Source organism: Staurois parvus, unplaced genomic scaffold (genome assembly GCF_062004578.1).
Source record: "Staurois parvus isolate SC_StPar_1 unplaced genomic scaffold, SC_StPar_1.0 ptg000009l, whole genome shotgun sequence".
Classification (NCBI taxonomy): Eukaryota; Metazoa; Chordata; class Amphibia; order Anura; family Ranidae; genus Staurois; species Staurois parvus.
Window position 1 is genome coordinate 6,093,206 of NW_028317805.1, and position 144,179 is coordinate 6,237,384.

General features: G+C 42.7%; 1 protein-coding gene across 2 annotated transcripts; it reads left to right on the forward strand.

Moving 5' to 3' along the window:
- Positions 1-5,874: 5,874 nt before the first annotated feature.
- On the forward strand, positions 5,875-97,406 carry LOC149474236 (uncharacterized). 2 transcript variants are annotated; one of them, XR_016311588.1, is made up of 6 exons: positions 5,875-6,029; positions 13,200-13,307; positions 29,389-29,553; positions 29,636-29,701; positions 90,045-90,131; positions 97,021-97,406. XR_016311588.1 is itself a non-coding variant. In XM_089669336.1 (5 exons), the coding sequence occupies exons 1-5, from the start codon at positions 5,892-5,894 to the stop codon at positions 51,355-51,357; spliced, it is 507 nt and encodes a 168-aa protein (XP_089525462.1). In that variant the 5' UTR covers positions 5,875-5,891; the 3' UTR covers positions 51,358-60,810. The 2 variants fall into 2 exon arrangements, 1 of the variants encoding a protein (XP_089525462.1); XM_089669336.1 differs by lacking the exons at positions 90,045-90,131; positions 97,021-97,406 and adding an exon at positions 51,328-60,810.
- The last annotated feature ends 46,773 nt before the right edge of the window (positions 97,407-144,179 follow it).

A 144,179-nucleotide genomic window follows, 5' to 3' on the forward strand; every position in this document is an offset into this window, starting at 1 on the left:
GCTGTTAGAAACCACAGGGCCCCATACAGCCAACCTGACAGGGTTCACCTCCCCCCCCCCCAAAAAAAAACAGTTTACTATGCTTTAGTTATGAATGAACACAGTGAGTGATCAGTACTGATCACTCATTGTGTTCGTTCAGGAAAGGAAGGGGCTGTTAAATGTGACATATTTAGCAGACCACTCTCCAACTAGAAGGATCCTTTTGTGTGCTTACAGCTGCTGTTGAAAAGGAGAGGAGGGAAGCACTGTGGGGGTGGGGACACACAGGTGGGGAGGGGTGGGGGGCTGGGCAGCAGGGAGAAATGTATGGTGCATAGGGAAGGTGATGGGTGTGGTGGGGGGTATTACTGTAACCAATCCCCTGTTGCGGTTAGAAACCACGGGGCCCCATACAGCAAACCTGACAGGGCCCCCCTCCCAAAAAAACCCCCAGTTTACTATGCTTTAGTTATGAATGAACACAGTGAGTGATCAGTACTGAGGGTAATGGGTGTGGTAGGGGGTTTTACTCTAACCAATCCCCAGTATGACTCTCTCTACAGCAGCAGCTGAAATCCAGCTGGAGGGAGAGGAGAAGAAGCCAGATTTTAGCTGCTGCAGAGAGAGACATACAGGTGATCGGTTCCAGTAATTGCCCCCTGCCACACCGGTCACCCTCTCTGCCCACATCCAATTCACCCAGGAACCTGGGCCCCTCTGCTGGCCTGGGCGCCGAACAGAAGGACTGGTGGTACCCCCTTATCCACGGCCCTGGATGTTAGTGCATGCATGGAACAGCGTGATTACGTTTCTTGTGAACGAAGGTGTAAAACCCATGGATATCTACAGAAGACTTCAAGCACAATACGTCAATGAGACACTCAGCTGCAGTAAGACATTTGAATGGTGTTCAGTGGGAGGAATAGTGCCCTATTGTTGGTGTCAGTGGGGGGAATAGTGCCCTAATGTTGGTGTCAGTGGGAGGAATAGTGCCCCATTGTTGGTGTCAGTGTGAGGAATAGTGCCCCATTGTTGGTGTCAGTGGGAGGAATAGTGCCCCATTGTTGATGTCAGTGGGAGGAATCGTGCCCCATTGTTGATGTCAGTGGGGGGAATAGTGTCCTAATGTTGGTGTCAGTGGGAGGAATAGTGCCCCATTGTTGGTGTCAGTGTGAGGAATAGTGCCCCATTGTTGGTGTCAGTGGGAGGAATAGTGCCCCATTGTTGATGTCAGTGGGAGGAATCGTGCCCCATTGTTGATGTCAGTGGGAGGAATAGTACCCATTGTTGGTGTCAGTGGGAGGAATAGTGCCCTATTGTTGGTGTCAGTGGGAGGAGTAGTGCCCTATTGTTGGTGTCAGTGGGAGGAATAGTGCCCCATTGTTGGTGTCAGTGGGAGGAATAGTGCCCCATTGTTGATATCAGTGGGAGGAATAGTGCCCTATTGTTGGTGTCAGTGGGAGGAATAGTGCCCCATTGTTGGTGTCAGTGGGAGGAATAGTGCCCCATTGTTGGTGTCAGTGGGAGGAATAGTGCCCTATTGTTGGTGTCAGTGGGAGGAATAGTGCCCCATTGTTGATGTCAGTGGGAGGAATAGTGTCCCAACATTGGTGTCAGTGGGAGGAATAGAGCCCTATTGTTGGTGTCAGTGGGAGGAATAGTGCCTCATTGCTGGTGTCAGTTGGAGGAATGGTGCTGTACCTTTGGTGTTAGTGGAAGGGATAGTGCCCTATTGTTGGTGTCAGTGGGTGGAATAGTGCCCCATTGTTGGTGTCAGTGGGAGGAATAGTGCCCTATTGTTGGTGTCAATGGGTGGAATAGTGCCCCATTGTTGGTGTCAGTTGGAGGAATGGTGCTGTACCTTTGGTGTTAGTGGAAGGGATAGTGCCTCTTATCAGTGGAGTGCCCCAAGGGCCGGATTAAGACAAGCAAAGGGCCACATCCGGCCCACGGACCGTAGTTTGCAGACCCCTGCATTAGATCAACGCGGGAAATTGTATTCTGTCTTACAAGAATTTTCGTAAGTTTAATAACCTACTCGTTTTCGATATGAGATTCGCATGCGAAAAAAAAAAAAAACGGATGATCATTTGTCTGATCTTCTCATCATATATCTGTCTTAAGGGTAAGTTGGGTTGAATGGTACATTTTTGTACTGTTTTAATACAGATGTTTTATGTATGATAAAAAAAAATGTTCAGCTCTTGTATTTGCTGCCAAAATGTTGATACCCAAAAGTGCTGTGTCCAAGAAAAATATTAAACCACAGTCGCAGCATTGATGGCTACAGTTAGCGGTTTGGTGATTGATTTGACTTGCTGTCTGAATGTGTTGTTGCCGCGTCTCAGTGTTGTTTTCTCTTTTCGTTCCGATATGTGATCTAGGAATGGGATCTATACCAATGTACATTTATGGCACTGCTTAAAGAATATCAGTTGCAGGGGGCTATTTTGGTGGCTGTTACCATGTCATCATTAATGGTGACCCTTCGGATGTTCTTAACATAGATCGCTCCAGATGGAAGAAGAGTATTTCACAGAGCTTGGAGTTGTTTATTGCATTGCAGTACAAGCCAGACGTGCTTACGTGTCCCAGCCTCTCATTGGAAACCCACCATCAGCTTCAAGTTGGCCATACATGGGGCAATAGTCAAGTTGGCCATACATGGGGCAATAGTCAAGTTGGCCATACATGGGGCAATAGGCAAGTTGGCTATACATGGGGCAATAGTCAAGTTGGCCATACATGGGGCAATTTTCAAGTTGGCCGTACATGAGGCAATTTTCAAGTTGGCCGTACATGAGGCAATTTTCAAGCTGGCCATACATGGGGCAATTTTCAAGTTGGCCGTACATGGGGCAATATTCAAGTTGGCCATACATGGGGCAATTTTCAAGTTGGCCATACATGGGTCAATTTTCAAGTTGGCCATACATGGGGCAATTTTCAAGTTGGCCGTACATGGGGCAATATTCAAGTTGGCCATGCATGGGGCAATTTTCAAGTTGGCCATACATGGGGCAATATTCAAGTTGGCCATACAGGGAGCAATTTTCAAGTTGGCCATACATGGGGCAATTTTCAAGTTGGCCATACATGGGGTAATTTTCAAGTTTTCCATAGATGGGGCAATTTTCAAGTTGGCCATACATGGGGCAATTTTCAAGTTGTCCATACATGGGGCAATTTTCAAGTTGGCCATACATGGGGCAATTTTCAATCACTTTCAAGTCAACAGGATTCACAATTCCAATCACAAGTAATCACCAGAATCTAGGCAACCTATGAATCTGAGCAGCCTCCACAAAGGGTGATTGTGATACCAGAACCTGGCTATAAATCAACGGCTTCAATACAGTTTATTGGAAGATGGAATTGAAATGGCTTCAAAATAGACAAAACTAGGGCAGTTTTATTGGAGCCATTGGATTTCCCTGCCATGTTGAACCAGATAGATTCTAATCCCATTACCCATTTAAACAAACAATGAATTGAACATTTAGTTGCTGTATTGAATTGCTGTATGATCAGCTTAAAGCCAAACTTGAAGATGAGCAAATATATTTTTTTTAAATGGAAGCGGCATGTGTATTTTTATTTACTTGAATCTTTGTGTGCTTTGTGTATTTCTTACAGATCTGTGCAGTCATCCAGTGTGAAACTTTACCTCTGTGCAGGAGCTTCCTGTATTAAAGACCGGTCACTGCTGCTCTCTCTCCTTGTGCATGATGACTGGTCTTGTCTCCGCCCCTCCTGTAGATTTCTGCAGACAGCCTGTGAGTGGGTGGATCTGCTGGGTCACTCCAACAGCTCTAATCTCCACACAAGGAAATATCTGGGTTAAAAAACAAATATTGGGTGCAAAGTAGATTTACCATTGTGCTCAAAAGTTTGCATTCCCTGACAGAAATCATGACATTTTGGCATTGGTATTGAAAATATGACTGACTGTGCCCAAAAACTGTCTTTTCTTTGAGGTTACTAAACATGTGAAGCCATTTATTATCACATATTTGTTTGGCTTCTTTTAAAATCATAATGATAACAAAAATCACCCAAATGGCTCTGATCACAAGTTTCCATCCCCTGGAATGTTTGCCTTGGTACAGACACGCAAGGTGACACACATGGGTTACAATGGCAAATAAAGGTTTAATTCCCACATCTGTGGCTTTTTACATTGCAATTAGTGTCTGTGTATAACTAGCCAATGAGTTTGTTAGCTCTCAACTGGATGCACTGAGCCATGGGGAGCAGAAAATAACTGACAAAAGACCTGCATATCAAGGTAATGGAAATTTATAAAGATGGAAAAGGATATAAAAATAGATCCAAAGCCTTGAATATGCCAGTCAGTACTGTTCAATCACTCTTTAAGAAGTGGAGAATTGTTGGATCTCTTGATGCCAAGCCAAGGTTAGGAAGACCAAGAAAGATTGCAGCCAGAACTGCCAGAAGAATTGTTTGGGATACAAAGAAAAACCCACAGGCGACCTCAGGAGAAATACAGGCTGCTCTGGAAAAAGACTGTGTGGTTGTTCTGAAGGAGCACAATACAATGATACTTGAACAAAAATAAGCTGCATGGTCGAGTTGCCAGAAAGAGACCTTTACTGCGCCAATGCCAGAAAAAGCCTGTATACAATATACCCGGCAGCACCTTGACATGCCTCACTGGGCTTTTTTGCGGCATTGGTGCAGTAAAGGCTTCTTTCTGGCAACTCGACCATGCAGCTCATTTTTTTTCAAGTATCATTGTATTCTGCTCCTTCAAAACAACCATATTCAAGGCTTTGGATATCTTTTTATATCCTTTTCCATCTTACAAAAGTTATATTACCTTGTTCCGCAGTTCTTTTGACAGTTCTTTGTTGCACCCCATGGCTCAGTATCTAGCCTGCTCAGTGCATCCACTGAATGCTAACAAACTCATTGCCTATTTATGCACAGACACTAATTACAATGTAAAAGGCCACAGATGTGGAAATTAAACCTTTAATTGCCATTTTAACCTGTGTGTGTCACCTTGCGTGTCTGTACCACGGCCTGACATTCCAGAGGATGTGAACCTTTGATCAGGGTTATTTAGATGATTTTTGTTATCATCATGAATTAAAAAGGAGCCAAACAACTATGTGATAATAAATGGCTTCATACCATCAATGCCTTTAAATAAAAGAGCCTTTTTTTGGCATGATCAGTCATAGTTTATATCAATGCCAAAATGTTGCGATTTCAGCCAGGGTATGCAAACTTTTGAGCACACCTATATATCCTTTGTGATTATTGAGGAGTACATTTCAAATATATGTGAACCCTCATTTTGTACAAACAACCCATTCAGTTTAAAATAGAAATGAAAGGCAAAACATTTGTGTCCACATATAAAAAAAAATTATAAATACATTTCCCCCCTTTGTAATTCAGTGGTCACATTCCCTCTGTTCTCAGCTGCATCAGGAACTTAGAGGGGTGGGGGTGAAACAACAGTATACTGGTCTTCCCAGTAAAGGTAATCCACAGAAGCGGCTGGCATTGTAGGGGGGTTTTCTCGGTCTTTAGACTTAAGTCTTCCTTTTTCCTGTCATTCTCTTTTACCTCCTGTTCCAGGTCATATTTATCTGAGCTGACACCATAGAGGGGGATTTACTAAGTCTGCAGCAGCTGTGCATGGCAACCAATCAGCTTCGTGCTTTCATCTTCAAAGCTTAACTGAACAAGCTGAGGCTAGAATCTCATTGGTTCCTGTGCACAGCATCTCCACTTTCAGTAAATCCCCCCAGTTGGTTGTGAGCTGCGCTACAAGTCCGTATCCATCACAATCGGACATCACACGGCCGGCTACACCAGTTCCTACAGCTGTACACATGGGGTTAATGTTTGCTCTATTTCCGCCTCTGGCATGCTGAATGACGTCACGCGCTTTTAAACGCTGCACTCTGATTGGCTGGGCCGGGCAGTGGATACATTGTAACCCTGAGCACGTTCTGTACTGTATCGGACGGAGGGAGGAGATCGGTGTGCGGGCACCGGGGGGACATCACCGGGTAAGGAGCGGGGACACCATCGGCCAATTTTCTCTATGGATAGATAGGAGACGGGGAGCCAGGCTGTACCGAGGGAACTAGAAGGCTCAGCGTGCCTGCACCGCCATGTACATTGTCTGATCGCTCCTATACATTGTATTATAACCCCTATAGATGGTCTGATCACTCCTATAGATCGCATTGTAACTCCTATAGATTCCCTGATCACTCCTATAGATCGCATTGTAACTCCTGTAGATGGTCTGATCACTCCTGTAGATAGTCTGAACTCTGATCACTCCTATAGATGGTCTGATCACTCCTATAGATGGTCTGATCACTCCTATAGATGGTCTGATCACTCCTATAGATGGTCTGATCACTCCTATAGATTGCCTGATCACTCCTATAGATGGTCTGATCACTCCTATAGATGGTCTGATCACTCCTATAGATGGTCTGATCACTCCTATAGATTGTCTGATTGCTCCTATAGATGGTCTGATCACTCCTATAGATGGTCTGATCACTCCTATACAATGCCTGATCACTCCTATACAATGCCTGATCACTCCTATAGATTGTCTGATTGCTCCCATACATTGCATTACAACCCCTATAGATTGTCCAATCACTCCTATAGATTGCATTGTAACTCCTATAGAATGTCTGATCACTCCCATAGATCGCATTGTAACTCCTATAGAATGTCTGATCACTCCCATAGATCGCATTGTAACTCCTATAGAATGTCTGATCACTCCTATAGATCGCTTTGTAACTCCTATAGATTGTCTGATCACTCCTATAGATCGCTTTGTAACTCCTATAGATTGTCTGATCACTTCTATAGATCGCATTGTAACTCCTATAGATTGTCTGATCACTCCTATAGATTGTCTGATCACTTCTATAGATCGCATTGCAACCCTATAGAATGTCTGATCACTCCTATAGATTGTCTGATCACTCCTATAGATCACATTGCAACTCCTATAGATTGATCACTCCTATAGATCTCAGTATAACTCCTAAAGAATGTCTGATCACTCCTATAGATTGCAGTATAACCCCTATAGAATGTCTGATCACTCCTATAGATTGCAGTATAACCCCTATAGAATGTCTGATCACTCCTATAGATTGCAGTATAACCCATATAGAATGTCTGATCACTCCTATAGATTGCAGTATAACCACTATAGAATGTCTGATCACTCCTATAGATTGCAGTATAACCCCTATAAATTGATCACTCCTATAGATTGCAGTATAACCCCTATAGATTGATCGCTCCTATAGATTGCAGTATAACCCCTATAGAATGTCTGATCACTCCTATAGATTGCAGTATAACCCCTATAGATTGTCTGATCACTCCTCCTATAGATCACATTGTAACTCTTATAGATTGTCTAATCACTCCTATAGATTGCCTGATCATTGATATAGAATAGTACATAGGCACATCCTTTGCCAGATCTCCTCTAGTACTGGATACAATGCAGAGGTTCCACAGAGCTGATTCCTTCAGTTTCTTTAGTTCTCCATTGCCCCGTTTTGCTCCAGCCCATCAAGACCTAGATTTAGGTTGAGATGGGGGAATTTATGAAAGTTTGAAAAACTTTAATCCAGAAAAAAATTATTTATTCAGAATGACAAATGATCAGATCGAAAGGCTACCCCAGGCAAGAAAATTAAATACATTTAAAAAAAAAAAACTGTTAGGTGATTTGCAGATAGCCGGAGTTGTCTTGTTCAGGGGGGAGGGAATCCTGGGTGTTGTTCTGGTTTTAGTAGTTGCTTAGAGAAGACGCATGCTTAGAGTAGCAAAGCTAGTCCTCATCTTGGGGGCAGCCATAGTGATATGGTGCATTTTATATTTTCTTTTCTTCTACAGTTAAGCTGGCCATACATTATACAATTTTCTGTACAATTTCCTTTAGATTTACTATAAACTATGTAGTGCAAGGGCCTGCCTATATAGATGCAAATTAAAAGCGTTATTTAGGTTTGACCTCATATTATGTGGTTTTTGGTAAATCTAAAGGAAAAATGTAGAAGAAAATATGTATAATGCGTGGCCAGCCCTAATTAGTGAGTTGTATCTGTAGGCACCCATATACTTTTATAACACGGGTTTTTTTTTCTCAGATAATAGGCACAAGTACCTGCATCCCCAATAAACTAGGGCAAGAGCTCGGAAGTTTGTATCGCCCTGGTCGCGGGGCTCGGGAAGCGCGTACAGTCCTGGTCACGGGGCTCGGGAAGCGCGTACTGTCCTGGTCACGGGGCTCGGGAAGCGCGTACTGTCCTGTTCACGGGGCTCAGGAAGCGCACATCACCCTGTTCACGGGGCTCAGGAAGCGCGCATCGCCCTGGCCGCGGGGCTCGGGAAGCGCGCATTGCCCTGGCCGCGGGGCTCGGGAAGTGCGCATTGCCCTGGCCGAGGGGCTCGGGAAGCGTGCATCGCCCTGGCCGAGGGGCTCGGGAAGCGCGCATCGCCCTGGCCGAGGGGCTCGGGAAGCGCGCATCGCCCTGGCCGAGGGGCTCGGGAAGCGCGCATCGCCCTGGCCGAGGGGCTCGGGAAGCGCGCATCGCCCTGGCCGAGGGGCTCGGAAAGCGCGCATCGCCCTGGCCAAGGGGCTCGGAAAGCGCGCATCGCCCTGGCCGAGGGGCTCGGGAAGCGCGCATCGCCCTGGCCGAGGGGCTCGGGAAGCGCGCATCGCCCTGGCCGAGGGGCTATTGCCCTGGCCGCGGGGCTCTGAAGTTTGTATCGCCCTGGTCGCAGGGCTCAGGAAGCGCGTACTGTCCTGGTCACGGGGCTCAGGAAGCGCGCATCGCCCTGGCCGCGGGGCTCGGGAAGCGCGCATCGCCCTGGCCGCGGGGCTCGGGAAGCGCGCATCGCCCTGGCCGCGGGGCACGGGAAGCGCGCATCGCCCTGGCCAAGGGGCTCGGAAAGCACGCATCGCCCTGGCCAAGGGGCGAAAAAAGCGCTCGGAGCATAACAATCCTCACTCGGTTGAATAAGCAGCTTAATTTCTAAGATAAATGTCAGTAAATTGGAAATGGAGGTTAACAAACAAGAAGTACAAGATACATCGGAGAGGCTCGTATTTCTTCCTACTTGTGTTTATGTCCAGAGGGCTCAAAGCCTGTTCTAACACATCCTCCACTACAGAAGAGCCATAGATCCTTCTACCACACTTGTAACCACTAAAGCCGGGCTGGACAAATCCCGGGAGCTCCTTAAAAATGACAGTTGGTGTTTAATGTTGAAGTTTTCTCTAGTTGTCAATGAAGGAGGCTTATATTGGAGGTTATTTACTAAAGCTACATGCTGCAAAATCTGGTGCAGCTCTGCATAGAAACTAATCAGCTTCCAAGTTTTATTGTCAAAGCTTAATTGAACAAGCCTAAGTTAGAAGCTGATTGGCTACCATGCATAGCTGCACCAGATTCTTAGTCCTCCAATTTTAGTAAATCCCCCCCATTGGTTCCTGAATTCCATATTAACCTGACTACTGCGTTAAAGTAGATCTAAACCCTAACTAGGAAATAATTAGTTTGCTAAAGCACTGTGTATCAGAAGTTGCTGTGCTTTGTTTGTTTGTTTGTTTGTTTTTTCTTATATAAAATACTCTTTTTACCAATTCTCATCCCCTCTTGCATCCCAGTGCTGCTGATCTCTTCCAGCCTTTTTATTAGCCTCTTCCTGCCCACATGCACTTACTCCACGTTTTCTTGATAGTGACAACTGTGAACCAAATCGGGTCAGTGTGCTTCGTCATGGCATCTTGGGGTCACCACGAGTGCATGTGACAGGAAGACAACATGAGAGCACACGTTTTCACCCAATGCTAGGAAGTGCCTGAACAAGGCAGGATAACCAAGCATTTTTTTAATGTTAGCTGCACATTAAAAAAAAACAAACAGGAAAAAAAACAAAGAAGCGATTTTAGTAGTAGGGTTTAGATCAACTTTAAAGTGCTTCTAAAGCCTTACCAGAGAACAGAATTGGAAGAAACGGTAGGTTTACATTGGGGCTGATTAGCCTCATGTTTGGACAATGTGATAGTGATAGGGAGGTATTATAATGCAATACTGCCCCAAAACAAATGCTGTACTCTTATATATCCTGAACTTAAAGCGGAGTTTCACCCAAAAGGGGAAGTTCTGCTTTAAGGACTGCTCCCCATTAAAGATTGGCACCTTTGGGGGGGGGGGCGCGGGTTGGGTACCCGAATTTGACAAGTACCCGCTCCCACTTCTGGTCCGATTGCCTAGGTGATTCCTCCCTCCCTTTAGTCCTTTGGGACACGTGACAGGTCCCAGACTACAGGACCATTCATGAAGCACAGCGCTACTTGCGCATGTGCAATGGGTACCCAGCCAGGTGCCCACACTGAAGATGCCGGCCTCCTGGAATACCAGGATGGCCAGTGAAACGGGCTGTGGGGGACACACCGAGGAACAGGTGAGTGGCTGTTTTTTAAAAGTCAGCAGCTACAGTTTTTGTAGTTGCTGACTTTTATTTTTTGACAGCGTGAGTGGAACTCCGCTTTAAGTTTTTTTTTTCCCCTTAATGCATTCTCTACTATGTAAACCTAACGTATCATATTCCTGGTATGTGCATGCTGCACTTATGTGAAAATGTATCCTGTTCTCTTTATATTGCTTCCTTTGCGTGAAATCCATGTTGTTCCTGCCAGTCCCTCTGCATTCCTACTAAAAACTGACCACACTAGGCAGGAGGGCTCAATGTGGTCAGTTTTCTAGCTGTTCTGGGAACTCAGCCTGCTGTCCTCCAATGATCAGACTTTTGCTGACACCCCCCCTGCACAGCCATTCACTGGGAAAAGTACTGCTGTTTCTCCTCCTCAGCTATTATGCAGCTGCTCTCTGCAAAACTATTGCTTAGAGCAGGTAGGTATGACATGTTTATTATTGAAAAAGTAAAAAAAAATTAAAGGTTTAGAATCACTTTAAATCTCATCTCATGGAGAAGTGTCATGGCAGGTAGATCTCCCACCAAGAACTGTGATCAGATGGCTGACACTATTGTAGCACCCTTTTTTGCAGTTTGTGTGACCATAAGTGTAGCCAAATTAGTGCACTTTCAATACTCTGTGTTACTTGTGCATGTTTTTTTGGGGTTTTTTTGTTCTTTTCCCGGTTAAATTTTTAGCACAATCTTTTGGGAGTCCATACCCTTTTTCTAAAATCTGATGAGCTCTTTTGTATCCGTACTGGTTGGACCTTAGCTAGGCATAGATAATGCATTTTTCTTTCCTGCAACCCACAGGTTGCGGGAAAGAAAATTGCTTGATTTCCTGCCCAACAACACAGTAGATGTTGATGGGAGAATCCCTACTGTGAAGCTATTGCATTCTCCCAGCAGGGGTGCTGGGAGTTGTCCCTGTCAGGAGGACCCAGTTATTGCTGCTGGCAGCTATAGCTGCTGGAAGTAATCGCATGCTAAAAATACAACATGCTGGACATACCAAAGTCAACGGATGGTACAATCAGCCTGCCCATACAGGGATCGAATCTTGGCCGGTCCACGCAGAACTGACCAACATTTAATCCATCTAGGACCAGCCTTAGAAGTGGGTTTACCTCTGAATGCTTGTCGTGAAGATGTAACTGGTAAAAAAAAAAAAACAGTATTACAAAGTGTACTCAACTGTGATTGGACACTAAGGTTGCAGAGCTTTTCATCATGAACTTGTCTGATTGCACCATTTGTAGAAGCAGAACACGCATAGGCCATAGAATGGTATCACAAATACCCTCTGACATGATTCTTACTTTTATGTGAATGGGATAAGACTTCTGCTTTACAGTACATAGGACATGTGTCAGGAAAAAGTGAGATAACAAAGCATGCAAACTGATAAAATAACACAAAGTGCACCATAATGAGTTGTCATATCTAGTGAATGTAGGTCAACAAACCCTTGACATTAGGACTTTGATGACAACATTCTTATCATTCAATGCTACAGAAACAGCTATGTGACCACATAAACACTTCAGTATATGCACTATGGAATCCAACAGGCTCATTGTCACAGCTGTTCCTACAGACTGACACGGGACAGATGGTAGCTGGTCAGACTGAACCCTGATCCTTGTCTGATCACTTTAAATACTTGCTCCCATTGTTTCTGTCTGGGCAGCTGTTGCCTGTCAGGCAAGGCTTGTATTTGGTGCACTTCTGGGGCATTGAAGTTTGTTCTCTGCCCTGGAACTAGTATGGATTAAGGGAATAATAAAAAAAATTGGCAGATGGGAACCAAGTATGTCATACTAATAGTAGCAGTTTTAAAGTATTACTAAAGCCAAATGTTTTCATTTTGGTTGGAATTGGGAATGGTGAAAAACCTTGCCAGGTTCCCCCCCCCCCACCTATTCCTCATTGGGGAAATTTTCCTTCATTTCCTGTTGTGTAGAAACAGCAGGAAGTAAAAGAGAATCTCTTCAAAGGGAGTGAAATGCTCTTTTAGTTGTTACTGGTCCAAGTGTCTCCACTGGAAGATTTCCCGTTCTGGTGGCAACTCAAAATTTTGGTTTATTCCTCACTTTTAATCCCAGTGAAAATGGTCACCAGGACAAGTTAAGATCACGCAAAGCCACCCACCACTCCATCCACATTTTAATAAAAAAAATTTGGATTTAGATACATTCTAAATTTGAATACTATTTCCTGTAGGGTTCTTCTACTAATGGATCATGGTTGGAATTTCTGAGCTGGCACTCTAGGCAGCAGTCAAACTTGACCTATTTGTAGCTTGAAGCTCAAAGCTCCAAAAATGCTTAAACTTAAAAAATGAATTGTTCTCTATGGTGCCTGTTCCTGCAATCAGGTGTGAACAGGCACCATAGAGAACAGTTGATTTTTGAAGTTTGAGTGTTTTTGTAGATTCAGGCTACAAATATCTCAAGTGTGAATGCAGCCTTAAGGGCAACATGTGATTATCACTTTACCCTGTGACTTCCATTCTACCTCCAGCTAGTATAGACACTGTGCAGACAGCACGGGCAGAAAACTATCTGAAATGTTTGGGGTACAGAGAGTGTGTTGGCAATATCACTGTTTTTTTAGGCAGTAATGAGTCTAAAGCGCTTTTGTTTCATGTGCTCCTGTGGAATAAAACTATTTATTGTTATATGTTTCTTCATCTACAGCCAACAGAGGAGGAGATGGAGGTGTGTGAAGATATGGCGGTTGACCTAGAAGTGGTCAATATGCGCAAACGTCAATGTATGGATGGAATACTGGACCACTCACTCAATGTACGCTATTTTTCTATAGATTTCTGTGTGCTGAAAGCTAGATTGCCATTGACTAATATTTAAAGCAGAATTCAGAATTGTTTTCTAATAAAGTTAGAAATGGCTGGAATGAAGAAAAAAAAAAACTTTTTGGGGGTTATTTACTAAAACTTCATGGTGTAAAATCTGGTGCAGCTGCATTGAAACCAGTCAGCTTGCAGGTATTGTCAAGGCTTAATATTGAGTAAACAATATTATAGTGCAAATAGCATAGGCACAAGGTAAATCGGTTGAATCTTTCTCTTGTAGATTCTGTTCATAGTGTCTAGGATCAGTGCCTATTTTTACTCTCTGCATTGTGGCCAAAGCAATCAGTGAGTTACTAATATTAGCCAGGAAACTATACAACTGTGCCAAAGTCACTTCACTCTACCTACTCTACTGTACACTAAGTTCTCTGTGATATGTTGTAAAATCTAAGGAGCACCTCCATGGGGTCACTAGGACTATACTCACTGAAGCCTTTCTTGGATAACTGCTGATTTCTATTGCATCACCATTCACCTTCAAACTTCCAAGCTAGGTATCAATCTGGCTGGTGGCTTTAACAAGCTTTATAGTCCTGATTAGTGATAGTTCTGGCTGGATCCACAAACTGACCCTGAAATCCGCAAATGCTGCACAATGCACTGAACCCCACTGAAGTCCATGGAAACAAAATCTTGTTGCTTTTATCTGATTTGTAAAATGTTGTTTAAAAAAGCATAGGTAGCTCAACACTGCCATTGGGAACATGTACCAATGGGAAAAAAAATATGCAGCTTAAATGGCAACAATATACAGTTGTGTTCAAAATAATAGCAGGCAGACATCACTAACCTGATCAATCACTGTTTTTGGTAGAAATGATATTTCTACATGGCAAATAATTTACTAGCAGGTGTAGTAGAGTAATAGAAATCCAACAGACCCAACAGTCATGACATGCATGCAGCTGATTCTGTGTAATTGAATCACTAATTGAAAGGGGCATGTTCAAAATAATAGCAGTGTGGAGTTCTATTAGTGAGGTCATTCATTCTTTGAAAAACAGGTGGCAATTATTGCCCTTATTTAAGGAAGGAAGGCAGCAAATGGTGTACATGCTGGTTACAGTGCATTTCTCTCTGAAATTCTGAGGAAAATGGGTTGTTCCAGACATTGTTCAGAAGAACAGCGTACCTTGATTAAAAAGTTGATTGGAGAGGTGAAAGCATATAAAGAAGTGCAGAAAATGATAGGCTGCTCAGCTAAAATGATCACAAATGCTTTAAAATGGCAACCAAAACCTGAAAGACGTGGAAGAAAGTGAAAAACTACCATTCGAATGGATAGAAGAATAGCCAAAATGGCAAGGACTCAGCCAATCGGCTCCAGAAAGATCAAAGAAGGTGTAAAGTTACCTGTGAGGACTGTTACAATTAGAAGACGCCTATGTGAAGCCAAGCTATCTGCAAGAAGCCCCCGCAAAGTCCCACTGCTGAAAAAAAGATGTGCTGAAGAGGTTACAGTTTGCTAAATTGCACATTGACTGGCCTAAAGAGAAATGGCGCAACATTTTGTGGACTGATGAAAGTAAGATTGTTCTTTTTGGGTCTAGTGGCCGGAGACAGTTTGTCAGACGACCCCCAAACACTGAATTCAAGCCACAGTACACTGTGAAGACAGTGAAGCATGGTGGTGCAAGCATCATGATATGGGGATGTTTCTCATACTACGGTGTTGGGCCTATTTATCGCATACCAGGGATCATGGATCAGTTTGAATACATCAGAATACTTGAAGAGGTCATGCTGCCTTATGCTGAAGAGGAAATGCCCTTGAAATGGGTGTTCCAACAAGACAACGACCCCAAACACACCAGTAAACGTGCAACATCTTGGTTCCAGACCAACAAGATTGACATTATGGAGTGACCAGCCCAATCCTCGGATCTTAATGCAATAGAAAACTTGTGGGGTGACATCAAAAATGCAGTTTCTGAGGCAAAACCAAGAAATGGAGAAGAACTGTGGAATGTAGTCCAATCATCCTGGGCTGGAATACCTGATCACAGGTGCCAGAAGTTGGTTGACTCCATGCAACACAGATGTACAGCAGTTCTCAGAAACAGTGCTTATACAACGAAATATTAATTAAGTGATTCAGAGGAAAGCAAAATCTTCAAACATTTTTCAGATTATATAGTGAATGTTTGAGTTTGTAATGAATACGAACACTGCTATTTTTTTGAACAGTCTAATATTCACTTTTCTTCAATTTTTTTTAGAGGAACAACATAAATTTGAAGAATAAAAAATTTGAAGAATTAAAAATATACTTCATGTTTTGATTTGGAATAGAATGTGTAGTGTTCCCAATGCATTTGTGTGTATGGAAATAAAAGCTATTGGAAGGATTTTGAGCTTTATTCACTTTTTTCAACACACTGCTATTATTTTGAACAAAACTGTACATACACCGATCCTTTAATTATATATAGCTGGGTTCTCAGAATTTCTTGGGTAGGTGATGATTCTACCCTGTAAGGCAGTGGTGGTCAAGTTTTGTGATATGGGGGCCTCAAGTACCGCCCCCATCATCGCCAAAGGGCCACACATAAAATTCAGTGAATATTCATGGTCAGAGACAGCAGACACACAACAGTATATAGTCAAAGACTATGGGCATGATACAAGTGATTGACTGTGGATATAATACAGGAGATGGTAAAAGACTGCAGCTGTGATAATAAGATATGGTCAAAGACTGTAGACATAGTATAAGAGATTGTTAGAGGCTGCAGACCCGATACGGGAGATGGTCAGAGGCTGCAGACCCGATACGGGAGATGGTCAGAGGCTGCAGACCCGATACGGGAGATGGTCAGAGGCTGCAGACCCGATAAGGGAGATGGTCAGAGGCTGCAGACCAGATAAGGGAGATGGTCAGAGGCTGCAGACCCGATACGGGAGATGGTCAGAGGCTGCAGACCCGATAAAAGAGATGGTCAGAGGCTGCAGTCCTGATACAAGAGATGGTCAGAGGCTGTGAACCCTCTATATAATTTGTTGGAGACTGAGGGACATGCTTCAGGAGACAGTCAGAGATATATTACAAGACTACTAGAAATAATTGCTTTAACAGGGCAATAGGGAAACACATATTAGTGTCTGCAGTGGCCCCGAGGGCTGCACAAAAAATGCCATAGGGCTGCAGGTTGGGCACCAGGACTGTAAGGACATCACAATAAATATTGGTAGTTTGAGTTATATGCACCTCTTTGGACTAGGTGCATATTGTTTTGTATTCTTCATAGACACCCAACTCCAAACTTTTTTGTTGTTGTTGTTAACATTTGTGCTGCTTCCTTTTTTTTTTTTTTTCTTTTTTTTTCAAAAGGCCCATGAGATATCAGTTTGCACTTTACAGTTTGTGCGTTCAGAGATTCCTATGACTTGTCTGTCAGGCTCAAAGTTCATATCATTAGTTGCCTTAACACATTTACACACCCTTGAATTCTGCTTTCCTTAGTGTGAAAATTTCAACCAAAGCCACACACTTAAGGCGAGAACTTGTAAACGGTATACCATCTGTCCAATATAATTTTTTTTTCATCCAAGGGTAAAACAAGCTAATGCGGGGTTTAACTTTCTGTTTTTGCTTCAATGGAAAAGCCATGATCGTGCATCTTATGTATTTCACTCTGTCTTACATTGTCTGCACAGAAAATGTACAGCAGGTGCACGAGATATATAGTGGGGGAGACTTACTAAAGCTGGAGCACTTAGAAACTGGTGCAGTTCTGCATGGTAGCTAATCGGCTCCAAACTTGAGCTTGTTCAATTATGCTTTTACAATAAAACCTGGAATCTGATTGGTTACTATGTAGAGCTACACCAGATTTTGCACTCTCCAGGTTTAGTAAATCTCCCCCAGTGTGTCAATTATTGTGTAGCCTTAATGCATCTCCTAATACAGCTCTATTGGATATATGTCCAATTAGCTTTAAGTGGAAATGTCAGTTGAGTTAACGTTCTAGCATCTATCAAACTGACCCATCAGTTTTAGGTGGTGTCACGTACCTGGATAGTGAGCCTGAAATGAAGAGTCAGGCTTCCCGTACAACTCCGGCTCAAGGACTGCTGATGGTGAGACAGCAGTCGCAGGGGCACGGTGGAGTATGAGTGCCTGAGATCAGTCTGGTAATAGCAGGTGAGCTGATGAGTTGCAGGCAGGGAGCAGGATTCTGATGTAGCCATGCGGGATGGATGGATACTCGAGCACAGCATGCTGAGGATGCAGGGTCAGACGAGCCGAGTTCGGTATCGGTCAGGCAGATCAGGCTTACAGCAGCAAGAGGAAGAGTAGTCAGGTTACAGGCCAGGTCAGCAACGGAAGATCAATCAGACAGGAGCAGAGACAGAAGAATAATCCAAGACAAGCCAGAGGTCAGGGCAGGAAGCAATCAAGCAGAGATCAGGAACAGGCTGGTTTGGTATCAGGAGTCAATCACAGGAATCAGGGAACACGAGCAGGGAAAAGATCATACGGCAATGGGACAACTACTGCAGCCAGTTTAAATAGCCCTTTTGGCGCCAGCATTAGTGACAGGCGCACGCCCGCATGTGCAAGTGCGCATGCGCACGTGAGCACGCCGATGTCCAAGTACCTGCACATCTGTTTGACTGGTAAGGACTCTGTGCATGCGCCTATTTGTGCGCCGCGGAACTTCACCTGCACTATGGGCAGGCCTTCCCTGATAGGTGGTCTGACCCATGAAACACTTCCCTACTTCCTCATGTTTATAAATGGCACTGCAGAAATCACCTTCATACAGCAAGTGCTCCCATTAATGGCTGTGTTGTGAGCCTTTCTTGGGTGGCTTGCATCAGAAACAGTGTACAGAGCTGATCTGAGAGGCTCTGTACCTAGTGATCACTGTGATAAACAATCACAGTGATCACAACTGTATGGGTTTACTTCCTACATTGGAGAGCCTGCTCCATTGTCCTACAACAGCGGGGGGGTCACCTAATTGATGGATGATTTATTCGTTCGTTCCAAATCTGCAGCAGCAGGTATTCCAGGTTAAGGAATCTATTTATTTATTTTTATATTCTAGATTGTGGTTTAAGAACAGCAGTATATATTCCACTCACGTGAGAAGTCATTATAAGGTTGAAAATGACAGGAGCAAGAGAACCTGGACACAGGATACTGTAGAAGACCACTTACCAAGTTGAGTGTAGGTCCCAAGATTCTCCAACCAAAAGGTTCTGTATGGCTTACTACCCTTACTGTCAGGTGTTCTGAGGTGTGGGTGTTTCTAAGTCTGGGGCCTGATGAAAATTTGGGGAGAATTGGGTTGTACAAGGACAAGGAATGAGGTGGGGCTAAGGACTTTTGGGTGTGTGCATTTCAATGTGCTGCTTAGGCTTTCCTCCAGTCTGTAATCCTCCAGCTGCCTGTTCTTTGCTGAACAGTCGGAGTCGGGGGTGATTTCCCCAATACTGGAATGCATAAATGGGCCATGTTCAGTAAGTGTCTGAGCATAAATTTTTGTTTTTTTTTTAATTTTCTTTTGAAAATTGTCATGGATATCAGTTATGGTGCAAGAGACTGCATTCCGGTCTAGACATTTTTGTACTATGTCACTTGTGATCAGAATTTTTGTAAGACTGTACAGGACCAAAAAAAGTGTAACATGTCACCCGGCTCTTGTCCGCATCAACCATGCATTGCTGGTAGAGCAGGATAGATTGCGTTGAGAGCTGCCAGGGTGCAGTAACAGCGGGTAACCTTTTAGCTAGATTATGGATATTTGTTGCTTTTGGGAAATTTATAGAACAAAGATTGTATTTTTACTTGGGCCACAGGTAAAAGTGGGATCATTTTTAAGCCTTTCACCCCAAGCCCCCTGTACATTCCATCCTGTTTTAGCAGTAACCTATATATCAACCTTTACCTCTCTGATCCTGCACAAAAACCCCTTAATCTCCATCATACCACTGAATTTTACTTGTACATTAACCCCTTCACCTTTTGTATGACATAAATTTAATGTACACTATATTGCCAAAAGTACTGGGACACCAGCCTTTACACGCACATGAACTTTAATGGCATCCCTGTCTTTGCCCGTAGGGTTCAACATTGAGTTGACCCACCCTTCGCAGCTATAACAGCTTCAACTCTTCTGGGAAGGCTGTCCGCAAGGTTTAGGAGGGTGTCTATGGGAATGTTAGAGCATTCTTCCAGAAGGGCATTTGTGAGGTCAGGCACTGATGTTGGACGAGAATCCCTGGCTCGCAGTCTCCACTCTAATTCATCCCAAAGATGTTCTGTCGGTTTGAGTTCAGGACTCTGTGCAGTCCATTCAACTTCCTCCACCCCAAACTCACTCATTCATGTCTTTATGGACCTAGCTTTCTGCACTGGTGTGCAGTCATGTTGGAACAGGAAGGGGCCATCCCCAAACTGTTTCCACAAAGTTGGCAGCATGAATCGTCCTGGTATGAAATGTCTTGGTATGCTGATGCCTTAAGAGTTCCCTTCACTGGAACTAAGGGGCCAAGCCCAACCCCTGATAAACAACCCCACACCATAATCCTCCTCCATCAAACTTTACACTTTGCACAATGCAGTCAGGCAAGTACCGTTGTCGTGGCAACCGCCAAACCCAGACACATCCATCAGATTGACAGACAGAGAAGTGTGATTCATCACGTCAGAGAACACATCTCCACTGCTCTAGAGTCCAGTGGCGGCATACTTTATACCACTGCATCCAACGGTTTGCATTGTACTTGGTGATGTAAGGCTTGGATGCAGCTGCTCAGCCATGGAAACCCATTTGACAAAGCTCTCTACACACTGTTGTGCTAATCAAAAGGCCACACAAAGTTTGTAGGCCTTTAACGCTTGATGCTTCAGCATGCACTGACCCCGCTCTGTCATTTTACGTGGCCTACAATTTCATGGCTGAGTTGCTGTTGTTCCCAGTTGCTTTCAATTTATTACAATACCACTAAGTTGACCGTGAAATATTTAGTAGCAAGGAAATGTTACAGATGGACTTATTGCACAGGTGGCAACCTATCATGGTACCACGCCTGAATTCACTGAGCTCCTGAGAGCGACCCATTCTTTCACAGATGTTTGTAGAAGCAGTCTACATGCCTAGGTGCTCGATTTTATACAGCTGTGGCCATGGAGGTGATTGGAACACCGGAATCCAGTGATTTGGAGGGGTGTCCCAATACTTTTGACAATATAGTATATCTAGTGCACCATTTCCAAGCTCCATAATTTAGCCCCCTCAATACCAGCATGTTTTTTAATTTCCATAAAAAAGTGGCAAAAAATGAGATCACCTTGGAGTGTTCGAACTGCTTTTGGTCTTTTTACAATAGATGGAACTGCAAACTGAAAATGGCCTGGTAATGCAGGGTTCATACAGGCTAGTATGAAGGTGGTTAGGACAACTTAAATTGTAAAGATACTTGAATCTTGGTGTATTTTGTGTATTTCTTCCAGATCTGTGCTGTAATCCAGTCTGAAACTTTACCTCTGTGCAGGAACTTCCTGCAATAAAGATGGAAGGACAGCTGTACACATGGTCCGAATGTTGGCCAGTTCCTGCTGAACCAGTTGATATTTGGACCGTGTGTACCCAGCTTAAAGCTGGCCGTACATGTGTACATTTTCGGATGAGAATAAAGAAAAGCTGTATGAAAATTCTTAACAAATTTGATGAATTGGTGAATGTCTTTAGAAAATTGTCTTTTGCTTTTAACAGTCGATTTTAAAATGAATGTAATTTCTGAACGATAACCATGTACACTGGCCGAAAATTCATTTGATTGAGAAAAGTTTTCCTTCCTACCCCTTCGAATTTTCCCGTCACTGCTGTCGAAAGTGTACATCAATTTGACCCCACTAACGACTAGAAAATCAAACTAATATTCTTGAATGAAAATTCTCGAATGAAAATCTATACACGTTTGACCAGCTTAAGCCTTTACTCACAGCACCTTGCTGTACCGGCCCACTCCTGGCCTCAGAATAGGGTCTCCCAACATCCCTGGCTCTCTCAGTCGAGACTTACAGATCCCACTCCTGGATTCTGTAGTTGCCCCAGCTCTCTTGGTCCTCTGCCAACCTGCTTAGCTGTCCCAACTCTCCTAGTCCTGTAGGTAATAACATGGTCATAAACTTTAACCACTTGCCTACTGAGCACTTTTACCCCCTTTGTGCCCAGGCCATTTTTCAGCTTTCAGCACTGTCTGTCAGGGATCCCAGCCGCTCGGAGGTGCGCGCATGTGCAGATCGCCGACACGCACTAGCCGGCGAGCACTGAGACTTAGGCGATCGCAGCGGTGGACGCGCACTCGCGATCGCGGACACTGTCACCAATGAGAGCACAGGGCGCCCTATTTAAACCAGCCCTGTGCATCTCCAAATCACCTTATGGTCTTTTTCCTGTGTTCCTGATTGCCCTGTACTTCTGATTGCCTTGTTGCTGACCCAGCCTGATCCTGATACTGTTGTCCTCTCCTGCTCTGACCCCTGGCTCGTCCTGATTATTCTCTGCCTGATCCCATCGCCTGACCTCCTGTTGCTGAACCCGGCTTGTGACCTGTTATTCTTTGCCTGCCGTTCTGTACTATCTGCTCTACTGTTACTAACCCGGCCGTCTGACCACGTTATACCTCTTCACATCTGGCTCTTACCTGCAATATGCCATTGGCGGCTGCCTTTACCACAGCTGGTGTTTCTCGGGGGTCACGACCTGGTCTCAGGCTGCTTCAAGTCCATCCCCACCATCAGGGGCTCTGTTGAACCAGCAGAATGAGGCTTAGACTCCGCACCCTGAGGGACTCCGGCCTGTGGGTCACTAGAGGCTACCGTCAGTCGGCTCCTGACACTGTCACATTTTGAATGACAATTGCGCAGTCATGCCACACTGTATCCATATGAAATGATGTTATTTGTTTTCACACAAATAGAGCTTTCTTTTAGTGGTATTTAATCGTCACTGGGTGTTTTATTTTTTTGCACTATAAACAAAAAAACCCTGTTTTTCTTTGTTTCTATTATAAAATTTTGCAAACAGGTAATTTTTCTCCTTCACTGATGTGTGTTGATGAGGCGGCACTGATGGGCACTAATGAGGTGGCACTGGTGGGCATTTATGAGAAGGCACTGATGATGCAATGATGGGCACTGTTGGGCGGCACTGCTGGGTACTGATCATCAGGACACTGATCAACAGTACCCTGATGATCAGTACCGATCTGTTCTGTAAAATTTACCGGTTATCTGCAGTACTTTCCTCACACTGTGACAGCGTTAGGAAAAGGCTGCCAATAACTGGCAACTGTATTTACTCAGTAATCTGTAAATGACGCCCTCCCAGAACTGGACAACCGCGCTGTAGCCATCATTCGGCTATAGCACGGTTAGCAAGTGGTTAAATACAGAATTGTGAATAGGCTCCTATACTAATCCAGTTTGTGCTCTTTGTTTGACCTTGTGTTTTCCACTACAGTGTGAATACTGAATCCACTTCTTGAAGTGGAACTCCTCTCTCTCAATCAACATTAGCGATTTTTATCCTGCTAGCGTTAGTAAATAGGAAACTATATTATATTTACTTGTTTTAAATGATTTTTTTATGTTTCTTCAGTTGCTTGCCTAGGCAAATTATGTCATACATCCCAGGAGTCTTCTGGATGGGAGGATGTTTTTTTTTTTTTTTCAGCTAAGCACGCCCTCCTGCTTGTATGCCTGAATTAAGGGCAGATGGATTACAGGAAGCAAATGCTACATGAGTCATCTGCTGTTATTCAAGAGGACCATGGCCAGAAATGCTAGGGGGTGTTTTTCAAAGTGATTTCTCAGCAAAATAAATCATGGAGACATGGAGGGGTTGGGGAGTTTGCGTTGAATAATAAAAATGATTAATTTGTATTTTTGCTTTGTGGTCCTTAGATGCAGTGTAGTTATCTCTAAAAACCACAAGATGCTGACATAGGTCATTACATAGGTGATTACATAGGTCAGTGATCTTGTGATAAGCCATGCCAGTGATGAAGGATGATGTCAAATAGTTTTTCTTTGTTTTGGCCATTTTGCAGAACTCCTAGGAAAGTGGAGAGCAGGCAACTTTGGAGAAAAACATTGCCTACTAGTGTGATTGAAGCCTAACTCCAAATGCCAAGTAGAAGGTCAGGCCAGGCAGACAGCAGGTATAGAACAGTAACCAGGATCTAAACCATTCAGAAGGAGACATCAGAGGGCAGGCTGCCTAGTGACCATCAGCAGATAACCAGAAATGACACCAGAAGTCAAGTCATAGCTAGAATAGCAAGAAAAGACAGCTTCACAAAGTGGCGATACAGACGTTTATATCCAGGAATTATGTCATTCACTAGTCATGTTTATGTTCAGTCTAAGTTTATTGCAAACTTTAAGCATACAAAAACAGAAAGCATGCCCTCATAGATTAGGATATACAAAAAAGGGGAGGAAGTGCATACACAAAACACAGTGAAAACAGAAATGAAACAAGATATTAACTCAAAAGAAAAACAAAGCAGGGACAAAACAAAGTTAAAATAAAGGTATACAGCATGGGGGCCAGTTGGAGTGGCACAGAAGTCCAAAGAGCCCACGAACATGGACAAGAGCAGAAAATACATTGGCAGTAACATGAGTACAACTCAAAGGATGATAACCAGGTGCACTCGGCCATATTTAAAGGATAACTCCATGTTAAGTAAAATTTTAATGCAGAATGGGGTAGGAGAAGAGCACAGAAAAAAATTGTGCCAGCAGTGGGCAGGGCTTGGATCTCCTGTGCTATGAAATCTACATCTTAGTCCTGTATAATATAAGTCTTCCATAATTGGGAGAGTGGGCTGGAGGGGGTAGGGGGAAGAGCACATGTAATATGCTTTATAGTCATGCAATTATTCTTTAAATCTAGCAAGATGACCTCATAGGGGGGCTACAGCATGCCTAAGTTGTCATTCTGCAGTCTGGCCAGCAAGTGGCATGCACCGGGGAGTTGCAGTTCTACCTGGCCCAGATACGGGGAGATGTGAAGGTACGTTGCCAACACATGGTGTTATGGTCGGTACAGGCAGTTCTTGTTTTGGAATCTGACTTATAATTTGATGTATGCTGGAGTGTTAAACCCCATTATCTTTTCTGATATCTGTGGAGGGGCTTTGAGCTTGTGCATCTGTTGCTATGCAGTTCTCTTTGTACCCCTCACATTTTAAGATTTAATTTATTCTATGTAGAATACTACAGAAGGGGTTGGAACACTTGCAGTAAGTACTGGAGTGGCCAAGAAATACAAAGCCAAATGGCTTGGTGTACTTGTGAAACTCAAATGTCACTTATGGGTAAAATTTGGTCCCATATGACTGTCTAGTTATGCTTAAATGAAAACCTTTTCCAGTTTTTGTGCTTGCCTTGCTCCTTTTGTACCATCCTGGGGCCTACAGTGCTCTTCTTGCAATCTAAAGCTGGCCTTTCCTTGATTAAAATTCATCTGGTTCAGAAGGGACCAGCTTGATTTCGATCTTTGCATAGTTGTCTCTGGTCAACAGACATCCAAACGTTTGATCAACTTTGGTCGAAATTGACAAGCAAGAAAGCTTTTAATCGATCAGCAGCTGTAGTGTATTTTGACAGTGGCTTGTCTTGGCGGAGAGGGTGGGTTGATTCCGCCATCCACCTTGTGTGTGTAGATGCAGGAATTTGTTGGAATCGGCAGGCTGAGCAGAAAAAAGTTCTATGGCCAGTTTAAGTTGTAAGAAGTATGGAGGACATTCTGCTAGCCTTCTCCCCAGGCAGTGTGAAAATGGCTATACAATACTTCTTTTCAGGGGAATCTGTGTTGTCACCTTGCAGTAGGAAAGGCCTGGCAGCATCTCCAGGTATTTTTAATGACAATAAAAAAGTGAAGTGTCTTTAAAATTATGCAGATGGCAATGGCATGGTTCAACTGTTCCAACTGTTTTGCCTATAGATCTACTATATAGTGAAGAGTGAGAGATAAATGAAGTATCAGTAAGCCTTCTACAAACAAGGTACTTGCCCGTATTTCAGTGTTACCCTGCTTTTTATCCATCCTTGTGTAAAGTCATATTTGATCCTGTAATCCCGTCTTTAAACCTCCTCAACAGAATGCAGTGTACCTCTTCGTTTTAATAAGATGTTTCTGTGTGCTCAGGGCCAGGATACATTTCTTTTCTGGTCACAGCAGTTAGTAGACCAGAATTAATGTCGATGGTATCTCAAAGCATTTTCCAATGCTAAGTGCAAATGTAACTTCCATTAGTGCTTGCTGTGGGAGCTGGTGGCCACCAGTGGATTAAATGATTCACAACTAATCCAAAGCAGAAGGGTCACCTGTCCAAAAAGAGAAGAGCTTCGCCGTATAATCCCTGCAATGCTCGCCCTATTATTTATATAGCTGACGTTAGTTCTGCTCCATCGGCCACATGTGATAAATTTGCGAAGGAGCAGTGTTCTCGTTCACCTTGACTGATGCATGACGACTTGTACATCATCATTAAAAGGACAAGGGGGCAGGAAAAGTAGAGTGTCTTTTCTGACACTGCCGTCATCGTCTGGTCTTCTGTCTTCAGTGTCTTTCTTTTTTTTTTTTTTTTTCTTTTGTTTATCTTTTTTTTTGGAACACAGGTGGAGGGGTTATCTCTAGATGAAAAAAAAATTGGAGCAAAGAAATCTAAAGTCCTATTATACAGAATATATAGGATAACTTTGTAGGAGGATGTGTTAGGTCTTTGGAGACGCTTGACCAATTACAAAGGGCACTAGAGTACGCTGTGAAATCCTATACAGGTGCTGGCCTGAAGCATGTTATTAGTTAAAGATGAGTTCTGGACGCAATCAAGTGAATGAATCCATGCCCTCTCATGGTGCCTAGCATTAACAAATCAAATTCTTCCCTATGAGAAGGTATTTTATGGTATCCAAAACTGCCCTCTTAAAACACAAGTCCAGCTTTCTAATGGAGTTTGATGTTATACCCATATTTAAGCACTTTAATACCGGGCACTTTCACCACCTTCCTGCCCAGGCCAATTTTCAGCGATGTTGCACTTTGAATAACAATTGCATGGTCATGCAACATTGTACCCATATATAAAATCCCTTTTATCCGAACGTGTTTTTCGATGCTTCTGTTATAAAAATTTTACAAATATGTTCTTTCTAAATTTAGGCCAAAATTCTCTGCTACATTTTTTTGGTGAAAATAGCCCAAATGAGTGTTCCTGCCTCCACACTGCTAAAAACACCTACTACACCATTTTCATCAAAACCCTCTCATTCAAACCTGGTCAACTCCTTTTTTTTTTTTTTTTTTTTTTACCCTTAATTCCTTACTTCACCCCCATCTGCCTCCAGCCACCAACTTACTTACTGCCCAGGAGATTGACAATTATTTCAAAAAGAAAATCGACAAATACACTACGTCCCACACCACACTCAACACTTTCCTCCTTCAACCCTGTTGCCACTGAGAAAGTTGCCAAACTCCTTTCCGCTGCCCACCTCACCACCTGTTCCCTGAACCCTATCCCCTCATAATTACTGTGACTATGTTATTGCCCCATCCTAAACTCTCAAACCCACATCTTTTAACTTCTCCCTCTCCTCCGGCACCTTCCCCGATCAAACATGCACTGGTCACCCCCATACTTAAAACACCCTCACTGGACCCCACCTGTCTGAATAACTTAAGACCCATCTCCCTGCTCCCATTTACCTCCAAGCTTCTTGAACGCCTTGTCCACAACCGTATGAGTTGCTACCTCATTGACAACAACCTTCTCAATCCCCTACAGTTTGGCTTTCGCCTGAAACATTCCACTAAAACTGCTCTATTAAAACTCAGCAATGACCTACTAACTGCTAAAACCAACTGCCAGTACGCCACACTCCTCCTCAATGAACTTTACTTGTTGCCATGTTTTGTTTTATGATTGTGCCATTCTATTATGACCTAGAGTTGAATATGAATCCCTTAAGAAATAAAAGAAATGTGAATAAAATAAAACACTCTCTCATGTTTTCTTTAAAAATGGTACATACTGTATATTAACAATTCTCCAAGGGTATACAAACCTTTGAGCATAACTGTAATAGGGTATGGCTAACTATCACTTGGGTCCTTTGCTTTATGTGATCCCTTTTTTATATTCTGAGCAACTTTGATTGTGTATAGGTGAAAATTGTCATGGTCACTGTTGTGGTTTTGTACAACCATATTTGGAAGTGGAAGTTGTCCTCCAACCACCACCACCTCCCTCCCTCCCCATTTTCTGGGACACGGGACTGGTCCCAGACTACTACGGGACCATTCACAAAGCTCATCACTACTTGCGCATGCACAGTGGGCACCCAGCTGTGAAGCCGCAATCTGTCTGTCACAGCTGGGTGCCCACACAGAAGATGCCGGCGCCGAGGAGACAGGACTTTCGGTCAACCCAGCCGGTGTGAGGACACCGCGGGATCGAGGGACAGATGACTGTCCGTTTTTTTTAAAAGTCAGCAGCTGCAGTTTTTGTAGCTGCTGACTTTTTTTTTGTTTTTTTTAAATCCCACTTGGTAGTGTTTCTTGGATACTTTTATCTGCAGTTGGATTTGAAACTGAAACAAATTTTTCAGTTATAGCAACACCCAGCATCAACAGGAGGGCATAAATTGCCCTACTTATAGAATAAAGCAGCTGTTGTATTTCTTTTACCTGGTTAACTATAATTTTTTCTAAATCACAAAAATAAATGTTTTGAAATATTAATTGTTTAAATTAAGCTGCAAGTTGCACTCTTGAATTTTTTTTTTTTTTTGTTAAATTGGGTGTCTGTGTCAGAAGTTTATTGTTCATGTAAAAGCTGAAAAGGTGAACACGTGATTTTCATTCAGGATCCCAAAAGGCAAACAGTAACTACTGCAGCTGATAAAGATGAAATTCCTTGAAACGCATGCTACACATACTCCTGCTAGTGATGTTATTCAGTGGGCCGGACCTTGTGATGAGAACAGCTTTAGGTTTTTTGCTCCAGTGCTGAGCCAGGTTGCAGGAATTAGTCTCTGGGATAGCGCTTTCACTGTTCCCTGTCCTGATCAATGACTCTGGCCAGGATGTGTGGATCACACTGCAGACTTACTGTTCGTACTTCGGCCATTTCTGAGCACATGATGTCACATACCTTGCAGTTCACTGTTTTGTGAACAAAAGTTCTACACCCGGTAGCTGTCACTCTGTTCAGCAGAGTGGGCAGCGGGAGCATGTGACATGTTTCCAAAGGTGAACTTACCCTTTAAATTTACTGATCCAGCAGTTGGCATCCCTACACAGATTCACACAGGAAAGCTCTATTTTGAATCAATTCATGGTTCTTATTTTAACTGAAGCCCTGATGAAGGGGGATTTTTTTCTGACCCCTGAAACACATTGGTTGTGGGTTTTTTTGTTTGGATTTTTTTATCCTTTGGTCTGGCATTCCTTCCATTACTGCATTTTTTCTGGTAACCCACCCAATCAAGGCATTTGCAGAACTCCTCCCAAGAGCCATCCCACTGAGTCAAGGTTCTGTAATGTTTTGGGGAAGAGAAATTTGAGGGTTGCCATTACTGATTTTAGCTTCTTTTTTTTCTTAAAGTTGGTTAACCACTGGTTTCAAGTTGCTGACCTAGACTAAGTACGCGGACAAGTCTGAGAAAAGACCAGCGTCCTTATCTGCATACTTTTTCTAGGTCAGTGACTCAGTGTTGGAGCAAAGGGTAATACTATACACTTGAATGACAGCTCTGAGTTGCAGTGGCTGCTAATATCACATCCAAGATGGCAAAGCCAAGCAGCAGTCTCAGGGCTTTTAGATGTCTACATCAAGGAGGTTTTTACAGGTCAATACCGTGCCTTAAATCTGTTAAATGTACATGTAATCTTATGGGAAGCTTGTTTGTAAAATGAATGGTCTCGTGAATAGGCTAAACAAAGTTGTATAATTTCACATATTTTCATCTCTTACAGAAGCGCACATGCCATGGATTACAGAGTATGACCAATGGAAATGATGTCTTGTTGAGCCCAATGGCTGACTGTGACATGACATACTGGCAAATGGAGGTCTCTAATGGTAGAAGAGAGCCAGTAAATGGCTTTATTCTCAAGGAGGTGACTCAGCCGACGATTATGGTACAAGAAGCCCCCTACCCTTGCTATTTACCCGTATGCTGTAGTGTCTTATTTCTAATGTTTTTTTATATTATTGTTTCAGCCTCAACAGAATCATCAAAGTGTTATACCTCCTCAGATTTGTCAGCGATGTATGGCTGGAGAGTCCGTAAGTAGACCACAAATGTTCCTTGTGATGATTAGTACAGTTTTATTTTGTCCCTCCGTACAGATCTTACACACATCTGGAGCTGTGACAATTTTTTTTGTTCCATAATTGATGATTTGTATATATAAGCTATTGGGCCACACCCATAATGTCACTCTACCAATGTAAAAATCAAGGAAATGTGCAGAATAGTGGAACAATCGATTCAACCTATCATTGAGCTCCCTACTTTACATACTTTAGCAAATTAAATATAAAACCTTATTGGTGGCTGCTGCCAGATATTCAAGCTCCAGGGGGAGGTAAATTATTGCCTACGTATAGAGTTGTGCTCCAAGACTGTATCCATAGTTTGGTTTAGATATAAGATCTTTGCATGGTCAAGTTTACCACTTTCAAAACCCCGGCCAGTAGATCTTCAGGGTGTTATTTACTGCATGATTACATCTGGCCAGATTCAACTTTTCTCCCAGAAAAGTGCTAAAGCTGTCTGGACATAGTCTAATCATACTTGTGCACTGAGTGTGCATGTTTATTGACCTATAGTCATTCATTAAGGAACATTTCAGCTTAAGGGAGTGACCTTCCCATGCACTTAAAAGGCATACAGTCATGGCCAAAAATATTGGCACCCCTGCATTACTGTCAGATAATGCACCACTTCGCACCAATGTTTAGGCATGTTTATTTCTTTTGTTTGTATTGGTATGACACAAAAGAGGGCAAATTGTTGCATTATCGGACAGAAATGCATGGGTGTCAATATCTTTGGCCATGACTGTATGGGGTTTATTTACTAAAGCTGGTTCACTCAGAATCTGATGCACTTCTGCACAGAAACCAATCAGCTTACAGGTTTTACTGCTAAAGCCTAATTGAACATGCTGAGGTTAGAAGCTGATTGGCTACCATGTACAGGTCCACCCGATTCTGAATAAACCAGCTTTAGTAAATAAACCCCTATGTATCTGTCAGCTACCTTTGATGCCATGTTGAAGTAGTCTCTCAACAGGCACTCTTTGCCTGTCCATGTAACAAGCCTCTGCAATGTTGAATTTTTATTTGGATGACGTATAAAGCAAACCAGAAGATGTCTTTAAAATAATAATTGGGGGCCGGGGCTGTTTTTACAGGAAAACTCTGCTAATCTCTGTTTCCATCTAAAGTCGTACAACCCAATGTATTTTTATTGTGTGTGTATCTCAAACAATCATAGAATTGCAATTTAAAAAAGGACCTCCTGGTTGCCACTTCCCTAGCTGAGCACACATGAACGGAGGAGAAGGAAAACAAGCTTCTCTAGACGTTTCACCTTTTCTTCTCTTTGTGTGGACAATCAGCATGATGTAGTAAAGACAGTAAGCACGAACACAATATTTTTTACACATACTTTAAAAGATGTAGATGGTTTTGTTGGTGGAATTTGAATTTAGGATCCAAAGCCGCTGCAAAGCCATGTAATGATGACTGTTGGAGCTGGTTGTCTTCAACTGGGTTAAGTGATGACCTCCAATTGTAGGTGCCTCCAGACAATACTGGCTAACAGTTCTTGGGTAAAAGATGAATGGTCAGGTTAGGAGGCCTTGTCCAATCACACTTGCTTCTTCCAACACAAGCCAACACTACAGGTTTTTTAAATGCACCTCCCTCAGCTTTCTATATAGACATAAATATATTGCTTGGACAAACCAAGCATTCCCATTTACAGTATGCGGAAGCCAGCCATACCATCATCCACAGGCAACTGTATTGTTCATCATGTCAATCTGCCCTCCCCCCAATGACCAGGTATATACTGAAGATGAATTTTATATTTCACAGATGACTGTACTTTTCTTTTATGTCCAACTGTCTTCTCATAATCAAGTTTAGACTAGAGGGATTTTTTCACCATCAATAGGCGATTGTATTGTACCATTTGTCTGACTGTCCTATGGTGATTAGATTTCAGTTGGAGATGTTCTTGACTATCAACTGATGGTTGTAACATTCCTTTTAATGTTCAACTGTCCCCTGATTACCAGATTTAGACTGGAGTTGTTCGATATCAGCCTTTCCCAACCTTTTTACCACAAAGGAACCTCTAAAACAAATTTTCAGGTCTTGGGAACCCTTTTTAAAACCAGTTTATCTGGGGTCAGTGGCAAAATGCCTCTTACATTGGTGTTCAGTAAGAGCTAATAAGATCTTTTATGTCATGCTTCTGACTTTGCCAAGTGATGTTGGCTCTAGAACTATGCAGGTACAATCTAATGTTAGGTTAATCAGCTACAGCTGAAGGAACCCCTAGCAACCTCTGGAACCTGGTACCATCCACAGAAGACTGTATCATGCCCTTTTTTATATTACAAAGTTTTTTATTGGGTACAAAGAACAAATGAGGCAAAAAATAACTACATTTCCATTAGGTATATGGTGGTGTTTCTTGGAGGTCGCAAATCAAGCCAAAGGTATTGATAAATACACTATTTTAGGTCTCACTGTGACTTTGAAAAGCAGTCCAGTTGCAATAAAGACTGCCAGCCATAGCATTTGCCTCAGCCAGGATAAAGGGAAAAAAAGAATGAAAGGATTGCCTCGGGGTGGGGGGTGGGTAGGTCATGGAAGATTCCCGTATGGTCCAGCCCATTACACGTCACAGGTGTGGGCCATACCTGTAATCTTATAGAAAGCAAGGAGCAGTCAAGATTCAGATGGTCGTTGTAGGTTATCCATAGTTTCCAAATCCTCTAGAATTTTGCAGCAGTGTCTGTGAGTATAGAGGTGAATTTCTCATGTTCTCATGGAGCATTTTCCCCATAAGCTGCTGCTTAACTTCACTAAAGTTTAAGGAACACTGGCACCAAGCCTTGGCCAATGTCTGCCAGAAATAAAAAAAAAAAAAACGCCAACTTCCTTTGGGCTTTAGTTAATGACTGGTTCAGTTCACCCCCCTCTGCCAATCCCTCCACTGGCTACCCCCCTCTGCCAATACCTCCACTGGCTTCCGATTGCGCAACGGATCAAATTCAAAATCCTTACACTGACGTACAAAGCTGTCCACCATACATTCCCCCGAACTACATCACTGACCTAATATCCAAGTACCGCCCAACACGCACTCTCCGCTCCTCACAAGACCTCCTTCTCTCTAGTTCCCTGGTCTCCTCCTCCCATGCCCGCCTCCAGGACTTCTCCAGGGTGTCACCCATCCTCTGGAACTCCCTGCCCCAACCCATCAGATTATCACCTACTGTCCTCTCCTTTAGGCGCACACTGAAAACCCATCTCTTCAGGGAAGCCTACCCCACCCCCTGATAACTTGCCGACCTCCTCCACTCTTCCTACCACTCCATCCCCCACAGCTATCTCCTCCTGTGCCACTATCCCCTCCCTCCTAGATTGTAAGCTCCAAAGAGCAGGGCCCTCAATCCCCTCATATTTTGCATTGTATTGGTATTGTTCTGTCACATGTTCTGTCCCCCTTTGTAATGTACAGCGCTGAGCGAACTATTGGCGCTTTATAAATCCTGTATAATAATAATAATAATGTAACAAGGCTTCCCACAGGTTAGGTGCAAGCTGGACATTCAAAACTGATCTGATCAGTGAATAGACCGGGTCCAAAAACTTGAGGCCACCAATAGGTTGCCTAGCTCCCTGCATCCCTGAAAGCACAAAGTAGATACAGAGGGAACAAATTTTGGCTACCCACTGTATTGTGCCTTTTTATATCCAACAGTTCAGCCCTGTAGTGACCAGTTTTAGACTGGAGTTGTTCTTTAACATACCATCTGTGGAAGAGATATTTATACATCCATCATTTTACTATTTACACCAGACAAGCATGATGGTGCAGTAAAAAAATACTACGACTACTTTATATTCCCTTTAAAGAAATATAATTTTTTGCCAGCTCCAGTATTGGATCTATAAAATGTAGTTAATAAAAAAGACAATTACGTCCTTGAGAAATAAGGTCTGTAAATAATAAAGGAAGATTGATAGACTTTCCTTAGGGCACACGGCGGGCTTTACATATAATTACAAATGAAGCAGCTTTCAATGCATTTTAAGGAGCCAGGCTACACTGAAATAACAAAATGGCATTTTATGTTGATTTGACTAAATAAATATTGAACACACAAATAATGAGCATGGAGCAGAGAAGACAGGCCAAGTGGATTTTTATCTTTGTACGAGTATTGATTGCATATCTTATAACTAAGATTGGAAAATGCATTATTTAGCTAACAATAATGCTACTCCATCCATTACTTTCATTGCCCAGAGTCTCTCTGAGATGATGAGCGTTTAGCAGAATGGTCACCATCCCTGATAACTGATCATGTCTGACAAAGCGGCGCTCTTCATCATAGTCGGGAGGATGCCTTGTTTGATATTAATTTGGCCTAGTAGGATGTGAGTCCATACAATATGGAGTCACTGACGTGAAACTATCTCTTGCTGTACGTTCAGATTTCCACAGTGCGGAGTAATTGTACGTTCTGTGCCACATTATCACCAGTCAGGGGTCTTGCATAAATAAATATGTACAGTGCATCAAAACCTGTCCTCCAAAATGATGCGCAAAGGAAAAAAACGACTCCTACTGATCACTTTGAGGATTACGACGGATGGAATTTAAATAAACATCAGCTTCGTGTTAATCTCTGTCCTTTTCTGGTGCCGAATTGGATACGTTTAGCTGTGTAGAGACTTTTCACAGCGCTTATTGAATCTTTTATCAGCCAGGGATCTGTAATGTCAAGTAGAATTATTTTGGGTATTTTTTTTCTTTTGGTGACTGACAATGAGAGCTAATATTCTTCTTTTTTTATTATCACAAAAGTCTTTAATTATTTTGGGTCTTTTTCTTTTCTGACTGGCAATGAGCGCTATTAATCTTTTTTTATTAGCACAAAAGTCTTAGAGCTCTGGGTGATTTTAAAAATGAACTCCTCTGTAGTGGGGGATGTGTGTCATTGCTTCAGAATGAGGACCCTTTGCAATCCCCGAGCCATTTATTTGTTGTGCATTTCAGAACCTGACACTTTGAAGGCCCCTTAACCACTTGTCCTCCAGAGGATTTACCCCGTTCCTGACCAGGCCATTTTTTGCAATCCGGTGCTGCGTTACTTTAACTGACAATTGCGCGGTCATGCAACTCTGCACCTGAATGAAATTTATGTCCTTTTTCCCACAAAGTTTTCTTTCAGTAGTATTTGATCGCCTCTGCGTTTTTTTTTTATTGTGCAATAACCAAAATAGATCGACAATTTTGGAGAAAAAAAACAATATTTTTTACATTTTGCTATAAAACCTACCCAGTAAAAAAAATTCAAAAATCTAAATTTGTCATAAATTTAGGCCAAAATGTATTCAACTACGCCTTTGCTAAAAAAAAAAATCTCAATACATGTAAATTAATTGGTTTACATGAACGTTATAGCGTCTACAAATGGTGGTATATACTGGATTTTATTTATATATATATATATATATATATATATATACACTAATAATGACGGGGATCAGCGACTTATGGCGAGACTGCGGCTGGTATTCTGACAATTGGGGGGAACTGACTAACTGTCACTGACATCTCCAGTGAGACTAATACAGTGATCAGTGCTAATAAAAAGCACTGACACTGTACTAATGACAGTGGGCAGGAAAGGTTTAACATCTGGTGCAATCAAAGGGTTAACTGTGTGCTGTTTTACTGTGTGTGCTGTGTGTGTTTTACTTGGAAAAACAAAACTACATTTCGGTGCTGACAGGAGAGAGATCTGTGTTGTTTACACACAAACCTCTCCTCGTTCACTGTTCCTTGACGATTGCCAGGTGTCGGCAAGGAACCTCTGGCCAACACCCGGTGATCGACATCTGTAGCCGAGAAATGGCGGCACGGGTAGGGCGGTGCGTGCCCCCTACCTGGGATGCATAATCACGTGCGTGTGTGTGTGTGTATATATATATATATATATATATATATATATATATATATATATATATATACGTGATTTTGCACAGCCCTGCTGCCCTGTAGCAGTAGTTCTGCTATAGGGTGGCAGGGAACTGGTTAAAGTGTTATTAAACCCAAAAACAAATAAATATTGTATTGTAGCTTAAGGAATCTTGTGGTGGCTGCAGAAGGGTTTTTTTTTTTCTTTCTTTTCTTTTTGCTTGTTTTTCCTTTACTTTCACCTGGCGATCTGGCCAATAAGTTTTAACTTTAACAGACAAGACATTTATCACTGGCAGGGGTGCTTACAATGGTCAAATTTTGATTTATGCAAAACCTTTATCCCAAAAGGAAAGAAAAGTGTTGTAACTTCTTGTGTTAACTGGAGACTTTAGTTTGCTAGTCAAGTCCATATAAATCTGCTAGTGAACCCCTGCTAGTGAACACTACCCTCTCCCTAGACTGACAGTGCTTCTGTACAAAGGTACCTTCATTAGTCCTCCATCCAGAGTGGAGACACCGTAAGACAGAAAGTGTTGGCTGGATCATCAGGTGAAAATAAAGGGACAAAAACCTAAAAAGGGAAACTAATGCAGCCACCACATTTTTTTGGTAAGCTGCGTTATATTGAATTGTTATATCCTAATTATATATTACAGGACAGAGAGTGAATATTGACTCTGGGTTATAGGCTTGAGTAATTGGGCACAATGGGCAAGCTTTTGAGGATACACTTCTTGAATGTCCTCTTTATAACCCTACCCCACTTCGAGTCCTCGGTTTTTCACTAGTGTCCTAAGCTGATGAACCTTTTCTCCCGTAAAGAGAAATCACTCTTAATTTAAAGTGTTACTAAACCCAGGACCCTGCGTTCACTATATCCAGTTGTCCACAGTACACAGAACATGAAAATGCAATCTCTGACTGTCCTATGAGACTGCATGACCTCTGACCCTCAGTCTGGTCAGTGTTAATTGGCCCTGCGCTGATCACATGCACCCTCCCCTCTCTAGCAATACACACCAAACTGAGCATGTGCAGAGTGCCTCCTAGGGCTCTGTACTATCAGCATTGGGGACTGTGGAAGAAGGGGAGGATCAGAGAAGTCAGGATCAAACAGCCTTTTTACACAATGCGGAGGATCAACCCCTTAGGTCCTACAGTGAGTAAAACCAGCATGCTTTACTACATATACAATCTGGTTTTACTGTTGTGAGTTTAGTAACACTTTAACTCTTGGATTAACTACTATACTATATTGTTTTCTCTTTGTAATCTTCAATCAACTCTTCACTGTCTTCTAATACCTCCAGTAGAAGCAGCGCATTTGGTTCAATGCAACCTCAATAAAATCTTGGGAGCTCTACCCATCCCACGCACTGCGGGGGCAGCCTGTAATGTTGCTTTGGGCACTGGACCCTGTATGGGCATTCACCTCAGCACTTTGTGTATTTTGTATAGTTATCTACTGGGTAATATACAGGTCCAGGGCTGAGGTCCTTTCCTATGGAACCAAGACCCCTCTAGTAGTATGTCCACCATGATGGGTGAAGCCTAGACCCTATATAGGGGCCAGCAATGTGGACAGGTAAGACGGGTATATCCTGTATCTCTGACCATTCCTGTAAAAATCAGGACTTTTTTTGGAAATCACTTTTACGGTATAAAGGTTTTAAACTTGGATGTTTAAAACTGGTTAGGACTGCTGCAGTCTGGTGTGGTATTTTCTGCAAGCAAACTGATGCCTCTTAGGCCCCATTCAAAAATTGTGTATCATGCTTGCGGTGCCTTTAATTCTTTAAGTGGTTCTAATGCATTCTATGCATGAAGGTAAAAAACATTCTGTGTGCAGCGGCCCCTACAATCCTTACCTGAGCCCTCTCCAATTTAGCAATGTTCTCGACAACCTCTGCTGTCTGGGGACTCTTCCTCCTCATTGGCTGAGACAGCAGTGGGAGCCCATTGGCTCCTACTGTTGTCAATCACAGCCAATTAGGAGAAACCAGGGGGTGGGACCGAGCTGCGGCTTTGTGTCTTATGGATGCATAGAACAGTGCCTCTGGGACAAGCACGCAGCAGTGCCCCCAGGGCCAGCAGTTTTCCCTAGGGGGTACTGTTTGAGGGGAGGAGCCAGGACTGCCGGCAGGGACCCGAGAAGGAGAGGATCAGGGTTGCTCTGTGCAAAACCATTACACAGAGCAGCTAAGTATAAATATCTTTATTTATTCTTTTGTTTGTTTTTTAAATACCAAAGCTTTAGTGTCACTTTAATGACACCCCAAATGCGGCTAGAAGATGCCCTTAAGTGCACTGTCTGAAGGAGTGCAGGAGCTGCTTTGGCATGCATAACGCAGCCCATTCAAGTAAGTGCCCTGCCCTGTGCTCACCACGTAAAAAACACGCAAAAAAAAATTGTGGGACCTTACAGACCAGTTTAGGGAAGTTCTTATTACCATAATCAACAAAATGTTTTTTGTGGGTTTTTTTTTTTTTTTTTTTCTGGGTTAGACCTGTTTAGCTACAAAATTGAATAAAGTAATGGTTTTTGAGTGCATTCACGTGTTACTTACTGTAGGGTATATGAGATGCCCATAATCCAATATTCAGTAAAGGTTTACTGAGCATTAAAGAGGTGTTATGAGGCTGCTTACACCTTGCTATTGCCTGTATATAGTCACAATGTGAAATGTTGTCACTTGACCCTTAGTGCCACAGCTAATGACGGCTTAAAGGTTCAGTTCACCTTTTAACAAACAAACAAAAATGAAACAGTGAGCACACCCAAGCCCCCCCAACCAACCCCACCCCCTCCCCGGATGCTGCTGCCATAGAGGTGAGTATGTATGTTTTTTTTTTGTAATTTATTCTCACACTTCTCCTTTAAATCTCCTTTAGAACACTAGATGTTGAACTACGCAAACACCCTTGGCAATAGTTTATACTAATTCCTTCCACTGTCATGTGTGCTGGATGGCTTGGCCTCTTACGTAAATGTGGAAAAAGTGTAAACAGAGGCATGTAATATGAAAAAGAGATTTGAATACTAACTATGACTATTAATTGTATTAACCATACAAAGCCATCTCCATAGGGATCCTTTAAAGCTGTCAGCTTCCAAAGAAGGTCTCCTAACAGGAGGTGCGGAATCATTACTGCATACTGCCTCTTGCACCCAATGGTCATACAACTTTGGTTTACAAGATATGAAGAAATCCAGATGTGTTTTTATTTATTTTGGCACAGTAGGTTGTTACCTACGTGAAATGATATTGGGGGTATATTATATTGCTGGCCAAAATGTAAATGGTGCCTAGCAAAAACTGTTCCTTATTTCTAGGAAGAGCCCTGAGAATTGGACATCAAGCTCCTATCTGGGGATCCCACAAGGCCGTGCTTTGTGAATGGTAAAGCAGAGCCAGAGAGAGAGGACACAACACCAGTAGAGTTTAATTCCTTTATACCATCCTCACTGATGCATGCCTGAAATTACTGTGAGAACTGTGCTATCTGGGAGGAGTATAAGAGCCGGCTTTACTTGTTTGAAGCAGAAAGACTTCACAATTTGTAAAGGGCTAATAATTGAGTGAAAATCTATTTAAAAGGATGGTACCCCGAGTTGGGCAATAACTATTTTAGTTGCAATGAATAACAAAATCTCTAGAATATATATCTAAACTATCTATTGATCTTATTTATCAGTCTACCTGGACCCTCTATCTATATCTAACCAGTCCCCTTCAATGCCTGAAGAAGACAGAATTGTTTGAGTGCTCCATTTCTGCCTTGTTGCATGTGGAGCCATGTATGTTCCTTCTTCTCAGGAGAGAAGGGAAATTCTACAACTGGGGGACGGGGAGCAGCAAAAATTAAAAGTAGTTTCTTACAGCCACAGGTTGCATCTGTTTCCCCAAATAATGACTGTCCCCACCAAGAAAAAAAAAATAGGACACAAGAGCCTAAAATGAGAAATAGAAGTGCTTCCACTTGGAAGTAGTAGATGCTGAGCATTGCTAATGTGACTTCTCAGTCTCCTCCTTCTCCTATGTAATTATGGCACAAGGAGAGGCTCTGCAGAGCTGGTTGGGATTTTCACCCCACCAGTGGCACATCTAGGATGCTTGCACTATTTTGGCCTCTTTTGAAGAGGCGACTAAAATGGTGAACTGTGATGAGGCAGGGAATTGGCTTCCTACTATTACTACACAATCTATTGTCTTAGGTCTAAGAAAACATGCAGGGGCAGCAATTTTACATATATAAAAATATACAAATGGGTCTTGGTGACCCTAAATAAGGCATTTTGTGTCTGATGTACTACAAAATCACAGTGCTCTCTTCTGTGTCAAGACCGTGACAGCTTCTAAGTAGAGAAAGCTCAGCTCTGGGGTAAAGGGGTTAATATTCCCTGATTTGCACTACTTACGTTAATGGTGGACCTTCAGATGTCCTGAAGGCTGACTTATGACATTAGATTTTGGAAGGAATAGAGTTTCCCAGACAAAAAGCAAATTTCATTATTAGAAACTGGTCTGCTCAAGAAAAAATTTTCATCCTACTTAAAATGTTGTCAATATTGTGGTCAAAAACTGAATTGACCCCACTAATGATTAGAAAATTGAACAAGTGTTCTTAGAATAAAAAAAAAAAAAAATCTACTAGTGTAGACCAGCTTTCAGGCTGTTCTCCTCACATGGGAGCAGAAAAGAGAAAGGCAGGAGCTGGAGTAAGGAGGCATTATAAAAATGAATGGAAGAGGGGAGCAGACTGCGGGTGCAAATGCAGCAGAACAGTCACACTCTGACACAGCGGCAAACACTGGTGACTAGCAGTACCTCCAACTCAGCAGCCCTTCAACCATTTACTCTCATCTCTCCCTCTCTTTCACCCCTCTCTCTCCCCCCCTCTCTCTCTCCCCTCTCTCCCCCCTCTCTCTCCCATTTCTCCCCCCCCCCTTCCCCCCTTCTCTTTCTCTCCCTCCCTCTCTTTCTCTCTCTCTCCCCTTTCTCTCTCCTCCTCTTTCCCCCCCCCTCTCTCCCCCCTCTATTTCTCTCCTCCCTCTCTCTCCCCTCCCTCTTTCTCTCCTCCCTCTCTCTCCCCTCTATCCCTCCCCCCTTTCTCTCTCCACTCTCCCCCCCCCTCCTCTCTCTCCCCCCTCTCCTCTCGCTCTTGCTCCCTTTCTCCCCCCCTCTCTCTCTCCCTCTCCCCCCCTCTGCCCCCCTCTCTCTTCCCCCCTCTCTCTTCCCCCCTCTCTCCCTATCCTCCTCCCCCCTCTCCCCTCTCTCTTCTCTCTCTCTCTCCCTCTCTCTCGCTCCCCCTCTCTTTCTTCCCCTCTCTCCCCTCACATCTCCCCCTTTCTCTCTCCCCCTCTCCCCTCTCTCTCCTCCCCCCTCTCTCTTCCTCTCTCTCTCTCCCCCCTCTCCCCCTCCCCCCCCCCCCTCACTCTCTCCCTTCTCTACCCCCCTCTCTCCCCCCTCTCGCTCTCCCCCCCCCTCTCTCTCTCTCCCTCCTCTTACTTCTCCCCCCCTCTCTCTCCTTTCTCCTTCCCTCTCCCCCTCTCCCTCTCTCTCTATCTCCCCCCCCTCCCAAACTTTCTGAAAGTATCCATATCTTACTGGATTGGGAGGAAGGTACCCCCACCTCCACACAGCCTACAGGAACAGAGCTGAGGCTGTTAATCTGCTGGAGCTCCCACCCCACCCCACCCCCACACACACACTCACCCTTTTTCTCTTGTCAGGAAAACCTGTCGGAAGTGACATATGCCGATAGCAGAGGGAGGAGGCAGCAGACAGAAATGCCACTTAGTGCTCTTAGTTGAAACAAGTACACACTATAGAGCAGTGGTTCTCAACCTTTCTAATGCCGCGACCCCTTAATACAGTTCCTCATGTTGTGGTGACCCCCAACCATAAAATTATTTTCGTTGCTACTTCATAACTGTAATTTTGCAGTGGGAGGACTAGCGCCCCATCGCTGGCGTCAGTGGGGGGAGGAACAGTGCCCCATCGCTGGCGTCAGTGGGGGGAGGAACAGTGCCCCATCGCTGGCGTCAGTGGGGGGAGGAACAGTGCCCCATCGCTGGCGTCAGTGGGGGGAGGAACAGTGCCCCATCGCTGGCGTCAGTGGGGGGAGGAACAGTGCCCCATTGCTGGCGTCAGTGGGGGGAGGAACAGTGCCCCATCGCTGGCGTCAGTGGGGGGAGGAACAGTGCCCCATCGCTGGCGTCAGTGGGGGGAGGAACAGTGCCCCATCGCTGGCGTCAGTGGGGGGAGGAACAGTGCCCCATCGCTGGCGTCAGTGGGGGGAGGAACAGTGCCCCATCGCTGGCGTCAGTGGGGGGAGGAACAGTGCCCCATCGCTGGCGTCAGTGGGGGGAGGAACAGTGCCCCATCGCTGGCGTCAGTGGGGGGAGGAACAGTGCCCCATCGTTGGCGTCAGTGGGGGGAGGAACAGTGCCCCATCGTTGGCGTCAGTGGGGGGAGGAACAGTGCCCCATCGTTGGCGTCAGTGGGGGGAGGAACAGTGCCCCATCGTTGGCGTCAGTGGGGGGAGGAACAGTGCCCCATCGTTGGCGTCAGTGGGGGGAGGAACAGTGCCCCATCGTTGGCGTCAGTGGGGGGAGGAACAGTGCCCCATCGTTGGCGTCAGTGGGGGGAGGAACAGTGCCTCATCGTTGGCGTCAGTGAGGGGAGGAATAGTGTCTCATCGTTGGTGTCAGTGGGGGGAGGAATAGTGCACCATCGTTGGTATTAGTGACACAAATGATGGGGCACTATTCCTCCCACTGACACCAATGATACTTACCTTGCTGACTCCTGCTCCAGCCTGGGCTCGCTCTCTCCCTCTCCCATCTACAGCCTGCATACCTGGCTGCAACAGCAAAATTTGCACTTACCTGTCAGCTGTCTTCCTTCTCTGGCCTCTCTCTTCACTCGCTCCTGCAGCTCCCTCGATCTTCTTTGATCTATGCACGCTGCCGCTCGGCTCCTCCTCTCCAAGCTCCACCTCCTCGCCGGTGATTGGCCGCCTGTGTGCCTCTCCTGAGCTACAGTTCCGGTGGCCAATCAGCGGCGAGGAGGCGGTGACAGGGGCAGCATATCATCCCGCCCACACATCGCCGGAGACGGGAGCGGTGTCTCGGTTCCTAAAACCATCGGAAATATGTGTTTTCCGATGGTCTTAGGCGACCCCTGGGAAATGGTCGTTCGACCCCCAGGTTGAGAACCGCTGCTATAGAGGGATATGTTTTGTTTCTATTTCATGTCTGAGGTTTGTAACTGCTTTAAGGTAATCACAAGTTAAAGGAAGACATTTTTTAACCTTCTGCATGTTCTTACGTTTGTAAAACTTAGGGCAGGTTTACTCTTAACGAAATCTGTCGTTTTTCAGAACTTGAATACATAACCGGTTATAGTGAGTGAAATACATATAGATTTGTGACTGCTCATTGAATGACAGAAAGCATACACAAGATATGGCCAGGGCTTCTTTCAATAAAGTGACCTCCAGCTTTGTATTACAGAAAATCCTCTCATCAGACATTTTAAGAAATAGTTTATGTTGGATTATTATGACAGGTCTGCTGCCATGCCCTACCGCCTATAATGAAAATGGCTATCATAACAAAATATACATTTTAATAAAACTGATAGTGTTTGGTCCTAGCATTTGGTAACCACTGTCAGATTTGATGTACATGTTGGCAGGATGAGGGAAGTACATATTGCTTAGCCATCCAAATCTAATAAAATACAATGACAGCCTTCAAGCTTCTATTTCTGATCAAACATAATGCAGTGCTGTGTGTTTAATGCACACCTGTCACCTACTTTGTACATTCTATGGTGCCTTGAACTGTTGTCCAACCCTGGCCCTTCCCTCATTACCCCGTTGTGAAACCAGTTACACCATAGATAGATGTTCAGGTCATGTAGGAGCTAAGACGCAAGACATCTCTAATACAACAAAGGTCTGTCACATTAGACACATAGGCTGTCATGACCAGCTAAATACCTTAAAGTGTGTTTCTACTTTTTTTTCTAGTTTTTTTCTTTTCAGCAGAATTATAGACAGGACTGCAAGCTATTTTGAACAATTTTCAGAGAGACAAAGTGGGTATGGAGTCCATTTCCCCTTTAGTAACATACAATGCAGAGGCTCTGATAAAGAGGGGATTGCTCCTCGAAATGCGTCAGCCATTCTTAAGCATCCTTTTTGCTTGTGGGAAAAATGTACACTGGCATATCATGACTGACAGTGGTGCATGGTCTGAAATGGTGCACATGTGGGACTCATGCACTACTCCAGACCATGGACCACTGTCGGTCATGATATGTACATTTGTAGTGTGTGAGTATAGATCTGCTATTTTGTACAATTTTAAAGTTTGTTTTTTATTGAGGTAATGCGCAAGGCTTGTGTGCACCTTTTCCTTTATTATTTTCTAATGCAGAATACAAGCCTGGAGATCTTTAATCCTTTGTTGGAACAGACCATGTTGAAATCTATTTTTACAACTGATAATGAGATCTGCCAGTGCATTACAGACAGGAGCAAATATGGTGAACTTTAAAGTCGCCTCCTTAAAATTGCACAGGAGAAGCTTGGTAGCCAGTTTAAGTAAAAAAACACTGAAAAAAAATCAAATTATTCTAGGTGAAGGGCAGGGTGGATTTGATTTAAATCAAACTGATTTAAATCACGATTTAAATCACTAGTCAGTAAGGCTTGATTTAAATCCTAGTTTTCTACATAGACTAATTCTTGCTGCTATAACTTTAATATGCAAGTAGATGAAGATTTTTAGAATAACAACTTTTCATATTAGTTTTTTTATCCCCAGTTTAATAGGTTAATCATTCATATTTGGACAGCTTTTCTGTTGTACTTAGGAAGGAGAAAAATAATCATTACCCTAATAATAACAATTTAAATAGATTTATTCATCTGAAACAATAACATTCCAGCATATGTTATTTGCCTAAACAAACATCCATGTTTGTCAACTAATTTGGCTAAACAAAATATATATATTTTAAGAAACTTAGACTGTCAGCCCCTTCCTCCTCACACTTAGTTTCACTTTCTTCTTGTGCAGATCTATTCCACTCCAAACAATAAGAAAAATATTGTTTCTATTCTATTCACTGAACTTCTTGACACATAGCACTGAAGGGGTTGATTCTGTATTCATAGGTTTGTAGAAGTTAGGATTAAGGTCTTTTTCTTAACTCTGTTCATGTTATAACATTTTTGCTGTGAAGAAGAGGCATGTGATCTCCGCTCAGTCAAATTCAGTTTTGAGAACTGCAAAAGTAAATCAATCATCTGTGATAATATCTTGTAGGCAGAGAAACTGCCCAATAATCTTACAAAAACCTCTGGAAGAGCATGACATTGTGAATGGATTCATGGAATTTATTTACCAAAAAAATTAAACATATACAGCCTTATTCTACATAATTAAAAAACTAATCTTTATTTCATGATGGAATCACCTTTGGATGGTAATATATTTTCCTCAAAAAGCATTTTATTCAAAAAAATCCGATTTAAATCAAAAAAATCCGATTTAAATCAAAAAAATCCCTTTTTTTTTTTTTTTTTTTTTTTTTAAATCATTGATTTTTCTCCACCCTGGGGAAGGGTGTACTTAATATTTGGTAGGTGTTGTCTTACTTCGACTGCAAAAGTGGAAACAGACCTTAAGCTAGAAAAGGGAACAATGCTTTTTCTATGCTTATGGCAAAATAAAAACTGTGGCTTTTATATGTTCACATGTATTTCATTGCAGTCATCTTTCCTGATCTATAGCTGCTGATGCAAGATATTGGCCACATACATTGTATTGTTTTTGATCTGTCAGACACGACCTGTACATGTGCACTGAAAGTGTGAAGCAGTAGAGCACAATGAGTACTTTGTTCTTTTAGCCTTCCATTTTACAGTATGAAATTACACATATATGTAGTAGCAGCTGTATTTGCTACTACAAACAAAAATCAACACACTTTGATTATATTATTTGAATAAGGTGTATGTTAGGAAACAATAAATATAAATATTCAGTACACCTTTCTATTACATGAACATCATTTTCACATGTTATATCTATTTAAAGATGTTGGGGAAAAAAAACTTGATCTGCCATAAATCCACTTCCTTTTGGGAGTGACAACTCTGCTTTTGCTACACTGAAACCCCAAGAAGCTTTGCCTGCTGGACTATTAAAACGCTGATGTTCCTGGCCTCTCTCTCTGCCACTCCCTGTGCATTGCACTGATTTATTTTCCCCTCAGTGCATGCAATGGCAGACTGCACTGTACTGGGGCTTTGAACAAATCTGAGGCTGAAATGCCGCTGGACAGACCACATTGCTAACTTGTCTAAAGAAATCCTTTTTTTTTCTTTCAGTTTTGGAAAACATGCCAAATCGCCCCATTAAAGTCTAAGTGTAGCTATAATACAAAAACAGAATAATCAGCACAAGGGACAGTCAATAGGATGTGTCCCTTGTGCTGAAGCCTCTTCTGTTCGTAGAAATTCTTCTCCATCCATGCCACCCTTGCTTCTTACATAGTCTGGCTGAAAAAATACAAAAGTCAATCCAGTTCAACCATAAATAAACCCCCAAAAAACAAGTTCTAATCCTTTACCCACAGTTGAACCAGAGGAAGATCCCACTGACTGTAAGTTATGTGCTGACTTTTCTGATTATTTTAGCTACACATAAACTTTAATTTGTCTTGGTGACTGTAAGCAGCAAGAAAAAGAAGTAGGAAATCCAAAATTTACAGTTGCAACCGAAACAGGAATTAAGGGGACATTTTCCAATGGGAACACCTGTTTAGAAAACAACTATGTAAGAGGAGTTTCCTTATAGCTTGTTCTGTCTCTAGGACATGAAGAAAAGGGAATTTTTCTCAATAGGACACAAGCAGTAAAGGAAAACTCGACAGTTTTAAAACTACCCAATAACAGAGGTCCATTAAACTAAGGTCCACAGTCAGATTATGGCCCACTGCTTGCCCAAAAACTGGCCCCTACAGTGAGAAGGCACTGACTCAAGAATGGCAGATGGTGCTTGACAGAACATTCCAGCACCTAGCAATGTATCTAAGGCACGATGAGATAGAGTGATCTCCTGCCCAACGGTGCCTGGCATAGTTCCAGCCATGATGTCATCCAGTCATTAGAAGGTCAGGGTGGGAGATGAAGCACATGCAAGCGTAAGTTACTTTTGGGGCACAGTTCCTCCTGATAATGGAACACCATTTCTTCTGCTGCCACAAAGGATGGGACACCTTCCCTTCTGGAAATGTCAACAATGAGATACCATTTCTCCTGCTGACACGAATGATGGGACACTGTTCCTTCCGCAAACACCAACAATGGGATACCATTTCTCCTGCTGACACCAACAATAGGATACCATTTCTCCTGCTGACACCAACAATGGGATACCATTTCTCCTGCTGACACCAACAATAGGATACCATTTCTCCTGCTGACACCAACAATGGGATACAATTTCTCCTGCTGACACCAACAATGGGATACTATTCCTTCCACATATACCAACAGTGGGATACCATTTTTCCCATTGACACCAATGATGGGACACTATCTCTTCCACAGACATCAACAATAGGATACCATTTCTCCTGCAGACACCAAGAAATGGGGCAGTATTCCTTCCACTGACTCCAAAATGGGCCACCATAGATCTTGTTGATGTCAATATTGGTGTACCATTCCTCCCACTGACAAAAGTGATTCGCCAAAACTCCTCCCACTGGTATGTGATGGGGTTACTACAAAGCTTGTGGACCCCTATGTTACACTGTCTAAACCTAACAAAAAAGTTTGCTTTTAGATGCATTTTAAAAACTTCATTCTATAGACACTGAGGACAATTGCTTGGGTTTCCATGGAAGAGCACTTCGTGCGAAGTCTGATATAACTGCACTTATATTTTAATGCTTAAACCACTGTGTTTTGAAAAATGTTAGATCCCTTTTTTTTCCATTCTGAAAAATAGAACAAATTTATAGTGTAACATTTAAATAGCGAATTGTGTGTGAACCTGGCAGCGTCCCACGTTTCTCTTCCTCCTGTGGGAAGGCACACTTGTGTCTCGCTCATGTTGTATGTGCGGGTCTGAGAGGAAGGAGATGGAGCAGCAGCGGGGAAGCGTGGGATAAAAGGCTTCATTTCAAGTGAGACATCTGGCTAGTAAACACTGTGAATTCATAAAAGAGGACGGTGGCTCAGCGTTTCTTTTCAAACCGCTCCGTTCATCTGGACCTCCTGCTGACTTCATGACAATAACGTTACATGGTGGATTGACTGTTTGACTTCAGGAAGGGATGAGGCAGTCTTTTGTGTTTCCACTGAGCTTGTAATGAGATGTTGCTATACTACAGCAATAAATTACAAGGAAACCAGATCTAGCCATATGTAACGTACAGAGACAATGAACGTTCACAGCTTCCTCCATAAAGTGAGCCTGTCAGCATGGTTGGCCATCCAGCATAGCCCCAAAGTGCAATTCTGATTCCAGGGCAGTGCCAAAACTCTGTAGTATCATGTGTAGTGTCCTGTTAGTTCAAAAACTAGTCCTGTATACATAGGCTGAGCAAGAAAGGATGTGGGTAAGAGGTGCCAGATCCTAAGCCTCATTGGGTGATATGTGATTTGGCACTTTTGGAAGAGTAGTTTCTCAATTTAGGCAGCTCCTGTCTATCCAGAAGGGTCTCTAAAGGGGGCACTGTGGCGAGATCTGTCACCGGCCGTGTACTTTGGACACCGCTGATGACAGATCGGTGTACCGGCCCCGTTGCCAGTACCATGTGCAGGTCACATGACAGTTGTATGCAATGGATGGCTTCCTTTCATGCCATCCATTGTATACAAGTATGTCTAGCTGTGAATGGTCACAGCGATCACATGCACAGGCTGGGCCAACCACAGCCCATCTGTGTCATGTGATTAGCCGTGGCCAATCACAGCTAACCACAATAAAAAAAACTTGAATTAATCGATTTCATTCAGTTGAATGCTTGCTTATAGCAAAGAAATTCTTTGCTATAATCAATCAAATTGTGTAAAAAAAACAAAAAAAAATACTGATCACTTCCACAAAGTACTACAATATTACTATGGTAACATTATACTACTTTGGTCATAGTGTAATATGAAAAAAAAATCTTAAAATGAAGATAAAAAATTGAACAAAATTATCTTTTTTTTTTCGTACTTTCACCAGTCAGTGTCCCTGATCACGGCCACACCAGTTATATCATGATGCTGTACTGCACTGGTGACAGTATGTAAAAACAATTGTTTTTTTTTTGTTTTTTTTTAATTCATTTTCCGAAAAATGATGAAAAAAAATTACAATGTCAAAAAACTCACCATGCCTCTTATGAAATACGTCGGACTGTCTACTTTGCAAAAAAAGGGTCATTTGGGAGATATCTGTACTGTTCTGACATTTGTGGGCCTCAAGAAATTAGATTGACCCTCAGTACTTCAGGACTGATCAATTTTCAGATATATCCCAAAGTTTGTGAACTTTATAACTTTCCTACAGAAAATAATAAAATAATAATAAATACTGATTTGGGTTATTTTCACCAAAGAAATGTAGCAGAATACATCTTGGCCTACATTTTTGAAGAATAATTATTTATTTGCAAACACTTATAACAGAAACAAGGAAACTTGGTTTTTGTTTTTCAAACTTTTCAGTATTTTTTTGTTAATTTAGCAAAAGATAAATACCCTAGTGGTGATTAAATACCACCAAAAGCTTTAGTTATGTGAACAAAATGATAAACTTTTAGTGTGGGTACAGTGTTGCATGACCGCGCAATTGTCTTTCAAAGTGGGTAGGAAGGGGGTAAAAGTGTACGGTATTGAAGTGGTTAATAGTGGTCCCAGGCTTCCCTGTGCGATCCACAGGGATCCCACAGGTATGGCACAAACATACTTGGTGCAAGCTGGTCCAATGTAACGATGTAAAAATTGCCATACCTGAACTTCAGCTTTAGGCCCACCCACCATGTAGCAGCATATATATGTTAGGTTTTCGTAAGGGTCAGTTAAAGAGCACATAGAGCAAAAATTAAATTGGTATCTAGCACCTTTGGAACTCCTATTTAGAGCTGAAGGCCATTTCAATTCTCAGAAGCTGTACTGGTGCTAGGGCAGGCTTGTCACTGGGCATTGTGCTGTATAGGTGTGCCCTAGATCAAGCATTACCAGAGCCAAGTAATAGCAGCCACAAGTCCCAGAATGAGAGCTTCAATTGTGACAGATAACAACCATCCTGGTTAGATACACTTTTAAAGTGCATGTAAAGCCAAGAAATTTTTCTCTTGTACTGCTATCTGAAACAATGTTAGGGATGTAGCCTCTCTGGCGGTATTCCCGAGTGTAGCTCGGGGTAAAGTTTCAATACCACAAGCGATAACCCCGAGCTACACTCGGGCCTAACCATGCGGCTCTGCTCCGGGATCTCTTCTTCACTTACCTTGTCCTGGGCTCCCGCGATGTCCCTCCTGCAGTGTCCCCGGCAATGTCCTCCGGCGGATGCCGGCATCTGTCATCTGGGTTCCGTCCCCTGCGACGTCGGGACGTACGGGGATGGAACGGCGGGAAATTTGAAAATGACAAAAAGTGACGTTCACTAAAATCACTAAATCACATAGTAAAACATTACTGTATCAAACCATTTCACATACATTTTGTCCCGAGTGCTTTGTCCTGCGCCCTGCCTGCATTTTTACTATTCTTTCTGCCTGGAAACTGAGAAACGTCCATGGCATCCAAAAAGCGTCCCTTTAGGTCAAAAGCGGTTTTAGACCAGCTAGAGAACAGGGATAGTAAATCAGAACCACTTGCAGAATTGAGTGATAATGATTCGTGGGGAAATTTGTCATCAGACACTGAAAACGATTTTGCGATTTTGCTCAGCGATGTGCGAACTTGGCGCTATATTTCAAAATTCAGTGTTTTTGGTTTGATTATATTACTGAATTAAATTTATTATATATTTTTTATGATTATTTATTCAATTATAATTTATGATTTCGTGTTTCAAATTTTATCATACCCGGGATGTTTACTAGACTCTTGTTCGGACAGATTTTAGTGAGTTATTCCTAAAAATCACAGGCCTACAATAAAAAAAATACATATTTCCATGCAAAAAAATGTACCGCTTTGAGCACAGAAATATGGACATAATCAGACCGATAGGGAGGTTAAGTTCTCTTCCAGTCCTACTGATGACTCTTAACCCAGAAAGGAAATAAGTAAAAATCTGCAACATGACATAGACATCCATACAAATTTTTATCAAAAGATGTGCATATCTTATATATGGGACCTATCAGTATATAATAATTTCAGCAAAATATAGTGGAGACTAATGTCTTAGTAAATACTATTTATAGGGAATAATTAAAAAAGCTTTTATAATCATCCTCCTAAAGTTATTCAAACATTATACAGCTGTATTAATTATGCCTATAAAATCGGTATGATCACAGAGAAGCAAAAAGCATGTTTACTTCTGTATGTTTTGCTTTTGAAGAATTTTACAAGGTTTGATACAAAGAATGGATTTGCTAATATATATTATGTAATGTGTGTCTTTTTGTTTTTTTTTCAGGGGCATATCAACCACATTCTTGGACTGTAGACCTGAACATGAAGTTTGGATTTTGTATGATTTTTGTCGGACGTCGTTGAGCTAGGACACTCCACTGAAACACTGTTGCCTGCACTGATCTACGTTTTATACTTTTTATATGGACATTACTATAGTGCCTCAGTTATCCAACCAGTGTGGTCACGAATAGTGATCATGCCTTCATAGGAAACTTCTGTTTTTAAAGGTGGATTCTAAAAAATTTTTTTCATCATATGTTCCATTGTGAATGAGGCCTGAGTGGCACCTCCTGGGATGCTTCCCTTTAGCCTTCATGCACACCGGATGTTTTTTTCCTCCCCTGAATCCCTTTTGCTCCTGGCGGGAAAAAAAACAGCTTAAAAAAATGTGCCTAAAGCCGTGTTTTGCACATGCATTTAGGCACATCAAGCGTTTGGGTGTTTCATTGATTTCATTGACCAGAATACTAATTTATTCCAGCCATTGAAATGAATGAATGCTCAAGCACTAAATATGTTTTAGGTGTATTAGGTATTTTTTATGCCCAATCTTCTCCTGAACTTGCAAGTGATGATTTTTTTTTTCAGCCTCCAAATGCTGTTCTTCTAATATGCCTGTAAACACCCATGAATGGCTGACTACACAAGCTGCTATAGAAGTGCGTTTGCAGGCTGAAAAAAAAAATGTCAAATGCCTGTAAAAGTAGCATTTTTTAAGGCCATTGTGCATGAGACACTGTTAAGGTGATACCTTTTTAGTAGTGGTGCATCAAAATGAAAATTCTGGACCGAAACTAAAAATTCAGGATGCACTTGGCCAGAAACCAAAACTTTTACTGAAAGTATGTATGGGTGTTTGTGAATATATATATATATATATATATATATATATATATATATATATATGTGTGTGTGTGTGTATATATACACTCCCCAGCCACTATATTAGGTACACCTGTTCAATTGTTTGGTAACACAAATTGCTAATCAGCCAATCAATGCATTTAGGCATCTAGGCGTGGTGAAGACGACTTGCTGAAGTTCAAACTGAGCATCATAATGTGGAAGAAAAGGGATTGAAGTGACTTTGAACATGGCATGGTTGTTGGTGCCAGACAGGCTGGTCTGATCATTTAAAAAACTGCTGATCTACTGGGATTTTCACGCACAAACATCTCTAGGGTTTACAGAGAATGGTCCGAAAAAGAGAAAATATCCAGTGAGCGGCAGTTGTGTGGACGAAAATGCCTTGTTGATGTCAAAGGAGAATGGGCAGACTGGTTCGAGATGATAGGCAACAGTAACTCAGATAACCACTCGTTGCAACCAAGGTATGCATAATACCATTTCTGAACGCACAACATGTCGAACCTTGAAGCAGATGGGCTACAGCAACAGAAGACCACACTGGGTGCCACTCTTGTGAGCTAAGAAAGGAAAAAGAGGCTACAGTTTGCAAAGGCTCACCAAAATTGAGCAATAGAAGATTGGAAAAACATTGCTGATCTGTTGAGTCTCAATTTCAGCTGCAACATTCAGATGGCAGAGGCAGAATTTGGCATAAACAACATGAAAGCTTGGATCCATCCTGCCTTGTATCAACGGTTCATGAATGTACAGCTGACAAATTTGCAGCAACTGTGTGATGATATCATGTCAATATGGACCAAAGTCTCTGAGGAATGTTTCCAACACCTTGTTGAATCTAATCCACGAAGAATTAAGGCAGTTCTGAAGGCAAAAGGGGGTCCCGGTACTAGGAAGGTGTACCTAATAAAGTGGCCGGTGTATGTATGTATGTGTGTGTATGTATGTATGTATATATATATATATATACTGTACAATAATTTAAAGTTCACCTTTTGACAAAAAATATTAAATGCATTTTTTTTGCAGGTAAATAAAATGTGCATTTATTATTTTTTGTTGCAGGAGCCTGGAAAGCATTGCTCCAGTGATCAGCAGTAGATATGTGCAGAATGAAAAAATTTGTTTTATTTTGGATAAATTTGTTATGTTAATAATTTTGTTTTCTGGATTTGTTTCAGAATTTGTTTAGTTTTGTTTATTCATTTTCTAACAAATTCCAAACTTTCAGAACGATTCAAATTCAGATCGGACGAAAATGTATCAACCGATCCGAATTCTTGGTTGTTAAGAAGAGGGTCGGGAAGCCGGCCCCCACCTCCTTAACAACCGATGACTCATCAGCTGTCAGTGGTTTCCCCACTGACAGCTGAATGTAAAAACAATTGCTGGCAATGAAAAATTCAGAAAAGAAACTGCGTGGGGTCCCCCCCATCCATACCAGACGAGCTTTCAACCCAGCAGGTCAAGAAACGGGGGGGGGGGGGGTGAGCCCCATCTGAACCATACCAAGCCATGTGCCCTCAACATGGGGGGGGGGTGCTTTGTTGATGGGAACAGGGCCCCCTTCCCCACAACCCTGGGTGGTGGTTGTGGGGGACTGTGGGCAGGGGACTTATCAAAATCTGAAAGCCCCCTTTAACATTCACCAAAAAAGTGAGAAAAGGCACAACACCACTTTTTGTAACAAAGTGTAAATAAGTCCTTTATTAAAAAAAACAATTATTTGGGGTTTTTGTTAATGAAGGACTTGTCAAAAGCTGGTGTTGTGTTTTTTTTCTCACTTTTTACACTTTTTTGATGGATGAGTAGAGGTAAAGGGGGCTTCCAAATTCCGCTAAGCACCCGCCTGCAGATCCCCACAACTACCTCCCAGGATTGTGGGGAAGAGACCCTTGTCCCCATCATCACGTGGACAACGTGCTTTGGAGGGGGAAGACCCCCCTAACCCAAAGAACCGGGGCAGTGCTTACTCGTTACCCCCCCCCCTTTCCTGACCTGCCAGGCTGCATGCATGGATAATTTTCATGGATAATGATTTGGGGGGGCATGCCTTTTTAGTTTTTGTGTGGGGTTCACCTTAAAATCCATACCAGACCTGAAGGGCCTGGTATGGATGGGGGGGGGGTCCCTTACTGTTTTTTTAATTTTTCAAATTGTAATCGTTTTGAAAATTTGGAATTCATTAGAAAACAAATAAACGAAAAAAAAAACTAGTTTTAATGAAATTCGTTACTATTGTTGTTTGGAAATTCGGATACATCTGAATCTCTGAATAACCACAAATTCATCTGAATTTAGATTCAGACCGAAATGAAATGCACAGTTCTAATCAGCAGATCATTGGTGCCATGCAGGACTCCTGCAGACCTGTCAGTATATCTGCATGCCCATACATCCCGTATGAGCAAGCCAATAGACTCTGACAGGAAGAATCAGTGAACTACCACAAAGCTCCCAGCGCCATGGTAGTTCATTGAGGACTACAAGCTGATAGCTGCTAAGTCTGTCGGTGCTTGTAGTTTTCTCAATCACAGAATAGTGTGCATGTGTGATGCGGCTGGGCAGGTGAAGCCCCGCAAGGCTGCATTTTTTTGAAAATTTTGACAACTTGCAGGAGGAGAAGATCCTCTGCTAGCTGTCAGAGCAGGGAGGAACAGGGGTCGGTCCTTTCATGTTACATGTTACACCATGAATATGAGTGACACATGTTATGAAAGGTGAACTTATCCTTTAGGGAAAAAAAATAGGCATTATCGGCACTTGGAAAACTGTTCCTGATGCCAACCAGTCAGATTCTTTGTTTCTCCCTGCACTGCACTAAAATTATGAAATATTGAATCTGGTTGCTAACAGTAACAAGAACAGTTCTTTCTTTAGACCATAACAACCAATCAGATTTAGTTTTAAAAATGTCCATTGCATTAGAACTATCCAAACAATGCCAGCTGGTTTCTTATTGGCTGCTCTATCCAAGTAATGTTTAACCAGGGTTCTGTGGAGCCCCAGGGTTGCTCCAGCATTTGCTAAAGGTTGCTTGAGCTGCAGCTAATTGACTCTTGATGGTGCCTTCTTAGCTTGGAGGCCAGTGCCACTTGGCAAAGATAGCTGCATTATACCAGTGATGTCAGGTTCTGAGACCAATAGCTATAGCAGTAGAGAGTCTCCCACTGACCAGCTGGATAAGTACACAAGCAAAACACAACCCTGGTGAATGACATGGCTCACCCGAGTTGCAGGGTCTATGCACTAACCATGTATTCACCATAGCTCCTGATGGTGGAGATGGGTTTTGCTGCATGAATGTACCAGGTCCTAGTCTTCAGGATCACCCCACCGGGAGGTGAGCAAGCCAGGGTCTGGGAGCAGGTAGGGATCAAGCAGAAGTATAGTTAGTAAAAAAAAAAAGCCATAGGCTGGTAACAAGTGGTTTCATGCTGGAATCAAATGGAAGCATAGTTGAGGAATAAGCCAAATAATAAGTGGTAGTGGAGATCAGGAGAGCTGCAGGTACACAACGGGGCAGAATATCGTCTGGAAAGAACATAATAATTTGTCTAGCAGAAGTGCAGAAACCTGGCTTAAATAGGAGGTTAATGGGAGGAGCAAGGAGTTCAAGATTCACCAGAAACAGTAGACAAGGCAAGAATATCCAACGTATCAGACAGGATGCTGTCCAACATCTCAGGTAGCTCAGCAGCAAGAGCTACTGCCGCCATGGTTGGGGCTGGTTCTGATATGCTGCAGCCCTTGCCACCCTCTTAAAAGCAATCCACCATGCAATTTCAGTTCACAGAAAGTTGGGAGGTGATATGTTGCCTCATCTCCACCTGTATTGGCCCTAAAAATTCTGACCAACCACTCATTGCGCATGGTTGTGGAGCAGCCCTATTCACCAGAATGAGTAGAGTTTGGTGCAGCAATACTGCACCATAAACACGACAGGCAGGTTTAATCTTTTCCATGAAGCAAAGCATTGCCACTGCAACATGTATACAGCCTTGAGCGGCTGCTTTTAACGACCCTTGGCTGCACATTGGAATAAGCCCTAAGGAGTAAATCCTCCAGCTGACCACCAATGTAAGGGGCATTTTTTTCTAGTGACACTAAATAATTGGTATTAACCAGGGTTCCCAGAGATCTGAAAAATGTTTCAAGGGTTCCTGTGGGGTAAAGAAGGTGAGAAAGACTTCTCTATCCAGTAACTTTCGACTTTCTTCAAGTCTGCTCTGCCATCTGTGATTTTGGGAAACTGGCCAGTGTCAAAGCACTTTGCAGTAAGTTTTCTGATAACTATAGATGGTCAGGGTCTTGCATGAGGGACCCAGATGTTAGTTCTGGTAATAGAATCAATAGAACTTCTGAAAACCCATTGATAACCATGATAGCGTGTGGATCTACAACTCATGGCACATCCTGCCCAGTGGCTGGTTCGTGCTCTAATGTATAGTTGTACAATGGAAAGCCAAATTGACAACCTATGTTAAGTGGTTTCTTCTAGCTGTAAATACTTATTTTCAACTGTTTCTTCTTGAAGCAGGTGGATGTTTCCTCTTACAACCCATCATCATGCAGTTGTTAGAACCCTACCTTTCCTTGCCAGTTTTTATTGGCTGTCTCAGGGATTGTAGAAAAGGCAAGGATGATGCAACAAGTGCATGATGAACACTGTAGTCGAGAAAGCCCTTCCTTCTCTTTATAGGTGAGGTTTAGCTCTAAGTATGAAGAAGGGAAAATACACCTTCATAATACATGATGTGATCATTCTTTCCAGTTAAGTTGAGACTTTTTTTCAGTTTTTAAGATATGTATTATGTAGACCTGCTGTTCCATTGCTGTGCTGCATAAGTTGCTATTTTTTTACTTTTATTAGTCCCACCAATAGACATTTTCATTATATTTGACTGTACTATTGATCCAAAGAAAGGTGAAATCTGACTGGTTGTTATGGAACTGGGTTCTGTGCACATTAGTTACAAGTAAATAATACCATAATGTGTATGAACTGATGTCCTCCCAAATGCACATGCACCAAACGAAGAATAGATGCGTCTGTACTACTGTTGGTAGTACTCATCATGTGGTCACTGCATGGCCAGCATGCAGAAGGACAAGCACTGAAAGACTGCCATGGATGAAAGGGAATAGTTTACAGTTAACTTTTTTTTACAGGTTATAAAGCTGGTGTTTTATCATGTATTTGTATAAAACCTTTATTTTACAAATAAACATTTAATACAAGAGGCATCTATAACATTAAAGTCCAACTGAACTTCAAGTTTTAATCCATAAACTATATTCTAGGGAAGACTGTGGCTGCTTCTTTAGAAGAAAAGCCTGCCCCTTGCCAGCATGCTGCAGAGGAACCCTTACTCTCTGTGCGAAAGCAGTGGTCTCTCTGCAGCAGTCAGCTAGAGCTCTATGATCAGCAGGTAGATTGAGATTTGCTGTTCGAAGAGATATAGGTCTACATTTCTAAAGAAAATGAACTGTAAGATTCTATTCATATGTTGCTTTGATGAATCTGAAATTTATTTAGCTGATTTAAACTGAAAGTTCAGTTGGGATTTAAGTTGGTAATGCATACTGGACTTTCTTGAAAGTAGCATTTACTGTGTGTATGCCTGTTGGAAATTTGTATCTAACCAAGTTAGACAGTCCTATCTGTTATAGGTGAAGGTTCCTCCTCAGGTGCCTATTAGTCAGTTTTTATATTTATCTTGTTGTAAAGGAATATAAACTTTTTATATACAAAAAAACAATCTAGTCACTGTAAGGTGCCTATGACCATGAATGGAAGTGAGACAAGGGAAGGTGATCCAGCCACCAAAACCTGAGTTGTTTTTGTTTTGTTTTTTGGGGGGGGGGGGTTGTCTTTTTAACTCATCATTGAGTGACATATTTGCTCAGTTTTAGATAGTTTGCCGACATTGCTGAGGCAGCCTTATCTCAGGGTAGCCAGTAGCAATCAATCACACAATTGCTATGCAGCCAATTGATCCTTCCCATATTAAGGTTGAGCCCAGGGTGTTTGCTGGAATTAACATTCTCCACTCAGCCTGTCCAGAACTGACCACATCCACAAACATCTGTACACATAAACATCTAGTTTTGCACTTTAGCTACCTATAGACCTTAGATAGCTGTTCACCTTTTCAGCTTATTTGCACATGCAAACATTCGATCTTCATTCAAACAGTGCCTACAGATAAGGGTGATTGACTTAAGTAAAGATACGGGAAAAATGTGCCTTTTCAATCATTTATTCAACTAAAATATCAATACATGCAACGGTGTACAGTGGAAAAAGTTGGTATTGCTCCCTGTACCAGAAACGGCTTCTTATAGGCATTTTATATAACTGCCTACCAGTATATGAGATCATGAAACTTTTGACCACAACACAAAATAATACAGGAATAGGGAATACAGAATTCCCTCAGTTCCAATATGTTTGTGGGTTTCCCTGCCCGAACTGCCAGTTTTCAAAATTCCCCCCACAACATTTCAATGGGCATCAAATCAGAGCTTTGACTAAGGCAATTCATAACCCGGTTTCTTCTCTCGAGCCATTCCTTGGGGGAATTGTTAGTGTGCTTTGGATTATTGCCATGTTGCAAGACTCATTTTTGCTTTGCGTTTGAACAGATTCTTATCAACTACACTTTAATGTGAAGCCGAATGTATAGATCACTCGATGGCTTCAATTTTCCCAGGCACTGAAGCAACAGTGTAACCCCAAACCATAATGTTTCTACCACCATGCTTTACAGTTATGAGGTTTTTCTACTGAAATATTGTCCTTGGTTTGCAGCAAACATGTCTACTGTTACTCTGACCAACCACCTCTTCCTGTGATTGATCAGTCTTCAGCATATTGTTGCAGAAGGCCTGAGTGTCTGCCTATATGTTCAATAGCAAACTTGTAGAATTTGTAGGGCCAGCCAGTCCTAGAATAATTAGCAGTTGTTTAAAATCAATGCCACTTGTAGATTATTTTCCTTACAGTGGAATGATCTGATTTCAAATCCTCTTTTTAAATCCCTTGCCAGACTTGAAGGCATCTACAACTTTCTCTTTGAGGGACTTTGAGAGCTCTATTGATCTTGGCATGATGACATTACACATGACAATTGCAAAGATAACACCAGGGGCGGACTGACAACTCATGGGACCCCCGGGCAATAGGGGATCATGGGGCCCCTGTGTCCTTGCCCAAACTCAAAAAAGCCTATGAAAAAGGTACCAGGGGCATCTCATGGGGCCCCCTACTGACCTCGGGCAGTGCCCGAGTTTCCAAATGGTCAGTCTGCCCCTACACCAGACCCTAGAGATTTGAGGTTGAAATAAAACAGTTTCCACCTGTATACTCCCTAAAGATGTTCTGGCATCTAATATGGAACTCCAGATTCCAATTCCATGGACTTAAAGTGGTGGTAAATGTAGGGGTGTTCTTCCGTTTTCTGTGTGACAATCTTTTGATTGGATCAGTGGTCTTCAAACTGCAGCCCTTTGCTTGCATTTATCTGGCCTTTGAGGCACTATTCCTCCCATTGATACAAGACACTTTTCCTCTCACTGCTACTAATGATGAGATAATATTCTATCCACTGACACCAATGATGGGTCATTATTCCTCCTTACTGACCACCGGAACTACATAATATTTTTTTTTTTTTACTCCCACTGACCGCCAAGTCTTACACATTGTTTATGACTCCCACTGACACTGGGACATTTTCTACTCTCACTGGTTAAAGTCTGCCCCCCATAAAGTCTGCGAAATAATAACCTTGCTTAGAAAGTCTGGAGACCCAAGGTTGAGATCATGAAAATGAAACACAATATACATTTTTTTGATGTTTTTATGACATATTTGTTCAATTATACCACCTTTTATCTGTAGGCACTATTTGAACCAAGGTCTAAAGTTGGCCTGTTTTAATATATTGAAAAAGTCAACAAATTCCGTGTGATGTCTTTACTTTTTGCACAACTGTACTTGTGCATGTTATGTTCCTGGAAACATCACTTCGGTATTATCTTGCACCATCATATGTGTATATTTTGTGAACCACTGATCTTTTTAATAAGATTGTTGCAGTTTTTAGTTGAAAAAGATAACTGTTTCAAACCGATCTTTCCCAAGTCTGGTAAAGGTTGTCTTGTCTATTAATATCTAATTCTAAGATAGACTATGCAACTACAAGAACCACTAAGTAGCCATTTTATAATGTAGATTTGTGTGTTCTCCTGTATATATCGGATATTGTGATATTTCAGAGTTCTTTATTTTCTTCTTTCCTGACGAGATGGAATGTACAGTCCTGAGGTTTCTTTTCTATTTTCACACCTCTGGATTTTCTATTTACTTTAAACAAAATAACAGACTCGCGGTCTCTCGCCTGCGAAAGGCGACGCTGGACCCTGTATTGTATTGTATTGTATAAACAGGATCTGGCATGTTGTCATCTTCATCAGATTTGTTTTGTAAGAAAATTTTAATTGGTACATTTGTCATGAATGTAAAATTAGCAGTAACACATTCTCTAATGAAGGTGGATGTCTGCCAAATAGTTTTTTTTTTAAAATAAAGAATATTTGTGTTTTTAAAGAAGCAACTGTCGTTTGGGGTCTGTCTGTGATGAATGGTTTGTGTCTTCTATTTACTGGCTGTTTGGTATTTATATCTTAACCCTTCATGATGGAAGAGAAAACAAATCTGAACTAAGTTTTGTAACTTTGGCATGTGTTAGTAAAACTGTACATATCATCACAACTATTTAGTGTATCCAGGTGAATTATACCCCATTTTTAGGATAAACTGGGCTTTAATTTGGTGGTAAATGGTAATGGATATATCTTGTATAATTTTTTTTTAGTCAAAGGAAAGCTAAAATAAAAATAATTTTTTAAAAATGTGGCTGTATAGTTCTTGCCTGTTCCATAACCTACCACCAACGAGCAACCCAAAATACATTTCTCTGATCTGTACGATTGCAGAGATACCACATGTAAGGCTCCATGCACACTAGTGTTTTTGTAAGCTCTTAGAAGCTGTTAGTAGCATATTTTTCTGTTCCTAGAAGCTATGGGGTTTATTTACTAAAGCTGGAGAGTCCAAAATCAGACTCCCTTCTGCATAGAAACCAATCAGCTTCTAACCTCAGCTTGTTCAATGAAGCTTTGGCAATGAAACCTGGAAGCTGATTAGTTTCTATGCAGAAGGGAGTCTGATTTTGCACTCTCCAGCTTTAGTAAATAAACCCCATTGTGTCCATACACACTACTTTAGGCTATTAGCATTTTTTGAGCTTCAGTAGAAAAAAAATAGTTTTTAGAGAGTTTTGCCTTTTAGTTATACATTAAGTAAGGGTTTCCCAAGATCTATTAATAATTTTAACCACTTGAGCTCTGGAAGGCTTTACCCTCTTCACTTTGCTACTTTAACTGGTAATTGCGCTGCCATGCAACACTGTATCCAAAATGAACTTTATATTTTTTTCACACAAATAGAGCTTTCTTTTGGTGGTATTTGATCACCTATGGGTTTTTAACTTTTATTTATATAAGCAAAAAAAGACCAAAACTTTTGAAAAAAAAAACAATATGTTTTACTTTTTGCTATCAAACATATCCATTAAAAAAAAATAAAATAAAATTTCTTGATAAATTTAAGCCAAAATGTATTTTTCTACATGTCATTAGTAAAGAAAAAAATCCCAATCAGTGTATATTAATTGGTTAGGGTAACAGTCATAGCGTCTACAAATAATGTGTGTATATATACTGTAATTTTTATTTATTTTTTTATACTAGTAATGGCAGTGATCAGCAACTTATAGTGGAACTGTAATAGTACGGTGGGCAATTGGACACTAACTGACACTGGGTGGGAACTGACTAACTGTCACTAACATCACCAGTGACACTAATACAGTAATCAGTGATACTATACTCTGTCACTGTACTAATGACATTGTCTAGGAAGGGGTTAACATCTCGGGGTAATCAAGGAGTTAAGTGTGTGCCTAACAAGTGTAATGTGTGCTGCTTTTTACTAAAAATCTCTTTGTTCCTTCTCCATGCTGTGCAGGGAGAAGAAGCAAAGATTATTCCTTCTTTACAGAGCCCTGTATTGTTTGTCAACACAGGGCTCTGGGCTGTGATAGAACATAGCAGATCAGCAGGTCCCAGTCATGTCGGGACCTGCTAACAAAGTTCCGCTGTGTAGAAATACATTGGGAGTTGGTGAAGAGAGGAGGGGAGAGAGACGCGCGCTGAACCTGGAAGCAGGCAGTGACATACATCACTGTGCCTGTAGGAGCCGCCCGTCTTCAGTACAATGCGGGCGAGCGGTCCTAAAGCAGTTAAGGGTACTTTCACACTGCTGTGTTGTGGTTTGCCCCCACAGATCGGGTACAGCGCAGTATATACATGGTTTCTGCATTCAGGTTACCTTCACTTTCCCATAGATTTCTATTAGATTGGGCATTTTTGGTGCAATTTCTGAAAGCACACCAAAGATGCATCATTTCTGCCAAACCACAGCACAGCAGTGTGATATCGCCCTAAACCTAGGTTCACATCTAAGCTTTTGCTGCCGCGTTTTACAGAACCACAGTACAGTCCATTTAACATGATTTCCCATGGGACCGATTCACATCACCTGATGCGTCTTTTGGGTCAGGGACTTTTTTTAAAGCAAAACGTTGCGTTTTTGGTTCTATAAACTTCAATGGGATTACTGCAGAAAAGCATGTTTTGCGTTTTTTTTCTTATGTGTTTGCATTTAAATTCTGCCTAGCAACAAGAAAAATTAAAAAAAAAATGAAAAAAAAGCATCAAAAATGCGGCAAATACACAAGTGCAAAAAATGCAATGCAGAAATGCCTCAAAGGCAACCTGCATAGGCGTGAACCTAGACTAATCATTCATGGGTACAAAGGTTGAAAAAGACTGCTCTGACCCATCCCCATTTTGTCCGCACCAAATAAAATGTTTTGTCTGCAACTGATCTTTAACCAGTTCAGTTCTCACATCTGTACATTCCCAATGGACAGGAGCATTTTTTTTTTTTTTTTTAACCTCCCAAGCGGTCTGATTATGTCCATATTTCTGTGCTCAAAGCGGTACATTTTTTTGCATGGAAATATGTATTTTTTGTATTGTAGACCTGTAATTTTTAGGAATAACTCACTGAAATCTGTCCGAACAAGAGTCTAGTAAACATCCCGGGTAGGATAAAACTTGAAACAATTCTTAAAAACTTAAAAACTTAATTCAATAATATAATCAAACCAAAAACACTGAAATTTGAAATAGAGCGCCATGTTCGCACATCACTGAGCAAAGTTGCAAAATCGTTTTCAGTGTCTGATGACGAATTTCCCCCACAAATCATTATCACTCAATTCTGCAAGCGGTTCTAATTTACTATCCCTGTTCTCTAGCTGGTCTAAAACCGCTTTTGACCTAAAGGGACGCTTTTTGGACGCCATGGACATTTCTCAGTTTCCAGGCAGAAACAACAGTAACAATGCAGGCAGGGCGCAGGACAAAGCCCTCGGGACAAAATGTATGTGAAATGGTTTGATACAGTAATGTTTTACTATGTGATTTTAGTGAATGTCACTTTTTGTCATTTTCAAATTTCCCGCTGTTCTGTCCCCCGTACGTCCCGACGCTCGCAGGGGACGGAACCCAGATGACAGATGCCGGCATCCGCTGGATTACATTGCCGGGGACACTGCAGGAGGGACATCGCGGGAGCGCAGGAGAAGGTAAGTGATCGAGGGATCCCGGAGTAGCGCTGCATGGTAAGCCTGAGTGTAGCTTGGGGTTACCGCTTTTGGTACTGAAACTTTACCCGGAGCTACACTCGGGAATACCGCCAGGGAGGCTACAGCACATTTTAGACAGAGAGGGAAAAGCAGAAAAAGATGCTGCAGTGCTCATATGCTAACAAAGTGCACACCAATGAGAGATGAGCTGTGCTGCTTCACGTTTCACTGTCCAATCATAAGCTGGAGGAAGGACAAGATCTGTAACTGTTACTAAATTACAGGACAGAAAAACTGGGTTCTCTGCCCCACTAGGCAGGGCTTTGCTGTATGGCAGAGCTGTGTAAATGTTAGAACTGGATGGACAGTAATACAAATCCTTCAGCAGGCAAAATGCCTTCCTTGTACTGTATATGTACTTCACGTGTACTGTATTTAGCTATTTGCCCGGAGTTCTGCTTTAAGAGTCCTTTTGCTGCTAACATGTCCAGACAACTTGAATTGGAAAAACACATTTTTCCTCCAAACTGCATCCTAAAAACAAAAAGGCAACTCCAGGTAAATGGGCATTCAGACAATACTTTATTGCTGAACTGCTGACTTTGTCTGGATTTCTTTAAAAGATGAGGAGGAAATGAAATGACTCCTGGAAAAGATGTGTTGTCAGTATTTGACAACTGATCATTATGTTATTAGGGGAATACGATGTGTAGCACAGCATGATCCGTGTTTCCAATGCAGGGTGTCATTCCTGAGTTATGCATAAATGGCAGCAACGTGTATTTAAAAGAAATATACCCTGCTTTAAATCAGAACGGATGTCTCCCCGGAGGATGCCGCTTCCGTTTGATCTATTTTTGATTAAAATGTAAAAATTAAAAATTAAATCAAATGGTAGTAAAACTCCTTGGGGAAAGCATACTTCAGTTATGAAGTATTCCCCATTGAAAGCCTGAAAATCGTATTGCTGTATTGTCTCGACTGTAGGTGGTCTTTTTATGTCAAACATAATTAAAATGAATTGCCGTTAGAAAGCCCATACCACTACATGGAGATTTATGAACGGTCTGGCACCTGCATGCACAGGCGGCTTGAAGCGGGGAGGTAACGCATAGAAGATTGGCGAGCGTTTTCTGGTAAATAACAAATCTTGTATCCCCTTACTTTATTCAGAATGACTGTAGACGACCCCCCTCCTTCCATTATGTCCAAAAGCAATGACCGCATGGCCTGAGCTCCAATCTCGTGCTCATTTAGTATGTGTATGTTGTCTTGCAATATGCGCTCTAAAGCTGGACTCTAGGCAAGCAGCAAAAGCATATAAGGGAACTGTTTTATCTGCCGTAGGATTTGTAATTCTGTTCAGCAAGCCCTGAGGTTTACACAGCAGAGCCAGACTGGTGACCTGACTTTTCTCTGCCCAAGTTGAGCAATAATGCATGGTCACCTTCCCAGCCTCAACCCTGTGATTGGATAGTGAAGGAGCAGTAGGACATTATTATTATTATACAGGATTTATATAGCGCCAACAGTTTGTGCAGCACTTTACAATATAAGGGAGACAATACAATTCCAATACATTTCAGTACAGAAGGAATAGGAGAGCCCTGCTTGTGGAGCTTACAATCTAAAGGAAGGGGGAGGTGATACAAAAGGTGATGAAGTCATTCCCTTAACCACTTCAGAGGATTTACCCCCCCCCCCCCCCCTCCTGACCAGGCCATTTTTGAGATGCGGCACTGCGTTACTTTGACAATTGCGTGGTCATGCAACGCAGCACCCAAAAATGGAGCTTTCTTTTGGTGGTATTTGATTGCCTCTGCAGGTTTTTTTTTTTTGCGCTATAAACAATAAAAGACCGGCAATTTTGAGAAAAAAACTATATTTTTGACTTTTTGCTATTAAACATGTCCAGTAAAAAAATTTAAAAAATCTAATTTCGTCATAAATTTAGTCCAAAATGTATTCTGTGACATGTCTTTGCAAAAAAAAAAAATTAATTGGTTTACATGAAAGTTTTAGCATTTACAAATGGCGGTATATATACTGGAATTGTTTTTTTTTTACATACAGTGAAGGAAATAATATGATCCCCTGCTGATTTTGAACGTTTGCCCACTCACAAAGAAATGATCGGTCTAAAAATCGAATGGTAGGTGTGTTGTAACACTGAGAGACAGAATAGGAACAAAAAATTCAAAAGAAATGCATGTCTAACAAATTATGCACTGATTTGCATGTTTATGAGGGAAATAAGTATTTGATCCCCTATCATTCAGCAGGATTTCTGGCTATCAGGTGACTTTCATACAGGTACAAGCTGAGATTAGAAGCAGTCTCTTAAAGGGAGTGCTGCTAATCTCATTTTGTTACCTGTATAAAAGACACCTGTCCACAGGAGTAATCAAACAATCAGATTCCAAACTCTCCACCATGGCAAAGACCAAAGAGCTGTCCAAGGATGTCAAGGACAAGATTGTAGACCTACACAAGGCTGGACTGGGCTACTAAACTATCACTAAGCAGCTTTGTGAGAAGGTGACAACAGTTGGTGCAATCATTCGCAAATGGAAGAAACACAAAACAAGTGTCAGTCTCCCTAGGTCAGCTGCACCATGCAAGATCTCACCTCGTGGAGTGTCCATGACCATGAGAACAGTGAGAAATCATCCCAGAACTACACATGAGGCTCTTGTCAATGATCTCCAGGAAGCTGGGACCACAGTCACCAAGAAAACAATTGGTAACACACTAGGCCGACATGGATTGTAATCCTGCAGTGCCCGCAAGGTCCCTCTGCTCAAGAAAGCCCATGTCCAGGTCCGTCTGAAGTTTGCCACTGAACATTTGAATGATACAGAGGAGGATTGGGAGAAAATGTTGTGGTCAGATGAGACCAAAATCGAGCTCTTTGGCATCAACTCAACTCGCCGTGTTTGGAGGAGGAGGAATGCTGCCTATGACCCCAAGAACACCATCATAACTGTCAAACATGGTGGTGGAAACATTCTGCTTTGGGGGTGTTTTTCTGCTAAGGGGACAGGACAACTGCACTGCATCAAAGGGACGATGGACTGGGCAATGTACCATCAAATCTTGGGTGAAAACCTTCTTCCCTCAGCCAGGGCATTGAAAAGGGGTCATGGATGGGTGTTCCAGCAAGGAGTGGCTCAAGAAGAAGCACATTAAGGTCCTGGAGTGGCTTAGCCAGTCTCCAGACCTTAATCTGATTGAAAATCTGTGGGGGGAGCTGAAAGTTCCAGTTGCCAAACACCAGCCACCAAACCTTAATGACTTGGAGAGGATCTGCGAAGAGGAGTGGGCCAAAATCCCTCCTGAGATGTGTGCAAACCTGGTGGCCAGCTACAGGAAACGTCTGATCTCTGTGATTGCCAACAAGGGATTTGCCACCAAGTACTAAGTCATGTTTTGTGAAGGGGATCAAATACTTATTTCCCTCATGAACATGCAAATCAGTGCATAATTTATTAGACATGCACTTCTTTTGAATTTTTTGTTGCTATTCTGTCTCTCAGTGTTACAACACACCTACCATTCAGTTTGTAGACTGATCATTTCTTTGTGAGTGGGCAAACATTCAAAATCAGCAGGGGCAATCAGCAGAGCAATAAAAGCAGCATGGTGGAGCTGACAGGGGAGAGATCTGTATTGTTTACATACAGACCTCTCCCCCATCAGTCATATTCAGCGATCAATGGGTACCAGCGGAGAATCACTGGCCAGGACCTGGTGATCAACAACTGAAGCCGCCAATACCCGAAAATGCAAAGTCACGTGTATATATATGTGATTTTGCGCAGCCCTGCCGCCCTGTAGCAGTATTTCTGCTATATGGTGGTAGGCAAGTGGTTAATCGCCTGTTGTCAGCATCTTCCTTGTCATCACATGTACATTGCAGCTCACCTAAATGACCCCTGAATACTGATCCCCCCACTTCCAGTCTAGAGTTCCACTCTACAAAGGATTACAAGAGTCTTATCAAGTTAAACTGGAGCTCCAGGGAAACATACAAAAAAAAAATAGTCAGCAGCTACAAAAACTATAGCTGTTGACTTTTAAACAAACAGCCACTCACCTGCCCCATGATCCAGCGCTGTCCTCCCCGCTGCCCCTTTCACCGGCCGTCCTCGCTCTCTGCCTGTGACAGCTTGGGGCTTCACAGCTGGATGCCACTGCACATGCTCGAGTAGAGCTGTGCCTTGTGATTGGTCCTGTAGTTATCTGGGACCTGTCATGTGTCACGTGTCCCAGAAGACTAAGGGGAGGGAGGAGGGAGGACAACTTCCACTTCTGATTGCCTAGGCAGGAGCGGGTACCTGTCAAAATCAGGTCCCTGCTCCCCAAAGGTGCCAATCCTTAACAGTGATCGAGGGACGAGGCCTTAAAGGATAAGTTCACCTTTTTGAGAAAAAAATAATAAATGCACATTTTATTGCAGGTAAAAAAATGTGCATTTATTATTTTTTGTTTGTGGAGCCTCTAAAGCATTGCACCAGCGATCAGCAGATCGCTGGTGCCATGTAGATCTCCCTCTGACCCAGGGGCGGACTGACCATTCGAGCACTCGGACACTGCCCAAGAGCCCAGGGTCAGTAGGGGGCCCCATGAGATGCCCCTGGTACCTTTCATTGGTTTTTTCATTGGCTTTTTTGGGTGTGGCGGAGGACACAGGGGCCCCATGATCCCCTATTGCCCGGGGGCCCCATGAGTTGTCAGTTCGCCCCTGCTCTGTCCGTATATCTGCTTGCTCCTACATCCCGTACCAGAAAGCATATACTACTGACAGGAAGGCTCAATAAACTACCATGGTGCTGGGGAGCCCCTTTATCCATGGCCCTGATGTATCCCTTGTGCTGATGGCTCCTGCTTTAGCTGCTTTAGCTGACATCTTCCTTGTCTGATCCTACCCCTCCTCAGTAAGTAATATCCCTTGTGCTAATGTTTTTTTTACTAAACTTAGGCTTTAAAATCTGGTAGATAAATCAACTTATTAGAGAAACAGACAGTATATACAGCTGAAATCTAACACAGAGCGCAATACCCAATGCTATATGCTATGTATTTGAAAAATATAAAAACCTCTTTTATTCAATGCAAATTAAAATGCACACAATAAAAGTGCCATCCATTTAACAATGCTATATAAAATGTGAATAAAAAAAACATGCTAGGACTCCGTTGGATGTCAAAAAAACATAGCAGCTAGCACGATACCATAATACATAGTATAATAAACATCACAAAACAATAGTGCAGCACTAAAATAAATTAAAATGTATGTGCAATACCTTAGCGCAATGCAAATATATCAAACTCTTGTGTGTCACCACAAATTGAAAAAAAAATCCAAATGTGAAGCCAAAAACTGTGAATTAGTTCTTCGATTATGAAGGAAATGACAGATGTGGATGTCAGACACCACCAAAACTTCCTAATGATGAAGCACCCAGCATCTCGGTGTACAGCAAAGGGAGGCTTACTAGAGTCATATGACCCCCAATAAAGAGTGGTCAACCAGCACTTGTGTACAATCCAAGATATCCAGCTTTCCTCAAAACCACATGTCAAATGATGGTACTGCTCCTTTATATCAGATCGCTGTGCATATATACTCAGGTGGACATAGTATCATGAAAAACCAAAAGACAGGCTCTCCATAGTGTAATCCTGACTAAAACACCAATTTATTGTGGTACATGAAAAGATGACAATTAGACACTTCATATCATGTAAACTAATATTCCAAAATCCAAGATGGCTGCAGCGGGATCACGTATGCGTAGTGGCGTGTATTCCATCTCTGCTCACTGAATTCACAATTTTTAGCTTCACATTTGGATTCCTTTATTTTTTCAGTTTATTTTATTTATTTCAGGTACTTCTATAGCGCCGTCAATTTACGTAGCACTTTAGATATATATTGTACATTCACATCAGTCCCTAACCCTCAAGGGGCGTACAATCTAATGTCCCTAACTCACATTCATACATATACATACTAGGGACAATTTTACCCTAGGTTCACACCTAAGCGTTTTCTGCAGCGTTTTGCGTTTTACAGAAACACAGTACAGTCCATTTAACATGATTTCCTATGGGACACATTCACATCTTTGCGTTTTCACCCGATGCGTTTTTTGGAAAGGGTCAGGGACTTTTTTGAATGCAAGACGTTGCGTTTTTGGTTCTATAAACTTCAATGGGAATGCTGCAGAAAAGCATGTATTGCGTTTTTGCTGCATTTGTGATGCATTGCTGATGCGCATTGCTTTTAAAATCTGCCTAGCAACAAGAAAAAATTAAAAAATGAAAAAAAAAACAGCATCAAAAACACGGTAAAAACGCAATGCAGAAACGCGTCAAACGCAACCTGCATAGGTGTGAACCCAGACTAAGATAGGATCCAATTAACCTCCCAGTTTGTGGTGACACATAAGAGTTTGATATATTCATATTGCACTTTTCATTTATTTTAGAGCTGCACTATTGTTAAAATGTACTTATGTGAAGAACAGGGCCCTGATTTGCTATAAAGATTGATAAACCATATGTGTCAGTTTAATATTATACATTTTTGAACCCCCCCATGCTGTCAGAGGGGGGTCCGTTTTAGGGGTGGGGGTGGTCTGCTTGGCACCATGCTAGATGTCACACCCTAAATATGGGTATAACATGTAACATGATCTTAAAGGTGGAGTTAGCCTTTAAAATTGTAATATGTCCATGGCCACCCCCTTTTTTTCCAGGTGTCTTCAGTCCAGTCATGTGATTTCATTGTTCCTTTTCCTAAACTGCAAAGAGTGGCACTGCGCACTCAAAATTTTCCTCTGATGGAGCGCCCCCAGAAGGTGGGTCCTTGTCAACCTGGGCTCACAGGAACTGGGTCAAATCATGCTGACCATCAGTCAACCTAACCACAGAATCTTTTTGGTGGAAAGAAATTATTTTCCAGATTGAAGTGAATATTGCAGCAAATGCTGCCTTTTTTTTTATTTTTACATGTTCTGGACTACTCTTTGTATACATTTTGTTTTATTTTTACATGTTCTGGACTACTCTTTGTTTTTATTTTTTATTTAAATGTTCTGGACTACTCTTTGTATGTTATTTTTTTATTTTTACATGTTCTGGACTACTCTTTGTATATTTGTTTTTATTTTTACATGTTCTGGACTACTCTTTGTATGTTATTTTTTATTTTTACATGTTCTGGACTACTCTTTGTATATTTTTTTTAACATGTTCTGGACTACTCTTTGTATTTTTTTTTTTATATTTAAATGTTCTGGACTACTCTTTGTATATGATTTTTTTTATTTTTACATGTTCTGGACTACTTTTTGTATACTTTTTTTTATTTTTACATGTTCTGGACTACTCTTTGTATATTTTTTTTTATTTTTACATGTTCTGGACTACTCTTTGTATATTTTTTTTTATTTTTACATGTTCTGGACTACTCTTTGTATATATTTTTTTATTTTTACATGTTCTGGACTACTCTTTGTATATTATTTTTTTTATTTTTACATGTTCTGGACCACTCTTTGTATATTTAATAAAAAACTAGAATTCAGCTTAAAACTTAAAAAAAATGACTACCTCTCCCCAGTCTATCCAAATCTAAAAAAGAAAAAAAAGTTGGGCTTTAAGTAAAAGAAACAGTTGAAATTCTAAACTCCTTCTGGATGTACAAATAGATATTAAGTCCCGCAGTGTCAATATTCTTCAGCGTCTTTCAATATTAAAAAAGGAGGATTTTGTGGATGACTTTCCACTGGTAAAACTAAGTAAATTTGTAGAAGGGGTTGGCTCCCTTTACGGCACACCGGTGGTGACAGCAGGTACCAAAGCCTGGATTCGACCATTTTGTAAGCCCGCGGATGATCATTACTTTAAACGGCTCCCTCTCTGACTGCGAGCAAAACGCTGCACAGAGGCAAGGAAGCGATCTTTTCCATTAATAATTAGAGACGTGCCTGCAGATTATTTTGGCAATTACCTTCCATAAAAAGACTATTGAGAATGATCACAAATGTGACTTTGTCTTTTATGGTTTGGCTTTCATGGTTAATAACAGATGTTTGAGATTCTTTACTCCAACAATTTATAGCGTATTCGCTGCAGCTTCAAACACCTTAAAATAACGACTCCAGGGTAATAAGCCCTAATACTCTGCAAATTGCCAGGGAACGTGTTCAAAGTTTAGGCAGCGAGTAGCAGTGTGCCATTCTGCTAAATTATGAATAAATCCTCTGGAGGCTAAAAGATAGACCTCACATATTAATTACATTAATGTCAAATAGATCCATCGCAGCGCCAAGGTAAATGTGCGTGTTGCAGGGACAGTATTGACACTCCCGTGGCCGGAGGATTCAACCTGCTCACAGTTACATTCACATTTGTAGACTTACAGATCTTAATTTACTAAAGGAGTAGTTCATTTAGTGTCCCTTTAAACATACGTGTTGTGGACCGCACAGTAAAACGTATCTGTGTAATATGGTTGTTTTTCTACAGCCAGTAAACCCCCCAGCATGTTATCCTATGTGTTCATAAACACATAGACAGTAATCAACGTGCTTTTGGCAGGGGCGTTTTTGGCTGGAAAAAAATCCCAAGATTAGTGGGTTTCTAGAGGATTTTTTTAGCTGCAAAAACACTCTAACGCTGAAAAACGCAGTAAAATGCCACAGACCAGCGTTTTTGGACATTTTTTTGACATCCCTCCAATTTAAAAAAAAAATGCTAAAAAATGCAAATGCGGAAAAACACAACTAAACACGTCAAAACGACGGTAAACTCCAATGCAAAAACGCTAAAAAAAAGCTGTAAAACATTTTTAACGTGACTTTACACAGCTAACATTACCAGCGTTATCAGAATGTTCCGTGTGCGTGAGGGCATGGGCTCATGTACATGAGGTGTTTGGAAAACTCTTCTGAACAGTGGAAACTGACTGCTGGAAAAGGTAGGTTAAAAAACGTCAGTTTAGCCACGTTTGCATACCGCGTTTATGCGTGTTTGCGTTTAGAAGCGTTTTTAAAAAATAACATCAGGAGACCTTCCCAAATTCCCAGAATGCACTGCAAAATAGTGGATAATTAACTATTTCAGACATTTTGAGAGAAATAGAGAGAGTAGAAGCAGAGAGAGCAGTATGTGTTGAGATGACCTGTCTTTTCTGGTTGTATTCACTATGGATCCCATCATGAGCATAATGCGGCATGTTCTACCATTGTTTCCTTCACGCAAAACCTGGAACTGACTGTGCTGGTGTACCGGGTCCATTTGAATATATGGAAAACGCTTTGCTTGCATCTCTGATGATGAAAAAAGGCTCTGGAACGCATCTGGATATGGAACAGTTAAAAAACGCTTCTAAACGCAAACACTTATAAACGCAGTTAACAGCGTTTAGACGCATTTGGCGTTTGAAACGCTGGTAAAATCTACACCTGAATGCAAGTTTGGTGCGTTCAAAAAAACGACTGTAAACTCAACTGCCTGTAAATGACTGTAAATGACGATGTGTACATGGACACATAGGAAAACATTAGGGAGAGTTCAGGGGCTGCTGAAAAAAAACGCAGAACAGCTCCTGAACGTCAGTTTATCAGTTGCAGTGTACATGAGCTCTTATGGATGCTGCTATTGCTCAGCGTTTCTTTTGAAATTGCAAGTTGCCTGATGGTCATGCCGATGCGTTGGGTTCAATGCTCCTGAATCTCTGACCTGCAATAAGTACGGAGGTGAGGAACTCTTCTGACACTTTTCTGACATTCATTTACAACACAACAAACACTTTCTCCTGCGCTAGGAAAGGACTCAGTAGACCCAATAGGAATGTTCTGGAATTTTCTGGAATATGCACTGCTTGCTGCCCTCAACAGCAACAGCTTGGCTCTGAAGAAGAGGTTGTGTCCTCGAAACGCGTTAGCCAGTTGGTCATCCAGGGTTCCATCGTATGGACTCAGATGTTGTTTGGATCATACATCTTGTTCAGTTTGACATGCCTGTGTTTTTATGTCTATTGTAAATATGATACTTACTTTGTTTCTTCAATAAATATTTGAAACGATAATGCACTAGGTCGGTGCGCCCTTTTTCTGTTTCTCCATTTGCATTCATTTACAATATGCTTGTTACGAGTCCGTGACTCAAAGTATTGAGACCAACAGCATCGTGTTGGAGATAGAGACTATTAGCGTTTTTTGAGATTCAGCGTCTAGTAGCAGGAAAAAAATTGGTTTTGTAGAGTTTTGGAGCGTTTTTCCAGCAAAAAAAGTGCTAAGCGCTCCTAAATGCTACTAAATGCTACTAACACGCTCCTAGCAGTTTTTTTCTACATGTACTCAGAGTCGGTTCTGGCCAGCTCAGTGGATTGCTTAAAAAAATCCTGTATTCTTTCTTGGATACACAGAATATAGCTGGATACTAACATTTAGGCTGTGTTCACATATATGCGGTGCAATAAATCACATGCGATTTGTGTGCGGTGCGATTGGAGCTATGCATTTTGTATGGCTCTAATCGCACCCGCACCTTTTTTTGGTCCGCACTAGAATCGGATCACATGGGTATTCACACCTATGCAATCCGATTCTACACATCGCACTGCGTTTTACAGACCGCTTTCGGGGTGTTGTTAACTTAACATACACACCCGCAGCGGTTCGCATGAACGGGGTGCGATTCTGATGCGGTGCGGAATTCGCACTGAAAACACTGAAAATTCCGCACCGCATCAGTGTGAGCCCGGGCTTATAGATAAAGGATATAGAATATCCGATTGCCTCTCGGCGGATCAGGAAGGAATTATTTTCCCTGCAGGAGCAAATTGGATCATGCTTTGCTGGGTTTTTTGCCTTCCTCTGGATCAACTGTTGGTATAGGATTATAACTTTTTTTTTGGTTGAACTGGATGGACTTTTGTCTTTTTTCAGCCAGATTAACTATGTAACTATGTGCCTTTAAAAATGCTAATATGCTAATAAAATGTTAATACTCCTTAACGCTACTGAAACGCTACTAAAAAACACTATTACCAGCGTTTTTCATACAGCGTTTTTTCTAGTGTGCATGGAGCCTGACACTGGTTTATGTTCCCTTAATGATAATCTGGTCTGAGAGAAACACTGAAAAGTTTCTTATGTGCCCCTCTTTGATTTAGCTTCACTCTGTTAGGCTGCATTCACACTTGAGCGTATTGTAGCTTGAAGCTCAACGCTCCAAACTCCAAAAAAAATCTCGAGCTCAAAAAATCAATTGTTCTCCTTGGTGCCTGTTTGCATGATCAGGTGTGAACAGGCATCATAGAGAACAATTGAATTTTGAAGTTAGATTGTAAGCTCCAAGGAGCAGGGCCCTCAAATCCCTCTTGTATTGAACGGTATTGTTTCTGTATTGTCTCCCTTTATATTGTAAAGCAAACTGTTGGCGCTAAATAAATCCTGTATAATAATAATAATAACTTTTGGAGCTTTGAGCTACAAAACACTCAAGTGTGAATGCATCTTGACTTTTCCTGACTTCATGGCTAGGCTCCACCCTTTTATTCAAATCAGATAACTATTGCTGTTCATAGAAACTCCACAGTTGGGATTTGAAGTGAGCCTGCACTGTGTACATGCAGAACAAACCAACACGCTTTCATGACCAGGGCACTAAAGATGCCGGCCCTCCGCTCATGTCTTCTCCTTTCCTCTTACTCCGGACCTCCCTTTAGTGGCTTCACATCAGCAGCACATATTCTACATACTCTGCTTCCCTTTACTTGCCCACTGCTCCAATCAGCTGTTGGAAGAGAAGAAAAATACATTGTTCTTTCAAATATAGGTGCTTAGCTGGCCAGAGGGAGCAGCTATAAAGATGCTGCAGCTGCTTTGTGTGCCTCTGCAGGACTCTCATGCCAGCTTTCAATGCTGTTCAGCATTAGACATGTGCAGAATGAAAACATTTGTTTAGTTTCGGATCGATTTGTTAAATTACTAATTTCGTTTTGTTGCATTTGTAATGAAATTCCTTTTGTTTATTTTAACTTTGTTTTGTTTATTTGTTTTCGACCGGATTTAAATTTTTACAATGGATTCTAAGTACTCAAAACAAATTCAAATCAAAAATATTGAATCGATCTAAGTTCATTGTGAAGAATAGCTGGTTCTCTTCCATTCAAAATTCAATTTCGGAAGATGGCTATATTCTTTCAATTTAATTTTATTATATTATATTCTAATCTAATCTATTGTATTATTTCTGTCCCATTCCTTTATTTTCTGTTCTTTTATTTTATATGCTATTATGTTCTATTTTATTCTATTATTTTCTATTCTTTTCTATTCTCTCTTTTCTTTTCTATTCTAATATTTTCTTTCTGTTTACTCTGTCTATTCTATTCTTTTTTTGGGAAAATGAAACAAATGTAAAAACTTTTTTTTTTCACATTTTTTTTTACATACTCACTGTCACCACAGCAGTACAGCATCATCATATGACTAGTTTGACAATGATCAGGGATACTGACTGGTGACAGAATGTAAAATCATAGATCCAATGGTAGGTCTGATTGAGGATCGGAATGTCCCCGACAAGGGCGGACTGACAACTCATGGGGCCCCCGGGCAATAGGGGATCATGGGGCCCCTGTGTCCTTGCCCAAGCCTATGAAAAAGGTACCAGGGACATCTCATGGGGCCCCCTACTGACCCCGTGCCCTCGGGCAGTGCCCGAGTTTCCAAATGGTCAGGCCGCCCCTGCTCATTCTAATGTTTAGGATGAAAGGTCAGTTCACAACAGGATTTACAAAGAAATGGACTCACGATCCAGTGTGATTCTTGTGCAGTTTGAGTGCAGTGCAGTTTCAGCTCACTCATTTGAATGGGCTAAATTCACACTGCACCACACCAAAAGTAGTGCATGAACTCCTAAAAAATGCAGTGCAACCAGATCGTATAGTACTTCCAAACATGGAAGAAAAATTTTTTTTTAAAAATATTCTTCCCAAATATATTGCCATATATTTGAAATACTACAATTTTGGCCATATTTATTATATTAATTATTATATTAATATATTACAACATATATTAAAAATATTTTTAAAAATACATTTCAAATATACTGTATGTCTTTAAAAATACAAATATACATTTTTGAAATGCATTTACAATATGTTAAAATATATTTTCACAGAATCCGCACTGTGTACTTGTGCTTATGGGACTATTTTCAACAAATTACCTTGTGATGTGGAAATTTCATTATTCCTTTTTAACTGTGGCTCACTAATGTATAAGGATGCCTCCAAAACTGGTTAAGGTGGCATATAAGGACATATAAGAATGAATTCTAAGCCTGGTTACCTTATTTGACTTCATACCAAAGGAATGTTATCATTAACTGACCAAGTCCTTAAAAGGTAATGTTGCTTACAATGGGGGTTGGTCACTTCTTTACCAAAACTTGTAAGAGCAGAGTCTCGCATCAGGGTAAGCATGCGCCTGGGTCTGATCATTTGTGCCACGCCGTATAAGACGGTGGACTCCACAGAATAGACATTTATAGCTAAGTATTCTTGTTATATTTTCTAATATTATTACATTTGTTATCTGTTTCTGTTATTACTTAACCACTTGACCTCCAGAGGATTTACCCCCCTTCCTGACCAGGCCATTTTTTGCGATACGGCGCTGCGTTACTTTAACTGACAAATGCACGGTCATGCAACGCTGCACCCAAATGTAATTTATGTCCTTTTTTCCCACAAATAGAGCTTTCTTTTGGTGGTATTTGATTGCCTGTGCGTTGTTGTTTTTGTGCACTATAAACAAAAAAAAAAAGACTGACAATTTTGAAAAAAACCCAATATTTTTGACTTTTTGTTATCAAACATGTCCAGTAAGAAAATGTTGAAAATCAAATTTCGTCATAAATTTAGGCCAAAATGTATTCTGCGACATGTCTTTGCTAAAAAAAATCCCAATGTAAATTAATTGGTTTACGTGAAAGTACAGCATTTACAAATGATGGTATATATACTGTTTTTTTTTTCTTTTTTAATACTAGTAATGGCGGTGATCACTGACTTATAGCGGGACTGTGGCGGGCATTCTGACACTGGGGGGGGGAACTGACTAACTGCCACTGACATCCCCAGTGACACTAATACAGTGACTAGTGCAAATTAAAAGCACTGACATTGTACTAATGACACTGGGCAGGAAAGGGTTAAAGCGGAGTTCCACTCACACTGTAAAAAAATAAAAGTCAGCAGCTACAAAAACTGTAGCTGTTGACTTTTAAAAAACAGCCACTCACCTGTCCCATGATCCCGTGGTGTCCTCCCTGCAGCCCGTTTCACCAGCTGTCTGGTGTTCCAGGTGCCGGGATCTTTAGCATGGGCACCTGGCTGTGACCGCTTGCGGCTTCACAGCCGGGTGCCCACTGCGCATGCGTGAGAAGTGCTGTGCTTCCTGAATGGCCCCGTAGTCTTCTGGGACCTGTCACGTGTCCCACAAGGGGAGGGTAGGACAATTCCCATTTCCTAGGTGATCGCAGTGAAAGTGGGAGTGGGTGCCTGTTAATTTCGGGTACCCACTCCCGAAAGGTGCCAATCCTTAATGGGGAGCGGGGGACCAGTCTTTAAAGCGGAACTTCCCCGTTTGGGTGGAGCTCTGCTTTAACATCTGGGGCATTCAAAGGGTTAACTGTGTGCTGTGTTTTACTGTGTCAACCCCACTGCTTTGTATGGCTCTGCTATGCAGAGCCATACAAAGCAGTGTGCTAGAGCTGACAGGGGAGAGATCTGTTTACATACAGACCTCTCCCCCATCAATGTTCCTTGTCGATCGCTGAGTGCCGGTGACCTGGTGATCGACAACTGTAGCCACCAATTGCGGCGCAGGTAGAGCAGCACACACCCCCTACCCGGAATTGTAAAATCATGTATATATATGTGTGATTTTGCACAGCCCTGTCGCCCTGTAGCAGTAGTTCTGCTATACGGTGGTGGGGAAGCGGTTAATTAAATGTTATGCCTACAAGTATTTGTGTGATCTTTCTTTACATATCACAAATAAAACCCCAAAAACGTAAACTATCACATAACCATGAAAAACACCTTGACAGCCAGGGAATTAGCATTTCCAAAGGCAGAGACCAGCACTGGCAGGTTACATATTTCCTTAGGCTGGGTTCACACTGATGCGGTGCGGAATTCTCAGAATTTTCTGTTGTGAATTCTGCACCACATCACGATTGCACCCCGTTTATGCGAACCGCTGTGGGTGTGTATGTTAAGTTAACAACACTCCGAAATCGGTCCGCAAAACGCAGTGCGAAGTGCAGAATTGGATCACATAGGTGTGACTACCCATGTGATCCGATTCTAGTGCGGACCCAAAAAAATGTCCTGCACCTTTTTGGTGTGGGTACGGTGCAATTTGAGCTATACAAAATGTATGGCTCCAATCAAGCCGCACACAAATCGCATGTGGTTTGCACAGTAATGCGGTGCGGTTCCTTTGCGAATCACATGCGATGTACCGCACCACATTAGTGTGAACCCGGCCTCAATACAGGTTTCCTTGAACGGAATAAAGTTTTATTACTTTGTTACTTCTTAACTTCTATTGCCGTAGGAGCGTCTCAAGGTACGTAAAGCTAGAAACGTCTCGGTATATTTTCCGTTTCTTATGGGGAACCGTTGAAGTGCCGGACACCCACTGTAGCCCGACATAAACTGGTATTGTCTCACACCGTCCTCCCTGACTTGTAAACTTATTGAATTATCATAATAGACTTATCCGAGCGCGATTCTTGGGTCCGCCGCGCTTCCCATCCCTGACTTATGATGATGACTCCGACTGTCATTGAGGAATTAAATACAAACTCCAGGAAGCAATTGAGAACTGTCAAAGTTTCTAGTCAGGCAAATAAATTGGATTTAAGTATATTACAGTCATAATCTTTTTTTTTCCACCTCTCTCCAGACAGACTTTGTGCGCTGAGAAATAAGAATGTATTCTTAGACAAATCTTGACCTGAGGGAAAAGGCAGAGGGAATCTGGGTTTTCAATAACATAAGACAATAAAGCTTAGACTTCTAACCCGCTGCAATATGGCAAAAGTATAAAGAGCTTAGCAACTAATAAAAGAAACAGGTTTCCCAACTCTGTAGGTGAAAATTGCTGCTGTACAAGGACACTTCATAAAAATGATAATGAGACGCGGTTACAGTACGGCTCCTCATCTGTCCTCCTGGAAGGCATTATCCTCATCTTCTCAAGTATATTAGCATTACACTCCAGTCTTTTCATGTAAGCTCACTAGTGGACACAGCCTACCTGCTCAATAGCTCACCTTTAATCCGAAAAGTCATTTACGGGCCTCATAAGTCAATTTGCTTCCTAACAGAGCTGGAAATATCCAAGTGTCAATACGAAGCAATCGGAACTCTGGCCTCTGGCCAAAACTTTTTTTTAGCTAACCTACATCTGCATGGTAAAATCAGTCCCCCCAGGAGCTTACACTCATTTTCTGACGTGCCAGAATACTCCCATTCTAGTGACCAGCTCCCGTAGAAAAACTGTGGCCCACTGTCTTCCACATTTTGCTACTAGGGATGGGCCACACTGCCCTGGATTTAGTTTGAGTGCCGTTCAGCTAACTTCAAAAAAGTTACAAAACCAGAATTGCATTGGAATCAATGGGAGATGAATCTGTCAAATCAAAAATGCCCATTTTCTTGGCATATAGGCAAGAGGGTGTAAAAAATAACGGGGGGGGGGGGGGATGGGCACTATCCTTTTGAACATGTACCAATGCAAAAACATTTTTTATAAATTCCATTTGGCCAGGAGCAGGAACTTTTAAAAAGGTCCATTTACTTTCAGTGATGTGCCTGGTGGGTGTCCTAATCCTGTCTGTGAAGGGGTACATCCCTGTAATGTACAGAAAGTGCAGCAGCAGCACTGACATCTGCAAAAGGAAAAAAGGATTTAAAATTGCCAGCAAATGGAAGGTTATTGCTGGCTTACTTAAAAAAAAAATGAAAAAGTACACAGACCCCCCCCCCAAGGGTTTGCTGTGTGTTTTGGGAGACCTTTGGAGAGGTCTATGTGCTGTTTTTTTGTTCTTTTATAAATGTCACTTTTGGTGAAAATAAAAAAAATTGCATAGAGCCCCCCCAAAATATTTTAAGGGGGTACCTCATGCAAAAAAAATTAAAAACTTGTGAGATCCCTCTTAAAATCTATACCAAGCACTTCGGGCCTAGTATGGATTTTAAGGGGGATCTCCACACCCAGAAAAATGTGTGAAGTCCCCCTAAAAAATCAATATCAGACCCTTAATCAGAGCATGCAATGTGGCTGGCTAGGAAAGAAGGGGATGAGTGTGCGCCCCTCGTGACCCATAGCAGGCCAAATGCCTTCAACATGGAAGGGGACCTATGTACTGGAAAGTTGCTCCAGGTGATGTGTCTCTGAATCATCCCCATCAGGGGCAGACTGACCATTTGGAAACTCGGGCACTGCCTGAGGGCCCGGGGTCAGTAGGGGGCCCCATGAGATGCCCCTGGTACCTTTTTCATAGGTTTCTTTGAGTTTGGGCAAGGACACAGGGGCCCCCGTGATCCCCTATTGCCCGGGGGCCCCATGAGTTGTCAGTCCGCCCCTGATCCCACACTCACATTGATTGGGTGCCAGCCCAGATCTCATGCTGTGCATTGTGAAACAGGAAACTCCAGATGGCTGCACTTCCTAAATCCACTTTATTGAAGACAAAAAGACCAAATGACAAGTAGCTGACAGATGGAGCAGGGAGCAAACAGGTAAACGCGTTCCACGCTTCTAACAGCACTTAGTCATTACCCATTAGATCTATTCAGCAAATACATTTTTATTCTGCTCATCAAAGACTATCATTAGTTCTCAGGTGAACAAACCAATTAAAAAAGCATTCAGTCCGCATTAGTAAAAGTCCAGCTATAGTGCATGGTATGTGCAACACTCAAAGCTTGTTTAAGGAGTTCAATCCAAATCCACCACGGATTTTTATGAAAAAAAAAAAAAAAAAACATCAGCGAAACAGGACCAAACCCCCCCTATCTATGAAACCTTTAAACAACTCCACTGGTATATTCAAAAGGAAAACATGATGTGTACAAGGACCAAATTCATTCAAACCAAAAACTGTAGAATATAATGAGAAGCAATATTCTTACATAATTGACATATGATTTTAATAATTAGTGTTGGGTATGATGTTTGAGTCAAACATAAGTTCGACTCGAACATTGGCCATTCCTGTGTTCATCCACTGTTTGTCTGCCACACCCCACAATGCACTGTGCCCTGACAGTACATTGTGATTAGCCAAATAAATACACCTGACCAAAGGTTAGGTGCAATGCTTTGGCCAATCACAGCGCATGATGATGTCACAAGGGAGCAAGGATTTCACAAGGGGGCGCGCGTTGTGACATCATCACAGTATTTAAGAACTGTCATCCAGGCACAGCTGTCAGACAGCGGAAGCCAGCATCGAGAGTAGAGCTGTTTTGTTTTTTTTTTGGGTGGCGGTGACTGATGTTGGTAATACTTTGGGTGACATTTTTTTTTGTTTGTTTTTAATAAAGGACTTGTCAAAGACTGTCTACTGTCATTTTTTTACACTACACTTTTTTTTTGTGAATGAATAGCCATGTACTCCATACTCATTCACATGGGGGGGACCCAGGGTCTGGGGGTCCCCTTGTTAAAGGGGGCTTCCAGATTCTGATAAGCCCCCTGCCCGCAGACACCCACAACCACCGGCCACAATTGTGGGGAAGAGTCCCTTATCCCCATCAACATTAGTGATCCCCCCCTGCTCCAAAGCACCCACCCATGTTGAGGGTATGTGGCCTGGTATGGTTCAGGTTCAAGGGGGAAGGCGCTCGCTCATCCCCCCCCTTTTCCTGACCTGCCGGGCTGCATTTTTAAAAAGATTTTGGTGTGGGGGGTCCCCTCAAAATCCATACCAGACCTGAAGGGCTTGGTTTTTTTTTAATTTCTTTGCCGGGCAATGCCAGCAATTCTTTTTACGTTCAGCTGGCAGCAGAGAACCTCGCTGACAGCTGAAACATGAAAGAATGTTTTCACTATAAAAATGCTGCATGTTTAGGGGTTTAGAGTTTTAAAATGGCTTCAGTAGTTGTCTTTTCATTACCCCAGTTCTTCATTTCCAAAAATTGTGGCAAAGAGATGTCTACTTTCCCATAAACGAGCAGTTCGTGGAGTTTGTACTGTTCCGGGATTTTTTTTAACATATATTTTATAACAGGAAAAAAAGGTTTTTGTTCTTTTGGGTCTTTTTTCTTTATATAGAAAAGAATAAAAAAAAACTGTGTTTTTTAAATACCACTAAAAGAAAGCTCTATTTGTTTCACAAAATAATATAACATTTATTTGGGTCCAGTGCTGCACGAGTAATTGTCAGTCAAACTATCCCAGAGCTGAAATCTGAAAAATGACCTGGTAATGATGGTATATTACATACTAGTACACAAGTAGTTAAATTTTCTTGCATTTCAAGGAATCACACACATTATCTCCCACAGTCTCTGTGTATGTGGTTTTACTGGACAGCTCTGCATTGAAATGCTTTGCAGCCAGAGTCCAATAATGTACAGATGTATAGTGAGACCAGCGGTGAGTAACAGCTTAATGCCGTCTTGCCATGTGGTAATTTTCCAGATAAATGGACACTTGCTCCAATAGATACATTGCTGAAAGTCAATGATCTGTGTAATGCAGACTATTACAGGAATGTTTCCCAGTCTGGCTGGGCTGGAAGGCAGGTTACAGGCTGTGCAACAATTGCCTTCTAGTAAATCCAAACATACTCCTATATCTAAAGATGGGTCAGGCTCCTGCCATCCGCTCCGCACCTTTACTTAGCAAATCTATCCACAAATCTTTTCTTTTGCTTCTTTCTAGAGAAAAAGAAAATGATAGAAAACATTTTACTCTGTAAAATACACTGTTACCAAACTGAGCTTGCCATTAAAATCTGCCCCTGAAAAGAAGACATAAATACCCCTCATAATGCTGAAGGCCATTAAAGGGACTTTCTTAAAAAAACAACTATTTCTACAGCACACAGTAGTGACATGAGAATCGGCAGCAAGAACCAGGGGATCGACACCCCCGAAAACGTTGAATGATGAAAAAAACCTTTCCAGCAATTTCTCTTCAATGAAGCTTCATTTGGAGACTCTGAGGCAAGTGTTTACTTTCTTCTTTACAGAGACAACTTTTATTGTCCCATTCAATTTAGCCTCCAGTTAAGAAAAAAGCATCCAAGAGGAGCTGGGACTTTGCTGGGAGTTCATACAAAATAGTGAGAGGACAAAACATTTGGAGAAATCGCTGGCTCAGGTTAGGCTGCCCACAACAGACAAGGATACCCTCCTGTGGGTACCCGGCAGGTTACCAGAAAAAACATTCATCAATGGAAGGAGCTCCAGACCAAATGACAAAAGACTGCAATTTAGTTTATTGGTTGACATTAAAAAAAATGTGCTTCAGAGGGGGCAGAAAACAATCCCCCTTCATCAGGGCTTCAGTTAAACTAAGAACCTTAAATGGACTCGAAATAGAGATTCTGGGTGTGAATCTATGTAGGGAAGTTTATTGCTGGCTAACTAGTTATTAGCCAGCAGTATCTGCAAGAGAACTTTGAATTGGCTTCCCTGCACAGATTCACACAGGAAAGCCTATTTTGAGTCCATTCAAGGTTCCTATTTTAACTGAAGCCTTAATGAAGGGTATTTTTTCTCTGCCCCCCCCCCCCCCCCCACCCCCTGAAACGGAGTCAAAGAGAATTGCATCTCAACTCTGTGTTGAGCCGAGGAGGAGATCTTGCTGCCTGTTCTCAGACTGTGCATGTACAAGGGAGCTATGCTGAGTGCTCTGCCAGCAGTCACTCCTGTGTTCTCTCCTTCCAGTGGTGACCCCTGTGCTCTCTTCTTCTAGCGGTGACCCCTGTGCTCTCTCCTTCCAGTAGTGACCCCTGTCCTCTCTCTTTTCCAGCGGTGACCCCTGCCTTGCCAGTTGTAACCCCTGTCCTTTCTCCTGCCAGCAGTACTCAATACTTCCAGCGGTGACCCCTGTGCTCTATCCTTCCAGTGGTGACTCCTGTGCTCTATCCTTCCAGTGGTGACCCCTGTGCTCTATCCTTCTAGCAGTGACCTCTGTGCCCTATCCTTCCAACGATGACTCCAGTCCTCTTTACTTCCAATGATGATCCCTGTCCTCTCTCCTTCCAACTGGACCTTATCTTCTCTTCTTCCATCGGTGACCCCGTCCTCTCTCCTGCAAGTGGTGACCCCTATCCTCTATTCTTCCAGTGGGGAAACCTGTCCTCTAGCCTTCTAGCAGTGACCTCTGTGCCCTATCCTTCCAACGGTGACTCCTGTCCTCTTTCCTTCCAGAAGTGACCCCTGTCCTCTCTTTTCCAGCTGTTACCCCATCCTCTTTCCTTTCAATGGTGACCCCTGTCCTCTATCCTTCCAGCAGTGACCCCTGTCCTCTCTCCTTCCAGTGGTGAACGCTGTCCTTTAGCCTTCCAGTGATGGCCCCTGTCCTCTATCCTTCCAGCAGTGACCCCTGTCCTCTGTCCTTCCAGCAGTGACCCCTGTCCTCTATCCTTCCAGTAATGACACCTGTCTTCCTCCTTCCATCGGTGATCCCTGTTTTCTATCCTGCCAACAGTACCCTCTGTCCTCTGCCCTTCTAGAGGTGACCCCATCCTCTTTTTCCTTCCCTCTCTCCTGCCAGCTGTGTCCCCTATCCTCTATCATTTCAGCGGTGACTCCTGTCCTCTAGCCTTCCAGCAGTGACCCCTGCTCTCTCTCCTGCCAGTAGAAACCCCTACCATCTCTCCTGTCAGAGGTGACCCCTGTTCAATTCATTGCCAGGGGTGACCCTTGTCCTCTGCCCTGCCAGCATTGCCCCCTGTTCTCTGCCCTGCCACAGTAAAACCTGTCCTCTGCCCTACAGATTGCCATTACACTGCCTTACCAGTTCCTGTGGACTCCCTGTGTGACCCACTGTACACTGCCCAGCTGATCCCTGTACACGTTTCTAAAAACTAAAAGCCCTGGTACACTGTTGATCCTCTGCCCTGCTGACACCCTGTACATTGCCCTGCTGTCCTCCCATCCTTTGCCCCCTGACATTTTTTACTGCACCCCCCACATCAGACAGGCTAGATCCAGCCCTGCTAGGGGGGAAGGCTGAGGTGGGAGAGCTCTCGCTGACATGCTGCTGTATTGTTGTTCCCAACACATCTCAAGAAGACAAAGAGGAACCATGTGCATTATTCTACCACCGAGGGTGACGGGATGCCGCCAGGCATGCAGTATGCCACCATCTATGGATGATTAAGTGTCACCTATAATGTCTGCTTAGGGTATCTATTAGTTAGGGTTATTGAAGGAACCATTGCGCTCTTTATGTTTTGCACTACAGATGAACAGTAAAAACTGTTAACGTTCCCTCGAGCCTGGTCTGAAGTTATTCAAAGTGGTGCATAATGGGGCTAGACATACTAGGCATCCGCCTAGGGTGCACTGCCACCCAGGGGGCACCTGGGCGCAGCACAGGCCGGCACTCTCTCTGTGTGGGATGCTGCCACATCATGATTGATACTTCAGCTGAGGGGAGGGGCAGCAGAGGGGAGAAAGAAAAGACAGAGGAAGATGCCAGTTGTCTGAGGCCAGTGTAGCAGCTGAGCTGCCACTCCTTCCAGTGTTCCTCTCAGACTCGGTCTCTTACTGCAAGCTGGCTGGTGTTTGCTGATCACTGTGATGTTCCAGCCCTTCTCTTCCCAGTCATCAGCGGAGGCAGAGCTGTGCCTGCGGAGGAAGGTAATGTCTGACTCTGATGTCTCATGCCTGTGTTGGTGTGACCTGGCTGGCCGGACATACATCACATGTGCAATGTCACATGTGTCAGTGAGTGATAACATCATCACGATCCCACAGCCTGCTCTTCTAGTGCCTACTGATCTGTGTCAGTGTTGGTGGTGGTGTGTTGTGTCGGATCTGTCACTGTGTGGGATCGCTCAGTTCAGCTACTTGCTGTTACAGCATTTTATCTCCCCCCATTGCCTGGGGAATTCCAGCCTGGGATCTGTCAGAGTGTGGATCCATCATCCTCCACTCACTGCAACTGTCACCCTGCCACAGCCAGCCACAGATGCAGTCCATCCGTGACACTGATTTTGTCTTTAATATTGGTGCAGGTGGCATCTTATGGCACTTATTTTTGAAAATTAAAAGAAATTGAGCATGTTTTGTTGAATTCATATTTTCTACTGTTTTTAAAAATTTTAAGAGGTAACTGTTTTCCTCAGAGGGCTTAGGATCCCTTGGCTCTGAAATGCCAGATCAGCCAGAGTTGACCCGTAGATGGCACTTCATTGATGTCAGGGTCTGTGGCTTGTTGTGGATTCATGCATCTTGTGACTGTCTATATGCGATCTGTCATCACTTGTTTGTGAGTATATTTTATCCATGTTTTAATAAAGTTATCTGGGATAATGCGCTAGGCCAGTGCGCTCTTGTTTTATTCCTTCTACCATTGAACAATGTCATGCAACTTTATGTGTCCATCGTCACATGACAAGTCGCACAAGTGTGAACGGAGCCTAATCCAGGCCATACATGGTTTGAACTTCAAACGATTTTTCGTACGAAAATCAAAAACATCTTTTGCTCGGTAATCCAATGGTGCCATCAATGATTTCAAAAATCGGCCGACCAAGTCATAAAGTTCACCCCATATAACAGGCGAAACTTCTGTTCTTTCCAGGTCACGGCTCATGCGCATATTCTTTTCCGAAAAACGATCGTACGATTTAACCATCATTGAGTTGAAATTCGGTCGTTTTTCACAAATTTTCCAACATGCCCGATCACCAAAAAAGGGAGGAAGCACTAAAAATTGGCCGGTGCCATTAACCTAATAACAGAGTGAAAATTGGCTGATTATTCTTAGGTCCGATTTTCGGTCGTAAAATCGGCCGAATTTTGACCCATGTATGGCTGGCCTTATAGGAGGAGATTTATTAAAACTGATGCACACAGAATCTGGTGCAGCTGTGCATAGTAAATGACATAAGAGTACGGCTCTCAAGATATCTATAACATATGAAAATAAAAGTCCAATTAGTATATAATAGGAATGTAATAAGCCTCTCTTCATAGGGACATCTGTAACGTCATATATGCTTCAATCTGGTCAAGGATAAATAGGGGATCCATCGTCACCAACCCCAAAAAACTCTGCCTCTTACCAGAAGAAGTTGACCCCCAATTACGAACGGGTCAAAATGTGCAATGCGAATTCCCAAGGAAATGGCGTAAACCAGGATATATGTTAACTTGAAAGAAGTAAGGTAGGATCTCTTGTTTGTTGTATTGTTGGGTCAGTAGCCAGACCTGAACCTTGTAGCTCTCCCCATTGTGTCTTTTCCCCTATGCTAGCATTGTGTCCACAGTAGCACTTGCGTAGGCAGAGCAGAGTAGGATTGGCCATAGAGGGATTACTTTGACGCAGTTGGCCAGCTTAAGCATGTATTGCAATATGTGTGAACCAAATATCCCTATTTATTGCATAGTCTGCTTGAAAGGGTATATACCAGTGTGCAGAGGGTCCTTCAGAATTTCTAGTGTTAACCATCATTGAGTCGAAATTCGGTTGTTTTTCACAAATTTTACAACATGCCCGATCACCAAAAAAGGGAGGAAGCACTAAAAATTGGCCGGTGCCATTAACCCAATAACAGAGTGAAAATTGGCTGATTATGCTTAGGTCCGATTTTCGGTCGAAAAATCGGCCGAATTTCGACCCATGTATGGCCGGCCTTATAGGAGGAGATTTATTAAAACTGATGCACACAGAATCTGGTGCAGCTGTGCATAGTAAATGACATAAGAGTACGGCTCTCAAGATATCTATAACATATGAAAATAAAAGTCCAATTAGTATATAATAGGAATGTAATAAGCCCCTCTTCATAGGGACATCTGTAACGTCATATATGCTTCAATCTGGTCAAGGTAATATAGGGGATCCATCGTCACCAACACCAAAAAACTCTGCCTCTTACCAGAAGAAGTTGACCCCCAATTACGAACGGGTCAAAATGTGCAATGCGAATTCCCAAGGACATGGCGTAAACCAGGATATATGTTAACTTGAAAGAAGCAAGCATGGACCCCCGTTGTGCAAGACTAAGCACCCGTAGACCCAATTCCAACAACAAACTGTGTTCAGAATATTGATAGCAGCCCAAAACTTGAACTTCAAAAGTAGATGAAAGAATTAAACCTGTAAAACATGAATTCCCCTCACAGAGGACAATTCAATTCCAAAGGCAGAAAAAACTTCATAGTGTAGTATTTCCAAAAAGATTTATTGCCTTAAAGCGTAGTATAAAACGTACATCAAAAAGTTAAAAAACAGCATGCCCCCATAACAACGGATGGTATGTTTCAAACCACAGTAACCAATCAGCTTCCAGCTTTTATCATGAAAGCTTAACTTAACAAGCTGAAGTTAGAAGCTGATTGGTTACTATGCACAGCGGCACCAGATTCTGTGTGCACCAGTTTTAGTAAATCTCCCCCATAAAGTCCTCCATCCCAGCAAACAGGACAGGAAAATAAACAGTTGAATCAACTTTCAGCTAGAGTTATCTTTTAAAATTATGGACGGTAACATCTTTCACGGAAATCCGCATTAATGATTATTTGAAGCTTTTCAGCAGAAGTCCATAATTATATTCTTAAACATGTATATTAGAGGCCTCATAATCACAAGCAGCAGAGATGGGAGGCTTTCAAAGCATAAGCCTGATTAATGTTTCCCTTTGCGATAAAGAAAGGCATTTTTTTCTCTTTTATAATGATGCCATTTAACAGATGTTAATTTCCTCTAAGTATTATTAAAATAAGTTTAATATACCAGGTCCCTGGGCTGTGTGTTTTTGATTTTAGCATGCTGTTCCATGGTACAAATTGACTAGAAGCTGAATCCACTACTGGGTACGGCGGCCATCAACATTTACTGATATTCATTAAAAGGTGAGTCTGATAAAGACATTGATATGGGAATGTCATCGCATAAGTAGTCTGTACAATGTTACCTTCACACGCTTTATCCTCTGGATGGGAATAACTTAAAGCAGACCTTGCACTAAAATTGCATGGTCTGCTTATTAAAGAACTTGAAAAAAACTTTTTTTTTTCAATTTTAGATTTCTTATTAATTTTTTTCCCATCGGAGCGATTTTCCTTCACTTCCTGTCCCATAGCCAAACATATAGTGAAGGTAACCCTGATAGTCACCAATGTCATCAGAACAAGTGTCCTCATTGGAAGATTTACCCTCTATTCGGTTGTGGTGAAAACCCAAAATTTGGGATTTTCTGTCACTCTCACCTTTTTGGTGATAACAGTCACCAGGATACATAGAAAGGATGAATCTCCCCAACAGGGACACAGACAGCAATTAAAACCTTAATAAACTTTTTCTTTACAGCTGGACAGCAAATGTCCAAATACAAGGGTCATGTACAGTGGGGCAAAAAAGTATTTAGTCAGCCACCAATTGTGCAAGTTCTCCCACTTAAAAAGATGAGAGAGGCCTGTAATTGGCATCATAGGTAGACCTCAACTATGAGAGAAAAAATGAGAAAAAAGATCCAGACAATCACATTGGCTGATTTGGAAAGAATTTATTTGCAAATTATGGTGGAAAATAAGTATTTGGTCACCTACAAACTTTAAGAGGCTCCTCTGTCCTGCACTCATTACCTGTATCAATGGCACCTATTTGAACTTGTTATCAGTATAAAAGACACCTGTCCACAACCTCAAACAGTCACACTCCAAACTTCACTATGGTGAAGACCAAAGAGCTGTCGAAGGACACCAGAAACAAAATTGTAGACCTGCACCAGGCTGGGAAGACTGAATCTGCAATAGGCAAGCAGCTTGGTGTGAACAAATCAACTGTGGGAGCAATAATTAGAAAATGGAAGACATACAAGACCACTGATAATCTCCCTTGATCTGGGGCTCTACGCAAGATCTCACTCCGTGGGGTCAAAATAATCACAAGAACGGTGAGCAAAAATCCCAGGACCACATGGGGGGGACGTAGTGAATGACCTGCAGAGAGCTGGGACCAACGTAACAAAGGCTACCGTCAGTAACACACTACGCCGCCAGGGACTCAGATCCTGCAGTGCCAGACGTGTCCCCCTGCTTAAGCCAGTACATGTCCGGGCCCGTCTGAAGTTTGCTAGAGAGCATTTGGATGATCCAGAAGAGGATTGGGAGAATGTCATATGGTCAGATGAAATCAAAATAGAACTGTTTGGTAGAAACACAACTCGTTGTGTTTGGAGGAGAGAGAATGCTGAGTTGCATCCAAAGAACACCATACCTACTGTGAAGCATGGGGGTGGCAACATCATGCTTTGGGGCTGTTTCTCAGCAAAGGGACCAGGACGACTGATCCATGTACAGGACAGAATGAATGGGGCCATGTATCATGAGATTTTGAGTGTAAACCTCCTTCCATCAGCAAGGGCATTGAAGATGAAACGTGGCTGGGTCTTCCAACATGACAATGATCCCAAACATACCGCCCGGGCAACGAAGGAGTGGCTTCGTAAGAAGCATTTCAAGGTCCTGGAGTGGCCTAGCCAGTCTCCAGATCTCAACCCCATAGAAAACCTTTGGAGGTAGTTGAAAGTCTGTGTTGCCCAGCGACAGCCCCAAAACATCACTGCTCTAGAGGAGATCTGCATGGAGGAATGGGCCAACATACCAGCAACAGTGTGTGCCAACCTTGTGAAGACTTACAGGAAACGTTTGACCTCTGTCATTGCCAACAAAGGATATATAACAAAGTATTGAGATGAACTTTTGATATTGACCAAATACTTATTTTCCACCATAATTTGCAAATAAATTATTTCCAAATCAGCCAATGTGATTGTCTGGATTTTTTTTCTCATTTTGTCTCTCATAGTTGAGGTCTACCTATGATGCCAATTACAGACCTCTCTCATCTTTTTAAGTGGGAGAACTTGCACAATTGGTGGCTGACTAAATACTTTTTTGCCCCACTGTATATTCTTGGTGTGTTTTGTGCATTTCTTCCAGATCTCTGTATCTAATCCAATGTGAAACCTTTCCTCTCTGCAGGGGCTTCCTGTAATAAAGACCAGTCACTGCTGCTCTCTCTCCTTGCATATGGTGACTGGTCTTGTCTCCAGGGCTGCTGTTAGAAACCACGGGACCCCATACAGCCAACCTGACAGGGCCCCCATCACAAAAAAAAAAAACAGTTTACTTGCTTTAGTTATGAATGAACACAGCGAGTGATCAGTACTGATCACTCATTGTGTTCATTCAGGAAAGGAAGGGGCTGGTAAATGTGACATATTTACCAGACCACTCTCCAACCAGAAGGATCCATTTGTGTGCTTACAGCTGCTGTTGGAAAGTAGAGGAGGGAAGCACTGTGGGGGCACACAGGGGGCGCCTGGGCAGCAGGGGGAAATGTATGGTGCACAGGGAGGGTGATGGGGGGGGTATTACTGGAACCAATCCCCTGTATGACTCTCTTTACAGCAGCTGAAATCCAGCTGGAGGGAGAGGAGAAGAAGCCAGATTTTAGCTGCTGTAAAGAGAGTCATACAGGGGATTGGTTCCAGTAATTGCCCCCTGCCACACCAGTCACCCTCTCTGCCCACATCCAATTCACCCAGGAACCTGGGCCCCTCTGCTGGCCTGGGCCCCGTACAGAAGGACTGGTGGTACCCCCTTATCCACGGCCCTGCTTGTCTCCGCCCCCTTCCTGTAGTTTTCTGCAGGCAGCCTGGAGTGGGTGGAGCCTGCTGGATCCCTCCCACAGCTCTGCTCTCTGCACAGGCTATGTACAGCACAGAGATTATGTCATTGCTACTTTTAGAAGGTAATATCTGAATTTTAAAGGCATTTATTGGAAACAAAGTGGATTTATAACCAGGCTCAAACGCCTGAAGAATAAGCTTTTTTGAGCTGCAGTGTGCATAAGGCCTTAAGCAGTTCTTGGGTTTGAAAACTTTTCTTCAGGGATACTGGTATGGATCAGATCATGCTGACCAATCAGAACCACTCTGATCCGTCCTGGTGCCTCCTAAAAGTAGAGCGTGATATTCACACTTCAGGACTGCTGCACTGGGATGCTTGGATGATAACACTGAATCACCCACAGAGCTGAGTGGAGCCGGTCTTCTGCAAATTTACAGTTTAAGTATATCTAAATTCTAACTTAACTAAATCTTGTTAGCTAAAGCAGTGCCGTTTCTTCATAAAATACGGTTTAGACCTTTTTTCATTCTTTTTAAGGCTTGGTTCACATATATGCGGGTGGTACCGCTGCGGGACCCACACAAATACCTGCAGCCGCACCACCCGCAGGAATCGGGACCCGTGGGCAGGTGCCATTGTTTCTAATGGCACACCACCCGCACTGGAAAACACAACCGTACTGGGAACCTCGGTTCTCGTGCGGGCTGTGTTTCCCGAAGAAGTGCAGGGACTTCTTCCCTGCATGTCCCGGGGCACGGGAGTCCATTCAAATGAATGGGATCTCATGCCCACGCAAAACGCGGCCCACACGGCCGCATATATGTGAACCTATCCTAACATCTCAGTGCTGCTGATGTCCTCTAGCCTTCTTCAGCCACAACATTTGTACATATACTCATTAAAGCATCTGCCGCACATCATTGTTCAGGACTACCTTCCTGACTGAAAGAATGGACCCTGCCTGGGCAATGTGTGCTGGCACAGCAACTACCAGGGGGGCATGTGACAGGAAAGACACAAGAAAAGAGAGGACTTACTTGTTTCACATCCACTTCAGGACTGAAGATATAAACGCACAGCGCCTTGCTGCCCTCTCGGGACTGGAGATGTCCCAAAGACAATTGGAGAAACACAAGAAAAGAGAAGGCGCACCAGCCTAGCGCATTATCTCTAAAACCATTTGTTACAAAAATGTAATTGTATCTATTCACAAACGATATAACTGACAAGGCACATCAAAGTAATACAATCGATCTGTCCCCTCCACGTGCAACTGGACTTGGGAGGACATCACTTAGGATCCAAATGGCCTATGTCAGGGGTGTCAAACTGGTGGCCCTCCAACTGTTGCGAAACTACAAGTCCCATCATGCCTCTGCCTTGGGAGTCATGCTTGTAACTGTCAATTTGCAATGCCTCATGGGACTTGTAGTTTGGCAACAGCTGGAGGGCCGCCAGTTTTACACCTGTGGCCTACGTGTTTAGAGGGCAATACCCTCTTCCTTAGAGCCAAATGAAGAGGGTACTGCCCTCGAAACGAGTAAGCCATTTGGAATGGACAGATCGATTGTATTACTTTGCCTTGTCAGTCATATCGTTTTTGTGAGTGGATACATTTACACTTTTATTAGTAAATGGGGTTAGAGATAATGCGCTAGGCTGGTACGCCTTCTCTTTTCTTGTGTCTTTCAAGTTGTCTTTGGGATATCCCCAGTCTGGAGAGAACAACAAGGCGCTGTGTGTTTATATCTTCAGTTGTGAAGCGGATGTGCGATAAGCAGGGGCGGACTGACAACTCATGGGGCCCCTGGGCAAGAGGGGATCATGGGGCCCCTGTTTTCTTGCCCAAATCAAAAAAGCCTATGAAAAAGGTACCAGGGGCATCTCATGGGGCCCCCTACTGACCCCGGGCCCTCGGGCAGTGCCCAAGTTTCCAAATGGCCAGTCCGCCTCTGGCGATAAGTACTGGCACTGGCATACACAGGAGGTGTTGTGTTTCATGTGTATGTGACAGGGTGACAACACAGCAGCAAAAGTGGGACACAGTTGTCATCCGATAACAAAAAGTTCCTGACCAAGGACTTTCATGGCATGAGCACCAAGTTTTCAGTTAATTAAAGCTGCAGATATAAAAGGATTGAAAACAACTTTTGATGTGACGTTAACGCATAGCTTAAATGAGAGTTTGTTGATTCGTTGTTTAACTTGAGGCTGGGTTCACACTCATGCAATGCGGTACATTGCATGTGATTCACACAGTAACTGCACCGCATTCCTGATGAAATCACATGCGAATTGTGTGCAAACAAACCCAATATTATTACCCCATTTTTTTTGTAAAACATAAGAGATGGGGTTACATCGAGTAGATAGATAGCAAACATGTCAAGTCTTAAAATGTGCACACCCATGAAATCACAGTTAACGATGGAAGCCAAAACTCTGCTTAGGTAATGCTTTAATACCCTTTACAGGTTATCAGTTTAGATTTAGCCATTAGATTTGGCTCTAGAATTGCTGCTCGCACTTCAAAGTCTGCGTCGATACCTCACGTGTGTTGCACAATGTATGCTTGCCCTATGCTGCGCATTTGAATTGTGGAGTGTAACGGGGTGACAGGAGTGATTTAACTCCTGCCGCCCACCATATAAGGAAATGACGGTTCTCTAATTCTGGGAGGACGTCATATGACGTCTTCCCACTCTAACTGCGCATGCACGACCCCAGGGGTGCGCAGCATGGTGATTGGATGTGCTCTGTGTCCCTGGGACACAACAGATCACCGATCACAGTAAAGAGCCAATGACACAGGCTCTGTCATGTGCTATCTGTGTCCAATCACAGCTGATCACATGTAACCAAGAAATGCTGGTTATCGGCAGTCCTCTCCTCACGCCGACAGCACGTGAGGAGAGGCGGTAAGCGGTATTCCTCAGAGGGGACATCTACACTGATCATCAGGGCACTGATGGTCAGTGGAGCCCCATTAGTGCCACCTGTCAGTGCCCATCAATGCCGCATATCAGTGCCCATTAGGTCTGCCTTATAGTTGCAAACTATCAGTGCCAGTCAGTGCCACCTATCAGTGCCAGTCAGTGCAAAATATAAGTGCCGCCAATCAGTGCCAGTCAATGCCACCTATCAGTGCCAGTCAGTGCCACCTATCAGTGGCGATCAGTGCCGCCTAACAGTTCCAATCAATGCCACCTATCAGTGCTGCCTAACAGTTCCAATCAGTGCCACCTATCAGTGCCAGTCAGTGCCACCTATCAGTGCCGATCAGTGACGCCTACAGTTCCAATCAGGGCCGCCTATCAGTGCCACCTATCAGTGCTCATCAGTGCCAAATATGAGTGCTGCCTTTCAGTGCTCATCCTTGATACCTGTCAATGCCCATCAGTGCCACCTATCAGGGCCTCCTCATCAGTGCCGCCTATCAGTGCCCTTGTTAGTGCACATCAGTGAAGGAGAAAAATTACTTATTTACAAAATGTTATAAATAATAATAGAAAAAACTTGTTTTTCAACATTTTTAGTCTTTTTCTAGTTTGTTTATCGAAAACTAAAAACCCAAGCGTGATTAAATACCACCAAAAGAAAGCTCTATCTGTCTAAAAAAAAAGACAAAAATGTCATATGGGTACAGTGTTGCATGACCGCGCAGTTGTCATTCAAAGTGCAACAGCGCTGAAAGCTGAAAATTGGCCTGGGCAGGGAGGGGTAAAAGTGCCCGGTAGGCAAGTGGTTAAATTTTTTTAATTTTTATTTCTTTTATATTTTTTTAACACTTTTTCTATTTATTTATTTATTGCCATCATAAGGGGGCTAACAAGAACACAGCATCATCAGGACACAGCTAGGACTAGAGATGTGCACAACGGAAAGATTTTTTTAGTTTCAGATTCATTCTTTAGGTAAATCATTTCCTTTTTTCACATTCATTATGTTAGAATAATTCATTTCTGGAATTCGTTTCATAAATTCAGGTTGTTTCGTATTATCAGATTGGTTTTGTATATTTGTTATTCCAAATCGATTTGTATTTTCGGAAGTTAGTTTGGAAGACTGGCTACATTTGTTTTAACATGTTAATTCGTTATTTCAGGAGATTACTTATGCACTCTGAGTCATCCTGCTTGTCCAACCCACAAAGAGAAATGGAATGATCTGATTGGATGATATGGACTGGAGTAGCATGTATCCAAAAGAACAAATGGAACAAAATTAATTTTGGATTTATTCGTTATGTTATGATTTGGAGATTCTTATGGATCTACCTCCATCCAACCCAAGCAATCACAATAAGTAGGAATCATCATCTTATTTCATTGTTATACCTTACTGTATTTATTGCAAAATGTGTCAACTTCATATGCAATGCATTTTTTTTAATAATGAAAAAATCAATTGGGATCATTCATTATGTCAGTACATTATTTTGGATGTTTCAAACGTAAACAAAAGGCCCAAACTATTGCATCATATCACCTGAACTACATAAATATGAATATGAATGAATTTGTTGTTTTGTTGTCATTTAGTTCAGATTTGTTTAGTCCTGATTTGGAGATTTGGATACATCTGAATCTCAGAATAGTGAAAATTTTGTCCAAATTTCGATTTTTAACTAAACTAAAGATGCCTATTTAGGACGCAGTATCTTCAGGACTTGGCATTATCAGGATGCAGCATCATCAGGACATAGCATCATTGCGACACCATCATCAGGACACAGTTTTATTGCAACAGAGCATCATCGGGACACATCATCATCGGGACACAGCATCATTGGGACATAGCGTAATCAGGACACAGCATCATCAAGACACAGCATCATCTGGACACCATCATCAGGACACAGTTTCATTAGGACACAGTATCTTCAGGACACAGCATCATCAGGACACAGCATCATCGGGACACCATCATCAGGACACAGCGTCATTGGGACACCATCATCAGGACATAGCATCATCAGGACATGCATCATCAGAACATTATTAGGACAGAGTTTCATCTGGAAACAACATCAGCAGGACACAGCATCATCAGGACACAGCATCATCAGGACACAGTATCATCGGGACACAGTATCATCGGGACAGAGCATAATCAGGACACAGCGTCATCAGAACATCATCAGGACAGTTTCATCTGGAAACAACATCAACAGGACACAGCATCATCGGGACACAGTATCATCGGGACACAGCATAATTGGGACAGAGCGTCATCAGAACATCATCAGGACAGAGTTTCATCTGGACACAACATTATCAGGACACAGCATCATCAGGACACAGTGTCATTGGGACACAGCATCATCAGGACACAGCATCATAGGGACACAGCGTAATAGGGACACGATCATCAGGACACAATCATCAAGACACAGCTTCATCGGGACACAGCATCATCAGGGCTCAGCATCAATGGGGCAGAGCTTCATGAGGACACAGCGTCATCGGGACACAGCATCATTAGGGCTCAGCATCAATGGAACACCATCATCGGGACACCATCATAAGGACACCATCATCGGGACACAGCGTCATCAGGACACAATCATCAGGACACAGCATAATCAGGAAACCATCATCAGGACACCGCGTCATTGCAGCACAACATCATCAGGGCTCAGCATCAAAGGGACACCGTCATCAAGACACATTGTAACTGGGACACAGCATGATCAGGACACAATGCCATCAGGGCTCAGAATAAATGGAGCACAGTTTCATCGGGACACAGGATCATCAGGACACAGGATCATCAGGGCTCAGCATCAATGGGGCAGAGCACCTAGATGCAGGACTATCCCAGCAAATTTGGGACAGTTAACATCTATGACCACAGTCCTCCTATAACTGAGACTAACCCACTGAAATATATCAATTGCCAGTGAAAATAAGTTGGAATAAGTTTATTCTAAATAAATGGAAAGCTCATAAATACATCTGATAAACAACATACCCTAAAGGTAGAAAAGATGTTTCCATTAAACAAATGCAGAAGCGCAGATATTCCTGGCAACTTTCTTTGTATACAATGTTCTGTCGTTTCTGGGGCAGAATGGTGCCTAAATCCTGAAAGAGGACTTTTGTTCATCCTCTATAGGAATCCCCCGCGTCTTCCTCTTATATTCCACTATCTCCTTTACTGATCATTTCCCTTCATTTCTACCCATGAAATGGCAACTTGTCTCTAACATGAGAACTACAAGCTGAGGCATAATGAAACCTAAACAGAGGAATAATTCACACGGGAAGGGTCCTCTGTAGGTATAAAAGACTTCACCCAAAGTCACACAAAGTCTGATGTGTGCCATCAAAGCCGTATCTCATGTCGCTGATGAAGGCGCTGGTGTAGTTTACCCTTTTCCCACAGACTCCGCATAAAATGTCAGTTTGGTGCTAAGCACAAATTAGACATTTCCTTTAAAAAAATCTTTTTGTTGCAAATATAAAATACACCCAACATGGGAATAGAACTAGGGAGAACGTCAATGTTTTTGTAGATCCTTCGGACGTAAGTTAAAGGGTCCCTGTCATTTCTCCTTCATGCTATGCAAAATAGATGATTAATATGTAAAATAACATTTAAAGAGTTTATGAGTGAGGGACATACAAACTTTACATATTTATTCAAATTTTCACTGTTTACTTTTTGGGTTTATTAGACTGGAATCAGTAAGATGTGAAAGCACAAACACAATGATGGCCAGTCAACTAGCAGTTTCAGAGGGAGAACTTAAAGTGTTACTAAACCCTGGACCCTGCATTCACTATATCTGGTCTCCCACAGTACACAGAACATGGAAATGCAATTATTTTAGTAAATATAAACTGCTAAATACCTTTTCTCATCAGCAGTTAGAGCAGTCTTGTGACTTCTATCAGTGTCCAGCAGAGCGCTGGTTAAAGCTTATTGGAGGAGTTGTCTTTCTTCTCTAGGAGGATGCAGAACCCCTGACCTCTGTCTGGACAGTGCTGATTGGCCCTGTGCTGATCACATGCACTCTCCCAAGAAAAAAAACCCTCTTTAACAATACACACCAAACTGGGTGTGTGCAGAGTGTCTCCACACGATATGTCTTATCAGGAGAAAAGGGGGATAGTGGAAGAAGGGGATGATCAGAGAAGACAGAATCAAACAGCCTTTTTACACAATGCAGAGGATTAACCCCTTAGGTTCCACAGTTAGTATATCAAGCATGCTTTACTGCATATACAGGCTGATTTTACTGTTGTGGGTTTAGTAAAAGCAGTATTAAACCCAAAAGCAAACATTTATTAAATTGGAGCTTACAAATTCTTAGATACGAAGGCTGCCTTAGTTTTCTTTTTTAGGCTTTCTTTCTTCTATTTTCATCTTGTGAATTCACCAGTAAGTCTGTTGTTTTTCAAAAGAACAAGCTCTCTTGCAGATATATCAGTTACAGGGATGAGACAAATCATTTACAACTGACAGGGCTGCCTACAATAATTAGCATTTATTTATGTAAAACCTTTATCCCAAAAGAAAGAAAATGGTTGCTGTAACTGCTTATAAAGGTGTCCGTTTATGACACAGAGAATAGCTGCGATTCAACGGATCTCAGCTATTCTCTGGTCATTCACAGTTTATGACACTCAGGAGATCATGTCAGCCCTTCACTGGAGATCTGTGTTCTCCCTCCAGATTCTCCAGCCCAGAGCTGGAGAATCGGAGGAACCGCAAACTAAGCAGAGATAATTTACCTCTGTTTAGTAAACTGATCTTTTACTGTAATCTCGCGAGATTATAGTAAAATCAGCCGTTTTCCAGAGTTTGTAGATCGTTCTCCAGCGTTTGGAGACCGTTCTCCCTTCGTTCAGAGAACTGCTTCATAAAAGGCATTCACAGGAGAACTGTGTTCTCCGAGAATGCCGGAGAACTGAGCAGCGATCTATTACCGCTGGTTCATAAACGGACACCATAGTGTGAGCTGGAGTTTGGCTTCAATTTGTTAGTATATCCAAAGCTGCTAGCCCATCTAACACTCCCCTTCCCCCAGATTGACAATGCTGCTGTCCAAAGGTGCCCCCTGTGCTCCTTCATCCAGAGTGGGGGCACTCTAATACAGGAGGTGTGTTAATGGCCAGATCACCAGGTGAAAACAGTGGGAAAAAAGCCTAAAATAAAGAAAACTAAGGCAGCCACCACATTTAATGCAATATATTACATTTTGGGTTAAATACCGCTTTAAAATTGATGCCTCTGTTTTATCTTTTTTTTGAATTTCCCACAATTTTATTCATGCTTTTTTCTACATAAAGATGCTGACCAAGATGCTCAATAACAGTGACAGCGACGAGGGTTGAGGCAAATTTTAACAAGACCAGAGGTGCTTACAATGGTCACTTTTTAGTTCCATGGGTTAAAACTGTTCCTAAAACCTCTAAAGCACCCCTGACAGTGTCCATGTTAGTGCCAACCCAGTCACTGACACTTTTATTGGACAGCTTGGCCTACATATAATATGAAATACAAGAGAATACAAATAAATGTCTTCAACATGAAAAGAAGGAGTTTTGTGTTTAATGCACTTTGTACATATTGTTAATAATAAACAGTCACATGGATAATGATGCGAAGAGAAATAACTGCGGTAATATACAGTAATTGATCAGATATATCTTTTGATAGTTCGAATGCTGGGAACCTATAAAAGCAAATCTGTGATTGGTTGTGTGACTGGTAGCTGCATACAATGAAACCACAGATCAATTATTAAAGGCTATTTTCAAATAGGAGGTGGAAATATTCAGGGGAAACTAATGCTATGCAGAAAAGACTGCAACTGTGTCTGAAGTCAAAAAGTCCACTCACTTTACCATAAGCAGTGTACTTAGAATTCCAGTGCTGCAAGATTTCACAAATTTCCTGACTTGTGGGATGGGTGTCTGCTATCCTGTGTTTCCCTAATCTATCCAATCTCATCCTCCACTCTCCTATGATATCCTTGTCTACCATACCTTTCTCTATCATACATACTAGGGGGGTACAACTGGGGGAATCAATGGTGGAGAAGGATCTGGGAGTTCTGGTAGATCACAAACTTAATAATGGCATGCAATGCCAAGCTGCGGTTTCTAAAGTGAGCAAAATCCTCTCTTGTATTATAAAAGGTATAGACTCCTGAGAGAGAGAGATATCATATTACCCCTGTACAAATCATTAGTAAGACCTCATCTGGAATATGCAGTTCAGTTTTGGGCACCAATTCACAAAAAGAACATTGGGGAACTGGAGAAAGTACAGAGCAGGGCAACCAAACTGATAATAGGCATGGAGGAGCTCAGCTATGGGGAAAGATTAGAGGAGCTGAATTTATTCTCTCCTGAGAAGAGGAGATTAAGGGGGGATATGATCAACATGTATAATACATAAGGGGGGATATGATCAACATGTATAATACATCAGTGGTTCATATAGTGAACTCGGTGTAGAGTTATTCACCCTGAGGTCATCACAGAGGACAAGGGGACACTCTTTACATCTGGAGGAAAAGCAATTTAATCTCCAAATACGGAAAAGTTTCTTCACAGTAAAAGCTGTGAAAATGTGGAATAGACTCCCTCAAGAGTTGGTTCTGGCCAGCTCAGTGGATTGATTTAAAAAAGTCCTGGATTCTTTCTATGATACACAGAATATAACTGGATACTAACATTTATAGGTAAAGTTGATCCAGGGAATATCCGATTGCCTCTCGGGGGATCAGGAAGGAATTTTTTTCCCAGCAGGAGCAAATTGGATCATGCTTTGCTGGTTTTTTTTGCCTTCCTCTGGATCAACTGTGGGTGCAGGATTATAACTATTTTTTTTTTATGGTTGAACTGGATGGACCTTTGTCTTTTTTCAGCCAGACCAACTATGTAACTATATAACTGTGCTATCCTACCATACCCTGTGATATCTTACTATTTTCCTACCCTGTCCTGTGATATCTCCATCAATGTTCTTATATCCTTCCAGATCCTATTCTACCTTAGCCTATCCTATTCTATCCTACCTTATCCTAAACCATTCTGGCCAATTCTATCTTATCTTACTCTATCATAGGCTATCTTAGCTTATGCTATCTGATCGTACGCTATGCTATTCTATCTTATCTCCAACCAGGGGTGGACTGACCATTTGGAAACTCGGGCACTGCCCGAGGGCCCGGGGTCAGTAGGGGACCCCATGAGATGCCCCTGGTACCTTTTTCATAGGCTTTTTTGAGTTTGGGCAAGGACACAGGGACCCCATGATCCCCTATTGCCCGGGGGCCCCATGAGTTGTCAGTCCGCCCCTGTCTCCAACCCTACCCTATTCCATGCTATCCTAGCTGATCTTGTTTTATACTACCCTATTCTAGCTGACCGTATCTTATCCTACCTTCCCTATGCTATCCTAGCCAATCTGAACCTATTCTATACTATTCCAGCCTGATTTCACAGACCTCCTCACTTGTGGAATGAATATTTGTTATCCTGTGTTGCTCTAGCCTATCTCATTTAATCCTACTCTCTCCTATAGCATTCTTGTCTATCATACCCTACCCTATGCTATACTACCCTATTGTATCCTCAATTATCCTATGATATCCTAGTCTGTATTACCGTACTCCATGCTATTCTGCCCTATCCTATGATATCTATGATAGCTTTGCCAATGCTTTCTCATCCTTTCATATCCTATTCTATCTTAATATTCATCTATTTTATCCTATCTTGTGCTGTACTATCCAATTCTAGCCAATTGTATCTTAACTTACTCTATCCTAGGCTATGCTAGCTTATGCTATCTGATCCAACATTGTCTAATGCTTCTGTTTTCTGTTATGTTCTATTCTATTCTAGCTTGTCTTCAAAACTACCCTATTCCATGCTATTCTAGCTGATCCTAGTTTATCCTACCTTATTCTAGCAAATCATATCTTATCCTCCCTCTCCTTTGCTATCATAGCCAATTCTATCTTATCCTACTCGATGCCTACCCAATGCAAGCCAGATTTGACAGACCTCCTCACTAGTAGGATGAGTGTCTGCTATACTATGTTGCCCTAGTCTGTTCTATCTTATCCTACTCTATCCTATGATATCCTAGTTTATCCTACACTATCCTATGCAATACTTCCCTATCCTATTGCTTTCCTATTACATGATATCATGAACAATGCTCTCTTGTCCTTACCTATTTTATGCTATCCTACTCTATCTTATCCTTCCCTATCATATGCAATTCTATACTATCATATATTATCCTACCTTCTTCTATACAATCCTAGCATAAGCTCTCTAACTTCTCCTTCTGCTTGCTTTGCTACCCATCAGATTCAGACATCTAAGGCAGTTTTGAATATAATTGGTAGCATTGAGCAACACATTTTTTCTGACACAAGCGTTCTTTAATATTTTTGCCAATGCTTTCTTATCCTTCCATATCCTATTCAATCTTATTATTCTCTTATTTTATTCTACCTAATGCTATACTTTGCAGTTCTAGCCAATTCTATATTTATCTCTCCTAGTCTATCCTAGCTGATACTATCTGATTCTATTCTATCTTATCTCCAATCCTACCCTATTCCATGCTATCCTACCATATTCTAGCTGACCCTATTTTGTTCTACCTCTCCTATGCTATTCTAGCCAACCCTTTCTTACCCTACACTATGCCTAACCTATGCCAGCCAGATTTCACAGACCTCCTCATGGGTGTCTGCTATACTATGTTGCCCTAGTCTGTCCTATCTTATTCTACCCTATTCTATGCTATCTAAGTTTATCCTACCTTATCCTATGATATACTACCCTTCCTATTATATGCTAGTTTATTCTACCCTATCCTATGATATCCTAGCTTATCCTGCCCTATCCTATACTACCCAATCCTATGATATCTTAGTTTATCCTACTCTATCCTATTCTTTCCCTATCATATGATATCCTAGTCTATCCCAGGGGCGGACTGACAACTCATGGGGCCCCTGGGCAATAGGGGATCATGGGACCCCTGTGTCCTTGCCCAAACTCAATCCTATGAAAAAGGTACCAGGGGCATCTCATGGGGCCCCCTACTGGCCCCGGGCCCTCGGGCGGTGCCCGAGTTTCCAAATGGTCAGTCCGCCCCTGGTCTATCCTATATGTCCCCATTTTATGTTATTCTACTCCATTTTATCCTTCCCTATCATATGCGATTCTAAACTATCTTATCTTATCTTACCCTATTCTATACAATTCTAGCCTGTTTTCTTCAACTTTCTGCTTGCTCTGCTACCCATCAGATTCAGACTTTTAAGACAATTTTGAATATAATTGGTAGCAGGGAACAACCAATTTGCTCTAGCACAAGCTTTCTGTATGAAATAAGCAGAACCTTACTATGGGTATGATAAGGAATGCCTCTTCTACATTTCAAATAGGTAAGTAAAAGGGGTTCCCAGATCACCAGATAAACAATCAAAGCAGTAATGTGGACTAGTGCACTATAATTACAGTATGCCTGGACCAAAAGAAACATAATGCATTTGTGGGATTGATTTTATAGATTTATAACCAGCCATGCTGCTGACATAGAGAATACCAAATGGTAGCAAAGCGCAACCACTGGGTTCCACGGCTGCAGATAACATTGACAAATGGTTCTCTGGGGTGTAATATATTTTTTTATTACTATGCCATTTGATTACCAACATATTATATTATTAAAATGTGGTAGGTCCTGCACTTGTGTGTTTTTTTAAAACAATGTTACCTGCCAGGATTTCCCTTTAATTATACCTAGATGTGTTTAATTATGGTGTATTGACTTTACCTTCGTCCATATCCCAGACTACCGGCAGGAGACTGCAAAGAGAAACGTGGCCATTAAAACTAAATATCATAATGTTTATTTTACAATTTTTGTATTATTTTTGCTTACTTTAGACACCGCTAGTAATAGCCGGCGTATGTTGAGCTGAGACTTCAACTCCCTCAACTAATTTTATCAACTCGAAAACAACAACATTATTGACTCTGCTATTATATAATGGTGACTCCTATTTGTATTGATTTTCTCAGTGGCTTTGAATAAGGTTAAAATGGGCAACGAGAATCAAAGGGGCCAGAAGCTTTGCAATCCTGGCATCTACATGTTCATAAGCATTGTATACAAGAACAAAAGCAGCGAAGGAAGCAAATTAATATCTAAGATGTTTGAACAAATGTGACAATGTTAGGATACAAAAAAGTAACATAGAGAGGAAATCATTCTAATACCAAATTAATGTGATCTTACAGCCCAATTCTGATGGGAAGATCACAGGGAGATACACTATACTGCCAAAAGTATTGGGCCAGCCCTCCAAATCATCGGATTCAGGTGTTCCAATCACCTCCATGGCCACAGGTGTATAAAATCATGCAGACTGCTTCTACAAACACTTGTGAAAGAATGGGTCACTCTCAAGAGCTCAGTGAATTCAAGCGTACCGTGATAGGTTGTCACCTGTGCAAAAGGTCCATCCGTGACATTTCCTTGCTACTAAATATTCCATGGTCAACTGTTAGCGGTATTATAACAAAGTGGAAGCAACTGGGAACAACAGCAACTCAGCCACCAAGTGGCAGGCCATATAAAATGACAGAGAGAGGTCAGCGCATGCTGAAGTGCGCATAAGTCGCAAGCTGTCTGCAGAGTCAATAGCTAAAGACCTTCTGACTTCAGATTAGCACAACAAGAGTGTGTAGAGAGTTTCATGGAATGGGTTTCCATGGCTGAGCAGCTGCATCCAAGACTTGCATCACCAAGTGCAATGCAAAGCGTTGGATTCAGTGGTGTAAAGCACGCCGCCACTGGACTCTAGATCAGTGAAGACGTGTTCTCTGGTGTGACTAATCATGCTTCTCTGTCCGGCAATCCGATGGATGTGTCTGGGTTTGGTGGTTGCCAGGAGAACGGTACTTGCCTGACTGCATTGTGCCAAGTGTAATGTTTGGTGGAGGAGGATTATGGTGTGGGGTTGTTTTTCAGGGGTTGGGCTTGGCCCCTTAGTTCCAGTGAAGGGAACTCTTAAGGGGTCAGCATACCAAGACATTTTGGACAATTTCATGCTCCCAACTTTGTGGGAACAGTTTGGGGATGGCCCCTTCATGTTCCAACATGACTTTGCCACCAGTGCACAAAGTAAGGTCCATAAAGACATGAATGAGCGAGTTTGGGGTGGAGGAACTTGGTGAGTCCTGACCTCAACCCAATGGAACACCTTTGGGATGAATTAGAGCAGAGAATGCGAGCCATGCCTCCTCATCTGACATCAGTTCCTGACCTCTGGAAGAATGGTCAAACAATCTCATAGACATCCTCCTAAACCTTGTGGACAGCCTTCCCAGAAGAGTTGAAGCTGTTATAGCTGCACAGGGTGGGCCAACTCAATATTGAACCCTACGGACTAAGACTGGGGTGCCATTAAAGTTCACGTGTGTAAAGGTAGGCGTCCCAATACTTTTGGCAATGTAGTTTATATGTGATGTCATTCAGTTTACAAGCAGCCATGCATTTGTCATTCAGCTGTCAGTTTTATGATCCAGAAGCCCTGCCAGACAGCCCAGCCAGATCCGCAAACTCCATTGCAGCAGCACAGCTTGGTTAAAACACACCCCCAGCCAGTGATTGGACAATGAAAGTGCAGCAGCACACTCTCCTCCTATCAGCTGCACTGTCCTTACGCGTGCACAGCAACACCTGATTCCTATTGCAGATCCTTCCTTTGCTTTATAGACAGGGCCGGTGATACCACTAAGTGAACTAGGCAGCAGCCTAGGGCGCACTGCCACCTAGGGCACAGCCGTTGGTTTCCTTGGTCTCCTGCTTGCTGAGAATCGTATCACATAGAGTGCTTTTTTACCGCTGGTTTTATGTTAACTTTGCTTTTTCTACTTTACTTAATTGAATTGTTGCAAAAAATTTCATGCTGGTATCTGTAGTCCTCCAAGCTGCTGCTGTGCCCACAAGTAGTGGGATACAGCAGTGTGCTTCCAGGCCTCTAGAAGGAGCAGAGTGCTCCGAGCTTTTAGTCTGTCCTCCAAGGCACCAGACCTTCCCCTTGTAACGTCACTTCCACCTCGTTTGCGTTCCAAGCTGGCCCAGGCACTTACTGTTGCCCGGAAGCATCCTGGCATCTCTCCATCCATGACTCCAGATCCACACTGGCTGATTCATAGGACGGGAAGGACCGCCGGTGATAATTATCGATGATAAGGGACATTTTAATTCTTTCCTGTGAGTGTTTAACACTGCTTGCTTATTAAATTGGTCTTTTAATACAACTTAGTGGTGCCTCCCCCAATATTTTTCTTGTCTCCTACATACAGAACTGGCATACTCTGATGATGGCTGCCGCTGATATTGCTGGTTTTTAATAGACATGGAAAAAATTTGTTTTTTTTTTGTTTTTTTTAGGAAGGGGGTGAGGTGGGGAGGTGGTGCAAGTAGTTGGTCTTGCCTACAGCACGAATCTTGCACTGGCCCTGTGTATAGGGCACCACCCACAGTGCTTCCTGGACTCTCCCATTCCCCTATGGGGTCTGGGACTGCGGTAATTTGCCAGGATCATTGAACACGGAGGAGATGGAGGCACATCCATTCTTTAATCTCCCCTGTGACTAATGAACTCAGAACCATCGATGATTTCATCACTTCCGGTTTTAGAGCTGTCCTAACACACTGAGAAGCAGCTAATCAAGCAAGATCTGTGCTTTATTAGCTGCAATGGAGGGCAAGGTGAGACGCTGGAGTTCTAATAAACATATGTCTCTATAAAGAGGATGTGTCACATGCCCAAAGCTATCACATGGGGGCTTGTTAGCCCCTTTGAGATAGCAATAAAGTTAAATGAAAAAAAAAACATTTTCTAAAAAGCTGTAAAAATAAATTTTAATAAATAAATTAAAATAAAAAAAATAAAAATTTAAAAGAATTCCCCTGTGCATGCAGGCAAATGCAAAAAAGTGCGTAGCTCCCCCATGCGTATGTAAACAGTGATTGCACCACACATGTGAGGTATCACCACAAACGTCAGAGTGACAGTAATTATTTTCAGGGCCATCATTCATGATTAGCTCTACACTGATAACCTGGAAAGTCTTTTAAAGTGTCATCAAAAATCTTACATGTTTGGTATCTACCAGGGGCCTATGAAAGGTACCAGGGGCATCTCATGGGGCCCCCTACTGACCCCAGGCCTTCGGGCAGTGCCCGAGTTTCCTAATGGTCAGTCCGCCCCTGCTATCTACTGTATTTACTAAATGCAACATCATCTGTTATATTTTGAAAAAAACTGGGCATCATACTGTGTTTGTATACATTAAAATTTATATTAGTGTATGTATTCCTGAAAATTTGAATTTGATAAATGGCTGAGCAAATATGTGCGACATACCACCAACAGCCACCATTTTATTCTCCAGGACCTCTGGAGATAATTCATGTCTAGGGGTTCTAAGTCATTTTCTAGCAAAAAATGCTGATTTTACCATGTACTGTATATGAAAAAGCTGAAATTGACCTGGACAGCAAGTAGTTAAAGGTGACCATACACTGTATACAATCGTATTGTACGATCTCATGTAGGTCTACCATCAGCTATGATGCTTGATTCAGTACTATAAAAATTGATTGTTTAGGCTTGTCATTACATTACATAGTGTTTGTAAGTATAAAGGGGATGATACAGGGATTGTACAATCAGATTGTATAGTGTACGGTCCGCTTTAGTGATTTCAAAGCTGCTCATTTGTTAAGCTGAACTCCAGGAAGAAAAATGCACAAATGAAAGGAGTTGTGCAATCATTAATACATCATATAAGCCTGATTTACTGTGCAACTTCTTCCTGTGAGCCCAGGCTGTCAATGATACTAGACATGTGCAATTTGTTTCCTTACAAATCAAAATTCATACGAAATCTCCATTGTTTGGATGTATCCGAATTTCCGAATCACAGTAGTAACCAATTTCAATGAATCCGAAATAAATTAAAATGGAACACATTTTTTAAATTTCAAAATCAATTTTAATTCAAAAATGAATTTGAATTCAAAATGGAAACATATTGCAATAAATACAGTAAGGTATAAAAGTGAAATAAATTGATGATTCCTACTTAAGCTGCTTTATAGAATAGAATAAAACAGAATAGAATAGAATAGGAAGGAATAGAAAAAATAATAATAAAATAGAATAGAAAATAATAAAGTAGAATATAATTAAATAGAACAGAATGGCATACAATATAATAAAATAGGAAATAATAGAACAGAATAAAACAGAATAGAATAGTAAATAAATGAATAGAATAGTAAATAAATGAATAGAATAGAAATGAATAAAATAGAATAGCAAATAATAAAACAGAATAGAACAGCAAATAAAAAAATAGAATAGAAAAGAATAAAACAGAATAGAACAGAAACAAAAAAGAATAGAATCAAAAATAAAATAATAAAATACTGTAGATTAATGTAGACTAGCATAGAAAAGAATAGAATACAAAAAAAATAGAATAGAACAGCAAATAAAAGAGTAGAAAAGAATAAAACAGAATAGAACAAAAACAAAAAATAAAAGAATAGAATCGAAAATAAAATAATAGAATACTGTAGATTAATGTGGACTAGCGTAGAAAAGAATAGAATAAAAAAATAGAATAGAACAGCAAATAAAATAATAGAAAAGAATAAAACAGAATAGAACATAAATAAAAAATAAAAGAATAGAATCGAAAGTAAAATAATAGAATACTGTAGATTAAAGTGGACTAGAATAGAAAAGAATAGAATACAAAAAAATAGGCTAGATTAGATTAAAATATAACGAATATAGGAGTCTTCCAAAATTCGAATTCTGAAATGATTTGAAAATAACCAATATACTTTTGAATTTCAAATTAATTTGTACATAACGAATATACAAAACAATTCCAAATAAACGAATTCCAAAAACAAATCATTCTAACATAATGAATATGAGGAAATTAAATTAGTACCTTAAACAACGAATCTGAAACGAAAGACATGCACTGTGCACATCTCTACATGACATGCTCCTTGGGGGCGGGTCATTATGTAATCTGGGCTCACTGAGCACTGCTGGATGGAACAGTGCATAGACATTCCAATGTTAGCACTGCTCTATGACAAAATGTGGTGGTGGGGCTTAAATATCCTTTGTATGACTAGACAGAGGTTATTCAGGACATTGTATTAGGTGTTTTTATAAAAATAAAAAAAAATTGCATAACTGTTTGTACATGGAATCTACATGTAATTAGTTCTGTGCAAAAGGGCTAAAATCAAATGTTCTCAGGCTATATTCCCAGCATTCGAATGTGTGAATGGACAATACTGCATTACAGCCATTAGATGGTGCTATCATAGGAAATAAGTATTCTCCTCAGCGCCATCTAATGGCCATAATGTGGTATATTCCTCATTCCCACATTCGAATTGCAGAGAATATAGCCTGAGAACATTCGGCTTTCCTCCTTTCGCACAGAATGAATTCACATGCAGTTTTGATGGACGAGCAGCTATGTGACTTTTATATAAATACACCCCTAAGCATCTAAAACTAACGTCACCAAGCGCTGGAGTTTTTACGCCCGTCTTTCTTTTAAATGGTAATAATCCTGTTTTCTTTATTCTCAGAATGTTTCTTTTTTTGTTGGCAGCTAAATATGGAACATTTATTTTTCTGATTCTAGCTGACAGTGTGAGACCGCTGGTGACGTCTTAGTGGCTCTCGTAGCTGAAGTCCCCGGAGGCGTCTCCTAGTGCATTTTAACTTGAACTTTTGGTCACCTGATACATGACCTTCAACCTGGCGGGTTCCTTTCCGAAAAGGGCCGTCATCGGGGGATTTCAGGATTGTGGCATGAAGACAGCTACTTTTAGAAGTGGATTACAGCAATACTTTATGTCCATATATTTTCCCCCACACTTTCTCTAAAATATTTAACCTTGTGCGGCAGAGGTGACGAATGGATGATATTACATTTTTGTATGGAATCAAAGCCAGAACTCTGCAGAAACACTGTATACAGGCCATTACAAATACAACATGCAATTCTGCTGCATTCTATAAAATTAGATGCCGGTTAAAGGGGAACTCTTCCCTGCGAGTGGAATATTTCCAAAGTGCCTGGAAAGAATGATTCTGTGTATATTGGCATTATTATTATATTCAGTGCTGGGACAAAGTCGCCCAGCATCCAGGGCAAGGATGCGGAACTGCACACCCATTGCTAATGCATGACATCCATGGGCATATTGTCCTGTGTGTTTTTATGCACCCCTCTCCCCCCCCCCCCATTTTCCCATTGTTCCCACTGTTTTTTGTAATGGCTGTGGGAGTTTGGGGTAAGGGATTTGGAGAGTGGGGGGAGAGTGACAACGGTAGTTGCCAAAACAAACAGAAAGACAGGGCCTGGTAGAAGTGAGGTTGCAGTCTGCTAGTTGCCCTGCAGCCATGTCACTGTATATTATTATTATTATTATACAGTATTTATATAGCACCAAAGGGTTTGCTCAGCGCTGTACAATAGCAAGGGGGACAGAACATGAGACAAGACAGAAACAATACAATACACGAGGGGTTCGAGGGCCCTGCTCTTTCGAGCTTACAATCTAGGAGGGAGGGGATAGTGGTACAGGAGGAAGTGGCTGTAGGGGATGGAGTGGTAGGAGGAGTGGAGGAGGTTAGTTGTTAGGTGAGGGTGGGGTAGGCTTCCCTGAAGAGGTGATGAGGGTAGGTGACAGTCTGATGGATTGGGGTAGGGAATTCCAGAGGATGGGGGAAGTCCTGGAGAAATCCTGCAATCGGGCATGGGAGGAGGAGACCAGGGAGCTAGAGAGTAGGAGGTCCTGTGAGGAGCGGAGGGCACGGGTAGGGTGGTATTTGGGTATCAAGTCGGTTATGTAGTTTGGGGTGGCATTGTGAATGGCTTTGTAGGTCAGGGTTAGCAATTTGAATTTGATGCGCTGGGCAATCGGGAGCCAGTGAAGGGATTGGCAGAGGGGGGTGGTAGATGTGGAGCGGTTGGTGAGGTGGATGAGTCTAGCCGCTAAGTTTAGGGTCGACTGGAGTGGGGATAGCGTTCGTTTGGGTAGGCCGGTGGGAAGGGAATTGCAATAGTCCAGGCGTGAGATGATGAGGGAGTGTACGAGTTGTTTGGTGGTGTCTGGGGTGAGGAACGTACGTATCTTGGAGATGTTGCGGAGGTGGAGCCTGCATGATCTTGATAGCAATTGGACGTGGGGTAGGAAGGAGATGTGTGAGTCCAGGGTGACACCCAGGACTTTGGCATGTGGGGTGGGAGTGATGATGGTGTTGTTAGTAATGATGGAGAGGATGGGGGGGGGGAGACCAGGAGCTCAGTTTTGGACAGGTTTAATTTGAGGAAATGGAGCGACATCCAGTCTGATATGTTGTTCAGGAGATGGGCGATGCGAGCGGAGAGTGAGGGGGTGAGGTGGGGGGTGGAGAGGTAAATTTGTGTGTCGTCGGCATAGAGGTGGTAATTGAAGCCGTGGGATTGTATTAGTTTGCCAAGGGAGGAGGTGTAGATGGAGAAGAGGAGGGGTCCGAGGACAGAGCCTTGGGGGACTCCGACAGAGAGGGGGAGGGGGAGGTGGCAGTGTTTTAGGTGACACTGAAGGAGCGTTGGGAAAGGTAGGAGGAGAACCAGGAGAGAGCAGCGTCCCTGATGCCAAGGGAGTGCAGTTTAGTAAGGAGGAGAGGGTGGTCGACTGTGTCATAGGCCGCGGAGAGGTCCAGGAGCAGGAGGACAGAATAGTGGCCATTAGCTTTGGCGGTTAGTAGGTCGTTGGTGATTTTAAGTCGGGGGGTTCGGTGGAGTGCAGGGGACGGAAGCCAGACTGTAGAGGGTCAAGGAGGTTGTTACCAGTGAGGTGGGCGCTTAGGCGATTCTAGGCCAGGCGCTCAAGGAGCTTGGAAGTGAATGGCAGCAGGGAGATGGGTCTAAGGTTGTTAAGGTCAGTGAGGTCAAGGGAGGGTTTTTTGAGTATGGGGGTGATGTGCACGTGCTTTAGAGGGGAGGGGAAAGTGCCAGAGGAGAGGGAGAGATTGAAGATGTGGGTGAGGGAGCGAATGATGGAGGGGGGAGGGGTGTGTGACTGGAGGAGCTGTGAGGGGTTAGGGCCCAGGGGGCAGGTGGTGAGGCGGGCTTCAGTGAAGACCTTAGAGACCTCCTCAGGGATAGTTGGGCTGAAGGAGCAGAGTGTTGGGGAGGTGATAGTGTGCGGGGGGGGTTAGGCATAGCGGGGGGTAGTGCGGCTGTGAGGTTGGAGGAGGGGAGGGTAGAGGGGTTGTAGGAGGGTGGAGAGGTAGATTGTGAGTTGACAATGTCCTTACGGATTGCGTCAATCTTTTGAAAGTGGAGAAGAGCCGACGAGGACAGGTGGAGAGGGTGTTGATAAGGGTTACGAAATAGGCTTGCTTGGCGGCGTGGAGGGAGGTGGTGTAGGTGAGGAAGGCAGCTTTGTAGAGGGAGAATGCGCGAGGGGATCTGGTTTTGCGCCATAAGCGCACCAGCGCGCGACTGCGTTGTTTGAGACTTTTTGTACGGTTGTTTTGCCAGGGTTGAAGCGGTCGGGGTCTGGTGTTACGCGTGGTTAGGGGTGCCAGGGAGTCGAGGACAGCCGACAGTGAGTCGTTGTACGCAGTAGTGGCCAGGTCAGGGCATGACAGAGGGAGGATACTGTCATACAGACGGTCAGCTGCCGGGGGGAGATGGGTCGGGTTCAATATATCAGCCAGGAAGGAATTGAGTACATAGGAATTGAGTACATAGATTTTCAGTCCTTCTCTGCAGCCTCAGCTGCACTGCAGATGAATGAACAGGAGGCGCTCTGTACAGAGGCTTCCTGCTCATTCATAAGCTAGAAGCACAGTAAACATAGTTTACTATGCTTCCTTTATGAATGAACACAGTGAGTGATTTTTATTTATTTTATTTATTACAGGTACTTATATAGCACCATCAATTTACATATGTATTGAACATTCACATCAGTCCCTAACTCTCAAGGGGCATACAATCTAAGGTCTCTAACTTCTATTCATACATACACATACTATGGCCAATTTAGACCAGCTCCAATGAACCTACCAGCATGTCTTTGGAGTGTGGGAGGAAACTGGACAACCCGGAGGAAACCCCGCAGGGAGAACATGCAAACTCCAGGCCGTGGTTGAGATTTGAACCAACAATCCTAGTACTGCCAGGTGGAAGTGCTAACCATTTAGTTACTGAGTTTCTCACTGTCATTCAGAAAAGGAAACGTGCGGTAAATATGACATATTTACCGCCCTCCGACCCCCCCAGAGGGGCTGCTTTCCATGCTGAAATGATCCCCCTGTGTCTCTGTGCCCATGGCAGCCAGTGGGAGGTGGGAGGGGGACTGGTAGCCATGCGGGGGGGGGGAGAGGCACACAGGGGGATCGGGGGATTGGTGCAGTCATGTGCACTGCTCTATGGACACCCCAAATCCCATAGTCTATAATCCATCTTGGGAGAAATCAAGAGAGAGTGGCTATGTTCCTACACACAGTGGGATCATAGAGAGCGAAGGTAACCACCCTCTAAAAGGAGGTTGGATCACAGCAGCAAAGTAAAGGAATTTGGAGACTTGGAGGAGGATGAGAGCAATAGAAGGTACTTTTCTTAGCTAAGAATACATACTTGAAGAAAATTCCAATTTTGTATATAAAATACAATGCGTTTCGATTTCAGTAAGTCTTCCTCAGAGGAAGTAGGTGGTAGATTTGGAATACAAAGATACAACTTTATAGCATCATCACATCAACATACAGAATTTATATGACAGAGTATAATAGCTCACCAAACTTTCCTTGATGGAGATTTGCTGAAATTGAAACGCGTTGGTATTTATATACAAAATTGTGGCGATTTTAGGAGCCTTCGTATATTATAGGCTAAAGAGTGGTCTTGTTGTACTGAGTAACATCACGTTATCTATCAGCCAATTGTTTTTATTCGTGGTTTCTGGGATGTCTAATAAAATAATTTTGTATTTTTTTATTAATTTGTGGTTTAATTGGTGCCAAAAAAATCCCAGTCTGGGTATTCCATTTTCTATGATTGTAAAATCCTTATATATACATAAAAAGAAAATTGCCCATGGGACTTTATGAGTTAACCTTACCAGGGGCTAACAACACTTTCAATTGTATCCAATTAGGCAAGCCCTTGCACTACATAGTTGAAGGTAATTCTAAAGGAAATTGGTCAGAAATTTGACAGAACATTGTAAGAAAATTGTATAGTGTATGGCCAGCCTTAGTGCACTGGACTGAGACAGGTGCACACTATAGAGGGATATGCTTTGTTCATATTTCATGTCTGAGGTTTCCAACCACTTTAAGTGTTGTTTTTGTAGATCTGCTCAGAGTTTTACTTTATAATGGATATTTGTTCCCTTTTTTATATGTCCATTAACCCGTGTCCAACATTTGGGTTTTGGCACCTTGGCATTGGTCAGACTCATTTTTGAAATAAGAATACATACTTGCATAGATGATTTGTTTTAACCAGAATTCAGTGTCACTTTAGTGGTTTCAGTTGGATGTTCTGTCTTCTTATAAAAATCCAAAAACATGTTCGTAAGCAAATTAGCGTCAGACTAAATTGGTCCCACTGTGTATTTGTATAACTGTGAAAGACATTAGATCGTAAGCTCCTGTGGAGCAGCGACAGATGAGGATAGTCTGTGCACTCTGTTAAGCACTGCAGAAAATGCTGATGTGATAAACTGGAAGGAAATAATAGATTTAAAGGGACAGAGATCACTTTATAGGACATTTAATAATAAAACCTACGTTTTCTTTTGAACTAAACATCAAGTACTCCATCTAACAGACCTGTCATATCTCCCTTACTATTTGATTGTAATTCTTTTCTTTATGGCGTCAGTTAAATCTTTGCTGTATACAGCTGTATGGAGTGTAAATGATATTCTGTATTCTGCTGGGTAAGGTAAAATTTACAGGGGAATTACTATGTTAATTTCTAGAAATCATATGCAGGATTTCACAACTGTTTGCCATATACCTTTTATGAGGACATATTTACCAATGTCTCTATTTTATTATTATTGCATATTAAATACATCCACATTTTTTCAGAGATTTCTATTATTGGAAATACAGCAAAAAGCTGGTTACTGAGTCGGTTTTGAAGATCCTACCTAAAATAAAATAGAAGTTCAGCCAAATGTTTTCTTTTGTTTTGTTTTTTTTCAATTTAGAAAAAGGCAAAAGCCATAATCCAGGACACTCCCCCACCCCCCCTTCTGGGCCAAAGTTTTTTCAACTTCCTTTTGTAAGCTGTCCTCGGGCCAGTCACATTGGGGGAGTATTACTAAAGCTGGTTCACTCAGAATTTGGTGCACCATTGCATGGTAGCCAATGAGCTTCTAACCTCAGCTTGTTCTATTAACCTCCCTAGCGGTATGATTATGTCAATATTTTTGTGCTCAAAGCGGTACTTTTTTTGCATGGAAATATGTCATTTGTTTATTGTAGGCCTGTAATTTTTAGGAATAACTCCCTGAAATCTGTCCGAACAAGAGTCTAGTAAACATTCCAGATATGATAAAATTTTAAACACAAAATCATAAATTATAATATAATAAATAATCATAAAAAATAATAATATAATAATAAATTTAATTCAATAATGTAATCAAACCAAAAACACTGACATTTGAAATTGAGCGCCAAGTTCGCACATCACTGAGCAAAGTCGCAAAATCGTTTTCAGTGTCTGATGACGAATTTCCCCACGAATCATTATCACTCAATTCTGCAAGTGGTTCTGATTTACTATCGCTGTTCTCTAGCCGGTCTAAAACCGCTTTTGACCTAAAGGGAAGCTTTTTGGACACCATGGACATTTCTCAGTTTCCAGGCAGAAAGAACAGTAAAAATGCAGGCAGGGCGCCGGACAAAGCACTCGGGACAAAATGTATGTGAAATGGTTTGATACAGTAATGTAATACTATCAGATTTAAGTGTATTGAGTGAATGTCACTCATTTTTGAATTTCCCGCCAGTTCTGTCCCCCGTATGTCCCGTACATCTCAACACTCTCAGGGAATGGAACCCAGAAGATGGATGCCAGCATCGGCCAGGGGAGATGGCCGGGGATGCTGCAGGGGGGACATCGCGGGAGCGAAGGACAAGGTAAGTGATCGAGGGATCCCGGAGCAACGCTGCAGGGTAATCCTGAGTGTAGCTGGGGGTTACCGGTTTTGGTACCGAAGGTTAACCCCAAGCTACAGTCGGGAATACCGCCAGGGAGGTTAAGCTCAATAAAACCTGGAAACTGATTGGTTTTTATGCAGAAGTGAACCTGGTTCAACTTTAGAAAATAAACCCCATAATGTCATAGGCGCCAATAAAGTGGTCTGTACTGATACACATGAGGATGATGCACCGCTCTTTGGTTCAATACGTTGTTGTAAAGACCCCTAAGGGGGTAAACCCATGACGTTCTGCACTCACAGTATGTCCTCAACATTCTGTATTAAGTGGCACTGGGTGGCATTCATCTTAGAAGACTGAGTACATCTTGTGGTGAAAAAGAGGTACTGCAAGGGACAACTCCAGATTGCAGGTGAGTATTGCAGTTTGATCTGTCTTTATTTTTATTCATAAGACTGCCTGGAGAGACCTTTTCTACAAAAGGTTTGCAACAATTTAAAGTGTATTTCTGTCCAAAGTGGTTAGAATTGATTTTTTTTGTTGTTCTTTCTGTCTGTTTCCCCTTAAATTCTGCCCAGAGGCACAGCATGAAGTGATGAAGTGAATGAAATCTCTACTGAAAAAGGTGAAATTCCTTCTTGGTTGTCACTGGAACAGATGCCCCCAGTTGAAGATTTTCCCTTAACTACTGCCGTGCTGACAATTGTAATTTTGGATTTCCCATTGGTTTCTGTGCTGATGACAATGGTCAACATGACACATAGAGAGGATGACAACTGGGGTTTTCACTACTTTTGAGAAATATCCTCTCACTTCCTGTTGTGTCTACAGGACAAGTCAGGGGAAACATCTCTAGTGGGATATAACAACAAAGTGATGGAAATATTTGCAATGTTAACATAAGTGACAGGTTTGTTTTAAAGTCTTACTAGCTTATACAGAATAAGAGACATTGCATAGCACAGAACAGCATACAATCTGATGTGCATTGCGTTGAGGTAACCCATTGAAAATAATAGGTTACCGATTTATGCAAAATATTAAACGCAGATGTGGCTTGATTTTTGTAAAGCAATCGTTTTGTCTTAGTGCATTGGGGAGCCTTTTGCACATGTGCATTACTACAAGGCAATAGTGCAAATGGGCCCATAGGCTTCGTACACATTTGCAGGAGAGAGAGAACACGCCCAGATGGGTGGGAGATCCATGAGAACAGTACTAACAAATGGAGGTTACTGCACCAGGTCCCATTGATAATACAGTATATGGACCCTAAATCATAGGCAATGTAGATTAAACCAAGACAGATTAGTTGCTTTTTAAAGGATTTTTCAAGATCCTAAACGTATTTCCTATTACTCTGAAAGGTTTGTATAGGGTTTGTGCATGCAATGGTAGGGAAAGGCACAGGGTGTAGTTCCCCATCTTGGCCAAAAGATGTTACCATTGCTAATAGGTGAACAGCAGCTTTAGGAGTCATCTGGGCTAGAAGCTAGCTCTGGCCCGCTAAGTGAAGGGCACCCTGGGAGAGCAGATATTATAGATGGGAGAGCAGATATTATACAGTAGGCAGGCTCAGAAGGAGAAATAGAACTCCTGCAAGGAGGCACAAAGTCTTTGGATTCTCTGTCTGTGGGCCAGGTTAGAAGCAACATGTAGGTGGGAAGTCATTTTCAGGTAGGTTGCCTTTGGGGGGGAAGTTGGAGGACTTTTTCAAATGGGACTACTGGTGTTTACCCTGGTAGGATGCAGGGACTCAGGGACTATCGCATTTCCTAGATACTAGGTCAAACTATATATTTCATTACTCTACTCTCTCTCTGAAACTTCTATATTAGATGCATTGATCTCACGGGGGGGAATTTCCCCATCCTGGCCAAAAGATGTTACCATTGCTAATAGATGAACGGCAGCTTTAGAAGCCATCTGGGTGATAAGCTAGCTCTGGCCTGCTAAGTGAAGGGCACCCTAGGAAAGCAGATATTATTGAAGTTTTAGAAGAGAACTCCTGCAAGGAGGCACAAAGTCTTTGGATTCCCTGTCTGTGGGCCAGGTTTGAAGCAACACGTAGGTGGGAAGTCATCTTCAGGTAGTTTGCCTTTGGGGGGGAAGTTGGAGGACTTTTTCAAATGGGACTACTCGTGTTTCCCCTGGTAGGATTCAGGGACTCAGGGACATCCCGCATTCCCTAGGTACTCGGTCGGACTATATATTTAATTTCATTACTCTACTCTCTCTATGAAACTTCTATATTAGATGCATTGATCTCACGGGGTGTAGTTCCCCATCCTCGCTAAAAGTTGTTACCATTGCTAATAGATGAACGGCAGCTTTAGAAGCCATCTGGGTGATAAGCTAGCTCTGGCCCGCTAAGTGAAGGGCACCCTGGGAAAGCAGATATTATAGAAGTTTTAGAAGAGAACTCCTGCAAGGAGGCACAAAGTCTTTGGATTCTCTGTCTGTGGGCCAGGTTTGAAGCAACACGTAGGTGGGAAGCCATCTTCAGGTAGTTTGCCTTTGGGGGGGAAGTTGGAGGACTTTTTCAAATGGAACTACTCGCGTTTCCCCTGGTAGGATTCAGGGACTCAGGGACATCCCACATTCCCTAGGTACTGGGTCGGACTATATATTTAATTTCATTACTCTACTCTCTCTATGAAACGTCTATGTTAAATGCATTGATCTCACGGGGTGTAGTTCCCCATCCTCGCTAAAAGATGTTACCATTGCTAATAGATGAACGGCAGCTTTAGAAGCCATCTGGATGATAAGCTAGCTCTGGCCCGCTAAGTGAAGGGCACCCTGGGAAAGCAGATATTATAGGTAGGCACAGAAGGAGAAAGAGAACTACTGCAAGGAGGCACAAAGTCATTTGATTCTCTGTCTGTGTGCCACGTTTGGAGCACCGTGTATGTGGGAAGCCATCTTCATGTAGTTTGCCTTTGGAGGGGAAGCTGGAGGACTTTTTCAAATTGGACTACTCGCATTTTCCCAGGTAGGATGCAGGGACTCAGGGACACCCTGCCTTCCCTAGGTACTGAGTCGACTCTATATTTCATTTCATTTCTCTTCTCTCTCTCTCAAGCTTCTGTATTGCATGCATTGATCTCAAACTATGTGCCACCACCCCCATTGGTGGTTTAATTGCTATTTATATACTGTGATTCATTTTACTGTTTAAAGAAGAACACCTAAATAGGCAAAAAAAAACACCCTTTAGTACACCCCCTACACAAAACACTGAACAGTTAATACAGTTATGAAAATCCTTATCGTTTAGGAGAAAAGTCACATTGAATTTTCATGACCTCATCTCCGTAATTCAAAAGATAACAGCATCTGCTCTGCCAAGGAGGTTTAACAGCAGGGATTACATCATATCTTCTCCTATCTTTCTGCTGTAAAAGGAAACTACAATTCCCATCATCCACAGGAAATTGTAGTGAATGTGGGCGGGTACACTAGGCCTGTACATGTTGAATGTGTTGCAGAGTCTCTGTCTGCCCACTACTGCAAGTGGGGCTGCATTACATCACTGCTTCCTGGAGGAGGAACTACAGAAGGGATGTGCCAAGACCAGTGGCTGGGGGAATAGGAGGCATAGCAGCCACTGGTTTTACAAACAGGAAAACAAAAAGAATTAAGGGTTTGATTTGAAAACAAATAGGCTATTTCAGAGCAACTACTGAGTGAACCGGAAGATGGATGACATATTCAGTGAAGGTAGGAAATCAGCAACAAGGACAAGGACTAGAACAAGGACTAAAGAAGTTTTTGCCCGGAGTTCTGCTTTAAGCTATGTGCCTCCACCTCCTGGGTGGCTTTTGTGTTATGTTCTCTTCATTGATTGGAGTACACATTATAATAGCATATCAGTATCTGGACTATGTGATGATCCTAGCCTCAATGGAGCTTCTCTTGGAACAACCCTATACATTGGGGTCACAGAGGGGACTGTTACTAGTAAGCCCAGTAGCAGGTTGGAAGAGGACCCTAGGATTCTGTTCACATTAGGTCAGGACACTCTCAGGGTGTCCCCTCTACAGGAGAAATGGTGGGAACCCTGGCAAGTCAGAGAACCCTGGTGAGCTAGAGAACCTCAGCGGTCCATGCATATCACCCAAGTCGGGCAGTGATGGTTTAAAGAGTTGATATGCTCCCCCCTACACAACACAATTATCACCAAAGAGAGGCTAAATACACATAAGTGCTTATGAGTGCATTACGTTTGAACTGCAGCAGCTTCCATTGCTCCTTATGTTCAAATGCTGGGCTGTTTGGAAAATGTAAAAATCTGCCACTTCCAGGTAATGTTGGAGCATGGCCCTCTCCCTGCCCCCTATACATTCCTATATATACATACATTAGTCCATTACTATCATGGGATGCTGCACTGGCCAGCAGAAATGTTCCGTAACATTGTACATGATGACATCAGAGTGTCACCACCAGCCAGAGCATCAAAGGAAAGAAATTTTGAGGGACTGGTCTCACAGCATGAAAAAAGCTTACCAAAGCAAGTAATATGGTAAATGTTACAGCTTATTCCTTCATTGCAAGACGCAAAGTAGAACTGTAGGCAAAACATTTTTTTTCCCATTTTGGATAGAATAATGGAGGGTTATAACCCCTGTCTTCTTTTTGTTTCGCCATCTGTGTCCCATTGACAAGATTTCCTGTCACTTCTTGTCCCATAGCCAAACAGGATGTGAGAGGAAATCCCTGCAAATTAAGGGAATTCCTTGGGGACCCCCAGGAAACCAGAACCAGGGTCCCCATTGGAAGATTTCCCCTCTTACTTTTCTGAGGACTACTAGAAATTTGGGATTTTCTGTTACTTTCAGTGATAATGGTAAACAGGACAAATATAGAGGGTGAAACTCCCTAACAGGGACACAGATAGCAATAAAATTTTAAAAGTGTTCTAATCCCTCCTCACTCTATCCTGTACTGAAAAAAAATATACTTTTTACAATAATCCCGGAGTTCAGCTTTACCATGTAAATTAGCTTAACAAAAAGTCATCATCAAACTCTGTTACTGCAAGCAATGTAGAGCAATTCATCTTCACAATTCACAGTAGAAACACTTAAAGGAAAAGTTCACCTTTTAACAAAAACTAATAAACGCACATTTTTTTGCAGGTAAAAAAATGTGTATTTACTATTTTTGGTTTTGGGAGCCTGGAAAGCATTGCACTAGTGATCAGCAGACTGCTGGTGCCATGCAGGACTCCTGCAGACCCGTCAGTGTATCTATCTACTTGTACCTTGTAATGAACTACCACAGTACCTTCTCAATGAAGTACCACAGTGCTCAACAGCGCCGTGGTAGTTCACTGAGAACTACAAGCCGACAGCCGCAAAGGCTGTTAGAACTTGTAGTTTTCCCATTCACAGAATATTGTAAATGAGTGACACGACTGGGCAGGCGGAGCCCCATAGGGCCTTGTTTTTTTAAATTCTGACAGCTAGCAGGGAGAGAGGATCCCCTGCTAGCTGTCAAAACTGGGGGGAAGTAGGAGCTGGTCCTTTCATAACATGTTACACTCTGAATATGGGTGTAACATGTTATGAAAGGTGAACTTATCCTTTAAGTGATTTCAGTTCAGCTCTTAGCAGCTCAGTTCCCCCTGCTCTTCCCTTGTAGATTTCTAATGTCTAATATAAAAACAAAGCTGGAGATCTGTGTCACAGCAGAACCACAGGACAATGCAAGAGATGAAGGCAAGCCAACACACTTGGACATTTCTGAACATGCAGGCCGCAGTGACAGTAAGGGATGGGAAGGGGGAACCAGGACTAGTATCTGGTGCAAGGTCAGCAGAAATAAGGCAGCAAGGTACAAGATGCAGGCCAAGAGCACGATCAAGATCAAGATAAATGGCACTTAGTATCTGGCAGCCAGCAAAGCACGGATGCGATGTGACCAGCAGAAGAGAGACTAAATACCCAGCAGCCAGCATCACGTGGAGACTGATTACTAGAAACTGCTGGCTGCTGGTGAAAACTGGAACTACAAATTTCCACTCTATGAAGCACAGTGCCACCAGCAGGTGATCCAGGTCTTTACAGTAGTTTTGCTTTTCCAAGAAATAAACTAACAACGCTTGGCACGTGCTGGCAACCTATAGTGGGTTACCTCAATTTCATCAAAAGTACAAGGCCATATCCTACAAGCCCTTGCACCCCCCCCCCCCCTCCACACCTACTGTATACATTTCCAACGCGTACCTTTGACTCACTGGCCCTGCTCTTTGCTGCTCCTCGGTAACTGAGGTTATACAGTTGTAAGAAAAAGTATGTGAACCCCTTGGCATTACGTGGAGTTTTGCATGAAAATGTGCTCTGAACGTCATCTAAGTCACAACAATAGAAGAACACAGTCTGCTGAACATAATACTACACAAGCATTACATGTTGCCATGGTTTAATTGCACATAACATGTAAACATTCACAGTGCAGGGAGGAAAAAGTATGTGAACCTTTGGACTTAATAACTGGTTGACCCTCCTTTGGCAGCAATAACCTCAACCAAACGTTTCCTGTAGTTGCAGATCAGACCTGCACAACGATCTGGAGTAATTTTGGACCACTCCTCTTCACAAAACTTTTTCAGTGTAGCAATATTCTTGGGATGTCTGGTGTGAATCACTCTCTTAAGGTCATGCCACAGCATTTCAATCGGGTTGAGGTCAGGACTCTGAATGGGCCACTCCAGAAGATGTATTCTGTGCTGTTGCAGCAATTGTTTTGTTGAATTACTTGTATGCTTTGGGTCATTGTCCTGTTGCATCACCCATCCTCTGCGGAGCTTTAGTTGGCAGACAGATGGTCGTACGTTTTCCTGCAAAATGTCTTGATAAACTCCTGGAATTAATTTTCCCATCAATGACAACAATCCGTGGCAACATCTAATGTTTGTGTAGTATTATGTTCAGCAGACTGTGTTCTTCTATTGTTGTGACTTAGATGACGTTCGGAGCACATTTTATGCCCAATTCATGCAAAACTCCACGTAATCCCAAGGGGTTCACATACTTTTTCTTGCAACTGTATATCATTGACCCTGCCAGTAGTGTGATTCCAATATGCTGAATAAGGGCTTGAGACCAGATATGCCTGTAATGTTCCTGCGCTCGCATGTTCTCCTTTTCCCCTGTTTTCTTTTCCCTGGGATGACTTACGTCTGATTCTTTGTCTATGTATTGCTATGTATCTTTTTGTTTGCTGTATGTGTATTACCTCCTATTGTATTTCCGACTGATACCTTGTATTACCTGTACTTATTGTATGCTGTGAGTTTATTAATAAACTTTATGGAAAAAAAAAACAACTAACAAACTTTATCATAATCCAGGTTTTTTTTCACCTCGCCAACACTACCACTAGGTGGCACTGACAGGCTCCGCAGTGCTTCCTACATCAACTGTCAGCCTCAACCCTACAGAGTCACTGCTCACATGACCTCCTGATAGTCCATGAGATGCAGGGCTGTGCAGAAGAAGGGGGTCTTGGCTAGTACCGAAATCCCTGAAGCATCAGGAAAGATGACAAGCGAACAGCAGCTGGGCAAGTTGGGTTTCCCTTGTGTCTTCCTTGCTCTGCCAGTGTTTCAGGTGGTCAGCCCATCCCAAGAGCAGTGGGCATTGGCATGCTGCATGCTGGCTGCAGACTGCATGTTGGGTACCAGGGGTTTAGAGTCTCTGCCAACTTTTTATTACTCATGTACAAAATCTAATGAGAGCACCATACAGGGGGTCTAACAGTCCAATGTATTTTAATATTTTTATATCAATTCATAACAGGAAAACATTAAACAGCCAGCAGATTGGAAATGTTAGAATAAACCAGAATATGTAAATTAATGTTTTGCCAACTTACTGTTTCCGGTTTATTCTAACACCCCTACAACAAATACCCTGAAAAAGAGGGAAAGTTTTGAGCCCCTGAAGCATGTTGGCTTTGTTGTTTCCCTTTGCTTTGATTAATTCATATAATTATTATCACTATTAAAAGATATTGGACTCCTGCACACTTTGGCATTCTCATTAGATTTTGTACGTGTTGATGTTCACCTCTTGGTCCCCTCTTCATGGCATATGCCGTTGTTGTTCAGAGCAGGCTCACTGGAGCCACTGTGTCTTGTATTACTCCAATTCACCTACAGATAAGCTGATGGGAGCACCTTGATTTATTTGTTTTGAACGTTTTATTGCTGGCCTGTCTCTGTTTGAGACATTTATCCTCACTTCCTGGATAATGTGATCAGGCTCTTACCTAATCAATGTGGGATGTTTATCCTAATGTATACTATTTGTTTTTATTGTTCTTGTGGGGACTGCCCCTATTTCTGAAGTATATAAAAACCTGTGTTCCTGTTCAATAAAGTAGTTCCAGTTTGTCATATAAGCTTGGCTCATCTAGTTTTGGGTGCAATGCCCGGCTTAAGTATCTTGATCCTGTGTCCCAGTGGCGAGGAAGCGGTTCTCTGACGGAATCACCCAATCGAGGTAACAGGTGTTCCATCACACTTTCTGTCTATCTGCTGTATGTGAAATGGAACAGAAAGTGAGAAGAAATATCCCCAACAGGGACACAAAGAGCAAGAAAAGAAAAAATAAGAACCCCTATCAGGTTTTTATTAATGGGGAGGTTTACCTTCACTTCCTGCCCAAGCAGGAAGTGAAGGTATATATATGATGTCATGATTTCCACCTTGGCCAATCAGAGGAAGCCTTTCATTCATTGATAAAAATACAAGACATCTCCTGAATGGCAGAGAATCACTCATCCCAACTCTATTTATTCCATCAGCAAATGGGAGGTTTCTGGTACTGCTGGAACACAGGAACACAGCTTTACATACTGTATGTAGCTAATGCTACTACAGCAGCCTTCTCAACCAGGGTTCCATGAAATTTTAAGGTTCCACCAGAGGTTGCTAGAGGTTCCTTGGCAATGAACGATTACCTGAGTCTCAGATAAGTAACACTAACAACACAGATCTTGTTTACCTTTCTGTAAGGGGGGATTCTTTCCAATGACAACAAATGTAAGGAGCATTCTTCCCAATAACCACTAATGTAGGGAGCATTCTTCCCAATAATCACAAATGTATGGAGCATTCTTCCCAATGACCTCTGATATAAGGAGCATTCTTCCCAGTGACCTCTGATATAAGGAGTATTCATCCCAATGACCTCTGATATAAGGAGCATTCTTCCCAGTGACCTCTGATATAAGGAGCATTCTTCCCAATGACCTCTGATATAAGGAGTATTCATCCCAATGACCACTGATATAAGGAGCATTCTTCCCAATGACCTCTGATATAAGGAGCATTCTTCTCAATGACCTCTGATATAAGGAGCATTCTTCCCAATGACTTCTGATATAAGGAGTATTCATCCCAATGACCTCTGATATAAGGAGCATTCTTCCCAGTGACCTCTGATATAAGGAGCATTCTTCCCAATGACCTCTGATATAAGGAGTATTCATCCCAATGACCACTGATATAAGGAGCATTCTTCCCAATGACCTCTGATATAAGGAGCATTCTTCTCAATGACCTCTGATATAAGGAGCATTCTTCTCAATGACTTCTGATATAAGGAGCATTCTTCCCAGTGACCTCTGATATAAGGAGCATTCTTCCCAGTGACCTCTGATATAAGGAGCATTCTTCCCAGTGACCTCTGATATAAGGAGCATTCTTCCCAATGACCTCTGATATAAGGAGCATTCTTCTCAATGACTTCTGATATAAGGAGCATTCTTCCCAATGACCTCTGATATAAGGAGCATTCTTCCCAATGACCTCTGATATAAGGAGCATTCTTCCCAGTGACCTCTGATATAAGGAGTATTCATCCAAATGACCACTGATATAAGGAGCATTCTTCCCAGTGACCTCTGATATAAGGAGCATTCTTTCCGATGACCTCTGATATAAGGAGCATTCTTCCCAGTGACCTCTGATATAAGGAGCATTCTTCCCAGTGACCTCTGATATAAGGAGCATTCTTCCCAGTGACCTCTGATATAAGGAGCATTCTTCCCAGTGACCTCTGATATAAGGAGCATTCTTCCCAATGACTTCTGATATAAGGAGTATTCATCCCAATGACCACTGATGTAAGGAGCATTCTTCTCAATGACCACAAGTGTAAGGAACATTCTTTCCAATGACTACTGATGTAAGGAGCATTCAGGGGTTCCTTAGTGTTACCAAGGTTGAGATAGGCTGTACTACAGTGTATAACCGTGTACCCAGCAGACATATATCCCTGTAATTAAATCCATATTAACCCTGGAATTATACTGTAAAACTGAAGTTTAATCTTCCTATATTTTGCCTTCCCCTTTCATGAACATGCTAACAAAATTTCTAAGTAAAACCTTATGTGTTTTCATTACATACCTTATTTTTGACCCAGTGATATGATCACTGGATCTCTGTGCTTCTCTATGCAATGCAGGCAGATCATGGCTGCTGGGAACGGATATATGTAGCTTTCTTCAGTAATGCCCACATACAGTCAGGTCCATAAATATTGGGACATTGACACAATTCTAACATGGTTGGCTCTATACACCACCACAATGGATTTGAAATGAAACGATCAAGATGCGCTTTAACTGCAGACTGTCAGCTTTAATTTGAGGATATTTACATCCAAATCAGGTGAACGGTGTAGGAATTACAACAGTGTGCATATGTGCCTCCCACTTGTTAAGGGACCAAAAGTAATGGGACAGAATAATAATCATAAATCAAACTTTCACTTTTTAATACTTGGTTGCAAATCCTTTGCAGTCAATTACAGCCTGAAGTCTGGATTGCATAGACATCACCAGACGCTGGGTTTCATCCCTGGTGATGCTCTGCCAGGCCTCTACTGCAACTGTCTTCAGTTCCTGCTTGTTCTTGGGGCATTTTCCCTTCAGTTTTGTCTTCAGCAAGTGAAATGCATGCTCAATCGGATTCAGGTCAGGTGATTGACTTGGCCATTGCATAACATTCCACTTCTTTCCCTTAATAAACTCTTTGGTTGCTTTTGCAGTCTGCTTTGGGTCATTGTCCATCTGCACTGTGAAGCGGCCTCCAATGAGTTGTGAAGCATTTGGCTGAATATGAGCAGATAATATTCCCGAAACACTTCAGAATTCATCCTGCTGCTTTTGTCAGCAGTCACATCATCAATAAATACAAGAGAACCAGTTCCATTGGCAGCCATACATGCCCACGCCATGACACTACCACCACCATGCTTCACTGATGAGGTGGTATGCTTAGGATCATGAGCAGTTCCTTTCCTTCTCCATACTCTTCTCTTCCCATCACTCTGGTACAAGTTGATCTCGGTCTCATCTGTCCATAGGATGTTGTTCCAGAACTGTGAAGGCTTTTTTAGATGTCGTTTGGCAAACTCTAATTTGGCCTTCCTGTTTTTGAGGCTCACCAATGGTTTACATCTTGTGGTGAACCTTCTGTATTCACTCTGGTGAAGTCTTCTCTTGATTGTTGACTTTGACACACATACACCTACCTCCTGGAGAGTGTTCTTGATCTGGCCAACTGTTCTGAAGGATGTTTGCTTCACCAGGAAATGAATTCTTCGGTCATCTACCACAGTTGTTTTCCGTGGTCTTCCGGGTCTTTTGGTGTTGCTGAGCTCACCGGTGCGTTCCTTCTTTTTAAGAATGTTCCAAACAGTTGTTTTGGCCACGCCTAATGTTTTTGCTATCTCTCTGATGGTTTTGTTTTGTTTTTTCAACCTAATGATGGCTTGCTTCACTGATAGTGACAGCTCTTTGGATCTCATCTTGAGAGTTGACAGCAACAGATTCCAAATGCAAATAGCACACTTGAAATGAACTCTGGACCTTTTATCTGCTCATTGTAATTGGGATAATCAGGGAATAACACACACCTGGCCATGGGACAGCTGAGAAGCCAATTGTCTTATTACTTTTGGTCCCTTAACAAGTGGGAGGCACATATGAAAACTGTTGTAATTCCTACACCGTTCACCTGATTTGGATGTAAATACCCTCAAATTAAAGCTGGCAGTATGCAGTTAAAGCACATCTTGTTCGTTTCATTTCAAATCCATTGTGGTGGTGTATAGAGCCAAAAATGTTACAATTGTGTCGATGTCCCAATATTTATGGACCTGACTGTATATGCTAAGCCTCTATGATTGAAAGAACTGAAATCCAATGAGTGAAGGGGATGGGCCAGGGATAGGCTGGGAAGGAAAGGACTAAAGGATGCTGGATGTTCTCTGGTCAGTACGTAAAGTGGGCTCTGTTGAACTTGCAGCTTCTAGTGCATGCTGTAGGAATCTTACAGCATGCAGTGAAATCAGAGCAAGCTATTTCCATACAGGAGAGGAGCCTGTCCAGCTGTGCAAGACTGAAGATGGGGCTGGAGTTCAGCTTTAACACATTTCATGTTACAGTCCCACAATTTTACTAGACATGTTTTTTTCTGCCAAACAGTGTATCCAAAAAACAAAAAGCAGACCCCAGTAAATAGCGATTCGTGTTACATATTTATGACTGCATTATGAGTTTCCCTCGACATCTCTTTTAATGCCGTGGTCTCTGTTTCTGTACTTTACTTGGCGCTGTTAAATCATAACAATCACCTTTTAACTCCACTGCTCTGTAGTTATGGTTTCTATTTAGTTCCAACTTCACCAAGTATTCCCTGGCCCCAAATTCTGGCTCAGCCCAGAGTGTAAAAACGTATGTTACCTTCCCCGGATCGTCTCCAACTTGCTGCCAGCCCTAATTATGTCTTAATGCATGGAAAACTAGAACAAGGACCAAAACAAGGGAGTCTTAATATGATCCGGTCCCCGGGTGGGTACTGGGTTACCGCTCTGCTCACTCTTGTCAAATAATGTGCAGCAAATGATCTTTTCAATACTTTGCTTTTAAAACTCAAGAAATGTTTTCCTTGCAGACAAAGGGAATTATACCCTGTTGTACTGACATCTTCCACACCTCCGTTGCATCTATGCAGGGGAAGCTGGACAGGGATAATGGACATATGAACCTTTTCAAAAAAAAAAAAAAAGGGGCACATATCTCCATTTTAAAGTAAAACTCTGAGCAGATCTATAAAAACAACACTTAAAGTGTTACTAAACCCAGGACCCTGCATCCATTATATCTGGTCTCCCTGGACCCTGCATCCACTATATCTGGTCTCCCTGGACCCTGCATCCATTATATCTGGTCTCTCTGGACCCTGCATCCACTATATCTGGTCTCCCACAGTACACACAACATGGGAATGCAATTATTTTAGTAAATATAAACAGCTAAATACCTTTTCTCATCAGCAGTTAGAGCAATCTTGTGACTTCTATCAGTGTCTAGCAGAGCACTGATTAAAGCTTGTAGGAGGAGTTTTCATTTTGCTCTAGGAGGATGCAGAACCCCTGACCTCCGTCTGGACAGTGCAGATTGGCCCTGTTCTGATCATATGCACTCTCTCAAGGAAAAAAAAACCTCTCTAGCAATACACACCAAACTGGGCATGTGCAGAGTGTCTCCACACGAAATGTCTTATCAGGAGATAAGAGGGGGACACTGGAAGAAGGGGATCAGATAAGTCAGGATCAAACAGTGTTTTTACACAATGCAGAGGATTAACCCCTTAGGTTCCACAGTAGGAAGAACAAGCATGTTTTACTGCGTATGCAGACTGATTGTATCGTTGTGGGTTTAGCAACACTTTAAAGTGATTGTAAACCTCAGACAATAAATATGAACAAAACATATCCCTCTAAAGGGTGTACTTGTCTCAATTAAGAGCAGTAAGTGTCACTTCTGTCTGCTGTTTTGTTCCTCTGCTATCAGCACAAATCACTTCTGACAAGCTTTTCCTGACACCAAGAGAAAAATGGTAACAGGGGAGGGACCTCCAGCAGATTGACATCCTCAGCTCTGTTTCTGTGTGCTGTGTGCGTGTGAGGGGGGGGGGGGGGGGAGGGGTGTCTCTTCCCTCCAATCAGCTCTCAGAGCTTCCTTTTTTCACAATTTTCAAACAAGCTTATAAATTCAGAACTCTGAATGTATGCAGAGAAGAGAAGACTGCAGATAAACAGGTGCAACTTATGTAGGAGCATTTGTTTCATCTCTGTGTATCAGCTGAGGACAGTCCCTTCACTGGGTATATATAAGGGTTTACAACCACTTTAAAGCCATAGTAAACTCTACTACCTTTATTTTTTTTATTGGGCCCCTGCAGTGTTGTGCCTAGTGTTGTGCAACACATACTAAAACATTATGACACACTAAAGCCAGCTATAGATGGATCGAATTTCAGCTGGTTCCGTAGGGACCAGCCAAGATGACCAGCCTAGTTTCAATCCATCTATGGGTTGTCTGGTTGTACTGAAGTTGATCTATCAATTGACTTCAGAACAACCAACCTGTCCAATTGTTTTGCATACGATTACTGCTGGTGGCTATAGCTGCCGGCAGTAATCATTGTGTTCTGCCGGTGGGGAAGGCTCCCTGACAGCAGAACACAATCACGCTGTGGGAGGGATTCCCCTATCACTGACTGTACTGATGGGGGAATCGAGTGATCTTCTTTCCTGAAACCCACACACATTGTGGTGCACTGCATGCACCAAATTCAAAATTAAACACAGTTTGTATGTTACAAAAGTGGAGCTAATTAGGACCAACTCTCTTTTGACATATACAGAGAATTTGGCACAGACCAGGGCCAGATCTAGCCCGTCTGATGTGGGGGTGCTGTAGAAAATGTCAGGGGGCAGAGAATGTGAGGTCAACAGGGCAGAGTATAGGAGTCAGTAGGGCAGTGTACAGGGGGTCAGCAGGGCACAGGATAGGGTCAACGATTTGTCGGGCAGTGTACAGATGCCATTAGTTTGTAGGGCAGTGTACAGATGCCATTAGTTTGTAGGGCAGTGTACAGAGGCCATTCGTTTTTAGGGCAGTGTACAGAGGCCATTAGTTTTTAGGGCAGTGTACAGAGGCCATTAGTTTGTAGGGCAGTGTACAGATGCCATTAGTTTGTAGGGCAGTGTACAGAGGCCATTAGTTTGTAGGGCAGTGTACAGACGCCATTAGTTTGTAGGGCAGTGTACAGACGCCATTAGTTTGTAGGGCAGTGTACAGAGGACATTAGTTTGTAGGACAGTGTACAGAGGCCATTAGTTTGTAGGGCAGTGTACAGAGGACATTAGTTTTTAGGGCAGTGTACAAAGGCCATTAGTTTGTAGGGCAGTGTACAGACGCCATTAGTTTGTAGGGCAGTGTACAGAGGCCATTAGTTTGTAGGGCAGTGTACAGAGGCCATTAGTTTGTAGGACAGTGTACAGAGGCCATTAGTTTGTAGGGCAGTGTACAGAGGACATTAGTTTGTAGGACAGTGTACAGAGGCCATTAGTTTGTAGGACAGTGTACAGAGGCCATTAGTTTGTAGGACAGTGTACAGAGGCCATTAGTTTGTAGGACAGTGTACAGAGGCCAATAGTTTGTAGGGCAGTGTACAGGGGGTTATCAGGGAAGTGTACAGGGGTTAGCAATGCAAAGGACAGGGGGCAGTAGGGCAGTGTACAGGGGTCAGCAAGGGAGAGGATAAGATATCAGCAGGGGAGTGTACAAGAGTCAGTAGAGCAGTGTACAGGTGGTCAGTAGGGCAGAGGATAGAGGTCAACAAGGGAGTGTATAAGAGTTAGTAGGGCAGAGGATAAGGGTCAGCAGGGCAGAGGACAGGGGTCAGCAGGGCAGAGGACAGGGGTCAGCAGGGTAGAAAATAGCGGTTATCAGGACAGAAGACAGGGGTCAGTAATGCAGAGGACAGGGGTTAGCAGGGCAGAGGACAGGGATCAGCAGGGCAGAGGACAGGGGTCAGCAGGGTGGAAAATAGCAGTTATCAGGACAGAAGACAGGGGTCAGTAATGCAGAGGACAGGGGTTAGCAGGGCAGAGGACAGGGATCAGCAGGGCAGAGGACAGGGGTCAGCAGGGCAGAGGACAGGGGTCAGCAGGGCAGAGGACAGGGATCAGCAGGGCAGAGGACAGGGGTCAGCAGGGTGGAAAATAGCGGTTATCAGGACAGAAGACAGGGGTCAGTAATGCAGAGAACAGGGGTCAGCAGGGCAGGGTACAGGGGGGTTAGCAGGGGTAGAGAACAGGAGTCAGCAGAAAAGAGGACAGGGTCACTTCTGGCAGACCACTCAGCTGAGCTCCTCCTTCCATCCCCGCATTGCACACAACCAGGGCACTCAGCAGATCTCCTCCACCCCACACAGCACAAAGCTGAGATCAGATTCCAATACAGACAGCCTCATACAATTTCTAGGCAGGTACATGCATTTGGCGCACACTGCACCATTTTTAGAACACATGAGAGACACTTTCTTAAAATCTGTCTGCGCCAGTCTTTGTGAATTCCAGGGAGTGTGTTTAGAATGCAGTGTGGGAAATGTTCACAGAATGCACCCTTCCTGCACATTTTCTGGTGTGAACCGGCCCTGAGGGTTTAATATCACGTTAAGTACAGCTGTGTGTTCATTGAAAAATCATAAACCATAAACAACACTACTGGAAATTCTAGAACTTCTCTCCCAGTATTTGGTCATAATTCCACACCTGGGGAGAAATCTTCTAAACCCAATCAGGATGGAAATATCACGGGGTATTCAAAAGGCCATACTGTCCAATTGGCTGTTCCCACAGGACCCTGCTCTGGCAGATTTGAAGAATATATTATCACAGCTTATGTTGATGGATACATAAAATACGAAGGGGTATATTTACTATATATATATATATATATATATATATATGTATAAAGAAAAATATTTCAGAGCTATGTATCATGTGAAACTTTGCGTTCTGTGTGAATGCCAGCAAAATCAAATGTTACTAGGCTAGTTTCTCCCAAGGATGTTCTTCATTCAGAAGAATAGCATGCATCAGGAAAATACTGCATTATGGCCACTAGATGGAGCTGCCACTCATATATAATAAGTATTTATTTCTTATGGTCATCAGTTCCATCTAGAGGTCATAATGCAGTATTCAGCTGATTCACGCTATGCATCTGCCCTGGAGGAAAAAAAGCTTAGAAATATTTTTTTCCCTAGAATTTCCTTGAATTAATGTAATGTCCACATGATGATTAGCTCTGTAAATTTGTTTTTTATAAATATACTCTTAGGCTTTGTTCACATTTGTGGCTAGGGGACAGTAAAACCAGGAGGTTGAGCCATGGTTTTACTGCCCCCCTCCCCCCCTCCCCAGTTGCCTACTTGAACACTAACATACAGCAGCTCATGGCTGTACACATGCTGCCGCTGCAATGCTGTGCTGAGCAGTCACGACAAAACCTAAACAACATGTTGCTTTCAGCTGGTGGTGTCACCACCAATCCAGACTAATGCCGTTCTATGATGCTGCGCTTCAACTGCACTGCGATTGTGGAGCAGCAGTGCAGCAAGTATAGGGTTATATCAGGTGGTGAGGAAGCAGTATATCGCTGCTTCACTACCTGTCAACCCCCTCTGAAAAGCACTCCACTTTGGATCTCTCTTCAGAGGGCACCGCTGAACAACTCCTTAAGCATAACCTAGGCTGGACCAAAATATTTTTAAAACCAATTTATTGGTGGTCCATGGGAAGCATTCCCCCACCCTTTACTGTGGTGTTCAGTGGGAAGCATTCCCCGCCCTTTACTGTGGTGTTCAGTGGGAAGCATTCCCCCGCCCTTTACTGTGGTGTTCAATGGGAAGCATTCCCCGCCCTTTACTGTGGTGTTCAGTGGGAAGCATTCCCCCGCCCTTTACTGTGGTGTTCAGTGGGAAGCATTCCCCCGCCCTTTACTGTGGTGTTCAGTGGGAAGCATTTCCCCGCCCTTTACTGTGGTGTTCAGTGGGAAGCATTCCCCCGCCCTTTACTGTGGTGTTCAGTGGGAAGCATTTCCCTGCCCTTTACTGTGGTGTTCAGTGGGAAACATTCCCCCGCCCTTTACTGTGGTGTTCAGTGGGAAACATTCCCCCGCCCTTTACAGTGGTGTTCAGTGGGAAGCATTCCCCCGCCCTTTACTGTCGTAGTCAGGGGGAAGCATCCACCTTCCTTGCAGTGGTGGTCAGTGGGAAGCATTCCCCCGCCCTTTACAGTGGTGTTCAGTGGGAAGCATCCTCCTTCCTTGCAGTGGTGGTCAGTGGAAAGTATGTCCCCTCTTACAGTGGTGGGAAGTAAGTCCCCGCTTACAGTAGTTATTAGTGGGAAGCATATCCTCCCTTACGGAGGTGGTCAGCAAGAACCAGACCCCCTTACAGTAATGGTCAGTGGGAAGCACATCCCCCTTACAGTTGTAGTCAGTAGGAAGCATATCCCCCTTACAATGGTGGTTAATAGGAAGCATATCCCCCCTTATAGTAGTAGTAAGTGGGAAGCATGCCTCCCCTTACTATGGTGGGCAGTGTGTGGGAAGCATGCCACCCTTACAGTGGAAGTCAGTGGGAAGCATGCCCCCCCTTAAAGTGGTGGTCAACGGGAAGCATATCCCCCCTTACAGTGGTAGTTAGTGGGAAGAATGTCCCCCTTACTATGGTGGTCAGTGTGTGGGAAGCATGTCCCCCTTACAGTTGTAGTCATCGGGAAGCATGCCCCTTCTTACAGTGGTGGTCAATGGGAAGCATATACCCCCTTATAGTGAAAGTCAGTGGGAAGCATGCCCCCCCGCTTGCTATGGTGGTCAGTGTGTGGGAAGCATACCCCACTTACAGCGGTGGTCAGTGGGAAGCATGTCCCCTCTTACAGTGGTGGTCAATGAAAAGGATGTCCCCGCTCACAGACGTGGTCAGTGGGCAGCAAATCCCCCTTTACAGTGATGGTCGATGGGAAGAATGCCCCCCTTACAGTGGTGATCAGTGGGAAGCATGCCCCCTTACAGTGGTGGTTAGTGGGAAACACATCCCCTTTACAATGGTGGTTAGTGGGAAGCATGTTCCCCTCACATTGTAGGTCAGTGGGAAACACGTCCCCTTACAGTGGTGGTTAGTGCGAAACATGCCCCCCTTACAGTGGTGATTAGTAGGAAGCATGTCCCCCTTACAGTGGTGATCAGTGGGAAGAATACCCCCCTTACAGTGGTGATCAGTACGAAGCATGCCCCCCTTACAGTGGTGATTTGTGAGAAGCATGTCCACCTTACAGTGGTGGTTAGTGGGAAGCATATCCCCCTTACAGTGGTGGTTAGTGGGAAGGACATCCCCCTTACAGTGGTGGTTAGTGGGAAGCATGTCCCCCTTACAGTGGTGGTTAGTGGGAAGCACGTCCCACTTACAGTGGTGGTTAGTGGGAAGCACGTCCCCCTTACAGTGGTGGTTAGTGGGAAGCATATCCCCCTTACAGTGGTGGTTAGTGGGAAGCACGTCCCCCTTACAGTGGTGGTTAGTGGGAAGCACCTCCCCCTTACAGTGGTGGTTAGGTGGGAAGCACGTCCCCCTTACAGTGGTGGTTAGTGGGAAGCACGTCCCCCTTACAGTGGTGGTTAGGTGGGAAGCACTTCTCCCTTACAGTGGTGGTTAGTGGGAAGCATATCCCCCTTACAGTGGTGGTTAGTGGGAAGCATGTCCCCCTTACAGTGGTGGTTAGGTGGGAAGCACGTCCCCCTTACAGTGGTGGTTAGGTGGGAAGCACTTCTCCCTTACAGTGGTGGTTAGTGGGAAGCATATCCCCCTTACAGTGATGGTTAGTGGGAAGCATGTCCCCGTTACAGTGGTGGTTAGGTGGGAAGCATATCCCCCTTACAGTGGTGGTTAGGTGGGAAGCACTTCTCCCTTACAGTGGTGGTTAGTGGGAAGCATATCCCCCTTACAGTGGTGGTTAGTGGGAAGCATATCCCCCTTACAGTGGTGGTTAGTGGGAAGCATATCCCCCTTACAGTGGTGGTTAGTGGGAAGCACGTCCCCGTTACAGTGGTGGTTAGGTGGGAAGCATTTCTCCCTTACAGTGGTGGTTAGTGGGAAGCACGTCCCCCTTACAGTGGTGGTTAGTGGGAAGCACGTCCCCCTTACAGTGGTGGTTAGTGGGAAGCACGTCCCCCTTACAGTGGTGGTTAGTGGGAAGCATGCCCCCCTTACAGTGGTGGTTAGTGGGAAGCACGTCCCCCTTACAGTGGTGGTTAGTGGGAAGCACGTCCCCCTTACAGTGGTGGTTAGTGGGAAGCACGTCCCCCTTACAGTGGTGGTTAGGTGGGAAGCACGTCCCCCTTACAGTGGTGGTTAGGTGGGAAGCACTTCTCCCTTACAGTGGTGGTTAGTGGGAAGCATATCCCCCTTACAGTGGTGGTTAGTGGGAAGCATGTCCCCGTTACAGTGGTGGTTAGGTGGGAAGCATTTCTCCCTTACAGTGGTGGTTAGTGGGAAGCATGCCCCCCTTACAGTGGTGGTTAGTGGGAAGCATATCCCCCTTACAGTGGTGGTTAGTGGGAAGCATATCCCCCTTACAGTGGTGGTTAGTGGGAAGCATATCCCCCTTACAGTGGTGGTTAGTGGGAAGCATGTCCCCGTTACAGTGGTGGTTAGGTGGGAAGCATTTCTCCCTTACAGTGGTGGTTAGTGGGAAGCACGTCCCCCTTACAGTGGTGGTTAGTGGGAAGCACGTCCCCCTTACAGTGGTGGTTAGTGGGAAGCATGCCCCCCTTACAGTGGTGGTTATTGGGAAACATATCCCCGTTACAGTGGTGGTTAGTGGGAAGCACGTCCCCCTTACAGTGGTGGTTAGGTGGGAAGCATATCCCCCTTACAGTGGTGGTTAGTGGGAAGCATATCCCCCTTACAGTGGTGGTTAGGTTGGAAGCACGTCCCCCTTACAGTGGTGGTTAGGTTGGAAGCACGTCCCCCTTACAGTGGTGGTTAGGTGGGAAGCACTTCTCCCTTTCAGTGGTGGTTAGTGGGAAGCATTACCCCCGCCCCAGTGAGAAGCATGTCCCTCTTCGTTGCAGACTGATGGTCAGTGGGAAGTTCATGTACATGTATCCAAGATGTGACTAGAAATGCCTGGAGGATATCGATAGAACTGAAATGTGACAAATAAAGAAGAAAGTGAAAACAAGTATTTTGTAAAATAAAAAGCATGGCAATTGGTTTTGGTATACAATGCTTTAACAAACTACTTCAAAGGAACCTTGTCCTCATTTTGGATTCATTTTCATACAATAAATGTAGAAAAGCAAAGCGTACTCTAAGATATTGTGAAACATCATATGGTTAGACAGTACCACTGAATTAAAAATAAAAAAGTCTAAACAAGACCGTATTCAGATCCACCGATGGAACAGGGGTGGGTATATTTCATTCAAGCATCAGTTGCCATAAATCTGAACTGGAAATGTGAATAAACCGCTGCTTATCCTCTATTCTATGAGTTATAGGGGCTTTGTGACCTGATCAATACAGGAATGTCATGACCTTCTGAGACTTACAGTTCCACTGCAACTGCAGAACTCTAGAAAGGTGACATGAACTGATATAAACCTAGAGATTCAATAAGTATACCAGAATCTAATCTTAGAGATTGGTGAAATCTTCACTTCAATAAACGATCAATAATTGCCTATTATTCCATCATGACTTGGATCTGAAGTGTATATAATAGGATGAGAGCACCACATGTTCTGATTACAGCCAGTAAAATGTTTTTTTCTCAGAAACAAAAGTTCATAATGTAGCTAACACGTTTCGGGGGCTCACAAATCTCCCTTCCTCAGGGCTTTATGCTGGTAATGACAGATGACTGAAGGTAACACTGCTGGCACTTAGGGTAAACCCTGGCTTGTTACACTTGGTGCCATTAATAATCACACAACAGCAACACCCTTCTCATTACCACCAACATGTCAGCTGTATCCAGGGCTGTGGATAAGGGGGTACCACCAGTCCTCCTGTACGGGGCCCAGGATAGCAGGGGGGCCCAGGCAGCTGGGTGAATCTGATGTGGGCAGGGAGTGTGATCGGCATGGTGGGGGGGCAATTACTGGAACCGATCCCCTGTATGGCTTCCTCTGCAGCAGCTGAAACCAGTTTCTTTGACTCTCCCTCCCTAAGGCTTTCAGCTGCTGCAGAGAGAGCCATACAGGGGATCGGTTCCAGTAATTGACCCCCCCCCCCAAACAAATCCATCACCCTCACTGTGCACCATACGTTTCTCCCTGTTTACCCAGGTCCCTGTGTGCCCTCACCACCACAGTGCTGCCTGCTTCCCTCCTCTCCTTCCCACCCGCAGCTGTAAGCACACAATAGGATCCTTCAGGATGGAGAGTTGGGGGAAGAGTCAAGTTAATATGTCACATTTACAAGCCCCTTTCCTGAATGAACACAATGAGTGTTCAGTATCGATCACTCACTGTGTTCATTCATAGCTGAATCATAGTGAACTGTGTTTTTTTTTGGGGGGGAAGGGGGGGCATGTGGGGTTGGCTGTAGGAGGCCCAATGGTTTCTAACAGCAGCCCTGGCTGTTTTAGGTAAAGAGAGAAGAGCTTGGGTTCAGTCTAAATCCATGCTCAGCTGAACACGGAAAGAAGTTGTCACTGTTGGCCCAATCAGCGGCTTGCCCTGCAGCTGCACATACACTAAGGGGTGGGGATGCTCGTGACATTGTTTATTCTGCAGTGTAACAGATTAAAGTCAAAGTTTCCTCTAAGAGCCAAGATAATATGTTGCCTTGAGTTCTGCTGCTTCTGGAGAGAGGAGCCGGCTGTTGCCAGTACTGGATTACCAAATAGGCAAAGTAGGCACTGGTCTATGGGCTCCAATCTTGTGAGCATAATCACCACATCAGAGATAGGTTGGTGACCTTGCTTACCTTAAGGCTCCATCCACACCTATGCAGTTTGCAGTGCTTTTTTCAGTTCGTTTTTGCATTCTTCTACATGCGTTTTTGATGCGTTTTTGACACGTTTTACCACGTTTTGCGTTTTGTTCAGCTCTTTTTTTTTTTCTGCTGGCCAGAATAAAAATGCAAAATGCGGTAAAAACACACTACCATGCATTTCAGCAGATTCTCAATTGAAATCTATTGTAGCACAAAATGCTGTTTTTTGCTTTTAAAAAAGTCCCTGACCCAAAAAAGGCAGCAGCTCAAAAAAGCATAGATGTGAACATGTTCCATAAGAAATCATGTTAAATGAACTTTAGTGCGTTTCTGCAAAAAGCACTAAAACACGCATTGGTGTGAACGGAGCCTTACTGCACTCAAGATGACACTAAATGGTATCCTGATTCTCTAAAAATAATCCATACTGCCTAATCTGCTTCCATATAACATGCTATGTGAGCTCCCAGACCTCATCTTTTCCCCCTCACTAGCTTTTGCTTGGAGCAATCAGTGCACATTAGTTGCACTCATGAGCACTGCTCTATGCACTGCAAATTCCATAGTCCCTAACAGGGGCGGACTGACCATTTGGAAACTCGGGCACTGCCCGAGGGCCCGGGGTCAGTAGGGGGACCCATGAGATGCCCCTGGTACCTTTTTCATAGGCTTTTTTGAGTTTGGGCAAGGACGCAGGGGCCCCATAATCCCCTATTGCCCGGGGGCCCCATGAGTTGTCAGTCCGCCCCTGGTCCCTAAGTCCACCTTTGGGTAACAACACACTAACAAGGTTATCCGTATACTACCCAACATTTCAGAAAGCTTTAGATCCCTGATGGACTCACACTACTGCTGCTTGCTCCCTCAGTCTAATTGGGAGGGGATTACAGAAGGCGGGTATCAACACAGATTCAGGTACTTATACTAGCTGTAAACACAATTTAATGATTTTTATTAATGCATAAATGCATTATGTTGTGTTAACTTGTTTTTGTAATGTCTGCCTTGACTTTAGCTTTAAAAAAAACAAATTCCAGGCAATTGTCTCTCTTTCAACACAAGGCCATGCAAGCACAGGGAGAAGAAGCAAACTCCATGCAGATCGAGTCCTAGCGGGAAAAGGAACCAAGGGCCCCAGTGCTGAAAGGCACAAGATCTATGTGAACCCTCACCTCGTAAAACAACCCATTCAGTTTTAAAATAGAAATGAAAGGCAAAACATTTTTGTATAGGTATAAGAAACAGTATAAATACCTTTTTCCCCCATTTTTTTAAAATAAGTGATCACATAATCTCTGTTCTCAGCTGCATAGAGAGGAGGGGGTGGAGAAACAGCAGCACACTAATCTTTCCAATTAATGCCCAATTAATGTATTAGGAAACAAGAGGGACTGGCAGAAACACCAGGAATCCTTGAAGATGGGGGGTATTTGAACCCCTGATATGTGCTGGCTTTTCCATCTCACTAATTATTCAAGTCTATACATGTTGGACATGTTGACAATTGATGTGCTGCCCTTACTGCAAAAAAACAAAAAACAAAACATGGCAGGGGTTTTAACCCTTCCCAACTAGGGATGAATTTTCAGTCTGAAGATAGTTGTCAGTGCCGAGCCACTCAGCTGCAGGCAGAAGATTCCCTACCCTGCAGCTGTACCTGCTTAAAGGGGCAGGGATGCTCATGACATCCTGGGTTCAATACAGCCACATGGTCATATTAGGTCAATGATATAGACCATGTGATGTGACCATATTGTGTAAATTTCACAAGTGACTCTGTCCCCTCATGTACATGCAGCTCTGGGGCAAGGAGTCTCTCGCCCTGTGCTGATTGGCCTGCATCAGGGCCAGTACAAGGGGTGGGCAGGAGGGGAAGCTGCCCTGGGCACAGGGCTGTGGATAAGAGGGAACCCCCAGTTCTCCTGTACAGGGCCCAGACCAACAGGGGGGCCCAAGTAACTGGGTGTATCAGATATGGGCAGGGAGGGTGATTGTCACAATGGGGAGGGGGGCAATTACTGGAACCGATCCCCTGTATGGTTCTCTCTGCAGCAGCTGAAAGCCGGCTTCTTCCCCTCTCCCTCCTGCTGGCTTTCAGCTGCTGCAGAGACAGAATCATACAGGGGATAGGTTCCAGTAATTGTCCCCCCCCCCTGCAGTATCTGTAACCCTCCCTGTGCACCATACGTTTCCCCCTGCTGCCCAGGCCCCCCTGTGTGCCCCCACCCCCGCGGAGCTGCTGGCTGCCTTCCTTTTCTTCCCACCAGCAGCTACAAGCACACAATAGGATCCTTCAGGTTAGACCAGTGGTTCTTAACCTTTTTGGAGGTACTGAACCCCACCAGTTTCATATGCGCATTCACCGAACCCTTCTTAATTGGAAAAATAAAATATGATTTTTAAAATTCAAAACATAGGTATATATTTATACATAGGTGCACAAAATGAACAAAACCATTAAGAACAAAGAACAAATATAGAGTCTGCAAACTAATATATGGTATACAGTATATATTTCAAAACTGATATATATATATATAAATTAGAACTAGACATTCCCAATTATTTAAGATATTAGTATGAAAAGGTTTGACAATTGAAAATATACATATAGTAATTCATCCCCCATAGTAATTCATCCCCCCTATAGTAATTCATCCCCCATATAGTAATTCATCCCCCATAGTAATTCATCCCCCATATAGTAATTCATCCCCCATATAGTAATTCATCCCCCATAGTAATTCATCCCCCATATAGTAATTCATCCCCCATATAGTAATTCATCCCCCATAGTAATTCATCCCCCCTATAGTAATTCATCCCCCATATAGTAATTCATCCCCCATAGTAATTCATCCCCCATAGTAATTCATCCCCCATATAGTAATTCATCCCCCATAGTAATTCATCCCTCATAGTAATTCATCCCCCATATAGTAATTCATCCCCCATAGTAATTCATCCCCCATATAGTAATTCATCCCCCATAGTAATTCATCCCCCATATAGTAATACATCCCCCATATAGTAATTCATCCCCCATAGTAATTCATCCCCCATATAGTAATTCATCCCCCATAGTAAT

Coding starts and splice junctions, on each gene's coding strand:
- LOC149474236 (XM_089669336.1), top strand. CDS start 5,892: ATGACGTCACGCGCTTTTAAACGCTGCACTCTGATTGGCTGGGCCGGG. Junction 13,308..29,388: donor TACTGGACCACTCACTCAAT/GTACGCTATTTT, acceptor CATCTCTTACAG/AAGCGCACATGCCATGGATT. Junction 29,554..29,635: donor TGACTCAGCCGACGATTATG/GTACAAGAAGCC, acceptor TTATTGTTTCAG/CCTCAACAGAATCATCAAAG.